The sequence below is a fragment of the Cervus canadensis genome, chromosome 18 (assembly GCF_019320065.1).
Source record: "Cervus canadensis isolate Bull #8, Minnesota chromosome 18, ASM1932006v1, whole genome shotgun sequence".
Classification (NCBI taxonomy): domain Eukaryota; kingdom Metazoa; phylum Chordata; class Mammalia; order Artiodactyla; family Cervidae; genus Cervus; species Cervus canadensis.
Window position 1 is genome coordinate 38,006,262 of NC_057403.1, and position 131,907 is coordinate 38,138,168.

At 44.6% G+C, this 131,907-nt stretch overlaps 3 protein-coding genes across 6 annotated transcripts in view; 1 reads left to right on the forward strand and 2 right to left on the reverse strand.

Annotated features, from left to right (window-relative positions):
- Positions 1-16,667: 16,667 nt before the first annotated feature.
- On the forward strand, positions 16,668-87,727 carry CMTM4 (CKLF like MARVEL transmembrane domain containing 4). The gene is made up of 4 exons (XM_043436565.1): positions 16,668-17,092; positions 70,524-70,700; positions 79,039-79,137; positions 80,184-87,727. The coding sequence occupies exons 1-4, from the start codon at positions 16,907-16,909 to the stop codon at positions 80,346-80,348; spliced, it is 627 nt and encodes a 208-aa protein (XP_043292500.1). The 5' UTR covers positions 16,668-16,906; the 3' UTR covers positions 80,349-87,727.
- A 583-nt stretch (positions 87,728-88,310) lies between these two features.
- CMTM3 (CKLF like MARVEL transmembrane domain containing 3) lies at positions 88,311-97,233 on the reverse strand. 3 transcript variants are annotated; one of them, XM_043436566.1, is made up of 6 exons: positions 97,215-97,233; positions 96,699-96,942; positions 92,951-93,106; positions 91,869-91,964; positions 91,356-91,476; positions 88,311-89,456 (listed from the first exon to the last, which is right to left on the reverse strand). In XM_043436566.1, exons 2-6 carry the CDS (start codon positions 96,843-96,845, stop codon positions 89,428-89,430), a joined length of 549 nt encoding a protein of 182 aa, XP_043292501.1. In that variant the 5' UTR covers positions 96,846-96,942; positions 97,215-97,233; the 3' UTR covers positions 88,311-89,427. The 3 variants fall into 3 exon arrangements, with proteins under 3 accessions (XP_043292501.1, XP_043292503.1, XP_043292504.1); XM_043436568.1 differs by lacking the exon at positions 97,215-97,233 and adding an exon at positions 97,145-97,160; XM_043436569.1 differs by lacking the exon at positions 97,215-97,233 and adding an exon at positions 97,136-97,151.
- Positions 97,234-113,903: 16,670 nt separating this feature from the next.
- Positions 113,904-131,907, reverse strand: part of CMTM2 (CKLF like MARVEL transmembrane domain containing 2) — a 22,376-nt gene continuing 4,372 nt past the window's right edge. For both annotated transcript variants that reach the window (XM_043436564.1, XM_043436563.1), the window contains 2 exons: positions 114,794-114,895; positions 113,904-114,314 (listed from right to left, as the gene is read on the reverse strand). In XM_043436564.1, the coding sequence (XP_043292499.1) occupies positions 114,063-114,314; positions 114,794-114,895 (354 nt within the window). In that variant the 3' untranslated portion in view covers positions 113,904-114,062. The remainder of the gene's footprint in view (positions 114,315-114,793; positions 114,896-131,907) is intronic.

The window sequence follows — 131,907 nt, forward strand, 5'->3', positions numbered from 1 at the left end:
TTGAAGATCTTGGCTCTCAGCCGCCTTTTACACATCATTTGTAGCATCCACTGGTGATCCTTTCCTAAACCAGTTACCACATGAGAAATTCTTCTTTTTTTTTTATTAGTTGGAGGCTAATTACTTCACAACATTTCAGTGGGTTTTGTCACACATTGATATGAATCAGCCATAGAGTTACATGCATTCCCCATCCCGATCCCCCCTCCCACCTCCCTCTCCACCCGATTCCTCTGGGTCTTCCCAGTGCACCAGGCCCGAGCACTTGTCTCATGCATCCCACCTGGGCTGTTGATCTGTTTCACCATGGATAATATACATGCTGTTCTTTCGAAACATCCCACCCTCACCTTCTCCCACAGAGTTCAAAAGTCTGTTCTGTACTTCCATGTCTCTTTTTCTGTTTTGCATATAGGGTTATCGTTACCATCTTTCTAAATTCCATATATAACCACATGAGAAATTCTTAAATGGTAATTTTCTTATCCCATCATCCCCTGCCTGTATCAGCTGGCATTCATCTATAAAAAAGTTTTCGTCCCTCTACTCTTCTTGTTTTCACTATGAATTTAGTTTTGTTTTTTTAATTCGAACTGTTGTAATCTAATAGCTTGCTCTATTTGATGCTCAGATGGCTCCAGATTTGATGAGTGGGAGCTTCTTCAACCAGCTGTGTCCTTTTTTCCCTTTTATTGAGATAAAATTCATCATTTTAGAATATTCAGGGGGTTTTAGTATGTATATTCATTATATTGTGCACCTATTGCCATCATCAAACTTAATACCCTAAAAAGGAACTCCATGCCTGCTAGTCCCACTTCCTTCTCCCCATTCCTAGCAACCACAGATCTGACCAGGGATTTGCCTATCCTGGATATTTTACATAGTTGGACTCTTTCAACATGTGGCCTTTTTGTATCTGGTTTATTTCATTCTAGCATGTTTTCTAAGTTCATCCATGTTGTAACATTGTATCATTCCTTTTATGACTGAATGATGTCCCATTACATGGAAGACCATATTTTATCCATTCATAAGTTGATGCACATTCGGGTTATTTCAAGTTGTTGGTTATTATGAATAAGGCTACTGTGAAGATTTTATGTAAGCATATGTTCTTTAGGCAGATACTTACAAGTGGAAGGGCTAAATTGGTAATTCTGTTTTAGCAGAGAATCCCCAAACTTTTCCATAGCAACTGAACCACTTTATATTCCTGCTGTCAGTGTATAATGTTCTTTCTCCATATCTTGGCCGAGACTTGCTTTCTGGGAGTTTTTTGTTTGCTTTGACTATAGCTCTCCTAGTGAGTGAAATGGTATCTCAATGACTAATGATGTTGAGCATCTTTTCATCTGCTTGTTTGTTGGCCATTTACATAGCCTCTTAGGAGAGGTGTGTGTTCAAATCCTTTGCCCACTTTAAAACTATTTGTCTTACTGTTGAATGGTAAGAGTTCTTTATATATTCTGGATAGTAGACTCTCCCAGATAGAGCTGTGTCCTTTTGACTCCATCATTGTTCTTTGAGCATTTCTCTAGTTTCTGCCACAAAAAAGGTGTTCCAAGCTCACCTTGTCTTTCCCCTGGTCCCTTTAGGGAGGGCTGGTATTTAGAAACCAAGATCTAGACTGTGGGCATGCTTCATGTTATGGATGCTGTTGCCTCTAGGCCCTTTCAGTGGACATACAATGTGTCCTTTTTCACCTAAAAGTTGCCTAAAAGTTGTTTATATATATATCAGTTCAGTTTATTATTGTTGTTTATGGCTCCACAGTACTTGATTATGCGGATGTACCTTGGTTTACTGACCCAGTCTCTTGTAGCTAGGCATTTGGGACATTTCCAGTCATTTTGTTTTTAGGCAATGCTGCAGTGAGTAGCCTTGTGCATGTGTTGCTTTTATTTGTGGAGATGCATCTTCAGGGTAAATTCCTAGTGTGGCTCTTCCTCCTTAAAAGGCAAATGTAGTTTGTTTTGTTTTTAAATTTCCTGTGACTTCCTTTACTGCGTTACTCGTGTTTTTTGTTGTTGTTTTTTTCTTGTTTCTTTTTGTCTTGGCCGACCACACTGTGCGGCTTGTGGGTTCCTGGTTCCCCAGCCAGGGATAGAACCCAGGCCCTTGCCAGTGAGAGCTCAGAGTCCTAACCCCTGGGCTGTCAGGAAATCCCCACGTAAATGTAGTTTTTGTTAAATGTTTCCGTGTCCCTTTCATAAAGATCACATCATTCTGTACAGCTGTCAGCAGTTGTGGAAATTATTAACTTGTTATATTTTGGCTTAAAATTTAGTTTAGGAAGTTTTGTGAGTAAATAGAGTTTGCTTTATTTGATGATACCAGTGATTCCTCTAGATGTTTTATGTAAATTGATTTAATCTTTACAAAAACCCTATAGAGGCAAACTAAACATGGACAGGTTAGGCAGCTACCAGGGTCAGAGCCAGAATTTGAACCCAGTCAGCGGAGCTACGCTTGGATTCATTGTGCTCATTTTTGAAGCAAATGGGGAAAATAAAAGCAATTGAGGGTGTTTTCATCTGTCATCATAAGCATGCATGGTGCTCCTCCACAGCCTTTACCCTTTTCTGTTGGGGATGAAGGAGTCCTTGTTAGGTGGGGAAAAACATGGCAGAGAATGTACCCAAAGGAAAAGTATACAGTACACCTATGCAAAAGGGGACAGGATTGCAGTCAGTACTTTCCTGAGAAAGGCAGGTTGGAATGCCTGCCACTCCCCTTGGAAGGATCTCTGCCCCTTAGGTATGAGTGATTTGGTGGGTCACAAGTGGTAAGGGCTCCTGGCGGGCCCTGAGATGTAGACCTGCATCAGTACAGATACTCCTGAATGTATGTGAGAGGCCAGCCTGCCTGTCCACCTGGCCTTCACACACACCGCACGCCACCACCACCCTCCCCCCCCATTCCCTTTCCGGCCACCTGTGGACTGGGGACAGCACGTGGACTGAGGCAGCTAGAATGTTGGGGAGTAGGTTCCAATCCTGGTGCTTCCTCTGACTTTATGGAAGTCTCATTACTTTTGAATCAGGCAAGTAACAGTTTAGGTAGATGAGAAATTGATCAAGAAGTAGAACAAGAAAACAATGAGGCTTGGGGAACTTCACCCCTCTTAGGCCTCCTTTCATAGTAAAGTGGGGATAAAGTTTCTTCCCAGTTGTTGTGAACATTAGAGGAGGCACACAAGTGCCCGGTATGTGGTAGGTCCTCAGTGTGATGGTTGACCCTGAAAATACCTCTAGGAAGCTCTCCAGTGAATATTGTTCCAGCAACCCCATTTGTATCCCTGTAGAATCTACCCTATCCATTTGTGGGATTTCACAATTAGTAGTCTAAAGATCGTCTCATCTCTGAAGAAAATAGAGGTTGGAGGGATGGATATCCTGTAACTGTTTGGTACTGTACCCATGGGATCCCACACCAGAGCCTTGGATTCTGAAGGCAAGGACAGTGCTTGTTACTTTGTGCTGTGTGCCTTACCCTGTGAAGGCCTGCAGATAACCATGAGGATGCAGAGTGCTGTTTGGATGCTCTTTCTGACTTGCTGGGGGAGGCACAGATGGTGAGTTCTGACTAGGAGGAGACGGAGATGACAGGCCTGTGGCAGGGTTGTTGGGAGCAGGAGGAAGAAGCCAAAACTCCACCGTGGGTGGACATTGCTTTCTGCTGGTACACGGAGCCAGACTCCGGTTGAGGCATAGCCCAGAAGTCTCTCCCTAGGCTCTGACTGAGGGACTCACAGCTTGATGGGAGAGGAGACACTGCTGAGGTGGCAGGGGGTAGAGAGGCCAGGAATGGGGGGAGGGGCGGTCACCAGATAAGTGGGAACCAGGGTGCTGTGTGGGAGGGTTGAGAAGTCACAAGGTCCTTTCCCCAACCCTGGCCAGCATTTCAGACAAGAAGAACCTAACCTTTAAAGTGTTTCTAATCTTGTGAAGAAATTTCTATGTGGGTAAGGTTAAAATTAACTTTTGTGTTCCATCTTGATTGTTCTCATCAAGCAAGTCAGGATAAATCACAGGAGCGACGTGAGATGTTTTCATTATGTTTTTCATTTATGATTTATTCATTTATGTCAAAGATGTTTTCCTGGAACATTTAATTGAACTGACTTTTTGGGTGTAGGACTGAGTTAACATTCCTAAATGATGGTCAGCCTTCACCATCTTCCTCAGGCTGCCTCCCCACAAACCCCCCTCACCCAGTCAGCTTCTCTGTGGAACTATCTATTTTAAAGTCCTTGAAAGGCAAACATGATGTGAACCTCAGATTTTAAGCATCTTAAGTTTCGTGTGGGGAAGAATTTAACAATTTAAACTATGTCCCTGTTGAATGCAGTAATTTATTTTAAAGAGTGGGGGGTGCTTTGGCACATCTGTCAGCAGCTTGTGGTGTGTTACATCTGTCCTTGATACTTAAAATATTTGGCACCATTTTCCTGTGAATCCATTTCTGACCTACTCAGAATCATCTAACAAATGCTGGCCTGGAATGAATCCTTGGAGTCCATGGGAAACAGAACACTGTCATTGTTTAAACTGTGTATACAGACGATATATGTGTGGTGAGGAGGTATTTCCAAGGTTCCAATTAGCACCAGGTGGCTTTGCGCCCTGCAGGCCCGTCTGAGCAGATCTGTCCTCTGTTCCAGCAGAGCTGCAGGAGGCCAGCAGACGCCCAGACTTTGCTCTGTAATAAAGCGACTGTGCTGGTACAGCCCGGAGCTGTGGTTCTGACTTGTGGTCCCCTCTCAGGCAGCCTTGCTCTTAACATTGCTCTTTGCATTTGTGAAGACCTAAATCTAGGTTTCCCAGAGTGTCCTTTGGCCATGTCATAGTATAGGCAGTCAAGAAGGATTGGAAGACTCAAGGTTTAACTTGGTGGAAACAGGTTTTCAGTCTTGATTTGTTTTTACAGGGGACTGGGTAGGTGTGACTCTTCAGAAAGGCTCAAGTGTGGGCGTTTCCAGCTGAGCATGACTGTGGACAAACCTCCAGGTTTCACAGAACGCTCTTTGAGAACTTCCACATGAAAGGTTTGTGAGGCTGGGTCAAGGTCCATGTTTTCATGACTCATGGAATTTGGACGCTGGTGATCTTTGCTTGTGGCTTCTCGGTGTCCTCTTTCCTGCCCCACCTTCTCTTCCCTCTCACTACCCCAGTGGGGATCAGCTTCCATAGACGGGTGAGTTCATCATAACTAGGACAACTCCTGGGAGGTTTTGCCCCTGGGAGCACGTTTCTCCAGTGGCTCTCACAGCCATCGTGGTCTTAGGCACAAAAGGAGTACAACAGACACAACTGGCTGTGGGTCCTTAAGGGGGAGCATCACCAGCACAGCCTCAGACCAGCCACTCGGCCCACACTTGGAACCAGAAGTGTTTCTGGCATTGAGCTGAACTGGAGCTGCTCTGACATAACAAGGAAAACCACGGCCCACAGTTCCAGCCTGGACGGTCTCAGCTGCAAACCCTGAGTTAGGTGGACTTGGGTGACAAGTCACTTAACCCCTCTGAGTCTCAGTGTCTTCATCTGGAGAGCGGTGAACAGATTCTCACCTGCCTCACAGGGAGGCCGGATGCACTGGAATGGACATGCAGCAGAGTGCCTGGTGTGCAGACCATCCTGAAACAGCCAACCCTGTCCCAGCTGTGAGAGACACACCTTAGTTTTTGAAGGGTCTTAGAAATCGCCACTTTCAAGGTGGGGAAATAAGGCCAGGGAGGGGAAAGACGTGTCCCGGTCACACAGAAGAGCAGAGTTGTGACTGCTGCCCCGTCCCTGCCTTCCTCTACCCGAGGCCTCTTCCCCACCCAGTCGAGCTAAACACCAGGTCTTAAATCCGAAGAAATAAATTGCTAGTTTAGACTATGAGCAAGAGAGCTATTTTAGGGCAGGCACACTTTCAGCACACCATAAATTCCATCACCTGGGCAACTGCCTGATTTCTTGGGCAAGGCAGTGCTTCACCATCTGCGCGCGTGGGCACCTGAATACGTGGTGAGGTATGGGGTCTCCTGGCGCCTCCTCCCTGCCCCTCAGCTACCACTGCCCTCTCGCAGGAAACCATGGGCAAGAGAGGGTGACTCAAGATGCTGGTGATGAAGGTGAGCCTTCCCCTCAGGGCTTAGAGTCTGCTGGGAGCAACAGACACCTGCCGTCTCTACCACCACAGTCCGCTCTCTGCTCCAAATAAACACTGAGGTCTTTGTGGTCTTCCTGTTCCCCACCGACTTGCCCCTACAGCCTTTAGGTGGGCAGAACTTGGTAGGTCAGGGTGTGGTGGGGTGGTGACCCCGGGCTGGGCTTTGGAACCTGAGAGTGTCCCTGTGGGTGGGGATGAGGGAATGGCCCAGCATGGAGCATTAACCTGAGCAGGGTGAGGAGGGCAGCTTCCTGCCCAGGGCAGGGCTTGGGCGGGACACCAGTGTCGGAGCCCAAGTCAGGTGAGGAGAGCAAGCCCGCCAGAGGGAGGGTGGCGTGGAGCTGAACTGGCTCAGACTGTCAGCGTGGGTGGGGTGAGGCGAGCATCCACAGGAGGTGTCAGAACCTGAGGCAGGTGAAGGGAGCCTCCACAGGAGAGGGGTGGCCCGGAGTGGGGCCGCGTGGTAGAAGCGCATCTGGGTAGGGGTGGGAGTGATGTGGAGATGGATGAACACAGAGGCATGGATTAAGCAAATTACCAGATGAAAGAGTAACCAGGGTCCTCACCACTGGAGAAGGGAGTTACAAAGAATGAAGAGAGAAAACTAGAATGCTGAATTGGAGTTGGATATAGCGTTATGAACTCATTTTCACACTGAGAGAGAACCAATATATAGATGTAGTATGTGCATGTATATGTGTGTGTTTACATACACATTCCCTAGCTGGTTGCACGGATAGCTCAGGCCTGGGAGCAGCAACAGCCTACTGAACATACCTCAGGTCCAGGCTCATTTTTGAGGTACCCCTTTCCAAAAAACGAAGTCAGGGCTGGGATAGGGAAAGTATAAGTGAGCTTGGACATCTGTGCCAGACAGAAAGGGCTCAGAGCAATGGAGATGTGTCCAAAAAAAAAAAAAACCAGCAGTCCAGTGGCCAGGTTTGAGGGACAATTTGAGCATTAAAAAACAAAATTTGTAATGGATTACAACCCATTAAAAAAAAAAAAGGAAGCCTATATTTATATAAATTAATTGAAAGTTTAATAAGAAACAACATTCCCTGCCTCCTCAAAATTTCAATGGATGTGATTTCTTTGGTGGGTTATAATTCATTACAGTCAGTACTTAATTTGATTGCTTCAGATTTATTTGTTCATTACAAGAGAGCAGCGGGGAAGAGTAACAGTGGAGGACAAGCCTGGGAGACCCAAGCTTAATCCCTAGAAGTAAACGCCATTAGTAATATAAGTGTCAGTATCGTTCAGTCACTCAGTCATGTCCAACTCTGTGACCCCATGGACTGCAGCACTCCAGGCTCCTCTGTCCATCACCATCTCCTGGAGCCTGCTCAAACTCAGTCCATTGAATTGATGATGCCATCCAGCCATCTCATCCTCTATCGTCCCCTTCTCCTCCTGCCTTCAATCTTTCCCAGCATCAGGGTTTTTTCTAATCGGTCAGTTTTTCACATCAGGTGGCCAAAATATTGGAGCTTCAGCTTCAGCATCAATCCTTCCAATGAATATTCAGGACTGATATCCTTTAGGATTGACTGGTTTGATCTTGCAGTCCAAGGGACTCTCAAGAGTCTTCTCCAGCGCCACAGTTCAAAGCCATTAATTCTTTGGCCTCAGCCTTTTTTATTGTCCAGCTTACGTCCCTACATGACTACTGGCAAAACCGTAGCTTTGACTATACAGACCTTTGTAGGCAAAGTAATGTCATCGACAGTTGGATGGTAGTAATGTATCTTGAGTAACTTTCAGGTTTTGATGGTTGTATTCTGGTAAAGGAGGAAAACATCCCTGTATGTAGTATTTGAGGTGATGTGGTGTTAGGTTGGCAACTTACTCTCAAATAGTTTGGGGTGGGGGGAAGTTCTTTGTTCTGTACTTAAAACTTTTCTGGAGACTGGTTTCAAATACATTTAATTCAAACAAACCACCTTTGAGTCTGCCCATGTATGTGGATTAAAGAATCAGGTGGTGTGACATTCAGGCCATTCATAGTAACTCCTGAAACCTTTCCACTTCTTTGTGGTTTTTTCAGTTCATATTTCATTCTTCCTCCCCAAGTCTCCTGACTTTCCACACTTTGTCCTTGGCATGTCCTACCATCATCCTTTCCTGCCCACTCTGATCGTTTACCTAAGTCCCGTCTGTTTTCCTGCCCATGGGTCCAGGGGCCTCCATGCCCCTTCTAAGAAGCAGGTCAAAGAACTCCTGGAGCATTTCTGGCTGCCCCCTGGCTTTCCCTGAGTAGGTCTGGGGACCCCCTAGGCATCCAGAGAAGTATTCTTAGGGGCCTCTGAGACCTTTCTTCTTTCAAAGAGCTCTGTACATTTTTCAGGATAACAAGCTCTAGTGCCCATTTGATACAGCAGAGATAGGACTTTGAATTATTCATCGGTGCTTCATTTTCACCCGTATCCAATCACGTCAGCTCCCTGCTTAAAGAGCACAGCGCGGCTCCGATGGCTCCCCTGACTACAGGGGCCTGCAGTATCTGCCCTTGTCCCTGCCCTTCACATGCCTTTTAACCCCTTTCTATCTGAACAAGAACCCAGACTGCTCCCCTCTTTCTGAACCGCTACAGCCTTTCCATCAGGGCCTTTTCTTAGGCTGGGTCCTCTTTCCAGAATGCCTTGCTTGTTCAGAATGGTGACAGCAACAATAATGAGTAAACATTTGCTCAGAGTCTCCTTTGTCTCAGACACGATACTAGAGCCTTTACAAGGTAAAGATGAGGAGGCTGAGGCTCACAGATGTTCACGACTTGTCTGAGGTCATGCAGCCAGTGAATACAATCCTGTGTTCCACAAATGCTTCTTTGCACATCCACCCCATGTCTGGCCCTGAGCCAGGCCAGAGGATACAACAGAGAGGCCTTTGCCCTCTCGGAGCTCATGGTCAGAGACCGATGGGTAAACAGTGAGTCATAACACAGTGTTACAAACACTTTGATCCTAGGAGCCGTGGAAGCCGGAGCCGGAGCACCTGACCCAGCCTGGGAATGCAGGAAGGTGTTCCTGATATGCAGGACGTAGCCCTCTGCTGTTTCGAGGTTTAAATGCTTTAAGATGTGAGAACAAGTAGAGCAGTGTCTGGCATGTAGAAAGCATGCTAAGAGTGTCACCTCCACCTTCCCCTCCTCTTCTTCCTCTTCCTCTTGGCCTTATAAAGGAATGGCTGTTTTTAATGTGGAAGGGGGTGCAGCAGGTGAGATTATGAGTTACATTCTGGCCTGATGGAATTCAGGACACCCAGGGGTGACTTCTAGTGGGAGAAAGGTCATAGGAAAGAGGATGAAGCTAGCACCCTGAAGAACATGGAGTACTAGGAGCTAAGCCCATAAAGATGACTGACGAGAGCCACCAGAGAGATGAGAGGAAAATCAGGAGAGCCTGGGGCCGTCTGTGCCACGCAGGGAGATTGTCACAAGAAGGCAGAAGCGGTTGGCAGGATCACGTGCTGCTTGGTGAACTCCTCCTTAGCTTTCCAGACGCAGTGTAACTCTGCAAAGCTTTCTCTTCCTCTCTCACCCTGGGCGACTGTACTGGCCTTGTAGTCCTGCATATGTGGCAGCAGCAGATTCCCATTCCCCACCTTAGGGCCTAAGCATCAGACTCTTGGGGGAGGTCCTGAAAATCTACCCCTTGACTGAATCCTGTGCACATTAAAGCCTGCAGAAGCCTGCTTTCTAGAGACAAGAATCCCAGGGTAGAATTCTCATTAGTCCCACGCCCACCCTGAAGGGAACCCTTATTGGTCATTCTTGGGTCAGGTGCCGACTCTTCCCAGGTGGGCATGGTGGGAGGTGGGAGGTGGATGCTGGAGTAGAAGAGGAATGGCCCCGGAACGGGAGAGCTGCTGTTACTAGGAGCAGGGATTGTGCTGGACAGACAGATGTCCTCTGTGCTTCCACAGTTCTTTTCAGAGAGCCTCCAAGCTCCAGCATGGGGTTCGGGCACCGGGGGAGGGCCGTCAGCAAATATTTACTTTATGTGCCTTGACTCCTGGCTAACCTGGGCAGCTCCTGGAGGCTCATAGGCTAGTTTAGCCAGCCCAGGCCAGTGGGGGCCACAGGTATCGGAGGTAAGTGTACGCAGTGTCCCCTTTCCCTTGTAGCCACACTTTCCTCTTTCTTCCCCAGAAAACCTTTCCCCTGCGCCTGCCCTGGGAAGAGAACGGGATGGGGGAAGGCAGCTAGGGAGAAGCCAGGCAGCTGCTGAGCGGGCCAATCTTCCCCTGAATCTCTGAATCGTCAGGTGCCAGCAGGGTGTGGAGGTGGCAGGAACCACAAACTGGGGTCCCACGGAGGCTGGGATTCCACTGGAGGCCCCCATGAGGGGCACAGATGGTTTGGCCCGGGTTGTCCTTGGTCATAGGAACTGAAGGAATGTCAAACTGGAAAATCCCGGCAAGCACTATTTTTAGAGGAGACTTGGAGAGCATTTTTCCGGCTGAAGGGACAAGTTCTTTCAGAAGCAGCAGTTAACTCTAACCCCTGAACCGCTCCCGCCTGGAATCGACCCAGGCCCTCCAGGCTCATGGGAACACTCGAGGTCGGGGTGGGGGGTGGGGTGTTTGATGGGGGAGGGGGTTATCGGCTCCTTTCAAACAGGGAAAGAGGTTGTTTGTTTATTTTTACATCTTTGAGTTGAATCCTTCAAACATTAGGAATTTATACTGGTACCTTTCTTTAAAAGTAGAGAATCATTTCAGGCCAAGCTCATAGTCTGGAAACATTAAACATGATTTTCTTGGTTGTTCAGATCATGCTTAATATTAATAATTGTTCATGATCAACTTAGTCTTCCCACTACCTGCTTTATGCTTGCAGTGTTCTACTTAACTACCATTGTCTTTGTTTTTCTGTTTGAGGTGGAAGTCTCTAGGGATCCTGCTAATTACTGAGCTTATTAAAAGTGGTAGATTAGATCTACTGCTTAATTGAAGTCACAGGAAAAGCTACCCCAGCCCCCAACACTCAGGGGGTTACCCTGGGGAGGGGGCCTCAGTAAGAAACAAAGTGAAATTGGAAGCCCTTCTCATCATCATCAGGCAATGCCTTCAGGGACAGGGACCCCAGTTGGGGAAGGTTTTGCTCCCAGCCTTTCATGGAATTTAGAATCTAAAGCCCTTGTAGTACCAATGCTTTTGAGGTTAGTACTCTCCAAGGAATCCATATGCTTGGGGGGGAGGGCTAGAGTAAGGAGTCCCCCAGACTTGGAGGTGGTTACCTTTGGGCTGAATGAGAAGCTGAGAGACTTGGCAAGAGGTCAGGCCTGATGCAGGTAATGCAATGGATACTGGGGCATAATGTGCACCTTCAGAGGTTAAAGAGTTTATTCCAGTACCTTTTCTTTGGAAAAGCCCCTGATGCTGGGAAAGATTGAGGGCAGGGAGAGAAAGGGATATCAGAGGACGAGAGGGTTGGATGGCATCAACGACTCAATGGATATGAGTTCAATCAAACTCCAAGAGATAGTGAAGGACAGGGAAGCCTGGCGTGCTGCAGTCCATGGGGTCGCAAAGAGTCAGACACAACTGAGCAACTGAACAACAAAGGATGATGTGCTTTGAGCAGCTCTTTCACAATGAGTTCAGGGACTGAGCTAAGAATCAGCATTATATTTGCTGGCAGAGGCTATCCACTGGCAGCAATGAGTGAAGTAGCGTCTGGTTCCTTCATCAATCTCTTCTGAGTCTGGTTTCCTTGAGTAAGGCCTGGATAGGTGGACCAGATGCTGGAACCTAGGGACCTGAGGGCTACCCACCTCTCTGTCATTTCTCATCTTCTTTTTGTCTTCAGCATTTGCAGACACCTGGAAGCACAGCTCTAGCCACAAGCTCATGCTCTATTACAGTTGACCACTTGAGGAAGGCAACGATGCCAAGTTTTATCTACTATGTGGGATTCCCAACAACGCCCATTGAAAGTCTGTGAACTTTTGTTAAAAACCAGAAGGAAAAATTTTGCATGTGTCCCTAGAACTAAAAATAAATGTAGGCAAGTGTCCAGGAACAGGGAACAGTTAATGAGGACTGGAGAGGAGCCTCCAGTCTTGCTTCCGCTCAATCTATCTCCTTTGATGAAGCCAAGAGAACATTCTAGAGGGAGGTGTCACTCTTCTGCTTAACACTGCTTAATCCATCCTCTTACATGGCCCCCGAGGCCCTGCAGGGACGCCCAAAGCCACATTCCACCCTCTTCATTGTGCTTTGCTTTCTCACTTATCTCTGGGTCTTTGTGCATGTTGTTCCTTCTTGCTGAAACACTTTTCCACCAATCCTTATCATCTCTTTGCCTTGCTAACTGCTCTTCCTATTTCAGACCTCAGCTGAAATTCTGACCCACAGACTCAGTGAAATCCTTCCTGGAAATTCCCTTACCACCATGAACAATCCTCCGCACATTTTATTGGTTTCAATGCTTGCTCCCCACGTCTGTGCTGGCAGGGATGATATCAAACGCTCAAGTTTCTTTTTAAAAAATCATTTAAGATCTAGCATTTATTAAAATTATATGAACACATAAAAATGACATGAACCCATCGTTGAGAGAATCAAATAGTTCTACAAGGCCTATAACCCCCATTACATTTCCTGCTTCCCAGAATTGACATTTTAAAACTTTTAACCAATCGTATTCATAATTATATGGGAAGTCCCTTTAGCATTATCTTTTTAATTGACATGCATATACTGCTACCTCTTGAGTTTTAAGCATGGATGATGAGTCTTTAGGTCTCTTGCCCATCTTCCCCTTCTTCCTATCCCACATGGACACATTCTATCTCTCTGTCCTTTCTTCCTAATATGACCAGGTACTGTGGTTAGGTCAGCACTCATTGTTTACATTCTTATAATTATGCAGGTATTATTCACCTGTGATTTACCGTACTGCTTTTCTATGTATCATTTTATTTCCCCACAGTTCATCTATGAATATTTCCTTAATTTTCTGTGCATTTATCCCTATATGTGTGTGTGTGCTCAGTTACTCAGTTGTGCCTGACTCTTTGCGACCCCATGGACTGTAGCCCATCAAGCTCCTCTGTCCATGGGATTTTCCCAACAAGGATACTGGAGTGGGTTGCCATTTTCTCCTCCAGGGGGTCTTCCCAACCCAGGGATCAAACCCACGTCTCCTGCGTCTCCTGCATTGGCAGGCAGATTCTTTACCACTGAGCCACCTGGGAAGCACACATTTATCACTAATTTATCTGAAAACTTTACTGAAACTATGAATCTTTCTTTTCTGTATATTCAGACACATTCTTACTGGGTTGGCCAAAAAGTTCTTTGGGTAAGATGGTGAAAAACCTGAACGAATTTTTTGACGAACTGAATAATTTCATCTTGAAGGTGTCTCCCGAAGCCTCTAGCTGCTCTAATCTGGTCTGGTTAACCCCCAGCCCTGCTGCACAGGGGCCTATGTCCCCTCGACCATAAGGACCCTTATCACCTCTCTCTAGGCTGCATCCACCCTTTCCTGGATCGCATGTCCTCTGCTTCTTTGGTTTAAATCCTTGTACTCGTGGTGTTCTCCAGCAGCTTCCTGAGAAGAGACAGAAGGAGTCTTTCATGTCCAAAAGAGTCTTTCATAAGTCATCATACGCAGTTGATACTCCAGCTGGAATCAGACTTCTAAATAGGCGTCATTTTTCCTCAGGATATGGAATGATTTACTCCATTCCCTTGTACTTCCCTAAGTTGCTTTTGAAAGGTCTGATGCCTTTCTCTTTCTTTCTTGATGCTTTTCCGATTCCTGATCCTTTATAATGAAATCTGCTCGTTGTCTGGAACCTTGAGGCTCTTCTTTTTGCCTCAGTGATCTTGATGTATCTGATGCTGGTCCATGTTGATTCATTGTGCTGGGCACTGATGGGTCCTTTAAATCCAAAACTCATATCCTTCGGCTCTGTAAACATGTTCCTGAATTATTATTTTTTGTTTTCTTCCCTCCATATTCTCTGTTCTAACTTTATGAGAGTCTTATTATTCTATTAGTCTCTTTTCTCTCATTTTCCACCTCTTTGTCTTTTGATTCTTTTTCCTGTGAGATTTTCTTTAACTCATCAGTTCAGTTCAGTCGCTCAGTTGTGTCCCACTCTTTGTGACCCCATGAATCGCAGCACGCCAGGCCTCCCTGTCCATCACCAACTCCCGGAGTTTACTCAAACTCATGTCCATTGAGTCGGTGATGCCATCCAGCCATCTCATCCTCTGTTGTCCCCTTCTCCTCCTGCCCCCAATCCCTCCCAGCATCAGGGTCTTTTCCAATGAGTCAACTCTTTGCATGAGGTGGCCAAAGTATTGGAGTTTCAGCTTCAGCATCAGTCCTTCCAGTGAACACCCAGGACTGATCTCCTTGCAATCCAAGGGACTCTCAAGAGTCTTCTCCAACACCACAGTTCAAAAGCATCAATTCTTAGGCGCTCAGCTTTCTTTGCAGTGCAACTTTCACATCCATACATGACCACTGGAAAAACCATAGCCTTGACTAGACAGACCTTTGTTGGCAAAGTAATGCTTTAACTCATAATGAATTAAAATTTGTTTTGCTTTCATATTATTTAATATCCAAGGACACAAATACATATAATTTTTAATATGGTACCCCCTACCCTCAACTGTGCCTAGTGTTCCCTAGCTAAGGGACACTCTGTCTTACCTTCTCTAGAGAAAAAAGTTCTAGTTGTGGGGGATGAGCAAGGGAGAGGATCCAGGAATCCATTTGCTTCTTAAAAGACTTTCAGTTAAGGTCTTCTTTTAGTTTGTTTTTTAGATTTCTGCTTTCACCCCCACTTCCAGATGTGCTTGGTGATGTCATGATTCCCAAGCGTTTTTTCCTGTGATATGACCTAGGTTGCATTTCAGCCTTCCCCTGTACCAGCTTAGGGTTTAGCTTTCTTGGATCTGCTAAGTCAGTTACCACTTGCCCCTTTGCTCTTCTGCTTCCAACATTTTGTTGCCATTTTCTCCTCTCTCATTCTTTGTCCCTGTGGTTTTATGCCTTTAAAACATAAATCCGTGTAACTGTCATTTCACTGGGATGTGGGAAGAAAGCAGAGGCCAAAGCCTGCATCCAGTCATTCACCTTGTCTTTCACTGGCAATCTCCAGGTCTTAACATATCCTTTAGCATAGAAGTGCCCAATAAATATTTGTTGGTTGAATAGAGTGTTAGAGTCCTTGTCTTTCCCATCTTTGGTAACCAAAAGGTGAGAGCTGTTTAAATTGAGATCTCCTTAGTTACGGCATTTACTGCTTCTCACTTCACAACCTCATCTGAAATATATACTAGTCAATGGACATGAGTTTGGGTAGACTCTGGGAGTTGGTGATGGACAGGGAGGCCTGGCGTGCTGCGGTTCATGGGGTCACAAAGAGTCAGACATGACTGAGCAACTGAACTGAACTGAACTGAACAACGTGTAGTGAAAAAAAATGGACATGAGCCGGCTCTGCCCACCAACTGTGTGGCCTGGGACTACCAGTCTGAAACCTTACTTGAGTCTTCTGTAAAATGGGAATAACACTTTCAAGTGTCTTCCTCGGTGCTCAGAGCATGATAAGCTCTAGATATTTGAGGTGTGGAAGGGTTTGATACCAAAGCGACAATTCTTAGAAAGTCAGTGTTTTACTTAAGCTCAAAATTAGCCTTCACACTTGAATTGCAAATTGGCCCCTAATTAATGCCCTTCAGTGTAAAAAATCTGTGTTTTACTTGCCTTGATGATTAGACAGAGATGGCAAAACCTTTGCATCTAAGAGAGGAAACTAATGTTCGTCACCAAGGGTCTCCTATGGGCAAGCGGCCACTCCTCGGTCAGGCAGGTGGACCCAGAACGTACACTGGGAGTTATTCACCAATCTTACTGTGTGTCTGTCTTGCAGACCCAGTACTAAACGACCCCCCTCACTCACTCACCCTGATTTCTCCTCACTCGTGTCCCTGACCTCAGAACCGGTTTGTTGCCCGGTGTGGGAGCCCAGACACTGTGCCCCTCTTGTCAGTCAAACAGTCCAAGTCAAGTCCACCCGGGACTTCTTACTGTTCTCAGCACTGAGGCCGCACATCTTGGCCTTCACCAGAAAGTCCTCTAGCCTACTTCCTCCAGGGGAGAAACTGAGGCAGCGCCCTGAGAAAGCAACACCGTGCCCCTCTAGGCCCACCTCAACCCTCCGACAGCCCCCACTGTCCCGGGTCCCCACAATCCCCAGTCTCCTGGACCCCTGCCTTCCCACGCCGTGATGGCCTGACGCGCAGCCGCGGCCCGGGCCCCCGCACGGGCAGGTGAGGGCGGGGCCGGAGTTCCCGGCGCCCCGCCCCCAGCCCGGTCTGGCTAGAGGCCCCGCCTCTCCGAGGCCCCGCGGCGCGGGCCGCCGCCTCCCCTCGCGGGAGCCGCAGAGCAGAGCGCCGCCGAGCGGCCAGCGGGCGGGCGCTCGCTCCGCCCCCTCCCGGCCCGCCGCGCCGGCTCCCGCCTCCTTCTCTCTCCACTCGCTCCCGCCTCCCTCCCTTTCCGCTGCTGAGGCGGCGGGAGCCGAGCCCGAGCGGACCGAACCGCGGCCGCAGCGGGGCGGCGGGTGCAGAGGCGGCGGCGGCGCTGGTGCGGGAAGTCAGTCTGTCGTCGTCTCCGTCGGCAGCGGCGGCGGCGGCAATGCGGCGGCCCTGCTGAGCCCGCCAGCTCCGGGCGCCGGGAGCCAGCCGCGCGAGGCGGCTTGGGCCGGGCGGCAGCATGCGGAGCGGCGAGGAGCTGGACGGCTTCGAGGGCGAGGCCTCGAGCACCTCCATGATCTCGGGCGCCAGCAGCCCGTACCAGCCCACCACCGAGCCGGTGAGCCAGCGCCGCGGGCTGGCCGGCCTGCGCTGCGACCCCGACTACCTGCGCGGCGCGCTCGGCTGCCTCAAGGTCGCCCAAGTGGTAGGTGCCGGGCGGGGCCCCAGGTGCGGGCGGGCGGCCTAGCCGCGCGCCTTCTCTCGCTGCTCCCGCTTCAGGGGGCGCAGGCCCGGCCGGCCTCCACCGCGCCCCGGGCTTCCCATCTCCCGACTCCTTGCGCCCCCTCTTCTAGCCGGATCCCCGGGCCTCCCTCCCTTCTCCCCTGGGGACCCCACCTTTCCGACCCCTGCCGTCTCAGGTGTGCGCCTTCTACCTGAACACCTGCCCCCGGGCCTACCTGTCCACGCCAACCTTCGCTATAGCGGGCCTCTTTCACTGTTGGACTTGGTGGTGCGCGGAACCCGGCGGGGGTCACGCCTTCCCCTGGGTGCTGCTGGTCGTAGCAATAACTTGTGTTAGGTTTTCAGGGGCCGCACGTCCTCCACTCCTCCGGACCGTCCTCGTTTGTCTCTGCTTCCACTACTGGGGAAGATTTCTTCCCCCGGTGCCCAGCAGAGTGCTGAGCATATGGTAGACGCTCAGATAAATGTTGGTTGAATGGAGGCATGTAGTCTAGAAGCATTGAGGGAGCCCGACTCTGCCCGCAGAGTCTCCAGTTTATATTGCAGAGGTTTTGATTCCTTCTAATTAGCCCAGAAGATAGAACCGGCATCTCTGAATCCTCCGCCCCAGCACGGTGGCTGGCATTGCCCAATTGGTACCCAGAGTTAAATCACTGCGGGAGGGCAGCCAGTTTTGGAGGTAATAGAAACAGAGAACTTTCTGTTGGGCTTGTCTATGGTAGAGCTCATTCCTCAGAATACTTATTTTTAGCTTCCAGGGCGTTCAGGGCAGGGTCCTGTCCCCTCTGCCCCTCTTTTGTGGGTTTCTAACGAGCCTGTTTGGTTGGTTGCTTAGCTCTGATGTGGATGGACCATGCTCGGGTTGGGACAAAACTGTGTCCCGGTATTCCCTGACACAGGTAGGCCTTCCTCTGAGGCCGCTTAGCAAAACTTCATTGACTTCTTAGCTAGAGAAGCCATTTGCACGGACCTGCACGGTATATGCATTTTGTTTATTCCAAGCATTGGTCTCCTTGTGCTTACTTGAGCACGTCGGTAAAGGTTCCTTGGGAATTATTTAACGTGACTATCCTTTCAATAAAGGTTTGTAAATTGCAGAATCATAGAAAAATGTTTTATCTTTCTTTTGGGTGAAAGGCTTGTTCTGCTGATTGTGAGATGGTAGTTTTTGAAGGGCTCTCAGGAAAGACAAACGGAGCAGGTTATTCCTCTCTAGAATTTTAAACTGACCTTATCTGGTAAACTGGAATGTTCTCAGAGATATATTGGTTCTGGACTTAGGCACTGCTGTTAGTAAAGAGAATGGAGAAGGTGGGGGAGGTGCCATTTAGAAGAGGCAGCTAGCTGATGTTTGAGTACAACACAGATAATCACAAATGAATAAAGGCTGGGAGAAAGGGAACTTGGACCCAGGTGGAATTTAGGGATCCTGTTAAGTACCTGGCTTTGTTCACTCTGGACTTTTGAAAGTAAATAGACCTTGCCACTTAAGGGATCTGGTAAAAGAATGAAATCCAGTAGTTTGCATAGAATGTTAGCTACCACCTCATTGCTGGAATTTGGTCACCTAAGGCCATAAATGGAAGCCAATGATAAATGGTATTTATCATTGCCTTTTTGTAAGGTGCTATTTTTAGTAGAACTTTGCTTTTCATCTAGAAGAACTTTGGTGTCCAGCTCCTAAAATCTCCACTAACTCTTGCCTCTAGAATTTAAACAGTGAGAGGTTGTGTTATATGTGGGTGAGTGAAGGACAGGGATCTGCTTGAAGGGTATGGCAACATGAAATAGTCTCCCATGCATTTAGCTTTTCAGCCTTGATTGAAAAATCAGGGTTTTTAGGGGAAAAACCCCTCCATAAAACTCTAAGAAATTGGACTCTTGACTTAAACTGAAAAAGAAAACAAGAGTCGTTATGAAGATTTTTTTTTGGCTGCCCCATATAGCATGTGGGGTCTTAGTTCCCTGACCAGGGATCGAACCCATCTCTCCTGCCTTGGAAGCATTGGAAGCTTGGAGTCCTATTCACTGGACCACCAGAGAAGTCCCTGAAGATATTTCTAAGATGTTGCAATATCCCATCAAGAAATATTTTAATATAAGTTCTAATTCTGTGGCTTTTGTGAAAAATTTGATTTTTTAAAATTTTGTATTAGTCTTTAGAGACATTTTTTTGTGGTCTGTGGCTTATTGCTACCTGTAGGTCCTTGCTACAAGTGTGGTCGGCAGTACTCCTAGCACCTAAGAGCTTGTTAGAATTGCAGAATCATAGGCTTCACCTCAGACCTTATGAATCATAATCTACAGTTTAGCAAGATTCGCCAGGAGTTCTCTTGCACGTTAGAGTTTGAGACTTACCTTTCTGTAATCATTTTTAGTATTAAAACTTTATACCCGTGTATATGTGCTCAGTTGTGTCCGACTCTTCATGACCCCATGGACTGTAGCCCGCCAGGCTCCTCTGTCTATGGAATTTTCCAGGCAAGAGTACTGGAGCGAGTTGCCATTTCCTTCTCCAGGGGATCTTCCTGACCCAGGGATCAGACGTTTCTTGCATCTCCTACATTGGCAGGCGGGTTCTTTATCAGCTGAACCACCAGGGAAGCTCTATATCATTTTAGCGTTAAAACTTTATATACAGGTACTGGCAATCAGAATCGTAAATAGTCAGCATCAAGGCTGGGGTTCTTCTGTAAAATGAGCCTATACTTTCCTCAGAGGATTAAGAGAATGAGGTAATACGTAGAAATTAGGACCTGGCTTATTAGGTGCTTAGTGTATAATAAAACGTTAGCTGTCACTGTTGCTAATTAATTAAAGAAACGATGAAAATGCCACCCCAAAATTATAATTAAATTTTTTAAAAAATAAACTTTCACCAGCTCTCTGGTCCCTCTTTTAAAAAAAGTTTTATTTATTTGTTTTTGGTTGCACTGGGTCTTGGTTGCTCTGCAAGGTATTGCTCTGGTTGCCATGCGCGGGGGCTACCCTTCATTGGTTGGGGAACATGGGCTCTAGAGCACATGGGCTTAGTTGCTCCGCAGCACGTGAAACTTCCCAGACCAGAGATCCAGCTTGTGTTCCCTGAATTGGCAGGCAGATTCTTATCCACTGCGCCACCAGGGAAGTCCTAAAATTACATATTTGAACTAAAGATAGCTTACTTCCTAGTGATTTAAAAGTTAAATTGATCTTTGAAGTGAAATGTTATTTGATCGTAAAACTAATCTGAAATAGTATGGAAATTAATCAGTGCATTTTCATAGTTTATATCTTTTAAAAATACAGCTCATACCTGTTTCTTCGTTGGGGAGAATATCTCAAACAATGTAAATGTACTTTTTGTGGGAAAACAGTTGGTTTAAGCTATAGATTTAAATACCTTCTTCTTCCTTTTGGATGTGGATTCTGTGAGTGCTTATTGGTTTTTAGCTCCCACACATCATTTAATGAAATAGTTAATGTTTATTTATTGTTTATTTGTTTATTGTTCTGATTTTTTTTTCTCAAGCACACTTGGTTGAAGGCAAAATTTTGCTCTTGTGATGGGAAAGGGGTACCACGATGTTAGGACAGTGTCAGAAAAGCACCGGCCTTCAGTGGGACAACTTTCTGAGAAATAACAACAGCAGGCATCGTTAATGAATGCTTACTCTTGCCACTTTTATGGATGAGAACATTAGCGGTACAGAGGTTGTGACTCCTTTAAGGTCTTGTGTCTAGTGGTTGGTGAAACTGGGATTTGAACCCAGGCAGTATGCTCTTTAGGCTTCCCAGGTGGTACTAGTGGTAAAGAACCTGCCTGACAATGCAGGAGACATAAGAGATGCAGGTTTGACCCCTGGGTCGGGAAGATCCCCTGGAGGAGGGCATGGCAGCCCAGTCCAGTATTCTTGCCTGGAGAATCCCATGGACAGAGGAGTCTGGCAGGCTGTAGTCCATAGTGTTGCACAGAGTCAAACACGACTGAAGTGACTTAGCATGTATGCTCATGTATCCTTTACTGCCTCTTTAACACATGACTTTGAGTTGTTCCACTCAACAGGACAGATCTTGAGTCCAGGGACATTTCTGTGGTCTTTGGTCCACCCTTTTGGGCGACTTTTGGGTGACCTTTTGGCTGACTTTTACATGCTGAAATGAGACACTTTACAAGGGTTTTGATTTCTCTGTGGCCATTGTGCCGTCCCTAGGTGAGCAGTTCCTGTGTGGTGTTCTGTTCCTCAGCCATTAGTCTTGCTCACTTTCTGCAGTGAGGGGATGGGCCTTGTCAAAAGAGCCAAGACCAGAATCAGCATTTAAGTTCCTAAAACACCCCTCAGTGAGCTCTTTTGCATCACATTCCTTTCTTTCTTAGTTTTCTTCTTTCCTTTTCTTCTTTCCTTCTCTCTCTCCTTTCTCTCTCTCTTCCTTCCTTTCTTACAACACTTGTATTAATGTTTTTGGGCTGTGCTGCCCAGCTTGAGGGATGTTACTTCCCCAACCAGGGCTGGAACCTGTGCCATCTGCAGTGGAAGTGCGAAGTCTTAACCACTGGACCATCTGGAAAGTCCCTGAACCCCTTTCTGAAGTCCCTCCCATGCCTGATTGACCTTCTGACCTTGCATTGCATTTGTCTAGGACTGTTTTTTAAAACAAAGTTGGATAGTAGGTGATGTTTAAATTCAGACTTTAGCTCTGCTGATCGCCTTGAAATCTCTTAATCCCTTTGTGTTTGGGCTTCTCCCATAGTAGAACGTGAGTAGTAATGACTGAACGTTTGGGGAATTTTAAGAACTAAAGGGGTTAATGTTTGCAGGTGCTTTCTTCAGTAACTCAAGGACCACTGTGAGTATTTGCATTTCAGGGTTGGGTAATAATGTATCTTTTATTTGATGGAAACTGTGTCAGTTTTTCATCCCAGGCTGGGGAGTACAGTTCCTGCTTCCTTGACTATACTGAAGCAGGGCGGGGATGTGCAGAGAATGGCAGGTGAAATAGTTTCACTGCATGAGATTCTCACATGTACCTTAAGGTGAGAATAGTTAGAATAGTTTTCTTTCCCCTTGGGAATTTTGTTATCTTTGAAAGTTGTGTTCCTGCTCAAAAATTTGGAGTCAAAGAAATTCTAGCAGAAAATCGAAGATTAAAACCATTCATAAGTTTTTATGATGCTTAAAATAGTAAAATTATCATTCAAGGCCTCAGAAAAATGTCTAGGACACATCTGTTTTATAAAACCAGACAAAGACAGTTCAAGAAAAGAACACTCCAGACCAGTCATCCTCATGAACACAGGCACAAAAATTCTCAACAAAATACGAGGAAATAGAATCCAGCAATGTTATGTAAAAAGAATAGTACACCACAATCATTGTGGTTTGTCCCAGGAACAAAAGGCTGGTTCAGTTTTCCAAAATCAGGAGATGTAATCCACCATACTAACAGTTTAAAGGGCAAAATACACTTGATTATGTCAGTGCATGCAGTAAAAAAAAACTTTTGACAAAATTCAGCATTCATTCATGATAAATGTTGCCAAGCAAACCCAGAAAAGGGCATCTGCCAGAAATCTACAGCTGACATACTTGGTGGTGAGAGAATGCTTTCCCCTTAAGATGGGGAGCAAGGCAATGAAGTCTGTTCTCACCACTGCTATTCCACATCCTACTGGAAGTGCTAGCCAGTGCAGGAAAAGTAAATAGAAGGCATTCAGATTGGAAAGAAAGAACAACTGTCCTTATTTGCAGATGGCATGATTGTCTATATAGACAATCCCATGGGAATCCATAAAAAGAAAAGCTCCAAGGACTAATGTGTGAGTTAGCAAGGTCAACACAGAAAAATCAATCATATTTTTATATCCTAGCAATAAATCACTGGAAGCTGAAATTGGTGGGGGGGTGGTGGGGGGAAGCAACCCATGTCAGTTATGATAGCTCTGAAAAGAATGAAGTAGGTCTAAATCTAACAAAACACATACAGGATCTGAAAACTATGAAACACTGAAGGAGGAAATCAAAGACTACCGATATAAGTGGGAAGACATATTCATGAATTGGAAGACTCAATATAGTTACTAAAATATTTTGTCTCCACAAATCGATCTGTAGGTTTAACATAATCCCAAAAGCCCAGCAAGGTTGGTTTTTTTTTTTTAAGAGACAAGATGATTCTAAAATTGATATGGAAAGTCAGGTTAACCAGGCAGAGGCGTGGTGAAGGATTGCTTTCCAGGGCAGAGGACACAGCACAACAGGAAGAGAGAATGTGGAGTTTAGGGGTGTGTGCAGGGGGAAGGGGGATGAGGAGGGGGTCTGAAAGTACCGACTTTATGTCTCTTACCACCACAGGACTTTGGGCAGTTGCTTGTTCACTTCAGGCCACAAGCAGGTCTCCTGATTTGTAAATCGAAGCTGATCAGAGTGCTGCTGGCACGGCAGCCGTGAGCCTTCTGTACAAAGTCCTCAGCAGCGTGTCTCACACACAGAAGTCACATGAGCCCGTTGGCACTGTGACATATCTCTGACATGGTCCCAGTTGGGAAACTGGGTGACCAAGAGTCAGGGTGGAAGGGAGACTTGTTTTTCACTGTATGACTCTTCATCCTTTTGTACGTCACATGCAAATGTCTTCTATTCAAAACTTCCCAGGGCGCCAGCTGTCACTGGCTCCACCTCAGGATAGATTAGCCTTAAAGCTGTTGTACCAATCATAATCTTTAGTTAACCTCTTATTACTTTCCTTACTTTGTAATTTGGAGGCCCTTGGGGAGAGTAATATCAACAATACAGACATCTTGAAGAAACTTGAAGTTTAAGAAGTTTTTCAGTCTATCTTCCTGTTTAAAAAAAAGCCTTCTGTATAATAGCAGGTGCTTAATAAATTTGCTGATGCTAATGGGAAAACTTCTTCCACTTGAAAGGAATTTACCCTATAGCATGGTGACTGTAGTTAATAAAACTGTATTGCAATTGTATTGCAATTGAAAGTTGCTAAGAGAATAGATCTGATAGGCTCTCATCACAGGAAAAATTTTTTTGACTATGTATAATGATGCATGTTACATAAGACCTGTTGTGCTGATCATGTGGTGATGTCTACATCATTATTGATACAAATATTTGTATATAGAGATATTGAATTATTTTGTTGTACACCCTAGTATAATGTTACATGCCAGGTAAATCTCAATGAAAAAAAAAAAAAAAAGCCATTGTAACTTAGAAAGAAATTAGGGAAAAAAATCTTAGGCAATGAAAAGAATTTTGGAATTTTTCCCTTCCGAAGACTGCATAAGATCCCCTGATCATGGTTTCCCCTGATCATTGTTCCCAATTTTTTGCTAAAAGGAAGGATCCTTCAGTAAATGTCCGGCATTCTTCTTTTGAATTGTTACTATTTTGTTGTTGTTGTTAAATTTCAAGGAGTACTTCTACTAGATCAAAGGGCAATATCATTACATTTCTGAACACTTTTTAAAAAAATTATGAACTTGGTCATACAACATACCTAAAGGTCTCAGTTTACTCCGAGTTATCAATGTGCTTATTCACAAGAACCTCCAGTGGGAAATGGTGAGCTCGGTAAGACCTTCAGGACTCCTCCTGGGTCCCAGGACCAAATTAATTCTCAATTGACAGCTCTGGAAGACCTTTGTTCTTTCTTTCTTTAAAAAAAAAAAAAAAAAGTCCTTTCAGTTTTGTTGACATATGTGTGTGAGTGGACTCTCAGTCGTGTCCTGACTCTTTGTGACCCTGTGGACTGTAGTCTGCCAGGCTCCTCTGTCCCTAGGATTTTTCAGGCAAGAACATACCGGAGTGGGTTGATTTATTGAGATATACTTAACATAAACACTGTAAGTTTAAGGTATACAGCTTAATGATTTAATTTACATACATCATGAAATGGTTACCACAGTTAACTTTAATGAACAGCCATCTCATATAGATAAAAATTAAAGAAATAGAGGACTTCCCAGTAGTTAAGACTCTGTGCTTCCACTGCAGTGGGCATAGGTTCAATCCCTGATACAGGAACTAAGAGCCCACACGCCATGTGGCACAGTAAAAAAAAAAAAAGAAGAAATAGAAAAAAACTTTTTTGCCTTGTGACTAGAAGAACTCTTAGAATTTACTCTCTTGACAACTTTCGTATATAACAATAGCGTTGTTAATTATACTTACCATATTGTACATAACATTCCTAGTGCTTATTTATCTTGTAACCAGAAGTTTGTACCTTCCCTGCCTTCATTCCTCTCCTTCTTCCATCTCTGGTAGCCACAATTCTGATCTCTTTTTCTATGAGTTTAATTTTGAAGTATAATTGACCTACAAACCTGTGTTGGGGCTTCCCAGGTGGCCCTACTGGTAAAGAACCCCCCTGCCAATGCAGCAGACGTAAGAGACACGGATTCAGTCCCTGGGTCGGGAAGACCCCCTGGAGGAGGGCATGGCAACCCACTCCAGTATTCTTGCCTGAAGAATCCCATGGACAGAGGAACCCGGCGGGCTACTGTCCGTGGGATCGCAAAGAGTTCGACACAACTGAAGTGACTTAGCGCGTACACACTGTTGCTGCTGCTGCTAAGTCACTTCAGTCATGTCCGACTGTGTGTGACCCCAGCAGCCCACCAGGCTCCGCCGTCCCTGGGTTAGTTCCTGTTATATACAAGATAGAGTTTGATATTTCTGTACATTTCGAAATTATCATTATAAAAAAAAACAAAATTATCACTATGGTGACTTTTTTTCTTAATTAGAAAGTTATAGGAGCCTTTCCCATGTCAAGGCACTTCAGAGGATGCTTAGAGGGGTCAAGGGGTCAGGTGTACATGCCCTGTCAGATCCAAGAGGCTTCTCCTGGTAGAATGAATGGGTACTTTCCTGCATGCTGGGGAGAGGCATATTCCAGCCTCTGGAATTAGTGCTGCGTTTACCTGAGCTCCAGCACAGGTAATGGAGTGTGTGATTCACCCCATTAAGGGCTGAGGTCTGTGTGGCGGCCAGAGCTGATTATTTTCCATGATGGTCCATTTAGCTTCCTGAGCTGTTGAAATGGCTGGAAATACCAGCGTTCTGGCCTTCAACCCACAGCTATCACTTGCTGACTCTTTATCCTTACTCCTAGAAGTAGCTCCAAATCCTTTTGTAGAACGATGTCATGTGTCTTTAGAAAATAAAGTTGTTTTTTAGAGAATAGAGCAACAGTCAAAGGCCTGATCACAGATCCTACATTTTCCCAGACAGTCCTGATTTCCTGTGCTGTCTCAGACTCTATGTAAGTACGTCCTAAGTTTAAAAAAAAATTACTGTACTTTAAACTATGAAATAGTCCCGTCATTGAAATCAGAGCAGCAAGGGCTCATGTATTGACAGTGTGTTCTGAGGTTTTTCTTTGGAAAGTAAGATTATTCTTGGGGGACAGCCTGTGTGTGCAGAAGAGATAAAAGCGGGTGAGACAAGCTGGGATTTGGATTCCTTAGCAGGGTGAGCCTTCAGCGAGTCTAGAAGGAGGAGAATAGGAGAATAGAGGAGTCTAGAATAGGAGAATAGAAAGGCAGAGAATGAGAGAACAAGACACCTCTGGCTGAGGGCATGGCCTCAGCATCTCATGTGGTGGCCAGGAGCCAATTTAAACTTTCAGAGGCTCAGTTTAAAGTGGTCCAGAGCTGGGAGCAGGCCTGTAGCTGACTGAATAGGGGACAGATGAGCAGTACAGAAGTCAGAAAGTGACACCTCTTTTGGGAGAAGAGCTTGCCTTTTCAGCATTTGGAAACCATCTTATTGTGAAACAGTTTAACTTCTTTTTTTTTTTTAATGCTATTTTTAAAGCTATAATGGAGGTAAGAAAATATCCTTTACTCTTGAAAATATTTTTAGCATAGTCATGTTTAGTTGCTAACTCATGTCTGACTCCTTTGCGACCCCAAGGACGGTAGCCCACCAGGCTCCTCTGTCCATGGGATTTCCCAGGCAAGAATACTGAAGTGGGTTGCCATTTCCTTTTCCATGAATGGCTCTTTCTTAACAGCACCTCGAGGCTGGGAGAAAGATGTAAACAGATAGTTGCAGGATACCGCAGGGGTGATACTTGTACAGACTGCTGTGGGCACTTTGGCTAGGAACACTATAGCATGGAGGCTGCACGCTAGAGTGGCATAGCCAAGGTTCAACTTCAGGCTTTGCTGGTCACACACTGGGTATCCATTGCGACTGTTCGCCTCCGATTAGAACTTGAACCCATACACGGGGACTGGAACCTGGCCAAACCCCACAGTCTTCCAATTGAGATCACACACCTGATTTCAGAACTTAATGAAGCTCATTGCAGAAAGCATTCGGTGAGAGATAAAGTGATAGGTAAGAAGTGGGTTATTTAGAGAAACACACTTCACAGAGTGTAGTCCATCTCAAAATGTAAGAATGGCCCAGTTTAACTTCTTGAGGGGGAGGATTTTTGTGTGAAAAATTCTCCCTCAAAGGGAGGCCCAGCCCTCATCTCAGCTCCTCTTGTGTGTGGCCTTATGTGCTCACATTAGGTGGTCGAGTCTGTCACTCGTTTTCAGAGTGCGGGTGTCCCCCGGGAGCTCTAAGGTTATCAAGATAGAAATGGGAGACTGAGAGACTGAGGGACTGTGTACCAATTGTATTTCAGAAAATCTCATATAAAGCCCAGCATCCGTTTTTTTTTTTTCTTCTTCTTATTTTAAATTGGAGGATAATTCTTTTACAGTGTTGTATTGGTTTCTGCTATTCAACAATGTGAATCAGCCATAAGTATGTGTATGTCTATATATATATATATCTCCTCTCCCTCACGAGCCTCTGTCCAACGCCGTCTCCGCCCCAGTTTCTTTTTTGACTAGGGTTTTATGGTACTGATTATTTCACTTGACCAGAAACTTTGATTAACTGTTGGATTAACATATTCCTGCCTGAGAGTCTTTGCATTTGAAGTTCAGTCTTCCATAGACCCCACCCTCCCACCCCTCTCCGCCATCCATCCCTTCCCCAAAATGCCCACTTGGCTCTGTTCTTCAGAATTGCTGTTCTTCTGTTCTGTCCAGGAGACCTTCCCTGACCACCCTGTCAAAAGTGGGATGTCCCCCCATTCCCACTTTTTATCCCCCGCACCCTGCTTTACTTTGCTTTGCGGCATTTACTACCCAACTAGAATTTCAACTGCACCAGAGCTGAAGCTTTCTGTTTTGAGTTCCCTGCTATATCCCTTGTGTCTAAAACAGTGCCTGCCCATAGGGAGGCCCTGAAGAAACAGGTGAATACATATTTGTTTCATAGAAGAAAGAAAAAAAGTCACAGTTTATGTAGTATTTAACATAGCTCCTAAAAGGTCCAATTGTTTGAAAACATGGAATCTATCAGAGAACAATAACATGTATTTCTAAGCAGATAAACTGGACTCTGTTGTAAATGGAAAATATTGGGGAGAAAGTATAGAGACAAAATGCCTTTGTAATTATTTTTTCTTTTTTTTCCTTAAACTGTGAGTTTTAAAAGTGTGTAGAGTGCTACTAGGAAACAGAAGCTTTTGCTTAGGAGACAGATTTTTGTAAAAGAAGAGGAAACCATAAGAGGCTTTGCCAAACTTTCTGCTTAGGAAAGTATAAAATGAAAACCAGGGGTTCTGTAATTATTATTAAAGTTGTCTGCTTTCTGATTGACTTGCTGGGCGACAGGGTCACTCAGGATCTGCCAAGTCAGTGTTTTGAGAATCCTTAGAGCAGACACTTAACACGTGCAAAGAAGAAGTCACAACTGAGGGTCCTTGTGCTTGTTTTTATGGCTTCTCTGATGAAAACAGAAGAATAGCAGTTCTGTGAGGCCTGAGAAAGGGAGGCCTTGATCTTCAGTGAAGACCGCAGAGGCCCATAGGAAATACTGGAATCCAGAATGGTGTCTCTGAGCATTTCAAATGATTGGTTCAATTTGGGAATTCAGTGGGTTAATAAACACTTAAAATGTTGGGTTTAATCAAACGTGGATCATTTTGGATGCTTTCTTTCTTGCCACTTCAGTTTGATGACTGGTGCAGGGGAAGCCTTCATTTTTGTGGTTTCCCGTTTATTCCAGCACAGCTATGAAAAACAGTTTAAGGCTAAAAGTTTTTTGTGCCAGTGGAAAAAAAACAAACCTCAGGAACAATGGCTCTTCCAGCAGTAGTTGCTTCTTTATAGCTGGTCTACTTTCAACCATTTTTGGTCCAAGCCCTACACATTGTGTATAATTTCAGATTAAGAGTTGGCTAAATGACTTTAGAGTTAGATCAAGGTCACTAACTAGATGTTGGTAAAAATTCTAACATATTCTTTCCATTAAAAAAAAAAATCTGTGCTTTATATATGTGTTGAACACCTAGGCTGGGCCAGGTACTATTGTGCACCCATCAGTAGGACACAGAGCCCTGCCTCTGAGGGGCTTGGAGGGTTTGGTGTGAGGCAGAAAAGGTGCACCGTCTGTCCTGACCACTGGAGCCAGGTGCTCTACTAGTGGCCCAGGACAGTGGGCTTGGCTAGGAAGCCCTTGTGGGAAATGGACATATTTGCATGTTGAATGGCTAGGTCCTGGAACCAGGTAGGGTGTGTCCTGTGGAGAAGGAGTATACCAGGTCCTGGGAGTCAAGGGTGAGCCCAGGAAAGGGGTGAGGAGGAGGTACCAGGTGTGGTTCACCAGGCAAAGGTATGGAAGGGCAGGGATGGGGGAGGGTATGGGGGCACTGAAATTGGGCCCAACATGTTAGGCTAATGAATTTGAATCTTCTGAAAGACATGAGCAGGCAGAGCAGTGGCTGTTGAGCACTTGCAATGTGGCTAGTATGAATTTGAGGTGCTGTTGTAGTTCAGTCTCCCAGTGGTGTCTGACTCTGTGACCTCATGGACTGCAGCAGCCCATGCCTCCCTGTCCCTCATAGTTTCCCAAAGTTTGCCCAAGCTCATGTCCATTGAATCGGTGATGCCATCCAGCTATCTCATCTTCTGATGCCCTCTTCTCCTTCTGCCCTCAATCTTTCCCAGCATCAGGGACTTTTCCAATGAGTTGGCTATTTCATCAGATGACCAAAATACTGGAGTTTCAGCTTCAGCATCAGTCCTTCCAACAAGTACTCAGGGTTGATTTCCCTTAAGATTTGACTGGTTTGATCTCCTTGCGGTCCAAGGGACTCTCAGGAGTCTTCTCCAGCACTGCAGTTTGAAGGCATCAATTCTTCAGCGCTTGGCCTTCTGTAATTATGGTTCAACTCTCACACCCATACGTGACCCCTGGGAGAACCGTAGCCTTGACTATATGGACCTTTGTCAGCAGCGTAATGTCTCTGCTTTTCAACACACTGTCTAGGTTTGTCATAGCTTTCCTGCCAAGAAGCAATTGTCTGATTTCATGGCTGCAGTCACTGTCTGCAGTGATTTTGGAATCCAAGAAGAGGAAATCTGTCACTACTTCCACGTTTTCCCCTTCTATTTGCCAGGCAGTAATGGGGCCAGATGCCATAATCTTAGTTTTTTTAATATTTAGTTTTAAGCCAACTCTTTCACTCTACTCCTTCACCCTCATCATGAGGCTCTTTAGTTCCTCTTCGATTTCTGCCATTAGAATGGTATCATCCGCATGTCTGAGGTTGTTGACGTTTCTCCTGCCTGTCTTGATTCCAGCTTATAACTCATCCAGCTTGGCCTTTCTCATGACGTGCTCAGTGTATAGGTTAAACAAAGAGGGTTACAGCAGACGGTCCTGTCGTATTCCTTTTTCAATCCTGAAATTGAAATTGTTCAATTCAGTTGTTCCATACAGGGTTCTAACTGTTGCTTCTTGACCTGCATACAGGTTTCTTGGGAGACAGGTAAGATGGTCTGGTATTCCCATCTCTTTAAGAGCTTTCCACAGTTCATTATGGTTCACACAGTCAAATATTCATTGAAAGGACTGAAGCTGAAGCTCCAATACTTTGGCCACCTGATGGGAAGAACTGGCTCGTTGGAAAAGACCCTGGTGCTGGGAAAGATTGAAGGCAGGAGGAGAAGGGGATGACAGAGGATGAGATGGTTGGATGGCATCACCGACTCAATGGACATGAGTTTGAGCAAGCTCCAGAAGTTGGTGATGGACAGGGAGGGAAGCCTGGCGTACTGCAGTCCATGGAGTCTCAAAGAGTTGGACAAGACTGAGCAACTGAACTGAACTGAACACCGTCATAGGCTTTGGTGTAGTTGACAAAACAGAGGTAGATGTTTTTCTGAAATTCCTTTGGTTTCTCTATGATCCAGCAAATGTTGGCAATTTGATCTCTGGTTTTTCTTCCTTTTCTAAACCCAGCTTGGACATCTGGAAGTTCTTGGTTTGCATAATGCTGAATCCTGGCATGCAAGATTTTAAGCTTGACGTTACTAGCATAGAAGATGAGTGCAATTGTCTGATGGCTAGCACATTCTTTAGTACTACCCTTCTTGGGAATTGGGATGAGGATTGACCTTTTCCAGTCCTGTGGCCACTGCTGAGTCTTCCAGATTTGCTGACATATTGAATTTGAGGTGTGCATAAGTGTAAAATACATGCTAGAGTTTAAGGATGTAATAGGAAACAACCAGAATGTAAAATTATGTGTCAAAATGGTGATATTTTGGCTACATAGGGATAAATTAAATTTACTATTAAAATTTGCTCCACCTGTTTCTTTTTTTAAAATGTGAAACCATGGGTCAAGGAAAGGCCTCCATTTTGGAGTCTTATTTTTAAAATTATTTATTTTTTTGTTGTGGTGGGTCTTCATTGCTGTGCGAGGGCTTTCTCTAGTTGTGGAGAAGGGGGCTACTCTTCGTTGCGGTGTGCTGTCTTCTCATTGCTGTGGCTTCTCTTGTTGCAGAGCACAGGCTCTAGGCTCAGGGCTTAGGAGCTGCAGCTTGTGGGCTGTAGGGCGCAGGCTCAGCGGTGTGGCACTCGGGCTTGGTTGCTCTGCAGTGTGTAAAATCTTCCCAGACAAGGGATCGAACCCATGTCCCCTGCATTGGCAGGTGGATTGCTATCCACTGTACCACCATGGAAGTCCACTCCCCCTATTTCTTTTTACTTTTTAAAGTATGACTGTTAGAAAATTTGAAATTACTCATGTGGCTTGTGTGTTTCTATTGGCCCTCGCTGGGTTAGAGAGTGTGAGAAATGGCTTTGAGAAGGATGAGATGATCCAAGGCCTGCTAAGAGACTTTGAGTAACTCAGGTGAGGATCAGAGGCGGAAAGGATGTGACAAGTGGGAGAGAAGAGATGGCAATCATGTTTTATTATATCCCTTGTTTTTACTTTTCGTTGTTTGTTCCTCAAACAAAGAAATATTGAAGCTAACATTTATTGCACTTCTACCACGTCCAGACTGCTAGTGTTCTACATGTGTTATCTCATTTAATGCTCACAGCAGTCCTACAAGGCAGATACTTTACTGCTGAGGAAACAGAGGCTTACTGAGTTCAATCACTCACTCAGAGTCCCCACAGCTAGTGAGTGGGGAGCTCACTAGTCTGCCTTCGGAGACCACACCTGGACCCCTACATGTGTGTGATTCTATAATCCAACCATTAGACAGATTATGAGATTTGTTCCAACATCACTCGTCTTTCCCGCTCTACAGGGACTTAGCCCGTTTCTGTTTTCCCTCTTCTGCCGATATTGCTCCTGGTGGGCCAGGCAGCTTTAAGAGGCCTTCTGGCTGTCAGTTCTTGCACAATACATGAATCACATCTGTTATAGTTGGGAGGGGTGGGTGGTACTACAGAGCGAGGCCCCTTAGTCCTTCTCTTCTAACTCTTTGGATTATCAGTGAAATTTAAGAATTTCTGGTAGAGGAGGGGTAGAGGGGTAAAGATTGAAGCTTTATTTTCCTGTTTGCTTGAGCCAGTGGCCTTCAAAGTATGTGGGGTTGGAAGGATTATTGATTTCTGGAACCTTTTTTTCCCCCTTAGAGCAGCTAATACACCCTTGGGCACCTTTTTGGACTTAGCTCATTTATGGGCACATGCATGCTAAGTCGCTTCAGTCATGTCCGATTCTGCCACCCACTGGACTGCAGCCCGCCAGGCTCCTCTCTCCATGGGATTCTCCAGGCACAAATACTGGTGTGGGTTGCCATGCCCTCCTCCAGGGGATCTTCCTGACCCAGGGATCAAACCCACATCTCTTTATATTTCCTGAACTGGCAGGCCAGTTCTTTATCACTAGCGCCATCTGGGAAACCATGTTTATGGGTATTAGAGGATAATTTTTAAAAGATAAAATTATGACTCACATACAAATTAATTAAAAAGATTAAAAAGATTAATTAAAGGAGCCAGTAAGATGTTATAGCCTGTTCAAAGGAAAATTCAGAGTAGGCACACATACACATACCATGAAATGAATTTCAGTAGATGCAGCTTTGACTTTGGAAGGGGGGAATCTGTTGTCTCTCTGCCAGACAATTCATGTACCTGTCTTCAGACAAGAATTATTTGCATTGCTATCATTTATGTACAACTTAACAGAGTTGCAAAATATCTCAAAAGACTGTGAAAAGTATAAAAACCATGGGATCAGATAACTTGCAAAGTTATGTCCTAACAAGGCCTATTCATCCATTGAATATGTCTTTTTGGTCTATTTTCAAAATTGTCCACAGTTTATCCTGAGAAGGGAAATAAATGGGGAGGGGTCTGAGTGGGCAGGGTTTTTATCCATCCTGTATATGTTAGAACCTCCTGATTTTATTCATTCCTTACTCTCTTTCCTGTGTTCCTCCAACCTGATGTTTGATCTCCACATTGTCGGGTGGCTGGAGGAACATTCTTTATGGCCTCCTGCACCCTACTCTAGATTTCTCTTTTGTTTTTCTTACTTCTCCCTGGTTACTGTTCTTCACAAAAATAGATCCTGATCACCCATCCATAGAACTATACATTTTAGGCCTCAGCCTGGCCCTTCCGTGACTTCCCAGATGATGCTAGTGGTAAAGGACCTACCTGTCAATGCACGAGACATAAGAGACGCAGGTTTGATCCCTGGGTCAGGAAGATCCCCTGGAGGAGGGCATGGCAACTCACTCCAGTATTATTGCCTGAATAGGCATGGACAGAGGAGCCTGGCAGGAGTCCATGGGGTCGCAAAAAGTCAGACACTACTGAAGTGACTTAGCACACAGGCACAGTTAAGATTACCTGACACTGTAGAATTGATGTGAAGTTGAACTGAAACTGCCTAGCATAGAGCCTGGCCGTGATAAGTGTGAATTAGGGGGTTAGGGGGATACAGTTCAGTCCATAGCAAGGTAAGAGAATGGTATAAATCAGTAATAGAGGTTTAAGATGGCTCAAAACATCTTGAAACTCCAACTTAAAATACAATTTTGTATGTGTGCTCAGTCGTGTCCGACTCTTTGTGGCCCTATGGACTGTACATCCCATGTACAGGCTCTGTTCATGGGATTCTCCAGGCGAGAATACTGGAGCAGGTTGCCGTTTCCTACTCCAACTTAGAGTTTTAGACTAGAAGGAATCTAGAAGCCATCTGTGTGTGCCCTCCTTTGTTTCCTAGGTGAGGAATCGGACCCTAGAGAAGCTGTAACTTAACCTATGGCTGCCCAGTTTGTTGATGGTGCTGCAACCTGGGTCTCAGACCGGTGTGCTTGCCCCTGTAACTAGCTGCTGCTCTTGGTGACAGTTTGATTCCTTTCTGTGGGACAGCTCTGAATTCTGATCATCTTTCTTATCCTTTATGTGATTATGGGGAAGACAGATGAATGGTTAATAGCCTCAGGCACATTCTAGGACAGTAGTTTCAGGAACAGCTGTATATGACAAATCAAGTCTTTGCCTGTGATAATTCAGTTTAAAGTGTAGGTTTTTACCCAACCCAGGCACATGGCTCAAGTGAATGTACTAGGGTGGGCAGTGGACTTGGGAACCCCCAAAGCTTGGATTATAACGAAGCCCTGATGTTGATAGATATAATTTGCCTTTTAGTTCCTTCAGTTTGGTTCAGTTTAGTTCCTTAATTTGTTAATAAATTGAGATCAGGGGGAATTTGCTGGCTGTCCAGTGGTTAAGACTTGGTGCTTTCATTCCAGGGACCTGGGTTTGATCCCTGGTCAGGGAATTAAGATCCTACAAGCTGTACAGAGAGGTCAAAAAATAATTTTTTAAAAACTGAAATCAGAGGGGCTTCTCTGGTGGCTTAATGGCAAAGAGTTCTGCCAATGAAGGAGACATGGATTCAATCCCTGATCCAAGAAGATCCCACATGCCATGGAAGAACTAAGCCCATGAGCCACCACTACTGAACCCAAGCGCCCTAGAGTCCGTGCTCTGTAACAAGAGAAGCCACAGTGAGGAACTTGCGCACCAAGACATAGAGGAGACCCCGCTCTCTGAGACTAGACAAAAGCCTGCGCAGCAACAAAGACCTACCACAGCCCCAAATAATAAATACAGTTATTTAAAAAGTTGAGATCCAGATAATTTTTCGCAGATTGATGTGTGTTCCTTTAGAGTTTGGTTTTAGAGCTGAAACTAGGGAGACAGACCCCCACTCGTCACAGGTGGGCTCCTCCACACGGCTCTGTGCCGGGTCCCAAAATGTGCGATGGTGTGGAGGTGGTGATGAGGGTGTTGCTGGTGGTGTGGGTGCTCAGAGTTGGTTTTGGTGAGGTAGCTGGGGAGATGCTGCACATGTCTCACCTTCCCTAGATGCTTTGGAAAAATTTCAGCTCTTAGCTTGGGGTTTTTTGGGCCTGGGACTGCCAAGCTTATTAGATGAGGGAAGCCCACAGAGAATGATGAATTACTAGGTTGAGGGTAACCTGGGGGACCTCATCAGGTGCAATAGTTTATGAGGCCTTCCTCTGTGTTTAGCTCCATGGAGTTCTGCAGGAGACCTGCTGTCCTTATTTTTATTTTTTAATCATTTCATTTGTTTGTTTGTTTTTGGCTGTGCTGAGTTTTTGTTGCTGCTCGGGCATTTTTCTAGCAGTGAGCGGGGGCTGCTCTCTAGTCACGGTGCACGAGCTGGTCATCGCGGTGGCTTCTCTTGTTGCAGAGCCCCGGCTCTCGGGCGTGTGGGCTTTAGCAGCTTCAGCTCCCAGGCTGTACAGCACAGCCTCCGTGGTTGTGGCACACAGGCTCAGGTGCATGCATGGGCTCTGAAGCATGTGGGATCTTCCCTGGGAAAATCAGGAATTGAACCTGTGTCGCCTGCATTGACAGGAAGTTTCTTTATCACTGAGCCACCAGGAAAGCCCCTTTGTTTTGTCTTTTTTTTAATGGACAGTGACATCTATTGTTGAGTCCCAGATCAGATCCATATAAATGAAAACAAAGTAAAACAATATTTTAAAATTCTACCTATTAGTAAGCTTCTTAATACTTAACAAACAGATCATCAAGACCTGCCAAATACAGGATTTAGCAGGATTGGTTCAGTATTACTGTTATTGTTCTAGAGGAACAAAGAAAGTCCCCAAGATCCTGCTCTGAATCTGTATTGTCCATGGCTACTTTGTACAGTTGGGCAGGTTGTGTGCTGCACAGTGGGTCTGGCCAAGAGGGTGAAGGAGGCTGAGATCCAGCCTGCATACTCTTTTGCCAAGGCACATGCCCTGGTACTGGGCAGCGTCCCAATTCATCAGCCTAGAGCAGGTGCTGTTTTTAATTTGCTGTCCTCTTGCCAAGCCAAGTTGCCACCCAGACTGGAATGTCTCTGACTGGCACAGAGGTGCTATGTGAAGCAGCTTATGTGTTGATTATTTAACTGGGAAACTTATTTTAGAGGCATGGCTTAGCTGTGATATTAAGTTAGATACAAGAGTGCATTTTTATTTAAGAAAATTTTTAATTTATTTTTATTTTTGGCTACGCTGGTCTGTGTTGCTGTGCAGAGGCTCCTCTCGTTGCCGTACATGGGCTTCTCACTGCGGTGGTTTCTCGTGAGCACAGGCTTTAGAGGTGCATGGGTTTCAGTAGTTGTGGTGCATGGGCTTAGGTGCCCCGTGGCATGTGGAGTCCCCCCGGACCAGGGATGATCTTGTCCTCTGTACTGGCAGGTGGATTCTTAACTGGCCCTCAAGGGATGTCGGGCAAGTGCATTTTAAAATAAGACCGGATAAAACAAAAGTGTGAACTTGAAGTTTAATTTTCCAGATTCAGTAAATAAATTTATTTAGATTAGTAAGCATATGCAGGGCCTTCTAGCCTTTTGTGTGGTCCTCTGTGAGGTATGTAGATGGTGATGTATTCAGTGCTGAATACATAGGTGAATATAGATAAAAAGGTAACCTTCTGACTCATTTCAACGAGAGCTCCCATGTTGTTGAAATTAAACTTGCAATCCCGCTGTGAACCTAAATTATTGTTGGAACATCTGTCCAACAACTGATGGTGTGTGCTGGGTCATCAAGGCTGTACCAATCCCCTGACATGCCTTCTACCCCAGGAGCTCTGGGTGTGAGCAGTGAGGGGCCTCCAGGACTGACCGGGTGGGCTGCTCGCATAGCCGAGCCCATCCGTGCAGTGTGGGTCCGCTCTGAGTTGCCTGGAACAGAGGGACGCATGGGTTTCTTTGGGTGGACTGCAAGACCAGATAAACCTTGGAGGGAACCCTGGCAGGGCCAAGCAGTGGGCCCTCATGAATCTTGGGGGTTTTACTCGGGTCAGTGCATGATTCAGCAGGACTGTTTCTCTTTCTAGCTGCCAGGTTGAGGGCAGCCCGTGGCTCCTGGGCCACAAAGAGCCCATGTCCTCTCTTCTCATGTCCACAGGGCCCATGCCCTGGCCTGTGACCTCATCACATCTGAAACGGACTGGGCTCTGCCCAGCTCCGAGCTGGCCCCATTCTAGCCCGAGGCCTGCCAAGCGCCTCATCTTTTTGACAGCTGGGCTTGCTTAGGGGTGGGCATCTGTCCGTTGGGCTGGTCTGGCCGCAGGGGCTTCTGAGCACTGACTGCCTTGGTCTGAGAAGTTGGGGGCACGGACTGGCTGGTGGGGCTCCAGGGTCCTGCCCCACTGTGGAGTGCAGCCCGTGGTAGGGGGTCTGTCTCAGGCCACCAAGGGCTGGATGCTGTCAACCTGGAAGAATCCTAGCAGTGAGTCTGGTCAGGGATCCAAGTGGGGGCTGAAAACTATGCACAGGGAGACAGTTTTCTTAATAAAATGTGAACCCTCCGCTTGCTTGCTTCCAAGAAGTGAAAACTGGCTGAGGGAAAGAGTGCAAGGAGGAGCATGTTAAAAACATTGCTGCCTGACTTGTTAGCTGTGGGGAACACAATCTCCTGCCGTTAGGAATCGCCTGTGGAACAAGCACATCTCACTGTTGAGTAGCGGCACCAAAGTGCAGGACAGCATTCAGGCTCTGCAGTGTGCGCCCTTGGGTGTTTTCTGTAAATGATGGTGTAACACAAAAAGCAATTCAGAGGAATCATAAAAGAACGGTTAGGTAAAGTTGCAGGTGTTATGGTTTCTGATGTACGTATTATAAATAGATTGTGATCGATTATTTAAAATGCCCCTTCCAGGTCTCTCTGCCCTTTCCAATGCTCACTTGCTCACTGCAGCTGAATTCCAGAAAGCGTCGGATTGGCCTGCTTACCACTGCCTCTGTTTGTGTGGAGCCTTCCCAGGCAGGCCAGAGGAGACAGCCTCGCCGGCCTGTGGGTTGGCTGTCCTCGGGTCAAGGGCCCATGCCTCTTGTGCGCTGGGGTCCTGAGCATGACACCCCTGTGCAAGGAACAGCCTGAGGTCCCTTCCCTTAAGGGTGGGGAGGCAGGGGCGGGAAGAGGGATGGACTAGTTAGCTCTCTGATCTTTAGTGGGCACAGTGGTCTCTTCCTTCTCACCTATTCTAGATTTCCTGGTCCCCCACCTTGGTTACTCCCCTGCCTTTGTTCCACGTCAGGATCTATTCTGCCTCTTTGCTATCACTTTTGGGCCTTCCCCCATCTGAATACTTTTGCCACTTGCCTGATTTCTTCCCCTCTGTTTATTCAGAGGCGCTAGAGAACTTACCACTTCTCATGACAAACTTGCCATATTTCTGTTCTCCCTTCTCCAGTCATGCATCTGGTTAAGTGTCTTTTGGGAAACTGGTATTGTGTGAGGCTTACAAGGCCCCGTTATGTCAAGGAGTCCACAGCATAAGTCATACATAGATGGAACCATAGTATAAATATCAGATTTTCAACTTGAATGCTGTTTTCCAAAATGGGGGAAAAAAAACAACCCACATCTTTTCTGATTGTAAAAGTATTTGTGTCTGTGGTTATTTAAAAAAAAAAAAAACACCCACTATAGAACAATGAAGAAAAGAGTAAAAATCTGGAATATTCTCATTAGCTAGAGAGAACTTCCATTGTTGTTTAGTTGCTCAGTTGTGTCCAACTCTGCATTAGTATTGACTGTGGCCGCCAGGCTCCTCTGTCCATGAGATTCTTCAGGGAAAAGTACTGGAGAGGGTTGTCATTTACTTCTCCATGGGATCTTTCTGACCCAGGGATCGAACCCGTTTCTCCTGCATTGGAAGGCAGATTCTTTACCACTGAGCCGCCTGGGAATCCCACTTCCATGATCGGGTACCTATTGTTACGCCTTTGTGTGCATATTTGTAAAAATGGGATGTCATTCAGTAACTTGCTTTCAGGTATGGCACAGAGTGGTGTTTTCTTTCTTTCTTTTTTTTTTTTTGAGTTACAACTATAGATTTATGTTATTGCTTTTAAGGACTTTTTATGGAGTTGTATATATTCAGAAAACCGCACAAATCTTTTTTTTTTAAGATTAATTTATTTTTGACTGTGCTGGGTCTTCCTTGCTGTGCAGGCTCTTCTCTGGTTGCGCGAGCAGGGGCTCCTTTTTGTCACAGTGCTTGGGCTTCTCATGGCAGTGGCTTCTTGTGGAGCAGATACTCTGGGGCACGAGGCCTTCAGTAGTTGGGCACATGGGCTCCATAGTTGTAGTTCCCAGACTCTAGAGCACAGGCTCAATAATTGTGGCACACAGGCTTAGTTGCTCCATGGCATGTGGGGTCTTCCCAGACCAGGAATCACACCTGTGTCTCCTGCACTGACAGGCACATTTTTTACCACTGAACCGCAAGGGAAGCCTCAGAAGTGCTTTAGACTCTAGCTGGTCGGGCCCATCCAGTCAACTCAGTCTTGCTTTGTTTTGGTTGCCATTTTGGAAATGGATCGGTTTCTTTCTTTAGATTATTTTTGTTTCGTGATTGAGTGGCAAAATTGAAGGCTTTCATTCTGTATCTTGAATTCTTGAAAAACAGCATTTAAAAGCTAATTTGAAATTTGTCACATCGTGGTTTTGAGAAATAAACCAACAAGAAAAAAAATTTAGTAAGGAAATTCACACTATTTTCTTTCTGAGTGTGTAAGAAAACTGATGGAAGTTTGAGCTCTAGAGGTTTGGGAACATGCTAAGGATGTTGGTAGTCTCCATATGTTCATTTTTTGAAATTCAAATACAATAAAATTGACTTTTTTTTGACGTTCAGGTCTGTGAGTTATAACAAACATATACATACATTCATGTAACCACTACCACAATCAAGATACAGAACAGTTACATCAACCCACAAAATTTCCTCATTCTTTTCCTTTGTGGTCACACCCTCCCGCTTGACAACCACTCATCTCTTCCCCATCATTATAGCTATGTCTTTTCCAGAGCGTCATAGAGTATACAACCTTTTGATTTTGTGTTTCAGTGTGGTGCATTTGAGATTCATTTATGTTGTGTTTTATCAGTAGTTCATTCTTTTTTATTGCTAAGTAGTTTCACACTGTAGGTACGTACTGCAGTTTGCTTACAGTCATTTACTGTTGGAGGACATTTGAGTTCCAGTTTTTGGTGATTATGAATAGAGCTGCTGTAAATATACAGTTTTTATGTGAACACAGGTTTTATTTCACTGGGGTTAATATCTAGACGTGAAATTGCTGGATCATATGGCATGTGTATGTTTACACGTGTGGTAAAAGTGTTAGTCGCTCAGTTGTGTCTGACTCTGTGACCCCATGGACTGTAGCCCACCAGGCTCTTCTTGTTCCTGGAATTCTTCAGGCAAGAAATACTGGAGTGAGTAGCCATTCCTTTCTCCAGGGGAATCTTCCTAACCCAAGGATTGAACCCAGGTCTCCTACATTGCAGACAGAATCTTTCCCATCTGAGCCACAAGGGAAGCCTTACATGTGTAAGAAACTGCTGAATAGTTTTCCAGAGTGTCTGTACCGTGTTGCATTTTATCATCAGTATATGAGAGTTCCAGTTGCCCTGCATCCTGGCTAACACTTGGTGTTACCATCTTTTTTCTTAAATCAATGTAATAGGTGGTATCTCACAGCAGTTTTAATTTGCATTTCCCTAAATAGCCAATGATTTAAGCATCTTGCAATTATTTGCTATCTGTATATTCTCTCTGGAGAAGAATTGGAGTCTTTTGACTGTTTTTCTTATTAGTTTGCTTTAAAAATTTTTTTATTTTGGCTGCGCTGGGTCTTTATTGTGGCACATGGGCTTGTCACTGCAGTGCCTAGGTTTTCTCTAGTTACGGTGCTCCGGCTTAGTTGCCCCGTGGCATGTGGGATCTTAGTTCCCCAATCAGGGATTGAACCTGTGTCCCCTGCTTTGCAAGGCAGATTTTTAACCATTGGACTGCCAGGAAAATCCCGACAATTTTAAGAATTCTTTTTTTTTTTTTTTTTCATTTATTTTTATTAGTTGGGGGCTAATTACTTTACAATATTGTAGTGGTTTTTGCCATACATAGACATGAATCAGCCATGGATTTACATGTGTCCCCCATCCTGAACTTCCCCCCCTTAAGAATTCTTTGTAGGTCTCCCCTGGTGGTCCAGTGGTTGAAAAAGCCACCTGCCAATGTAGGAGACGTGGATTCGAGACGTGGATTTGGTTCCTAGTCCAGGAAGATTCCACATGCTGCGGAACAACTAAGCTTGTGGACCGCAACTACTGAGCTTGCGCACTCGGCAATGAAGAGTAGTCCCTGCTTGCCACAAGTAGAGAAAGCCCATGCACAGCAATGAAGACCTGGTGAATTAATTAATTTAATTTAATGTTAAAAAAGAATTCTTTATATACTTTGGATACAAGAACTTTGTCAAATACATGACTTGAAAATACTTTAAACTCATTCTGTGTCTTTTCTTTGCATTCTCTTAACCCTGTCTTGCAGAATGAGTTTTTAGTTTTGATGAAAATCAACAGATTTTTTTTTTCTCATGGATTCGCCTGTTTATGTCATATCTAAGAACAAATCTCAGGTCACAAAGAGTTTTCCCATGTTTTCTTCTAAGAATTATAGTTTCATGTTTTACATTTATGTAGATCTAGATTTGGTAAGTTTTTATACAAGGTGAAAAATTTAGCTTGAGGTTCATATACTTGTTGATGTCTAGTTCCAACACTGTCAAAAAGGTCATCCTTTATTGTTGCCTTTCCATCTTTGTCAAAAATCTACTGGCCACACTGTGTATGTCTATTTCTGGACTCTGTTCCATTGATACATGTGTCCATCCCTTTATTCCTATATACTGTCTTGATTACTGTAGCTTTATAGTAATTCTTAAATCAGGTAGTGTGAATCCTTCAACTTAGTTCTTCTTCAAAATTATTTTGACCATTCCTTTGATTTTCCATATAAATTTTATAATCACCTTGTTTCTATCTACAAAAAAATCTCGTTAGGATTTTGGTATTGTGTTAAACCTACAGATCAGTTTGTGGAGAATTGATATTACCACAGTATTGAGCTTTCCAGTTCAGGAACACTGTATGTCTATCGACCTATTTAGGTTGTTTTAATTTCTTCTTTCAAATGTTTCATAGTTTTTGTTGTGCAGATCCCTGTTGTTAGATTTATATGAAAGTATTTTATTCTTTTCAGATCTATTGTAATTAATATATATTTTTAAATTTTCAGTTTTTGATGATTTACTGCTAGGATATAGAAATACAATAGATTTTTGTGTGTAAACCTGATATCTTGTAACCTTGCTAACTTACATATTAGTCCTTGGAGTTTTTTTAATAGATTCCCATGGAATTGTCTGTGTAGATAATCATGCCATCAGTGAATAGGGGCAGTTCTTTCTTTCCAACCTGTATGCCTTCTATCTGTTTTCCTTGCACTGGCTAGCACTTCCAGTAGGATGTCGAATAGAACAGACTGCATTGCCTTGCTCCCCATCTTAAGAGGAAAGCATTCATTTTCTTGACAAAGTATGATGTTAACTGTAGATTTTTGGTAGATGCCTCTTGGGTTGAGGAAGGTCGCTTATCTTCCTAGTTTGCTGGCAACATTTATCATGAATGAATGTTAAATTTTGTCAAATGTGAGTTTTTTTTGTTTTTTTTCGTCTCCATCCATTGAAATAATCAAGTGTTCTATGCTGGATTACTTCTGTTGATTTGGAAAACTGAGCCAATTTTTTAAGTTCCTGGAATAAATCACAATGATTGGGGTATACTACTCTTTTTACCTAATATTGTTGGATTTGATTTCCTCATATTTTGTTGAAGATTTTTGTGTTTGTGTTCATGAGGAATATAGTCATCTTTTACTTCTTGGGTGGGTTTTGGTAGTCATGGCTTTCAAGAAATTGGTCCCAATTATTATTAATTCATGTGTATAGGATTGTTTGTAGTATTTCTGTATTATCCTTTTAATGTTTGTGGGGATTTGTTGGTAGTGTTTTCTTAATTTCTGATAATTGGTAAATTTTTTGCTTTTTTTTCTGTGAACTGACATTTTTTGTTGCACTGACAATTGTCTATTTTGTTCCACTTTATTGATTTTAGCTCTTTATTATTTCCTTTCTCCTACTTATTTTGATTACTTTCTAGTTTCTCGAGGTAGAAAGTTGGATTGTTGATTTGAGATCTTTGCTCTTTTCTAATGTGAGTGTTCAGTGTGATAAGTTTCCCTCAGCACTAGTTTAACTATATCACAAGCTTTTCATAAGTTGTATAATGTTTTTATTTTCATTCAGTTCAAAATATTTTCTAATTTCTCTTGAAACTTCTTGTTTAAAAAAAAAAGAAACTTCTTGTTTAATACATCAATTATTTATGAATATGTTGTTTAATTGCCAAATGATTGGAGATTTTTCCAATTTTCTTTCTATTATTCTAGTTTAGTTTCATTATGGGCAGATAACATACTTTATGTGATTTTGATTTTTTAAAATTTATTCAAGTATGTTTTCTAATAAAAGAAACTGTATTTCGTTGATGTTCCATATGTATTTATGAAGAATGTGTTCTCTCCTCTAGATGGATGAAGTGTTTTATAAACATGAGATTCAGGTGGTAGATGATATTGTTCAATATGTTTATATTATTGAAATTGTGATAAAATAGGCAAAATATGCAAAACATATTTTCTCTCTACATATTTTGTTTATTTTTATCCATTTGAAGTTGATTTACAATATTGTATTAGTTTTGGGTATACAACAAAGTGATTCACTTATATTAATACATATATTCTTTTTCAGATTATTTTCCATTATAGTTTATTACAAGATATTGAATATCTTGTAATGAATATAGTTCCCTGTGCTATACAGTAAATACTTGTTGTTTATCTATTTGATGCTCTCAACCATCATGTATATTTTAAAAAACTCAAAAGGGGAAATATTGTCTATTTATTTACCCAGATTTTTACCTTTTCAGTTGTTCCTTTCTGATGTTCCAAGTTTCTTTCTGGTATCATTTTCATTCTATCTGAATATATGAAAATTTGTCATTTCATTTAGAGCCTCTCTGCTGGCTGTGAATTCTTTCAATTTTCTTTTGTCTGAGACTGTCTTTATTTCACCTTATTATTTAAAAATTTTTTTTAATTTAAAAAAATTTTTTGGCCACAAGGCATGTGGGATCTTAGCTCCTCAACCAAGGGTCAAACCCATGCCCCCTGCATTGGAAGTGCAGAGTCTTAACCACTGGACCATCAAGGAAGTCTCTTCACCATTATTCCTGTAGGACAGTTTTGCTGGCTGTAGAATTCTGGATTGTCAATTTGTTTCTTAGCACTTTAAAAATGTTATTCCACTTATTTCTGGTCTCTGTGGTTTCTGATGATAAATCTGCATCCTTTGAATCATTGTTTTGCTATGTATTATAGCACACCATTTTTTCTCTGGCTATTTTTAGGACTTTGTCTTTCTCAGTTTTAGGCAGTTTGATTTTGATGAATCTGGGCATAAATTTCTTTGAGGTTTTGCTATTCTTTTTTTTCTATTTAGAGTTTGCTGAGCTTCTTGAATCTTTAAATTTATGTGTGTTTTTTTTTTTTTTTGCCAAATATGGGAAGTTGTCTGCCATTATTTCTTCAAACACTTTTTTTCCATTCCACATTCTCTTCTACTTTTGGGATTTCAGTGACACCAATAGTAGACCTTTTGGTCTACTCAAGGCTCTATTGAGTTCTGTTCATTTTTTTCTCTTTTTGTTGTTTAGATCTGGTGATTTATATTGATTTATCTTCAGGTTCACTGATTATTTTCTTTCATCACCTCCATTTTTTTTGCCCATACATTGAGTTTATTCTGGATATTGTGATTTTATAGTTTTGAAATTATCACTTTGTTCTTCGTATTTCAGTTTCTTTGCTGAGACTTTCTATCTTTCCATTCTTTTGAAGAGTGTCCATCCTTTTTTCTTGGATTATTCTTATTATAGCTGCTTTATAATCTGATAATTCCAACAATTCTGTCATCTGACCATTGCCATCTGTCAGTTGTTTTTTTCTGTGAGGTGGGATTTTCCTAGTTTCTGTATTTCAACTAATTTTGGATTATATCATGAGCATTTGATTACTACGTTTTGAAATTCTGGCCTTATTTAAACCCTATGAAGAATCCTGAGTTTGTTTTATTTTATAAGGCAGTCAATCTGATTGGGTTTAGGTGGCACATTGTGGCCAGTCTTCTGTGGATTAAGGATTCAGTGTCAGTTGTTGCAAAGCGTCTGCAGCGCTCTGTGGACCTCTCCTTTGTGTGTACCACCCAGTGGCCAGTCTTTCACCTGTGTGGTGACCTGTCCCATAGATTTTAGTCTTTACTGTGCTGTTTCAAGTAGGGTACGCATGTACAGCTTGGAGTGAACCCTGCGTGTATAAGCAGCAGCAGCCTTATGGATTTGTTTCCCTTTCTGCGGTCTCTGTCCATTTCTCTGTAACTCCCCTTTCAGGTCTGTCCAGAAAGCTGGCCCTTTAGTTACTAGTGTAATTGCCATCACAACTGTTTGTCTGGGGCCAAACTGTCTGGGAGGACAGGGATAGGAAAAAGCAGTAGGATTCACCCACTCTCTTAGAATTCTCATTCCTCTGATCATGCAGGAAGAGTCCCCTCCCTCAGAGGGTCGGGCATCTGTAGGCTCCTGCTGCGGCAGCTGCTTCTGCCACTTCAGGATTGCCTAGAATCTGGAATAGGAGAGAATGAAGGGGAAAAAATGAAAGCAAAACCAAAATATTTTATATTAAACGCATGTATATGGAATCTAGAAAGATGGTACTGATGAACTTGTTTGCAGGGCAGCAGTGGAGATGCAGACGTAGAGAACAGACCTGTGAACACGGTGGGGGAAGAAGAGGCTGGGACGAATTGAGAGAATAGCGTGGGAACATGTACGTTACCATATGTGAAATAGATGCCAAGTGGGGATTTGCCGTGTGACACAGGGAGCTCAACCTAGTATTCTGTGACACCCGAGAGGGTGAGATGGGGAGGGAGATAACGAGGGGGGTCAGGAAGGAGAGAACATATGTGTACTGTTTCTGATTCATGTTGATGTACGGCAGAAACCAACACAATATTGTAAAGCAATTATCCTTCAATAAAAAACAAAAGAAAACAAAACCAGGATTCCTCCCAGTGTTTATAGTATTAAGAATCCCCTTGCCCACGTCCCCAGCCAGAATAGGAGGGATTGTCCTGGAGTTCTCTGTGTCCACACCTGGTTCCCTTTCCTGAATTTGAGGCTACTTTGAGTCTAAGCTGGGGAATCTTGGAGGAAAAATAGGAAACTGACTGCTTGCTCAGTGGAACTTTTGTGTTCTGGTCTTCTTCCTCCCATTTACCTGCTACTGTTTATTTTTCAGAGTCCTGAAATAGCTGCTCCATGCATTGTTTGCAGACATGATAGCAGCATTCAGGGAAGAGTGTACTTACTCCATTAACTGGAACTGAAATACTGAAGTTGTGACGTTTGGAAGCTTTCTGTTATGTTTTTATTCAGCAGAGAGATTATTGGCTTGCAGGCTACTGGGACCTTGGTCTGTTTAGGCTAGAGAGAAGTTAGAATGCTGTCATATTTTGGTTTGTTTATATTGTTATTTGTTTTTGAAGTAAGGAAATATTTAAAACGTCACTCTGAATATTCCTGACATGTGAATGGAATCATTAAAATGATCATTTTAATAAGGTTTGGACTTAATGTCTTTTTAGACTAATACACAGACTTTAGCCTGTGGATGTGAAAATGAAGGGTCATAGATGAGAAAGATTTATGATCACTCAGCTCAACCCTGGGGCCAAACTGTCAAACCCTGGGGCCTGCCACCAAAATTTTGTCTTGTAACTTCATCCTTTACTGACAGACATTTAGCTTCAGCGTGACTGATGTCACCTCAGATCACCAGATCTGTTTTATCATGACTTGTTTTTATCGAATCTCTCTCAGTTGGCTCTTTGAACTTTCAGTGTATTCCAGGTAGCATCCACTTTATCACCTGTTGGAATGATTTTGAAACTTAATTTTAAGTATTAACAATCCCAAGTCTTATCCACAAATATGGTAAGTGATAAGCCAGCTTTGTATGTTCTCTCCCAAATAATTTCTAGAAACTAAAATGGGCATGGGTCATTTCAAGGGCCCTTCACCTGAGCGCATATTGTGAGTTGATGTGAAACATTAATCATCACCCTTTGGATAGTATCCTGTTACCTGTAGATGTGCTTTACTGGTCATTTATTAGATGCCTATGCACTCCCAGTTGCGTGGTGAGTCACTTTAGTGAGTGCCTGTTGGGGGCTGCTTGTGGAATAAAGCAGGGAACCGGATACACTTGAGTCTTGAGGCAGGCGCCCCCTGGAGTAAACTGCCATGAACACAGGAGTAAGGCTGGTGAGGAGGCACTTCCTCGCTTAGCTCAGTAGAGACTAAGGCTCCTCATTCTCAGAGAGACTGAGGCTGCAGGGCAGCCCGCGGTCAAGTACTTGGAGGAGATGGAGAGGAAGCCTGAAAGGTGAAAGGTTAATTTGTGGAGGGAGCCGGGGAAAGCTTCCCAGAGGAGCTTGCATTTTTCTTTTTATCTGTTGATTTTAACATTGCTTTTTAAAGAAAGCATACAAATAGTACTAATTTATTTTAGGGGAAAAAAATCAGGAAACAGCAGTAAGTTAAAAGAAAAAAGCAAGTTTCTTGGAATTTTGCTAATCAGAGATGAGCATTATTCATGTTGCACATGTGATACTTTTGCCTGTGTATTTACTAACGTGTAAATATGGGTGTGTACACACGCATGCATAAACACACGCACACTAACTATAACTGGCTTTATAACATGACTATTTTATACGTGCCTCTGTTTACCAACAGACTTAACAGCATTTTCTTTTTTCTGTTTTTCTTTATTTTTAGTTTATATACAATAAACTCACTTTTCATAGTGTACAGTTCTGTGAGTTTGACAAGCATATGGTCATGTGTCTATCACCGCAAAGTTCAGAATGTTTATCACCCCTCAAAATTGTCTCATGCTGCATTTTTTTGGTCAGTCCCTCTCTTCTTTGATCTAACCCTTGGCAACCAGTGATCATGTTTCCATCCATGTAAGTTTTACCTTTTCCAGTGTGTAGTTTTTTCAGCCTGGCTTTTTTCACTTAGCACCATGTCTGTGAGATATTCTTCCATGTTTATATGTGTATCTGCGGTTTGATGCTTTTTACTGCTGAGTAGTATTCCATTTTATGGACATACCACTGTTTGCGTATCCATTTGCTCATTGGAGGACATTTTGGATTGTATCCAATTTGTGGGTAGTTATAAATGGAGGTGCTATCCCTGCTGGATCAGACAGTAAAGAATCTGCCTGCAATGAGGGACACCTGGGTTTGAGCCCTGAGTTGGGAAGATCCCCTAGAGGGTGGCATGGCAACCTACTCCAGCATTCTTGCCTGGAGAATTCTCATGGATGGAGGAGCCTGGCAGGCTACAGTCCATGGGGTCACAAAGAGTTGGGCCCAACTAAGCACGTAAACATTTACATTGAGGTATAGGGTTATAATTTCCATTTCTCTAGGGCAAATACCTACGAGTGGGATTACTGGGCCATGTGACAAGTGTATGTTTAACTTTATAAAAAACTGCCAAGCTGTTTTCACAGTGGCTGTACCATTTTGCATTCTCACCAGTAGTGTATGAGAGTTCCAGTTGCTTTGCATCCTTGCCATCACTGGATAGTGTCTTAAAACTTTAAAAAATTATAGCCATGGTAGTGAGTGTGAAGTGGCATATCACTGTGATTTTAATTTGTATTTCCTTAACGGCTGATGATGTTAAGGATCTTTTCTTGTGCTTATTTGCTGTAATGTTATCTTCTTTCATGAAGTGTCTGTTCATATCTTCTTTCCACTTTTTAATTGGGTTTGTTTTCTTCCTTTCATTTTTATTTTATTTATTTTTTGGCCATGCTGCGTGACTTGTGGGATCTCAGTTCCCCAACCAGGGACTGAACCCAGGTCATGAAATGAAAGCACCAGGGAACTCCCATGGATTGTTTTCTTGTTATACAGATTTGAGAGTCATCTGTGTATTCTGGATATAGTCCTTCAATATTCTTTTTAAATTTACCTTTTTATTATGGAAACTTTCAAATGTTTACTAATTGTGTTAATCAGGGTTCTCCAGAGAAACAGAACAGTAGGCTATGAAAGATTTATTATTGAAGAGTTGGTTCATGAGATTATGGAGGCTGAGAAAGTCCCTTGATCTTCTGCAAGCTCAAGACCCAAGAAAGCCAGTGGTGTAATTTACTCTGAAGCTGAAGACCTGAGAACCAGGGAGCTGGAAATGAATTCAAGGACAGGAAAAGATGTGATGAGATGTGCCAGCTCAACAGGCTGGAAAAAGAGACAAATCCCCCCCCGCCTTTTATTCTATATAGGCCCTCAAGAGACTGGACAAAGCTCAACCACTTGAGGGGAAGCAGTGTGCTTTAGTGAGTTTACAATTCAAATGCTAATCTCACCTGGAAACATCCTTACAGACATATCTAGAAAGAGTGTTTAATCTGGGCATCCTGTGACTCACTCAAGTCGACACATAAAATTAACCATTAGATAGTATATCTTTCGGGGCTTCCCTGTTGGCTCAGTGGTAAAGAATTTGCCTGCCAATGCAGGAGACTTGAGTTTGATCCCTGGGTTGCGAAGATCCCCTAGAGGAGGAAATAGCAACCCATTCCAGTATTCTCGCAGGGAGAATGTCATGGACAGAGGAACTGGTGGGTTACAGTCCGTGGGGTCACAGAGAGTCAGAGCACCACATTAGCATTATTTTAAAACAAGTCTCAGCTACCATAGCATTTCAACTGTAAATGCTTATTAGTATGCATCCCTAACAGTTAAAGGAGACCAAGTGAGTCAGTCCTAAAGGAAATCAACTCTGAATATTCATTGGAAGGACTGATGCTGAAGCTTTGATACTTTGGCCACCTGATGTGAAGGGCTGACTCATTGGAAAACACCCTGACGCTGGAAAAAATCCAAAGCAAAAGGAGAAGAGGGCAACAGAGGATGAGATGGTTGGATGGCATCACCAACTCGATGGACATGGGTTTGGGTGGACTCCGGGAGTTGGTGATGGACAGGGAGGCCTGGTGTGCTGCGGTTCATGGGGTCGCAAAGAGTTGGACATGACTGAGTGACTGAACCGAACTGAACTGAGTCACTGCCCACAGTGATTTTGGAGCCCAAGAAAATTAAGTCTCTCACTGTTTCCATTGTTTCCACATCTATTTGCCATGAAGTGATGGGACCAGATGCCATGATCTTAGTTTTTTGAATGTTGAGTTTCAAGCCAGCTTTTTCACTCTCTTCTTTCACCATCATCAAGAGGCTATTTAGTTCCTCTTCCTTTTCTTCCATTAGGGTGGTGTCACCTGCATATCTGAGGTTATTGCTGTTTCTCCCTGCAATCTTGATTCCAGCTTGTGCTTCATCCAGCCTGGCATTTCACATGATGTATTCTGCATATAAGTTAAATAAGCAGGGTGACAATATACAGCCTTGACATACTCCTTTCCCAATTTTGAACCAGTCCATTGTTCCATGAGAACCGTTTGAACATTTGACAGTATCTGGAGACAGTTTTTGTTTGTCACCACTGGGGTCCCCCTTCTTGCAACAGTTGGAGTAAGTATTGGCATCAAGAGGGCAGAGGCCAGCGATGCTGCTAAACATCTGCAGTGCAGAGGACCATCCCTGCAACAAGTGATCTGGCCCACAGTATCAGTAGTGCTGAGTTCATGAAAACCTGGAGTGCAGGGTAGGTATAGTGTGGGTATCAGAATTTTGAAATGATGAACCAAGGATGTGAACCACTAGCATAGACCAAAAGCTACAGTAAATCAGAGAGAGAGAGATGAGACTGGTTTGGCAGAAGAAAGAGCCAGAGAAAGCTTTAGTGGAGACTGACTCAAATTGGAGTTAGAAGAATGACTTTGATATGTGAACATACAGAACAAGAAGGTTTTTGGTTGAGTCCAGCAAAGTTAAAACCATCTAGTTTTCAAGTGGATTGAGAAACTCTGGCCTTGGTCCATTACACAATGGTGATTCTCTATCAGTCCTTCTGCCTTTGTTAGCTGGGATTCTGTAAGGAACTTGCCCTCATCATCCATTTGATTACCCTGAAATACAGTTTATACAGGAAAGGCAGGGTACTTGCTTGATTTTTTTCCCTTTATTTATCAGTGTTCCTAATAACAAGCTGATGCTTTAGCAACTTCCACAGTTGAACAATGGGTTCTTCCTCCTTGTAATGTTCATACAAACTTGTGATATGGTGTTAGTCTTTTAGTCGTGTCTGACTCTTTGCATCCCCATGGACTGTAGCCTGCCAGGCTCCTCTGTCCTTGGAATTCTCTAGGCAGGAATACTGGAGTGGGCTGCTGTTCCCTCTTCCAGGGGTTGAACCTGGGTCTCCCGCATTGCAGGCAGATTCTCTACTGTCTGAGCCACCAGGGAACTTGTGAATTTTTATGTATTTAATATATTTCAATATTTTGTGATCATCTAAAAAGACTTTATTCAGTATTACATAAGTATTGCAGGAATATAAAATCATACATACTCTCACTTAGATTCTCCAAATGTTAAATTTTTTTACCACATTTTTGCTTTATCCTTTCTATTTCCCTCTGCTTATATGTATATATGTGAACCTGTGTATCTGTGTATTTTTATAATATTTTAAATCTTTTGAGGATATGTTGCAGACTTGATGCCTCTTTGTCCCTAAATACTTCAGAATCCTCAAAGACAAGACCACTTTTTAAGTAACCTCAGTATAATGATGGAAGTCAGGGAGTTAACCCTGATACAATTGCTAACCTGTTCACCTGAGTTGTGTTCCCTTATTGTCTCAAAACTGATCTTTATGGTACAAGAATGTCCTGGATTGATGTTGCATTCACTCATCATGTCTCTTCAGTCTCCTTGAGTCTGGAGTATCAGCCTTTGTGTTTCATGACATTGACATTTTGAAAGAATACAGTCTAGTTATTTTGTAGAAAGTCCCTCAGTTTGGGTTTGTCTGATGTTGTCTCCTGTTTCGATCCTGGTTGTTTTGTGGTGGTGTCAGGAATACCACAGAAATGATGATGCATTCTTTTTAGTGCATCACCCCAGAGGCAAATGATACCGATTTGTTCCGTTACTGATGAACTTAACTCTGTTAAAGTGATGTGTGCCACACTTCTCTGCTGTGAGGTTGTTTTTTTCCTGTCATTAGTAACTATTTTTGTGGGGGAGATACTTTAGACTGTAAATATCCTATAACTTCTCCAGCTTTCACTCAGTATTTTTAATATCCACTGATGATTCTTGCTTGAACCAAGTATTATTTATGACGATTGCCAGTGATGGCAATTTTATGAATCCATCATTCCTTTTGTATTTATTAGCAGGATTTTTTATCTTAAGGAAGAATTTTCCCTTCTCCCCTGTTTGTTTACATCAGTGTAGACTCATGAATTCATATGTTATCAGTGGGTTTTAATGACTTAGCTATCATTATTTATTTTGATCAGATTGTTCTGGGTTTGGCCAATGAAATCCCTTTTAAACTGGCTCTAGTGCCCTTTAGACATGTTCACTTCACTCTCTAACACAAGGTTTTAAAGACTCATCTCAAACTCTTCTACCTCAGCTCCAAGGAACCCTGGTTCCTTTCAGTGAAAAACAATGGTATTTAGAAACCAAGATTTGGGTGTTGTTTTAATGAAATACATAAATTAATGAATAAATATTTTGATGCTTATATCGTCCTCTTGGCCATTGGGAGCCCCTTCAAGTTGACTTGTATCCTTAGTCCCAGTAGTCTTTAGAGCATCCTTGCTTTCTGACATACTCATCTTGTGTATGTCCTGCCACATACCTGGAATCAGTCATTTCTCCAAGAAGTTTCCGTTCTTATTAGTGGGAAATAATATTCAGAACCTTGTTCTGGACACTTGAGGTGCTTATCATTATTGAGTTATTATTTCTAGCCCTTTTCAATGGATACAGCTATTTTTTAAAATAAATAAATTCATATTAATATTTTCTATTGAAATTTAAGGGATTTTACTTTACTTTGATTTTATACTTTCATTTCTTTTTCTTTTATGATTAAGTTTTTGACTCCTAAAAATTACAAGTAGAATTACCAAATGATCCAGCAGTTCCCCTGGAGAAGGGAATGGCAAACCACTTCAGTATTCTTGCCTGGAGGGCAGGAGGAGAAGGAGGCAACTGAGGATGAGTTGGTTGCATGGCATCACTGACTCAATGGACATGAGTTTAAGCAAACTCCTGGAGGTAGCGAAGGACAGGGAGGCCTGGTGTGCTGCAGCCCGTGGATGGGGTTGTAAAGAGTCTGACATGACTGAGCAGCTGAACAACAGCCGGCAGTTCTACTCCTGAGGAGAACTCAAAAGAATTGAAAGCAGGGACTCAAACGGGGTGTTGCTACAGCCGCATTCATAGCAGTGTTATTCACAATAGTCAAAAGATGAAAGCAACTCAGGTATCCATCAACAGAGGAATAAACAGAGTGTGGTATACACATATGATGGAATCTCGTTTGTCCTTCACAAGGAAATTCTGACAAATGTTGCAACCTGGACACATTTCCCCACCGGAGTCAGCTTGATGAAGACTGGATTGTGTGTGAGTTCTGCTGGACCTTCCGCATAGTCATGACAAGGGCTACTGTTTATTGTACTTCACACTCACTATGTGTTGGGTGTGCTGCTGAGTGTCTTAGAGTGTTTAATCCTCAGCAGCCACAGAGGCCCAGAGAAGAGAAGCGGTGTGCCCAGGGCACAGAGCTGTTTTTATTAAGTGGCAGAGCTGAAGTCAGAACTCAGGATCATGAGACCCCAGAGCCCCAACTCTGTAACTCCTGTGCTGAGTGACTGTTGCTTACGGCTGGCGATGCCATTAGTTGCGTCAGGGAGGGAGTTTTGTGTTCACATTCGTGGGTGACTGGGGACATTTAGTTGCAGGTGTCCAACATGGGGCAGTGTCGCAGCCTGCATCCGGGGCTTAGATGGGAGCTCGAACTAGAGAAGCAGATTTGGGAGTGGGAGTCGGGGTCAGGGAAATCTGTGGGTACACACGTCTGGTGAGAAAACAGCAGAGGGAACTGGCCCGGGGAGCACCCACCATTTGCAGGGCTGTAGGATGGGAAGGAAGGAGCGGAAGCCAAGAGTGGATGGGAGGGTGATCAGTGATGGCCAGTGCTGTGAGGGGTTCAGGGACCGGGTTTCGCCGCAGCTCTGCCAGAGACTTGCTGATCCTGGTTGGGTTGTTTAACATTGCTCCCTTATTTTCCTTATCAATAGGGTGGGGCTTAGAAATGATATTCCTCTTGGCGTGATGAAGACATCCTGCAATTACATAATGGTGATGGTTGCATGATACTGAATGTGTTAAAAACCACTGAATTCTATGTACACTTGAAGTGGATGATTTTTATGATGCGAGTAAATTACATCTCAATTAAAAACAAGCAAACCAACCATGTTTTTCCCAGGATCAGGTGCAGGTTAAGTAAAAGGACAGAATCTTGTGACACTGCCCAGCATAGCATTTGACCCGTGGTAGAAGGACTCAGCAAATCTTGAATTTTTAAAAAGTTTTATGTATTTATTATTTATTTATTTATTTATTTTTGTCTGCACTAGTCTTGTTGCTGCACGCAGGCTTGGTCTAGTTGCAGCGAGCGGGGGCTACTGTCTTAGTTGGGGTTGCTTGGTCTTCTCACTGCGGTGACTTCTTTCTCTCTTTTTCTTTTTTTTTGCAGTGGTTTCTCTTGTTGCAGAGCACAGGCTATAGGTACATGGGCTCAGCAGTTGCAGATTGAGGGCTGTAGAGTTCGTGGGCCTCAGCAGTTGTGGCGCACAGGCTTAGTCACCCTGCAGCATTTGGGATCTTCCCAGACAATGATTGAACTGGTGGTGTCTCCTGCACTGGCAGGCGGATTCTTCTTCTTCATTTTTTAAACCTTTTTATTTATTTATTTTTAAAATTTTATTTATTTTTTAATTGGTGGAAAATTGCTTTACAATTTTGTGTCGGTTTCTGACAGGCAGATTCTTAACCATTGGACCATCAGGGAAGACCCAGCAAATGTTGGATTTTTGAGGAGGGCCACAGGGTCACACATTCTGGAGGGCACTGTCTTTATTGCCTTCGGTGTTGGGGACACCAGTATACCAAGACTGTGCTGAATTTGTAATCCAGTGCCTGGATTTGTGTGCTAAGGTGCAGGGGGAGGTACCTGAATGTCTAAGTCCCTGAATATATGCACAAGGCCCTGGGGTGTGGCCACTTAAGGAGGCTTCTCTCCTTTGGGACCCTTCCTCAGCTGGCTGCTGCTGCTGCAGTGCTGGGGGCTCTTCGGGCTGTGCTGGGCTTCTCCAGGTGGACTCTCTCCTGGCCTCTTAGACTATGCAATTCTCTAAGTTCAGTTGCTCAGTCATGTCCCACTCTTTGTGACCCCCCATGAACTGCAGCCTGCCAGGCTCCTCTGTCTATGGGGATTCTCCATACAAGAATACTGGAGTGGGATGCCATGTCTTCCTCCCGGGGATCTTCCCAACCCAGGGATCAAACCCAGGTCTCCCACATTGGAGGCAGATTCTTTATCATCTGAGCCACCAGGGAAGCCCATGCTGAAGCCTAGCTTGCAAGATTTTAAGCATGACCTCACTAGCGTGGGAAATGAGTGAAATTGTCCAATGGTTAGCACGTTCTTTAGAACTACCCTTCTTGGGAACTGGGATGAGGGTTGACTTTTTCCAGTCCTGTGGCCACTGCTGGGTCTTCCAGATTTGCTGACATATTGAGTGCAACACTTTGATAGCACCATCCTTTAGGGTTTTGAGTAACTCTGCTGGAATTTCATTGCATCCACCGGCTTTATTGACAGCCGTCCTTCCTAAGGCCCACTTGACTTCACACTCCAGAATGTCTGGTTCTGGGTGACTGACCACACCATCATGGTTATCTGTTCCATTAAGATCTTTTTTGTACAGTTCTTATGTACATATATTCTTTCCATCTCTTCTTGGTCTCTTCAACATCTCTTTCGTTTCTGTCCTTTATTGTGCTCATCTTTGGGTGAGGTGTTTCCTTGAGATTTCCAATTTTCCTGAAGAGATCTCTAGTCTTCCCCCTTTTGTTGTTTTCCTCTATTTTTATCCATTGTCCATTGAAGGCCTTCTTGTCTGTCCTTGCTATTCTTTGGAACTCTGCGTTTAGTTGGGTGTACCTTTCCCTTTCTCCCTAGTCTTTTGCTTCTCTTCTTTCTTCAGCTATTTGTAAAACCTCAGATAACCACTTTGCCTTCTTGCTTTTCTGTTTTGGGGGCTGGTTTTGTTCAAAATCTCACGTACAATATTATGAACCTCTGTCCGTAGTTCTTCAGGCACACCATTTACATCTCTATTTTGCCCTCAGTTAATCTTTAGCAAAAAATTGCTCACGGCCTCCTGCTTTCTCATTCGCTGAGAAAAGCCGTCCTGTCCTTCACATCTGTTGAGGTAGTTTGTCAGAGATGTTGGGGTAGGAGGTGCCCAGGAATTAAAGCAGGGGGAGGAAGGAAAAGTGGGGGGGAAGGTTTTGCTTTTTTGAATCACGTTGGTGATGTGACACTGCTTCACCTGTGAAGCTAGGACACCAGAGAGGAAGCGGGCAGAGAAAGCCCAGACGCCAGCAGCGTCTAAACAGCTTCAGATGTGTTTGGTTTGAAGGGCTTGTTTCCTGTGTCCTCTACACACGCATCGTTTTCACTCCATTTCTGATTCACATGGTCTGAAAACGCAGCTTTGGGGCAGGGTGGCTTTTTCAGTAAAATGTTGTGGGCATTCTTTTGGCAGGAAAGATGCTGACCGTCCTGTGGTTTTCTGAAATCATGTGCAATTATATCATCAGCCACATAATAAGGTTTTCTAGGCTTCTTTTTAAAAAAAAAAGAAAAGAAAAGAAAATGTTTTTGCACTTCACTGGATAATATTGTTTAACGTGCTCTCAGTCATTGAATGTCCCCAAAGAAGCCTATTTTAATTGGTCTGAGACTGATAGACTGTGGCCAGCCATTGCCACCAAGTAGTGTGTGGGTTTAGTATGCGTGCCCTAGAGCTCACGCTGTTTTAAGTATAATAATTTATGGTAAAAGTAAGTCTTGCCAGAAAAAGAAATGGAAATGCAGTCTGCTGAGTTTGGCTCTTAACTTACATATGGGTTTAGGAGTCCAAAATAGCAAACTTATTTACACAGTAGAACCCAGCTTGAACAACAGGTCAGAGTACTGGCTGGAGTTGGCCTTGTGACATGGGCCAGCCTCAGGCCAACCAACAGACAGCTTTCTGAAGCAACAGCAGCCTTCTGTCCTCAGTGAAAACAAAGCCCTCAGAGGTTTGAAGCAAGCACAGCCTGGAGTGTACCTGTCAGAGCTGGCCTCCCGAGTCCCTGCTTTTCTTGTGACTGCCCTGAGCCCTCAGCAGCCTCCCCACTTTTGTCTTCATCTCTCCCTTTCTCCTCAACAGTCAGGAACTTACTTGCCTTGGCCCCCTTGGCCCCCTTGCTTAACTACTGCCTGATTTGTGTCCCTTGCCAGGCTGGGTGACTTTAGCTCCTGGGGGCGTCCCTGCCTTTCCCAAGCAGGTAGTTTCCTTTTAATTTCTGCATCTCTCAGGTCTGAAGCTTGGACATTGGTTAGCTGGAGGAAAATAATGGAACCAGAAATCATGGGGAAAAAGCATTGATTGCAGGTTAAATAATTTACACCTGTAATTAGCTCCTTCCTTTCGGAACCAAAATGTGTTTGCTTGTGACTCTATTGTCTCAGGGGAGGGAGGATTATATTTTAGCTCAAGGGATGGATGACCTCCCTTGAGTGGAATAACTCAAAGATTATTTTTCTTAGAAAAATTGAGTTGTTGCTGTTGTTAGATCCCTTTGAGTAATCAAGCTGTGTGTTTTGTCAGAGACTCTCATGACTGGCTCCTGGTGTCTCTTACTATGTTCCTTGAAGAGAAATTATGCACGGATGCCTTTTCCCGTGGCCTAGGGTGCAGGGAGTTCTGGACCTTGGATAAGTCCACCATTAGGCATCTGGAGTAGAAGAATGAGGTGTGCGGAGAAACCAGCTCTGGGCTCTGGGACAGAGCTTCTGGGTACCGCTGGCTTCATGGGGAGGCATGAGTATCAGAGATAAGAAATGGGGCTTCCCTGGTGGTCCAGTGGCTAAGACTCCAAACTCCCATGCAGGGGGCCCAGGTTCAATCCCTGGGCAGGGAACAACTACTGCCTGTATGCCGAAACTAAAGACTGGCACAGCCAAGGAAATAAGTATTTAAAAAAAGAAAGAGAGAGAAATGACAAATGGACCGTGCCCAGCACGAGGCCTGAGAACATCCTCATTACACTATTGATGCTGCCTAAACGCCAGCCCTTGTCTTTCTGCAGCACTGCTGCTGCACGGGTAGCTAGTTGAGACCCTTTGCATACCATGCCGCGTGGCTCCTGACCTGAGAGCTTGCTTATGCTTTAGGGTCATCTGTCCTTTGGCCCGCTATAGAGCAGCTTAAATTCCCTGGTCTCCAGACTCAGAAAGATGGAAGGGAAGGACCTGCTGTGCCTTTTCTGCAGTTCTGGTCTCAGGGACCCCATCTGAGCATCCACTGAGAGTGGTTAGAATGGAACTGCTTCTTGAAGTGCAGTGGCATTTTAACAACTTACCTGTTGGATCTCTGTGACTAAATGCCAAACGTGCTCATCTTTCAGATATTTTTTTCAGTACTGGTGGGAAGTTTGTTGTTGTTATTTAGTCATTAAGTCATGTCTGACACTTTTGGCACCCCATGGACTGTAACCCACCAGGCTCCTCTTTCCATGGGATTTCCCAGGCAAGAATACTGGAGTGGGTTGCCATTCCCTTCTCCAGGGGATCTTCCCAATCCAGGGATTGAACCCACATCTCCTGCACTGCAGGCTGATTCTTTACCCCTGAGCCACCTGGGTAGCGCCACGGGTGGGAAGAGAGAGATTTTAATTTTGCACGTGCCAGAGTTGATTAGAGCTTGGTCTGATTCTGAAGGTACTTTGAACCCTGCTTGTGTGTGTGGTGTGTATCACTCAGTTAACAGGTCCTTGGTCGTTGCCACCCTGATGAGTAAATGAGCTTCTGTGTTTTACTCTGTGCATTTAATTAATTTAATTGGAGGATAATTACTTTACAATATTGTGATGATTTTTGCCATACATCAACATGAATCAGTGACAGGCATGCATGTGTCCCCTTCATTCTGAACCCCCCTCCCACCACCCTCACCACCCTGTCCCTCTAGGTAGATGACTCTGTGCATTTAAATTGTGTATGACCTGACAAACCTGGATACTGACCAGCACACCCTTTTTGTGTTTCCCAAACTCATTTCCCTCTACACACTGCTATGTAGTGTTAATAGGCATCCTGAGAAATAAAAACATTTTGTGTTCAGGTCATGTCGTCCACGTGTCAGATGAAGGTAAACAGGTTTTTGACTGTGAGGCTTTTCAGAAAGGTTAACATGCCCATGTGTTCTGAGGACCCCAAGACCAGGAGGGATGTCATTATGATGGAAACAGGCATGGAGCTTAGCATGAGAAAACCCAGGGCTGGGTGGCCGTGGGGGCCATAGCCAAGCACCCCGTGTGAATTCAGGACTGCTGCTCTGTAGCTGGAAGAGTCAGCCTGCAGTAGTTGTTTTCAAACTTAAAAGGATTTTTTTTTTTTTTAAAGCACAACAGAAATATTTTCCCAGTGTATAAACCAGACTGATGATTTGCAAACTATGCTTCCTGAAGCGTTGGTTCAGGAGACTATTGACAGGTGTTCTGGGGAATTCCCTGGCGGTCTGGTTAGGACTCCACATTTTCACTGTTGAGGGCATGGGTTTCATTCCTGGTTGAGGAACTAAGATCCCACAAGCTACACAGCGTGGCCAAAAAATAAAAATAAAAATAGGTGTTCTGTTCTTTGATCAGAAGAGTTTCAGTTCAGTTCAGTCACTCAGTCGTGTCTGACTCTTTGCGACCCCATGAATTGCAGCACGCCAGGCCTCCCTGTCCATCACCAACTCCCGGAGTTTACTCAGACCCATGTCCATTGAGTCGGTGATGCCATCCAGCCATCTCATCCTCTGTCGTCCCCTTCTCCTCCTGCCCCCAATCCCTCCCAGCATCAGGGTCTTTTCCAATGAGTCAGCTCTTCGCATGAGGTGGCCAAAGTATTGGAGTTTCAGCTTCAGCATCAGTCCTTCCAATGAACACCCAGGACTGATCTCCTTTAGGATGGACTGATTGGATCTCCTTGCAATCCAAGGGACTCTCAAGTGTCTTCTCCAACACCACAGTTGAAAAGCATCAATTTTTCGGCGCTCAGCTTTCTTCACAGTCCAACTCTCACATCCACACATGACCACTGGAAAAACCATAGCCTTGACTGGACAGACCTTTGTTGGCAAAGTAATGTCTCTGCTTTTTAATGTGCTCTCTAGGTTGGTCATAACTTTCCCTCCAAGGAGTAAGCGTCTTTTAATTTCATGGCTACAATCACCATCTTCAGTAATTATGGAGCCCAGAAAAATAAAGTCTGACATTGTTTCCACTGTTTCCCCATCTATTTCCCGTGAGGTGATGGGACCAGATGCCATGATCTTAGTTTTCTGAATGTTGAGCTTTAAGCCAGCTTTTTCACTCTCCTCTTTCACTTCATCAAGAGGCTTTTTAGTTCCTCTTCACTTTCAGCCATAAGGGTGGTGTCATCTGCATATCTGTGGTTATTGATATTTCTACCGGCAATCTTGATTCTAGCTTGTGCTTCATCCAGCCTAGCGTTTCTCATGATGTACTCTGCATATAAATTAAATAAGCAGGGTGACAATATACAGCCTTGACGTACTCCTTTGCCTATTTGGAACCAGTCTGTTGTTCCATGTCCAGTTCTAACTGTTGCTTCCTGACATGCATATAGGTTTCTCAAGAGAAGGTCAGGTGGTCTGGTATTCCCATCTCTTTCAGAATTTTCCACAGTTTATTGTGATCCACACAGTCAGAAGAGTTTAGGAACCACTAAAATGAAGGTACTTGGGTGAGGGGCTAGGTTCTGTGCCTACACTCCACCTCACCCCCAGCTAAGGAATTCAGTGTGGAAGCGAGGCCCTGCCAGACACAAGCGTTCACTGACTCTGCTGCTCCCCAGGAAACCTCCTAGAGCCTTCTGCTGGTCCCCAAACTCTCAGTGATCCTCTGCCTTCCAAACCTCCACCCGCACCCCCCACCCTGCCCCAAGCCCCTGGTACCTGGTTAGTTCCTATCTGTGTATTTTGGGGTGTGGTGGCTGGGTTGGAACGGAGACTCTGAGCACAGCAAGCCCCCAGGTGCCACCGAGCTGTCAGGGTCAGTGAAGAAGCCGTCTGACTACATAGGAGCCACACAGCTTAAAGTTGTTTCAGACATCTTTGAATGGAAAGTCATTTTTACACCTGGTGGTTTTTAAGACTCCTGAAAATTGTTTTTAAAACTCCTGAAAATTGTTTTTAAAAGCTGTGACTTTTGCTTGTAGGTGTATTTTTAAATGAGCTTCATGAAGTCCTTTGATAAACTGGTGATCATGGAAGGTTAGGATTTTGTCTAATCTTCCAAGATGCTTTCATAGATGCACAGGTACTGTTCACTTAGGTGTGAGGGGGGAGGGTCCTTGCCATCCCATTGGTGAGAGTGTGTGTGTGCATGCTAAGTTGCTTTAGTAATGTCCAACTCTTTGCAACCCCGTGGACTGTAGCCCGTCAGGATCCTCTGTCATGAAGATTTTCCAGGCAAGAAAACTTGAGTGGATTGCTATGCCCTCCTCCAGGGGATCTTCCTGACCCACGGATCAAACTTGCATCTTTTTTGTCTCCAGCATTGGCAGGCGGGTTCTTTACCACTAGCGCCACCTGGGTAGCCCCAGCTGCCTTTTTCCTTTCTTTCTTTTTAAAATGAAACTAGCAATATTATGTTGGTTTCAGGTGTACAACAAAGTATAAGATTCAGATGTATATATATATATATATATACACACACATACATGTACACGTATACATACATAAGCATATCATATGTTTGGCCTTGGAGATGATGAACTTTTCTGATAAAGAAATGGGACTGATGTGCATTTGGAGGGTGACTTTCATTTTCCATTCAAGTGTATAATATCATTTTAAAATATTCATGACTAGTTTCAAAACAAATGATTCTTAGAAGTCACTAAAATGTAACTCATAATAAATATGGATGTTTTCCCAAAGTGTTTACACATAAAATTATTAGTTTTTAAAATAAAACCACACATACTCATTGTAAAAATTTTGGAAAGTAACAGAAGCCTAAATTAAAAAAAAAAAAACCCACAATCCTGCCACATAGATGGATCCCTGAAATTCCAAATGTTTTTTTCCCCAAATGTTTTATACTTTTCTTTGTTTTGAAAAAATTTAAATAATATAGTCAATATCTTTACCTTAACAGTCTGTTATGAATTGATTTGTAGGGAATTCCTTGGCGGTTCAGGGATTAGGACTCTGAACTTCCAATGCAGGGGCCTGGGTTCCATCCCTGGTCAGGGAACTAAGATTCCACAAGCTGTACAGCCAAAAAAAAAAAAGAATTGGTCTGTAAAACCGTTTGAATCTGGTATCTTTAAGAGTGAGTGGTATAGTAATGTATCTATCATGCAAGAATTTTCATTGTAGTAAATACCCAGGACCTGTTGTGCAAATTTAACTCTATGCCAAGGTGCCCTTTTTAGTCAATATGAGCTCGAGTATGCCATAGTAAGAAACAAACCTAAAATCTCCATGGCTTAGGACGAGGGAGGTTTCCTTCTCCCCCATGTCATGCGCTCATCTCAGGGCAGTGGGAAGCTGGCTGCCCCATCAGCCCCACTCAGAGGCCACCCCCACCAGAAACACTACTGGCCAGCTGGAGAAGGAGCATCATGAAGGTGCTCACAGTTCCTGAAGGAAGCCAGAGGTAACAGGTGTCTCATCCACTCACCTTTCTTTGCCCAAACTCAGAAGCAGAGTCGGGTTTTGAGAGGCTTGAGACTCATCTGATTTTGGAGACCCACTCTTAAGGAAAAAGATTTAGAGTTAAATACTATTCTACCTAGTTTTACATTGTTAAGAATGAGAAGCACAGAAAATTACAAATTTTAGAAGTATTTTCCTTCTGTTATTTTGGCCTCCACTAAGATAGATGGTATTTGAACATTAGTATAATCAGTTAATTTTGAAAAAGTGCACAAAAATTGATCTGAAATTTCAGAGGCCATCAGAGCAATCTGGGGCTTCCTAGGTGACACTAGAGGTAAAGAATCCACCTGCCATTGCAGGAGATGCAAGAGACGTGGGTTCGATCCCTGGGTTGGGAAGATCCCCTGGAGAACCCACTCCAGTGTTCTTGCCTGCAGGATCCCATGGACAGAGAGCCTGGTAGGTTACAGTCCATGGGGTGGCAAAGAGTTGGACACGACTGAGGGACATGGCACACACCGGCCAATTCAAGTTTTAGTTTGCCCACTCCCTTGTGTCGGGTGATGTCATTACACAATCGATATGCTCTTATACTGCATACATCACCTTATTGATCGGTGTGTGTAGGAGGCTGTCATTGGAATGTTTGTCTCTTCAGGCTGTTGCCATGCGTTGGAGGCAACTTGGTGTGCCATTTTATTTGGGGCTGTCAGACTTTGTCAGTTCAAGATTTTTCAGATACTTTACGATGTGATCTGATACACTGGCTACATAAATTATATTAATCTCCCACATATAGGTATTTTCCCCTTATAGTACTGCTACGAGTTTCTGCCCTATGAATCCCGGAATTCTCATAAGTTCTGTTTCATGTGATTCCCACCAAAATGCGAGGAAAGGTATAGTGTGTTTATAATTGGATACTGTGCATTATGGGGTATATCCCTGTTGGGAAACACCTAACTTCCATTTAGGCGCTGATGAAAAGAGAATTGTCCACTGACTACTGTTTCACACATTTGATGATCTGAAGAATTCTCCTGCTAAAAACTTCTAGCTTCCGGCCCCTTATGATTCAAACCCTTTCTTCCTCACCACTCAGACACTTTTAGTTTGGCATGGAAGGGCATGTTGATCTTGTGAATTTTAAGGCCTGTTTCTTCATCATGATGTCAGATCAGCGCATATCTGGAGGCCATTCCTACAGAGGGAAGACTACAGTGGCTGTAGGTGGAAGCGACCGCTAGACCCAAATTCAGTCTCTTTCTCTCAGCTTCCAGTTAACCGACTCCCCAAAACGCCCACTGTTACTCCATCACCACTGGCAAAAGGCATTGTAATGGATGGGAAGTTTCATCATCCTGAAAATAAATTTTCCCTGGGAAACTCAGCCCCAATCTCCAACCCTACCGTGAGCCCGGAAGTCAGAGAACGGGCTGTACTGTGAAGCATACTGTTGTTAGCACAGTGCTCCAGAAGCGTCCTGATGGTTTTCACTCCCACCAGTAGTAACAGGGGGTTATGAATTTTTTAAAAGTTTTATGTCATCTTAATCAGCCAGTTGTTTGCCCCCCATCCACGCTTTTTGATGTTGCCAGTCATAATTAGCCATAGCTGTGGAAATTTGACAACCTTTTTTGTTTTTTATTTTAATGGGAGGCCAATTACTTTACAATATTGTGATGGTTTTTTGCCATCCATCAACATGAACTGGCCATTGCCATACTTGTGTCCCCTCCCTCCTGAAGCCCCTCCCACCCCATCCCCTGAGGTTGTTACAGAGCGCTGACAGCCTTTTAGCATCAGTACCTTTCAGGCATGCAGACATTTACTCCTGAGCCGTCGGTAGGTGCTACACAGAGCAGACTTTCTTCCCGGGTGCCCCTGTGATCTCCTGGTGAGCAATGCAATGGCTCTTCCTTATTTACATCTTTTTGAACATCTCTGTACAGTTTTACATGTATCTTTGTCTACTGCAGAATTGCTATAAGTTGAATTACTTTTGATTCTGTAGGTGCTTCGAAGTTGTTGGCTTCCAGTATAACTTTGGGTCCCTGTTTTCTTTCTTTTCGGCCATGCCACACAGCGTACGGGATCTTGGTTCCCCAACCAGGGATCGAACCCATGCCTCCGGCAGTGGAAGTGCGGAGTCCTAAGCGCTGGACTGCCTGAGTCTCTGTTTCCTTATTGGTTATTAGACAGGTTTTACTTCAACAATGATTGTTATATTTGACTGTGCTGGAGGAAATTTGACATTTTCTGTACCAAAAGGCAGGCAAAAAAAAAAAGTGTTTTCCTTACTAGAATTTATGGTCAGTTCGTTTATGAGAATGGGGACAAGAATATACAATAGAGAAAAGACAGTCGCTTCAATAAGTGGTGCTGGGAAAACTGGATGGCTCTGTGTAAAAGAATGAAAATAGAACATTCTCTAACACCATATACAAAAATTTAAAAATTGGATTGAAGACCTGAATGTAAGACCATAAAACTCCTAGAAGAAAACATAGGCAGAACACTGTTTGACACATGTGGCATCTAAAATATAACACAAATGAACTTATCAATGTATAAAACAGAAACAGACTCATAGACATAGAGAACAGGCTTGAGGTTGCCAAGGGGGAGATGGGGTGGAGAGGTATGGATTGGGAGTGTGGGATTAGCAGATACAAACTATTATACAGAATGGATAAACCATAAGGCCCCTGGTCGGGGAGCTAAGGTCCCACACGCCTGCTGCTGCTCAGTCCCTTCAGCCCGACTCTGCGACCCTGTGGACGGTAGCCGGCCAGGCTCCTTTGTCCGTGGGGATTCCCCAGGCAAGAGTACTCGAATGGGCTGCTGTGCCCTCCTCCAGGGGATCTTCCCAACTCAGGGATCAAACCCCAGTCTCCTGCATTGCAGGCGGATTCTTTACCATCTGAGCCACCAGGGAAGCCCCCAGCATGCCAAGGAGCAGCTAAGCCCCAGCACCGCAAGAAGAGATCGACAACTCGCAACACAGCCAAATTTTTACAAACAGTGTACAGTTTATGTTAGAGTATTACAAACCACCTAAACACCTATCACTGGGTATTACTGTATGTCTATAGTTGTGTATATGTGTGTATTTATGTCTAACTCTTGAGATACTGTGATTTGGAATAATGAAATACATATTTTGTCTTCATTCCATTTCTGGCACAGAGCTCTTAAAACTCGTGGAATTTCCTAAGTGATAAGAGGTGTTTGATATCTATATTTTTTATATTTACAACAAATATCTTTCAGCCACACCTGAGTTTGTGTTAAATGAGATGATTTTTGGAAAGCTCCTAAGGATGGGGGCTGATTGCCAGGGGAAGCAACCAGGTGATAAGAGAGTTGGAACTTTTAACCTTACCCGCTGACTTCTGGAAAGGGAAGGGGACTCCACATTAAACTCTATAAAAACTCTTGAACAGGATTGATCATCTACGTTGGTGAGCCAAAGCACATCCAATTGCTGGGGGTGAGTGCACTTCAGATTCCAGGGAGACAGAGGTTCCTGTAATTAAGACCCTTCTGGACTTTGCCTTGTGTATCTCTTTTTCTCACTCTTCAATTGTATCCTTTAATAACTTTATAATAAACTAAAGTAAACTTTGTAGTAAATCTAGAACCTTCTCATAGAGGCCTCCCATGGTCACTCTGCCTAAAATTTCCAACATCCTTGCCCTGGTTACATTTCATTTTCCTTCCCTGCTTTGATTTTTCTTCTTTGTACTTATCACTGTCTAATATGCTACATTTTAAAATTTAATTTAAAAAAATTCTTCATTAGCATATGAGCTAGAGAACAGGGAATTTTGTCTGTTCTGTGCACTCCTGTGTTGAATGGCCTATCTGATTTGCATATTCTTGAAATCATATTTATTTTAATATGTAAGAATGTATGTGTTACCTTCCCACACAAATATGGTTGAAGTTAGCATACCAGAAACATTTGTAACTCATCAGTAGAGTGTATTATTTCTTGCCTAAGATTACTAGATCCAATTACAGGGGTAAAAAAAAATTTTTTTTTTCTGGAGTTTCCCTTATATAAACTATTTCTTTGTGAATTGATTGCAAGTCAGGCATGTAATTCAGATGGAGAATTAAAGTGTCTGGTTCTACATGTAAATCCATGGCTGATACATGTCAGTGTATGGCAAAAACCACTACAATATTGTAAAGTAATTAGCTTTCAACTAATAAAAATAAATTAAAAAAAAAAAATAAAGTGTCTGGTTCTGTAGAGAGTTAGGAGAGCCATGAGGAGAAGCAGAAAGTGTGTGCTTAAAAGGCCGTATTTGTAACGTGTTGACATGGAAATATGGAAAGACTACATATTGTTAAAAAGGCATGGAAAAAGGAGAGCCTCCCTTCCTTTCATGTGGAGACTGACGAGTCTGTCGGGAATTGTTGGGGTGGGTTTGTAGTGGCTCCCTGAGCCCCCATTTACCTGCTTTGTGCAGGTTCGCGTGGTTGGTGCCTTGGGAGTGGAGGGCGGTGGGCTGGCCGCTGCCCTCCGAGAGCTCAGGAGGCAGAGAGGTGCGTAGTGGCAGGTATAAAAGATGGGATGCAACCGCAGACCAAGTTTTCCTGGGGAAGGGTGGGATCAGTCATGTCTGGCGGGGAGAAGCAACATCAGGGAGGGCAGGGGGAGGAGGTGAGCTGATCAAGGCACAAGTGGGACCCCTAGAGGAAAAGAAGGGCCCCAGAGTAGCCTGGGCCTTCTGTTCTCCCCACACTTCAGTCATCTGGGGATCTTGTCAAAAAGCAGATTCTGACTCTGGGGGTCAAGGAGGGGAGGCAGAGAGTCTGCTTTTTCATCTGTAATGAGCTCCCTGGTGAGGCTGATGTTGCTGTTCTTGAGGACAGGCCTGGTACCACAGAGCTGCCTGCCCATTCTTCCTCCACCTTGGAGGCGGAGGTCAGCCTGGAAGCTTTGGCATAGGCTTGACAGGTGGTAGGTAGGTGGTGAGGATCTGGGTTACAAAAGTATAGGGTACAGGCCTGGAGCCCAAGACTGGTCTGGTTTTAGGTGTAAGGCCACGTGACTTTTCCTTGATCACAGGGCCATTAAACTCAGTCCCTGGGCCTCCTCCTGTTCCAAAAATCTCGCTTTAAAAGTTGACCTGGTGATTTTCATTGACACCTGTTTGCCTTCACGATCTCTGATCTCTTAGGACATATTGCTAGAGTGTTACTTTGGTCCTTCAGAAAGAAAGTGTTTCTAATGTTGGTAGATTTTAAATGTTTTTATAAACTTCCCAGGCTGTCTCTTCATGATCAAATCCAATGATAAACTTTAAAAAAATTTATTTGGCTGCATCAGGTCTTAGCTGCGGCATGCAGGATCTTTGTTGCAACATACAAGATCTTTCGTTGCAGCATTCCGGCTCTCAAGTTGTGGCCCTCGGGCTTAGTTGCCCCAAGGCACGTGGGATCTTAGTTCCCCGACCAGGGGATGAGCTTGCATCCCCCACATTGCAAGGCAGAATCATTCATCCATTTAGCAGTGCTGAGTCTTAGTTGTGGCACAGACGGTTGTAGTTGAGTCATATGGATTCTCATTCGGGCACCCTGACTCTCTAGTTGTGGTGCTCAGGCTTAATTGCTCTGCAGCAAATGGGATCTTAGTTCCCCAACCAAGGATTGAACCCTTGTCCCCAGCATTGCAAGGCAGATTCTTAACCACTGGACCGCCAGGCAAGTCCCTCCAATGATAAACATTTTAAAAAGCACGGCTCATAAATTAGTTGTAGTTGTTGTTCAGGCACCAGGTCGTGTCCAACTCTCTGTGACCCCGTGGACTACAGCACGCCAGGCCTCCCTGTCCCTCACCATCTCCCAGAGTTTGCTCAAACTCATGTCCATTGAGTCAGTGATGCTCTACAACCGTCTCATCCTCTGCCACTGATTTCTCCTTTCACACATGATTTAATTAGGTGGGCCTTATTTGGGGGTAGGACTTCTAAACGGAGGGGTTATACAAGTCCTTCTAAAGCCATCTCAGTCAGCCTCACTGTCAGACCTTACACAGGTCTCAGTCAGCCTGTGTGACATCAGCTGAACCAGCAAGGGTAGTTGCAAATATCTTAACACAGACACCCCCAGGACCCTGCCCTGTTAATGTTTGACATCACCCTGATAGAGACTGTGAGTGAGAAACGCGCGTAGGTGGTGTCCGCTCACTGGTGGCAGAGGCAGAACTAGAAACACTCTGAGCCTGTTCCTCTCCGCTTCCTCACGGGGGGCCGCACTGGTGTCAGCATCCTGCGGTGGCATGGTTGTTCACATGAGGAATTTGATCTTTTCATTAAGGCCCCTGTACCTATTCTTATGTAAGAATTGGATCAGGTCACTTTCCTGTCCGTGATACTGCTGTCCCCAGGGGGAAAACTCCATGGTTGTTATGTGGTGGTGGCGGTTGAGTTTTCTTTAAAGGCAGCAGGCACGTGTGTCTACAGACGTGTGCTAACCATACACATACATGTGTTTTTGCAATTTTCTTCCCAGATCTTGGCCCTGATCGCATTCATTTGCATAGAGACCATCATGGAATGCTCCCCGTGTGAAGGCCTCTACTTTTTTGAGTTTGTGAGCTGCAGTGCGTTTGTGGTGACCGGAGTCTTGCTGATTCTGTTCAGCCTCAACCTTCACATGAGAATTCCCCAGATCAACTGGAACCTGACGGTGAGTAAAAGTCATGTTCTCTGACTAGGAAAGGATCAAGGGCTCCACGGCTCCCAGGAAAATCAGGAATCATTCTATGACATGTTTGGTTCCGGTTCATTTTGATACATAAATATTCCCTTGTAATGCAACTGTGAAATTTTAAATTTCCTTCCTGGGTTGAATAACATGACTACAGAATTAATAGGACCTTCACTAATGACAGAAACTTAACAATTATTCTGACTTCTTTAAAGATGTCATTTTGATTTGCGGATCCTTTGAGACGATTGGTAATGTTGATATTTATAGAATATGGGAAAGAGAGCATGGAATGAATACATTTGCAGATTTTCACACTGGACCTGAAAGCCGTTTGCAAAAGTACTGATTCAGGAAGAGCTGAAAATATGAATGAAATTGCCATTAACTTGTGAAACCTAGGAATATTATTATTATTAAATTCAAAGCAGCTGGGAAGTCCCAGAGGGTTTGCTGGGTTGATCAGCAAGTCTTGAGGAAATGTGTCCTTTTCTCTTCATGGTTTGGGGCTCTTGACTCTGACAGCCTTACTCTCTGATCAGCACGGGATCAGAGCCGGTCACTCCCAGACCTCCTTTCCTGGACTTGTGTTACTTGTCCCTACTGTGCCAAGTGGAAGAGTGAACTTAACAGCACTTTGTTTTCTTGATATTTCTTTGCAAATAAGCACGTGCAGGAGCTCAAAGAAAACCAGTTAGGGAGACACAGACAGGCCCTATCAGCTGCCTTGGATTGGGAGGGAGGGACTCTGAGACCACTTGCCCGCACACGGGCTCCTCCTGCTGGCCCGTGCAGCACTGTGGCGAGCGTGGCCTGGAGTGCCGGAGCCCGGGGAGGCAGCCTGGATGGTCACCTTGCCTGGCAGGGCCACTCCCATGGTGTTCGTGTGGGGGAACCAAGAGGTGATCGTCTTCCTGACAGAGTGCTGTCTGCGTCATTCAGACTCTTTTAGGAAGAAAAATAAAAGGAGAACTGGGCTAGAAAAGTTGTCCATTGAAAACTCGGTTGGTTTCGTCCTGACATTGAAAAGGAAGAAATAAGCTCTAAAACCTCAAGATTTACTGGAGGCATTTCGTCACAGTTCTTGGTGACGGGTTTGAGTGTCTCAGCTCTTCTTAAGATAAAGTCTGTGTTAAAGAAAATGCTTCCAGTGTTGTGATCTAAATTGACAGTGTAATGAACAGGCAGTAGGCAATGCAAGAGTGCCTCACAAACCTCCCCCAACCAGCATGCAGGCTCCGTGGGCAAGGTCATCGTCATGGGGCAAGGCACATTGGAAACCCAGACCCCTGGAGTGTCTAAGGCCAAAGTAAATACTTTTGAGGGAGGCGCTGGGCTGGGCTGTGAATAAAACCACACTGGTTTTATCCTGTTTGACAAAGAAGCAGCTGCTAGGATGATTAAGACCCAGGGGCTTTGAGTCAGGCCGCCCTGTCTGTATTCAAGTCCGAGGTGGCTCTTAAGAGCTATATATGACCCTGGGCAAGTAGTCACTTAGAGCCCCCAAGTGGAGATGGTAGCATTTTTCTTGCAGGGTTGTTTTAAGAACAAAATGAGACAAGTGTGTACAAAGGTTCCAAACCAGTGGGCACTGCTGCCAGTATGAGAAATAGTAACTTTACTGTGAGTCAGAGGCCACTGGTGTCTGTCAGCCACGTCATTCTCCTATAGACTTCACCAGCTTTGACTTCACACCCTGAATTCTGTCTTATCTACTTATTTGATAGCCACAAATCTGTTAGAAGACTTCATACCTCACTCTATTGTATAACATAGGCAATTATAGCCATTGTCTTACAATAGCTTATAAGGGAGTAGAATCTGCAAAAATACTGAATCACTGTGCTGTACCCCTGAAACCAATATTGTAAATCAACTACACTTCCAATTATTTCTTTTTTTTTCAAGAAAGAATCACCAGGATTTCCCTGGCAGTCCACTGGTTAGGACTCTGCACTTTCACTGCCGTGGGCCCGGGTTCAATCCCTGGTTGAGGAACTAAGATCCCACCAGCTGTGTGGTGTGGCCAAAATAATAAATAAACAGTTAATTTTAAAAGGACCCCTGATCCCAGATCACCATAACAACAAAAAAGACTTCAGGTTCTGATTAATTTGTTCAGGCCTTTATCTCCAGAAATACCTATTTGGTGAGCTTTCTTAAATACCTAGTTTTTCTGTTTTAACTGCAAAAGTCTTTCCACTAGTTGGCAACCACATGTTGGGGGTTGTATCAAAACACATCTTTTTCACTGGAAAGTTAACATCCCTCCTTTCCTTTAGGATGCGGTTGGCTGGGGCAGATGACTGGGTGGTGCCCCTGGCCTCCTCTCCCACCCTGTCCCTCCGTCCTTCCATCCTTTTCCTACCACTAACCGCTGGGGTCTCCCCCTCCCTGGAACTGGCACTCAGAGCCCTCCAGCCCTGGAAGCTCAGTCAGACTTTGTAGAGGAGGGAGGTCCGCACATGTCTGCTCTATTTCCCTACATCCTGATCTCTCTTTTCTCTGCTTTTATTGTCAAATACAGCGTATTCAGAGAAATCTGTAGAAGTCAAAGTAGAGTTTAGTGAAGAATGATAAAGACTATGTAGCCAGACCCCTGGGTCAAGAGTTAGGACAGTGTCAACACCTTCCAAGCCTCCCACGTGTCTCTTCCAAACGCAGGGACTACCTCTTCCCCTCTGCCATCCACTCTCCCGACCCTCCGTTCTTGAAAATCCTCTGGTCAGGATCACGGGGGGATTGCTGAGCTCCCGGGTCCTCTGCTTACTTCCCAGTCCCGCACCCCCCACCAGTCGTTTCAGCCCTGGAGTATGCTCTGCTCACTCTCTATCCTGCCCCACTCTCTTCTCTTGCCTCTGATGATACCACAGTCTGTTTTTCTTCTTCCTCTTTGTGTTCCTTCTTAGATGGCCTTTGTGGCCTCTGCTCGTCTCACAGGTGTCTCCTGACCTGAGAACCCAGGCTGGGTGCTATGGTGAGTTGAGAACAGTCTGGAGTCACCCAGAGGGGCCACCTGCAGAGTCCTGAGGCTTCGCTGTGACTGACTGTGTGGTGTTTTCTGACACTACTTTTGGCACCAAATATATAGGTTGTGGTGTTTTTTTTTCCCTACACCAAATCTGTGTAGTTTTTCCACACAGAGTAATTTGCTTAGTCGCCCAGTCGTGTCCGACTCTTTCGACCCCATGGACAGTAGCCCACCAGGCTCCTCTGTCCATGGGGATTCTCTTGGGTATTCAGCAATTCAATTTAGTTCTGACAGTAACTCCTGGAGTTAATGCAGACCCCACAGGTTAAAGGGCAACTAAGGGCACTCAGGAAATGTTAAGGAATCTGGGACACAGACCAAATATATATTTTTCGTTATGCCAAACTCATCTTTTCTAGAACTCAACTTCCTCAAGGCCCTTCATTAGAGGTGTCTTGGATCCTAATTTGGTTAGGACTCAGTGCAACACTGGGGGTTGTATGGTTGGCACAGTAGGCTCTCTATAGATGGTAGCTGCCCCTGAAACCATAAGGTGGCGTTTCAGGGGGCTCCAAAGGGGCTTCCCTGGTAGCTCAGAAGGTAAAGAATCTGCCTGCAGTGCAGGAGACCTGGGTTTGATCCCTGGGTTGGGAAGATCCCCTGGAGAAGGAAATGGCAACCCGCTCCAGTATTCTTGGCTAGAGAATCCCATGAACAGAGGAGCCTGGTCCTACATGGTCCTACATGGACTGGGCTACAGTCCATGGGATTGCAGGAGTCAGACACAACTTAGTGACTAAACCATTCCACAGAGGCGTTCTTGTCCTTTAAGTCTCAGTGCAAAAAGAATTTATCGAGAGGCAAAGTGATAGATAAGAAGTGATTTATTAGAACAGGATGCTTGTGAGGCTTATAAGCAGCTGGGCGAGAGGGCTACAGTTTTATAATCAAAGAAAAAGTGGGAGGGGAAAAAGACGACTTCTTTTTCCTCATTTTCTTTTTTTTTTAGTAGATGTCACGCCTCCATCATCAGCTCCTCCTCCAGGTTGAGTGGGGGAGTTTTGTTGTCCCTACCTAATCAAGCCAAGATGGTCATGGCACTGTGGACATTTTATTTCAGGTCTCAGTACAATGAGGGTCTTTACTTTGAAATGTCACCTTTCCATAAATTGTTGTTGTTGTTTTTTTTTTAATTGTTGTTTTTTTATGTGTGCAAAGAGCATGTCCTAGGGGTCATTAACTTATTGAGCTCACTGGGCAGGATGTGGGTCTCATGCCACCATTGTTTTATTGTCTTGGGGCATGTCTCATGCTTTCACCGCACGGTTTTGTTGCTCAGGAAGCCTGCTTGGTTTTGTAGTTAAGCAAACCTTTTTTCTTTTTTTTTTAAACCCGTTTTCTTAAGTGATTATTAACTTATAGGGGTCTCCCATATTTTTTTTTTACTTACAATCCCTTAGTGGGATCAGCGATTTAATTACCTACCTTGTCCCTGTACTGTGTCTCTATCACTCTCTCATCAGTACTGTGATCAATCTCACGGTACTGGGGCCGTCAGGGCGCAGTATGGGCTGAAGGGTTGTAAACCTCCTCTCTTATGGGTGTGTAGAACTGACTTCAGCCAGTCACAGAGCCCAGTGGTGGTGAACACCTGTCCGGGGCCAGGCTTCAGGAACTGAAAGCAAGCCCAGGGTAGATGCTTGCTGCTCTTCCGTGGTATGTGTGCCGTGTGTGATGCAGTTTTGTGTGAGGTCTGGGAGAACACAGTGGGTTCCTCAGGGGAGGGGGCCTGGAACAGGTCAATTGGGGAAATTCAGAGGAAATGCCAGATTCCAGTTGAGCCTCAAGGGATGAATAGGTGCTTGCTGGGCACAGGGTATGGAAGGGTGGGGCATGCTGAAGGATGGCCCATTCTCTGGGACTGGAGTAGGATCGTGGACTCGGCCCTGGGGGGCTGGGTATGTGATGGAAATGGGCAAGTGAGGAGATGGGCCAGCGGTCCGTGAGACCCAGAGGTGGTTCTCCTACTAAGTCCCAGCCAGTTGTGTTACTTCACGGGACTTTTAAGGACAATTTTTCAGGAGCAGCTGAAAGTTGGATTTTTTTTTTTTAAATTTTTGGTTGCACTGGGTCTTCGTGGCAGTGTGAGAACTCTCTCTAGCTGTGGCACACGCTCAGCAGTTGTGATGCATGGGCTTAATTGCCCCACAGCCAGCATATGGGATGTTAGTTCCTACACCAAGGATTGAACCCGAATCCCCTGCACTGGGAGGTGGGTTGTTAACCACCAGGGAAGTCCCTGGATTATTTTTTCTTTTAAAGAAGTTTCTTGTTTATATGAAATGTCCAGGATAAGCAAATCCTTAGAGACAGAAAACTGATTCGTAGTTGCCTAGGATTCAGGGAAAGGATGAAGAATTAACTGCTAATGAGTATGAGGTTTGTTTTGGAAGTGCTAAAAATGTTCTAAAATTAGATTGTGGTGAATTACATCTCAATAAAGCTGTTATTAAAATCATATGTGATAGCAGCCGTCCAGGGGTAACCACTTAATACAGGGGTGTAATACTCTAGAATTCCCTAGACTGTCTTTCACAAGTAGATGTATGTTGTGATATGTGAATGCCAAAAAATGAAACTGTTAAAGTCAAACTTTCCCATTTGAACTATCTTGAGTGTCTTCCATGTTAAATATAACTGTATCATTAGTTTTAAGGACTGCATACTGTTCCAACTGGAAATAGCATTTTACTTAACAAGTCCTTGATTCTTAAGTATTTTATCTTCAGTTTTTCACTCTTTTAAATAACATGATGAGCATCCTTATGCTTAGACCTTTTTGCAACTAGTATGCTATTTAAGATGATTTAAGAAGTATGCAGAGTACATCATGAAAAACGCTGGGCTGGATGAAGCACAAGCTGGAATCAAGATTGCCGGGAGAAATATCAATAACCACAGATATGCAGATGACACCACCCTTATGGCTGAAAGTGGAGAGGAACTAAAAAGCCTTTTGATGAAAGTGAAAGAGGAGAGTGAAAAAGTTGGCTTAAAGCTCAACATTCAGAAAACTAAGATCATGGCATCTGGTCCCATCACTTCATGGGAAATAGATGGGGAGACAGTGGAAACAGTGTCAGACTTTATTTTTCTGGGCTCCAAAATCACTGCAGATGGTGACTGCAGCCATGAAATTAAAAGATGCTTACTCCTTGGAGGGAAAGTTTTGACCAACCTAGATAGCATATTAAAAAGTAGAGATATTACTTTGCCAACAAAGGTCTGTCTGGTCAAGGCTATGGTTTTTCCAGTGGTCATGTATGGATGTGAGAGTTGGACTGTGAACAAAGCTGAGCGCCGAAAAATGGATGCTTTTGAGCTGTGGTGTTGGAGAAGACTCTTGAGAGTCCCTTGGACTGCAAGGAGATCCAACCAGTCCATCCTGAAGGAGATAAGTCCTGGGTGTTAATTGGAAGGACTGATGCTGAAGCTGAAACTCCAGTACTTTGGCCACCTCATGCGAAGAGTTGACTCATTGGAAAAGACCCTGATGCTGGGAGGGATTGGGGGCAGGAGGAGAAGGGAACGACAGAGGATGAGATGGCTGGATGGCATCACCGACTCAATGGACATGGGTCTGAGTAAACTCCAGGAGTTGGTGATGGACAGGCAGGCCTGGCGTGCTGAGATTCATGGGGTCGCAGAGAGTCGGATACGACTGAGCGACTGCACTGAACTGGATTGAAGAAGTATGCTGTTTAAGATTTCCAAATGTGGAATTCATAGACAAATAACATGCACATCTTCAGAGGAGATTGAGCATGTTCAGGGTGGTGTAGCTATAGACACATGAACCTCTTCAAAATCTCAGCATTTTATCATAAAAACATTTTCCCCTGTTTCTGAGTAGCCTTTGGTTTAGAAAGTATATTTGTCTTTATCCCTGCAGCTCCTTACCCAGAGTTGGGTGTAACTAAATGCGTCCAGGTTTAACGTGAAACATTTGTCCTGGCTTCACGCTGGTCACCACTGAACACTGTGCTGCTGGTAGACCTCTCTGGGTAGAGTTTGTAGTTGTACTTCACTGATGTCCATGAGCAGGGGCAGAGGCGCTGGCCAGGAGTGTGGCAGGAGCTGCTACAGGGCTCAGGACTGTTAGGAGGTGAATGTTGCCTTTTGCCATCTTTAAGGAGGAGATGGCCCCCAAAGCCAGGCCAGCCGGCAGGACCCACCTGGTGTTGATGATACAGTTGAGCTAGCGCCTAAGCAGTGTAGGGTTTTGCCTGGTTTCTCTTTTGCTGTAGAGATCATAGAGGTGCTCTGGTATGACCCAAGCTGTGGGGGCCTAATACACAAGTGGAAATACCAGAAGTAACAATAAACGTGCAGGGAACCCTAAGTGTGGGCTAGGCACACGCTTGGCTTTTTGGCTTTTCATGTACGCTGTTCCACCCAGTCCTTGAAACAACTCCGGAGGGGTGGGAGGCTGTGCCCACAAATGACACGAGAGGCAAAGTGGCCCATCCACAGTTGTGGTTGGTTAGGACTCTCGTCTGGGTGTTTCTATGAATCACTGTGCTGTATTCCCCTGGACAAGTAAGACAGGAACTAAATCTTTGAAGCGTTGGATTTGTAACCTGATTTGCTTTGCAAGGAGCTTAGGGGAAAATCCTATAGGCTTTAGCATCGTGGAGACTTGAGAGACCACGCACAAGGAAGAGAAGTGTGAGGCCTGGCTAAGTGTGTTCTTAGGTCTGAAAGCAGTACTCTCTATATGTCACAAATGCATGAAGGGGTTTCACCAGTTTAAATCCATTCTTGTCCGTAAGAGCATTTGAACGTGTTTTGAAAAGAAGACAATAGAACTCTACCTGGTAATTAGTGAATGTATCCTTGTGGGTTAGCAGTTTGGTTTCTATAATAGGTCATTAATAAATGGTAATTTAACATGGTGACTTCCTTGGTGGTCCAGTGGTTAAGGCTCTGAGCTTCTTCTGCAGGGGGCGTGGGTTCAATACCTGGTCAGAAAAAATGATCCCACATGCCTTGAGGCAAGGTCAAAAAAGAAGAAAGAAAGAAATGGTAACATGATGTGTTTGGTTAAAATGTGGATTTTTTCTGTGGTGGTTTATCAAGCAGCATTATTAACTATTAAATTTAAGAGGATTAATAGCATCCTCTTTGCCTTCCTCTGTGTAATCAATACCCCTGGGCCACCAAAACAAAAATAAGGAGCCATCAGAGAGGCTGGGTATTGTGCTTTTTATGTCAAAAGTTCTTCAGTGGTTTTTTCAGACAAAACCTACAATGATCCTTTTCAAGTGACTTTATCTTATTCTTTAGGATTTGGTCAACACTGGACTCAGCACTTTCTTTTTCTTTATTGCTTCGATCGTACTGGCTGCTTTAAACCACAAGACCGGAGCAGAAATCGCTGCTGTGGTAAGTGAACTCAAGAGGTCAAAACAAGGCTGGTCCATACACTTTCTGTGCCTTGTTCCTCTGTCCCCTGGGCTTGTGTCCTATTGCTTCTCCTTTAGCTTCTCCTTTGCTAATGATGTCGCTGGGCCAGTGGAGGCCCCGGTTCCTTCAGTGCTGTGGTTCTTAAAGTGTGGTCCCTGCAACGGCAGCATCACCCGGGAGTTTGTTGGAGATGACGTTCTCAGCCTTCCCCAGAGCTGCCGAATTGGCAGTGCGTTTTAACAAGCTCTCAGATGCACACTGTGGCTTGGGTACCCCTGTTTCAGTCTGCCCAGCGGAGCCCTGGATGTCTGAAAGGGCTGTTGCTTTTAAGGGCCTTCCCTGCCAGGGTGGGGCGTTCATGAAGAAGATGCAGCCTGGACACCACATGGCAGCCAGCACAGTAGGGGGTGGGGGCGGAGGATGGGACCAGGTAATGTAAGACTGTCTCTCTGTGCTCTGCCTTTCTTTATTGTTTGGTATTTACAAAGAATATGCAGCACTTTTATAACTGAGAGGATGGTTAAAAGGTTTAGTGAGAATACTAAACTATGAGCTCTCCAAGGTATCACTCAATAGGTTCATCAGTCATTATCTAATCATTAAAACACCACCACTTTTCACTCTCAAGCTGTCCCCCCAGAGCTGCCCACATGAGAGGCAGTGGGGCTGGGGGGCTAAGATATGGAATGCTGGGCCTTGTGGCTTGATTTGGGGTCACACTTGAGACCCTGATTTTTCATCTCATGGTGTTTTGTCTACATGGTATTTCTCCCGGGGACCAGTGTCATGAAGGTCTGTAAAAGAGGCCCTTCTGTGATCTTTTTTTCCTTGTAGATCCAGAATACTTCGAAAGAGACCTGAGGCTGCCTTTCTGTGGGTCACACGACTATGAACTTGGCCAGGGTCTGACATTTGGACAGTTAGTGGGGCTGGGTGTTGGGGTTACAGCCAGGAGAGGCTAACGCACCTTGCCCACTGTAAGCTGCCCAGGGGCCCCGCGGACTAACCCGGCTTGTGTCTTGTAGATATTCGGCTTCTTGGCAACAGCGGCCTACGCGGTGAACACGTTCCTGGCTGTGCAGAAGTGGAGGGTCAGCCTCCGGCAGCAGAGCGCCAACGACTACATCCGCGCTCGTACTGAGTCCAGAGACGTGGACAGCAGGCCCGAGATCCAGCGCCTGGACACGTGAGGACGCACTGGAGTCTTCTTCCCTCTGGTCCTCGTGCCCGTCCTTTCAATCAAGTTTTTCTTTTCCTCATCACATCAGATTATCATGTGACTAAGTCGAATTTTGTCCTCCTTGGTAACAGTTCATTCTGGGAAAGGGCTTTCACGGTGGCCCTGATGGTGGTTGCAGGAGGCAGGGGACCCTGTGCCCAGCCTTGCACACAGAGGTGGTGGGAGGGGCCTCTCCCCTCCCCCCCGTCCTCTGGTTTGGTGGTCGTGGGAGCCAGTGTCCTCGCGGGCCGCCGTGTCCACTTCACTGTCCCTGAGCACAGGCTTCGCGGCTGACTCTGAGCCACCCCCACATGTGTATTCATGATGGGTCAGGACTTTGGATTAAATGGGGGCTGCTAGGAGGGGAAAAAACAAATATCAAGGAGTGAAACTTTATGGTTGGAACGGTGGGTCAGCAGTGATTTCTGGGCAACCCCCATAGAGGCCCTGGATGTGCTTTAGTCTTGCTGCCAGGATGCCCCTCTCCCCATTGTTTTCCATGCCTGGGGGCACCGGGACCCCAGCACGAGCATGGAAAGCCGGGTGTGACACCAAGGGTCTCGGCGGTGGGTGTGCCCGCCGGGTGCTTTGCTGGCTCTGGGCTTCATGGAGGTGGGGGAGGCTGGCAGCCTCTTGGCTGGGCTGCACTGCTGACCTTCAGGAGGTCACCATCTGTTTCCTACCCTGCTGAGTTGTCCCTGGAATCATCTTCCTGAATCCCAGAGGCTCCTCCAAGAAAACGGGGACCATCTTGTTTTCCAGTTTCCTACCTTCCCTGAATACGCGGAGGCTGGACTGCAGATTTTCTGTCATCTTACCTTCTCAGATAAAAGCCACAGAAGAAATACAGTCTGTTCCACCAGCCTGGACCCTTGCCCACTTGCTGGCCTCACAGACCACAGATGGGGACACACCTCTGTTTCAAGGGTGTGTCTTGATTTTCAAGGCAAGCCTGAGAAGAGTTCTAGAGTGAATTCTGAGTGGCTCTGTCTAGGATTTGGAAACTACTTGAATCTGCACCGCGACACCCCCTTTCACCGATGTTTTGGAGGGCGACGACCCTGTACCTCAGGGTCATAACTATGAGCGTCGATCTTCAAGGCTGTCAGGGAACATTCTAGTTACGTAAGGTGTTGTATGAATTCTCGATAAAGTGGAGATTATTGTGGTGACTAAGTTACACAAGCCCCCGCGATGCTGTAGTTTTTTGTTTTTTTCTGTTGGAGACTAATTGTTCCTCTTACAGAAAATTTGTTTTTACCTGTCGGGTTTTCACTCTTTGAACTGTCCTTAATGTTTACAGACCTCTCTCTAGCTCTAATAAGTTTGTGTTTCGCCCTCACCAAGGAAAAGAACGCTCACTGCTGGTGGGAAGATTTTGCATTAATGAGGAGAGTCCCCAGGATCTTGTGCTAGTGAGCGCTTACAGCTTCAGCAGCAGGCATGAGAGAGGGGGTCTGGGGGAGCAGAGCCTGTGTGAGGCTGGCATTGCCTTCTGCAGAGCGGAGCAGTGTACAATTCCCTGCACGGGTGGCTTCGTCAGGAAGCACTGCTTGGCTGGGGACCCTGCAGGAAATGGTACTGTGCCGTCTCTGAAGGGTCGGGGTTAGGGCTCCCTGAACCGAACATCCTATACAACTCAAGTTCTGCTGAAGTTCCTTTCTGGGGTCGTGAACCAGGCCACCTGTTCAAGCCCCTGGTCTGCTCAGAGACCCAGCTTGTCTGGGGGTAACTGACCTCCCACTGTCCCTGCCTAGGGCAGCCAGGCCTGGTCACGGCGGGTCTGACTGAGCCCTCTTCCCATGGATGTTGTGAGGCAGTACAAACCAGGCTTCACAAACCTCATACCTATTATGTATAGTGACTTTCGAGGAGATTATGACATCTGGATTTTATCTGTTCATTTTATATATTTATTTTGCATTTGTGGAGTGTGTATGCTTCGTCAAAATGGGGCTTCTTGCTCTCTGAGAGTTCCATTTAAAAACAGGGTTACAAAGACTCAGCCTTGCATCAGATGGGGCCCACTTGGAAGGACCACCCTGAACTTTATCAGAAATCTCCCTCTGGGATTCATGTTACTTGGCCTCAATAAAAAGCTGCCTTTGAAGTGAGATTGGAAAAAAGAAGACTCTTCAGGCGAGGGTTGTTGCCCAAATTTTTCCAAGTCACTTCAATAAAACCAGTTTATCATCTGGTTGAAAGGAGTCTGTTGGTATCCTGAGAATGTGTTGTCAGCTGCAAGGAACAGTTCTGAAGCCCACTGAAGTTGTACACACTGACAGATGATAAAAAGTGGTGACACCTTGTGCCATAGACCACTTAGGAATTAATTTACATCTTAGTGTTAGAGTCTTGGAATTATTTATGTCCCTGTAACTATTTAATGTCCTCTGTGCCATGAGGCTCTCCCATGGTTTTTGTAAATATATTTCTTTATATTTAATTAGCCCCCAGTATAGCCAAAAGTGACCAGATATGCTGATTGGCGTACTATAGAGTCATAAGTCTTGTCATGTGGTGAGAAGGAAGGAAGGAATATGGTTGTCTAGTGTGAATGGAAAGACACTTGCATTTTCTTTATGTTGTTTCTGTGTACGAACAAGACAATCTAGATTTGGGGAGGCTTCAAAGAGCTTTTTTTTTTTTTTTTGCAAATTGAAATAAGCTTATTTTTGCATTTAATAGTTGTAATATGGACCAGTGTCAGTTTGGTTTGGGGAATTTTTAAGATTGAGGCAATCTTAGTGTTTTTTAATTTTCTGGTGGGATGGTGTTGGCATTCACAGTTGATGCCCAACTTGTATATGTTTGAATTTGTTCCTGGAGACTGGATGGTTGAAACCCTCAAGCATTTGGTGGAACCTCTGGTGGTTTTAGATGGATGCAAACACTGACGTCTTCAGAGAAAGTTTATCCTGGCATCGATCTGGTTGATGTGGTATTTTTTCTTTTCTCTGATTCTCCTTTAGCCTCCCTTCACATTGCCGAAGACATGGGAAGGGGGGGTGGGGTACCTTAGCCCTTTCATACAGAGAGATTCCAGTCATGAGAGCCTAAAGATACTTGTCAGCTCTATATAAAGCCGGGGAAGGCACAGGCAGTTACAGATTAAAACCTCATAGCAGAAGTTCTATTTGAAGTAAAGGAAACAGATTTTCACCCTGCAGCAAGTCATTCAAGAGAGACTACCTTTGCCCACAGAAAGGCAAGAATGTTGACGCCTGCCCAGTCCCAATATCCATGTCTTCCTTAGCAGCTTGAACCAAAGTGCCAACGTGGATGGAGCCCAGGCTGGCCGCAGGGAAGCTGGGGACCCAGTCTGGTTCTGGGGGCTCGGCTTTGGGACGTGGATGTCAGCCCCTACCCTTTGGACACCATCACTGTCCCTTGGCTAAAGGCTCATTCCTGTGGGCAGGCATGGGGTGCATCTGACCCCACCCCATGTCAGAGGCTTCTTGAGAGAGCTTGGTGACTCAGTTGAAAACATTCCTAGTCTTTTAAAGTTTGCAGTTTCATTCTCCTTTCTTTGAGGCTTTCTGAGTGACTCAGTCTTGGCTTGAGCCACAGGCAGCCTCTGAGGAGATAAAGCACTAACTCTGGTCTGCACATGTATGTGAATTCCTGCTTGCAGCAAATGACCCTTGAATCCCCCCTCCATGTGTCATGTGTGTGGCCCACGCTCACCTTTTCTCATAGACTCACCTGCTGTTTGGGAAGGAACCCCTCGCCTCTCCATGTGTTTAAGAGGTGGACCAAGTTCCTCATCTCAGGCTGTGCAAGATTTTCTGTGGGCTGTTCCTAGAATCTGCCCTAACAGAGTGTGGAGACAACGCGTGGCCACTTTAGTGATTCTGGGAGGCAGTGATGATGTAAGTGGGTCCCGGTGTGCCACCCATGTTCCAAACAAAGCAACCATGAAGTCTTTGTGCCCAGGCCCGATAGTCATTTTCTCCACATGTGGTTTACAGGAAAACGTGACACTAAGCAGATAGCAAAAGGCAAAAACAACTCAGCTGAGGGCTGCTTCTAAATTGATTGTCTCAACCACATAAAAAATTGCTTCCTGCTCTAGTGACTGCCGTTAGCAAGTGAGATCTCCAGACACGTTTCTAGCTCCTGGTGAAGTGTGCAGAACCCAGGGGCTCTCTAATTTCATCAGCACCCACTCCCAGGACCAGCTCAGTGACAGCTGATGAGGAGGGAGCAGGGGCGGGCCTGAGAGGTGAGAGGAGGGAGGAGGAGGCCCAGACCGTCTGCTGTGGGCCTGTCGAGAGCGCTGGACACAGTTACCCACCCAGGCTGTAGTTGGTTAACTACCTTCCTGTCCTCTTTGGAAAAGCAAGGTCTTGTACTCTGGAACCCACTTGAGAGCAGGAACCGAATGTTGGGACCAGCGTGCCTGGGCACTGCTGGTCTCTTTGTGTGAGTTTGGGAACTCACAGGTGTGGACAGGTGATTCAGATTCTGATCTGGGGCCCCCCTTGAGGGGACACAGACCTAACACCGCCTGCCTCGAGCCGTGTAAACCTTCCTGGCTCTTTGTAAAACCTCCCATTTCTTCTTTCCTCAGAAGATATAGCTGAAATTGTAACTGTCTGGTTGAGAAGGTAATTGGAAATCTTTGTGACTCTTTACATTTATTTAGAAACTGTTTCTGCCCTCAATATTTGTTAGATCTAGAATAATTTTTTTTCTCAGTTTAATGTTTATTTAGCTTTTCTTCATATCAGTAAATGGCATTTATATACTTATAGGCTTGAAACTCCCTTTTTTGGTTTAGATTATATTCTCTTTTCATTTGGATGTAATTTCTCAGCCTTGGGGATTTATTTTTTCCTTTCTTGTTTTTACTATTCTATAAACATTAAAAAAAATTACCCACCAGCCCGCTGAGTCTAAATCAGTGGCAGTTTGCCTAACATTTAGTTTATGGATCCTTGAATCATGTATCTTTTTCACAGGGTTAGTTTGTTGTCTAGTTTTTATTCCAAGACTTCAGTCTGGGTGACGTGCTATCTGGACAGCCTGGCGTGTCGTGTCTCCTTTGGGATGCATTCTACACAGGGCCGAGAGCCTTCATGAAGGGGTTAATAGCCTGGACTCTAGTGAGCTACATCAGAACTTTCATTTAGAGTAGGACCTTGTCTCAAATGACCTTAATCGGCTTTGCTGGCAGGATTAGGGTGAGGCCTGAAGTTTCTTTTCACCATTGCGCCTCAGAAGAGAGAACACGTGACACAATTGATTTGACGAGGATTCAGTAATAATCTGAAACTATCCAATTTGAGTCATCTTGGGAGGATGCTGCTGAAACCCAGTAGGAGGCGCCCATTTTATCAGGACAGCCACCCGAAGGAACGGTCAGGAAGCGAGGACGGCATGGGAGCCTGGTGCCCAGGCAGGCAGGGCCGTGTCTGGCTGCTTCCCTTTGTGGCCCATTTTGCTTTCCTGCCTTTTCCAGAATCGACTTTGCAAGTTTCAGGACTTTGCTCTTCTCTCTGCAGATGTGAGAAGGCAGATACTCGGGGCTTGGAGGGAAAACTGACTGGTCCAAGGCCTCCTGGGGGAGCTCAAGGGTGGGACGCATGTGCACCGCCCCAATCCCCCCAGGACTGGCCCAGGTCCAAGGCCTCACCCCGCTCCCAGCTCTGTCACTCGTTTGAAAACGAGTTTTCAAACCCTGCCTCATGATGAAACTGATGTATGTGGATAAAACCAATGCTTTTCCTAAGCAATAAGAGAACGCTAGGGGGCGAAACTATTTGTATATGTTGAAATTTGTAGGGGTTCAGGAACCCGTGGCAAAAACACTTAGCTATTTATTACAAGTATGACTGTATTTTTTTCTTTTCCCAAAGTAGGTAATTATGTCTTTGTATATTTTAAGACAAATAATAATCACTTCACCTTTGGTGCCTTCCGTGTGTCAGTCACATAAACACTCCCGTCAATCATGGAATTGGAAAAAGATGTACATTTGGTTAAACAAGATAACACTATTTTTGTAGCATGATTTTAGATTGTGTCCTTTTAATATTGCTTTCAGCAATGCTAGTTTTGAGGTTCGGTCATTTTCCCTTTAAAACTTCATTATGTATTTTAAAAAAGAAAAAAAAAAATCCAACCCCTCAGCTTTCCCTGTCTCTTCTCTGCTGCTTTCTCCCCAACATCTTGTTTCCGCTTAAACAGTCTGAGAGTAAGAGTATATTTCTGTGAAATAGTTATTAATCAGTATAACTGCATTTGGCCTTTTTTTTTACCCACTTGCTACTTCTGAACAGCCACTGCTCACCTCAAATGGTAAGAGGAAAGTGGTTCCATGAGAACAGAACAGATCATTCTCGGTGCTCTGACTTCCCCTTCTTTGGGTCTGAAATGGTGACAAGCCCTTTCCCGGTTGCTGCCTGTCTTCCAGATCCGCTCAGGCCATCCTCCTCCTTGGCCACCAGCTTCCCTCTGCCCGTGTGAGACGTCCTGGGGCAGGAGTGGGAGTGGGGACTCTGCTGGTCTCGGGTTCATCTTCCACTCGGATCTCTGATTGGTTCACGGATGCCCTGGATAGGTTCCATGGCCCTTTCTGGTTTCTGGCCCAAACATACTAGATTCCGTGCTATGACGAACTTGATGAAGACACGGATGACCTTTTGCTTTCCCGCCCCTGCAGGACTGAGTTATGTCTGGTCAAGAGAAATCTTGAGGAAACTAGCTGAGCCCATTTAAAATGAAGGAATGGATTTATTGAAACATAAATTTTATTTTTTTTCCGCTTTGAAGGGTCAGACAGAATGTGTCATTGTTTTGTAACAAAGGAAGACAAGTCAGATGGCTGATAATTCCCATGTGACTACTCTGGTACTTGGCCCAGTGGTACTTGGGGGAGGGGCAATGTTAATTTAATAACTACTACACTTTGCTTCTTAAAAAGTCTTATTTCCTTTATCAGTGTAGATGCAGCTGTGGGGTGAGCTGAGGTGATGTGTGTTCAGCAAACTTCAGTTTATGCTATTGGTCGGTCTGAGCTCCCATCTTGGCTTCTGAGGCTGGTGTGGGCACCACCCAGCTCCCACCAGCCCCAGATTTGACTATCCATTCAGAGTGGTTTGGGGGCCCCAGAGCCTTCGCTCCTGTTGGTTTATTCCTGACAGCCTACAGAGCCTCACACTGCCCTCAGTTTTCCCCCTTTCTTTCTTTTGAAGGACCAATTCTTTCACGGTACTTGTCCTGATTGTTTTCATAGTGTTCAAATCTGTATTTTTGTATGTAGAGGGAAATAATTTTCTCAACACTAATCGCTAATAAATATTGTCATGAAGGAGTTCTTGTTTAATAAACGGACGTGTAAAAACGGTATCGTCTCTTTCTTCACTCTGCCTTGCTCCCGCCCCTTCAAAGGCTGTGGCCCAGTTCCTGAAACAGGCCTGTGAGTTGGGGGCCAAACAGCCACAGTGGGAGGTGAGGACACTTTGGTATTGCTGTTGACTGGTGGCTTGGCCAGGGCTGGCAAAGTGGAGCCACCCCCGGCAGCCCGTCGGCTTTTCCAGGTTCTACTTTCATACGTGTTTTCAGAACACGTTACATATTGTGCAAAAAGCTGGGGCAGGGTGCCTTGATCCTTCCCATCACCTGGGCCAAGACACTGACTCACTGTGGGACCGTTAGCTTGATGCGAGAAGCTGAGACCCCGGGCCTCTCGTGGAGACCTGAGCAAGTCACCGAAGCTTCCGTCAGATTCCTGGACTACGAGAGGATCATGTGAGGAGTAAAGAGCCCACACGAAGATGCCTGGCCGGGAGCAAGTGCGTGGGCATCGCTGCTGTAACCTGCAGACGCAGGATCCACGTGGTGCGTGGGACCACCCTCTGCTGATGCATCACACCTGACAGCGTTGCTCTGGGTGTGTAAGGTTTTTATCAAACACACACACTCCAAGCAGGAAGTCAGTCTGGTTTAATCCATGATGGCTTTTTTCAGGATAGGAGATTCACATGCAAGAGAAGAAGAAAAAGACTACAAATGCCCAAAACATGGGTCCAGAACTTTGGCTCATTCACAAGGTCTCTTGGGTCACAGGAAATGCCACTGAAGAAGCTGCTTTTGTGTTTAAAAAAAAAAATCATACATAAAGTTACAAAATCCTACTGAAGATATATGCACAGCATAAGGTCCTTAGGTGAACACAGAAGGCACGTCTCACCCCTCATGGGTCAGGTGTCCAGAAGTACATTGTCCTGAGGGCCTGGGAGCCACTCACCTGCCGACGGCCCTGGGGAAAGAGAGGGTTGGGCTGGGCCTGCCCAGCTGTCCAGGCGCTCTCGCTGCCACTTGTCACTTGGAGCCCTCAATCTTCTGGACCTGGTGAGCTAGCCTACAAGCTTTGCTTTGAAAGAGTCATACATCCAGAATAGGCAGGTCACCTGAAGTCATGGTCAGGGTCTCCAAAAGTGTGGGGTGGGCAATGGGACCTACTCTCTACTAGGTCACAGGGTAAAGGCTAGTTTTCTCCCTGCTTCAAGAATGAAGAGGGAACTGGTGTTCCTTGAACACAAGAATTTTTGGAAGGATCATTCTTGACAAAGTGCCTGGCGTGAGGCAGGGGCCCCAGCCGCAGACGGAAACCACTGGGGCCCAGGGCTTGGCCCTGTGGCAGTCTTTATCTTGCTTCTCTCCCCCACACCCGCCACAGCATGAAGGGCCCCCTGTGATGGGGTAACAAGGCTCTATCTGCTCTGTCCCCCGTGCTTATTTTTGGCAGAGAGGTTAAAGGGCTTAAGGTTGCGGGGGCAGAAATGAGAAAGGGCGGAATATTCACAATGCTCTCACAGCAGAGAGGCTGGCAGTGCTAAGCCAAGGGGTGCCACTGTGAATATGGGGCTCAGGAATGTAGCCTGGGGCTGTAAGGAGGCCTGCTCCGTCAGCAGCTCCCACTGCTGCTCGAGAAATCACTGCCTCCCTCCCCACACGCTTCCCTGGCCACACTCTGGCCGGCCTGGTCAAAAGGTGCGGGAGTGGAGGCCTGCGTGGCTCAGGTGCCAGGGCAGGGCAGGTCTTCAGTCGGAGTCAGAGTCGGAATTCTCTTCTGAAAGGAAAGCAGAGAGGACGCTTGGCAGGAGTTCTGGGGCCAGTGGTACTGAGAGCCGACTCCGGGGAGGCGCTGTCAGCTGGAACCCTGGGCTCAGGCCACAACAGCTGGTGGTGGTGTCCGCTTGGTGTGGGGACTATGAGTGCCTGGGACCCTCTAGGCTGCAGCAGAAGGGAGGCGGGGAACCCAGATGCCCCTTCCTCTGGGGCCCCAGGCCCTCCCAAATCTGCCTGGCTGTTCTCACTGCAGGTGGCAGGCTTGTATCTCTGCGCTCCGCCCCCCGCCGCCGCCCCCCAGCCTGCAGTGGGGCTGGCTGTTGTCCGAGAAACTAAAACATACTGGAAAAGCAGGAAGCTTGTTTTTAGCCATTTCAGTTTCCCCTGCCCCAGAAGTTTCAATGTCACCTGCCTGGGACAGCAGGCCCTCAGTGGAAAGATGCCCCGCGAAACCCCCCTTGTCTCTGTCCAGCCCCATGTCACTGCTGATCCTCACAGGGCATGACCACCTGTTCCAGAGAAGCACCTCACCTGGATGGGGCACCTGCCCTTTACAATCTGTGGTCCTCACTCCCCCGTCCCATTTATTTTGCCCGCACACTCCTACACATCTATCAAAACCCAGCTCTAGAGTCACCTCCACAGCCTCCAAGCTGGCCCGTAGGAGGGGTGCTCCCTCAGCTGCTTCATCCCCCGCTGTGAGCTCTCGTTTTGCTGTTATAGTTGACGTCCACTTGGGTTCCTCCTGCTCCCTGTTTGTGCCATGTTTGTACACCACCACTCTGTCTCTGGGTCTGATTCCTGCCCTCTCAATTCCCTGAGGGCAGGCAGTTAGCCTGCCCATCTGCACATCCCTAGGGCCCAGCACACGGCAGCCTCAGCAGGTGTTTGGGTCAACAGATGCTGACAGAAGGGCTGGGAGGGATCAGGGACACCAGGCTTGGGGGGAGGAGTTGGGCTGAGCCAAACATCCGATTTACTCACTTGCAAGGAGCTGACATCTGTCTGTCCATTTAAAGCCTGCCTGGGGGTTTGGAGAGGGACGGGCAGGTGAACAGCTTGGGCCCTCCATCCCAGATGGGCTCCTGGGCTTCCCTGCATTTCTGTGTTGGAGCCTCTCCAGGTCCCGCCCCTCTGGGCAGGGACCTCTACCTCCTCTGATGGCCTCCCCGGGCAGGAAAGCCCCAGGCTGTGGCTGAGGAAGCCCTGAGAGATCACAATCTCCCAACTGGCTTGGTCCCTCTGGGCATGTCCCTCAAGGGCCCCCCTGTGCTGCACATGCACCCCAAGGATGTGACGTGTTGGTATGGCTGCTGTTGCGGATGGAAAAACCAGCCATCCAGCTTGCAGGGTTTTTCTTTCTTTTTAAGTTAGGTAATGGCACAACAGCCATTCTGAGCTGAAGGATGGCTGGAGGTGGCCAGAAAGTCTGTGGCACTTTTCCCTGAATATAAAAAATATCCATCCTTGGATAAAACAAGCCCAAGCTGCCCTGTATTTGCCTGGGTGCTGTGGATAAGAGCTTGGCTTGCTGGTCTTTAAGCTGGGGGGCAGGCAAGACTGGAGACTGGGGGGCTACTCTGGGACTGGTGGCCATTCTGCAGCCCAGTGGACAGAGTCCAGGAGTGGTGTCATGAGGCGAGGACGTGCCGGGGTGCCCTCAGCATGCCCTTCCTGGAGAGGCTGAAGCCCCAGAGGGGACCAGTTTTATCATCAGTGCCACATGAAGAGATATTAGAACCAGGCTGTGAACACACTTCCTGCCCGTGAGGAGAGAGGAAATGCTCTTACTCCAGCCTTAAACTAGCCAAGTGCCCCCAAGGGAGGGCAGGGTCCCCACAGCGACCGTTCCAGGTGACGAGCCCAGTTCGCTGGTGGAACCCACAGGGTGGCCACCCACCTTCTGCCTTGTCAGCTGTGGTCTCGTGTGCGGAGTCCCCTTGTTTGAGGAATTTGGCCACATCGTTAAAGATCAGGTAGAAGTCAATGGCAAACACGATGGTGGCAAAGAATCCAAACACCTGGGGGAGACAGGGGCGGGGCAGATGGCGCGTGTCAGCAGGAGCGGGGGGCCTGGGAATGGGGAAGGCTGCCCCGGGCAGCTGCCGCCCTGTCCCCATAGCCTGTCTTCATCTGCTTGGATAAGCAGCTCAGAATGGCGAGCACAGACCCCTCCCGTTAATGACAGATAGGAAATCAAGCTGTTCATTTGGTTTGGCCAACAGCCTTTCCAAATTCTGGGCAAAGGAAGTCTTTAACCAGAGGACTATGGCGTTGCTGAGATCCATGATGAAAGGCCAAGGTACCTCAGCAGAAGTAGACTGTGCCCAAGGAGCTAGAAGGGGAACCCACTTAGGAGTGGGGTGAACGTGAGTGGGGAACCCCCCTTCCCAGAGGTTGGGGAGCAACTCACCCCGGCTGCTTTGGAAGCCCCATCTGGGTATTTGGCCACAGCTGTGATGGAGATGGCGAAGTAGATGAGGGCTGCCGTGACACAGCGAAGGAAGTCCTGGGGAGACAGGGGTGCAGTCGCACGGCTGTGAGCTCCCTGGCGTGGGGCACACAGCATGGGAAGGCAGCCGTGGGGAGCTGAGGCAGGGGAGAGGGGCTCAGAAGGGCAGTGTGTGCCAAGGACAGGGCTGGAATCCCACTGTCAGATCCAGGACATAGGCGGGGCCCCCAAACCAGCATCCATGCACTCCACCTTCCAGGCCCCACCTGAACGCCCTGGTCCTCCTCCAACCTCTACTCCTGCCCTGTTCAGGTGCTCCCTGCCTGCCCTTCTCTGACAGGTGGACAACAGGGTATGGACCAGGCTGCAGCCCACCCTGGGGCCTGGCCCAGATGCAGATCGCCCCATCTGGTGGGGAGCGAGAAGTTGGAAACCTTGTCACCCGCTCCCTCTGGCTCTCCAACAGTGAGATCTGGTCACCGGCCTTGCTATGCCACATGCTTGTGGCAGATCCATTTTTGTACCATGGTTTGCACCTACTGATCCCTAAAATGGAGACAGGGGAGAAAGCTGCAGACCAGGGTTCAAGTGTTTCAAGTGTACCTTTGCTGTCCCTTCTGACTCATTTCATACAGCAAAGTCCAGGGTGGGTTTCTGGGCCTTCCCAGGTGATAAAGTGAGTTGCCAGATGGCTGAGATCTGGGGGAGCCCTGCAAGTCCTCAGTTAACTGGCCCTGCCCCTTATGGAAATGGCTAGAATTCCTGCGGACGAGGCTCATTCCGAAAGGCCCAGCTGGGAGCACCAGCGCCACCTGATGGCCAAGGGTGACAATGCCACCTGGGTTCACAGCCTCACAGAGGGACCCTGGAGGCCCAGGAGGCGGGCAACCTGCTCTGGGTCCCCTGGCTGCTGCATTGTGAGGCCTGGATCATTCAAGGCCAGACCTACCCAACAGGTTCCAACTAGCTCCAAATGGCCTCCAGTGACTTGAAGGGAGTGTGAGGGCCAGCCAACCCCTTCCTCCTGGGGCCCCAGCCCTCACCATCATGGGCCAGCACAAGCCCTGCCACTTGTCGTTCAGCTGCATGGCATCAGCAAAGAGGAAGCAGAGGGCCAGCAGGAACTCCAGCAGGGGCGCCGTGAGGAAGGCAGATGCTGAGGATGCCACATAGCAGACGAAGATGATGAACGAGAGACCCTGGGAGACGAGGGAGGGAGAGGTCAGGGGCTGTGCACAGCCCCACCCTGCAGGCAGGAAGGGAGGTGGCTCCAGCAGGGAGTGACCTGCCCAGTTCTGCAGCCGCAGGATTAGAACCCACACGGTGCTGCCCCAGTGCCTCTGGGCATGGCCCTGCACCCAGACTCAGGCTAGCTCCCAGCCAGGACCCAATGAGGAAGCCCCAGCCTCTCACGGCGTCCAGTCCCCCTGAAGGCCACCTCCCCGCCACCCACCTCTGAGGCTCTGTGGCAGAATCCACCCAACCCAGATGGTGCTCCACAGGAGAGAATAAAACCTATGCCCTCTCAAAGGCAGTCAACTAAGCAAGAGCCAGTTTCAGAAAATTACACCCAAAACTCAAGATCTGTTTTTCAATGAATGAAGAATTTACATGAAAAACAGGACACAAATCTGGCACTTTAGTTAATAATATGCCTGCTGAAGTATTCAACAGTTGAAACGTACCAATGTCTGCAATTTACTTTGGATGCACCAAAAATAAAACGGATTGGACTCCTCTGGTGGTACAGTGGGTAAGAATCTGCCTGCCAATGCAGGGGACACTGGTTCTACCCCCGGTCCAGGAAGACTCCACATGTCAAGGAGCAACTGAGCCTGTGTGTGCTGCAACTACTGAAGCCCATGCACCAACAGCCTGTGCTCCAGCAACAAGCAAAACCACAATAAGAAGCCCATGCACCGCAATGAAGAGTAGCCTCTGCTCACCACAACTAGAGAAAGCCGGCGAGCAGCAACAAAGCCCCAGTGCAACCAAAAATAAATTATAAAAAATTTAAGAAAGTGGACTTATGGACAGAGAGATATGTGAGAGGGGCTTCCCTGATAGCTCGGTTGGTAAAGAATCCACCTGAAATGCAGGAGACCCCAGTTCGATTCCTAGGTCAGGAAGATCTGCTGGAGAAGGGATGGATAGGCTACCCACTAGAGTATTCTTGGGCTTCCCTTGTGGTTCAGCTGGTAAAGAATCTGCCTGCAATGTGGGAGATCTGGGTTCGATCCCTACGTTGGGAAGATCCCCTGGAGAAGGTAACAGCTACCCACTCCAGTATTCTGGCCTGGAGAATGCCATGGACTGTATAGTCCATGGGGTTGCAAAGAGTCAGCCAGGTAGCAAAGAGATATGAGAGAAAATAAGTAGCAAATAAGGCAACGTGTTACCAACTGTATAATTGGTGGGCATATGTTTTTGCTGTATATTTTCAAATTTTCATAATAAGGAAAAAACATCCAGAGGGAGAGGGAGTGGTAACACTGACACTGCATGCCCTGCTGCATCACTGGTCCAGCCTTTGTGAAAGGAGGGGCAAGGTGTCATGAGGAACTGACTGAGAATGAGATGTTCGCTGCAGCCTTTGCAACTGGTGCTGGAGGATGCTGAGGCCTGTCAGCTCTGCAGACCATGCACTGGGAAGTGCAGACGGGGTTGATGGGGCTGTTCACAGGGCCAGGGCCTGACGAGGCTTGTGAGAGCTCCTCACTGCCACCCGTGCACCCAGTGCCGTTGTTCACAGCCCACTTTGCAGGTGAGAAGAGTGAGGTTCAGAGAGATGAAGTGGCTCGCTCAGTGTCATACAGCTAATAAAAGGGCATCAGAATTTGAACTCTGGTCTGGCTGACTCCACGTGTGGAGTTCTTAAGCAATCCTGCTCCGTGGTTGCTGGCTCTTTTCCATCCTGCTTTCGGTCACTCTGGCTGGCTTTGAGCACATCCATGGCTGAGTAGCTCAGAGCGGGGCCTGGGGGGCTCGGTAGGGATGACACCCAGATGCCCCTCAGGGGGCACCATGGTGACTTCAGACGAAAGCTGCGGAACATGGGCGTCTGCTCTGAGCATGACAATGGAGGTAGCTGAGCCCAGCTTGAACAGATGGGAAACTAAGGCACAGAGATGTGCTGAGAGGCTGCTGGGGCCTCCCAAGAACACAAGGCCACGGGACTCCGGCCCAACCCTATCCTCTACTTCCTGTGCCAAAGGCTGTTATCTGTGGCCCTCATTTTCCTTTCCCCTCCCCCCAGAGCCTGATTCTGGGGATCCCCCTTTTGATTCTGTTCCTCATTCCCTGGATTCCTGGTGGCAACTTCCTCCTCCTTCCTGCCCATGTCAGCCTCCCACTTGCTTGGGCCTGGGGGCAGCCGGAGGTGACCTGAGGAGGCAGGAGTGATCTCAACTGGCTCCCCTTGCCTCTTCAGTGCCCATCCCTCATCCGTCCTTCCTCCCCTCTTCATCCACCTGGACCTAGGATCTTGGTGCCCAGTTTTGCCAAGGGCCTCCTCTACGCTCTGGCCACCCGTCCTCACCCATGAGGAGGGTCTGAGCCGGGTGTGTTTGGGGTCCCCTCAGTGGGCCGTGGACTCAAGGCTTCTCTCCACAAATGTGGCTCCTATCAGTCTGCAAAGTGGCCAACCAGGAGGTGACTCCCAGCAGTGTGAGCTGAGTCCACGATTGGGGTGCCTCATGTGGGGAGTTGGACAGGTGCTGGCCTTGTGACCTCTGAGCTGACCCCAGAGGCAGAGGAGGTGGTAGGACCGACGCCTGCCATCTGCCCCCTGAGAGCCCAAAGGAGAGGTGGGGACAGAGTCCTCCTCCCTCTGATCCCTCCTGTTCTCAACCATGCTGTCACCTGACTCGCAACTGATCTAGGTCAAATCCCCTAGACGCTGGGACCTCAGCTTTCCCATCTGCAAAGTGGGAATAATGACAGGGGTTATCAAACTGCTGGAGATCTAAGTAACAAGTGTGTCTGTCTCATCCCGCCTCCCCGCTAGGCGTCTTCCTTCTCTCCCCTCCACGGAGGCCCAGATCCAACCCCCAACCCCACAGGCCGACAGTGCGAGGGGTTTTCAGAGTGTTCCAAAGACAAAGGGCTGACGGGCCTGGGTGTGGGGTGCGGGAAGAAGGAAGGAGCTCAGCGAGGGTGGGACGTCTGGGGCTGGGTCCCAACGCGGGCGGGCAAGGGGCGGGGGATGAAGTCATCTCCCCCGGCCGCCCCTCCGCAGTCTGGGTGGGGGTAGGCTCCTGCGCGCCCCCCAACCTTGTGGCCCGGGCCGCACCCAATCCCGGGGGGTCCCCCCTCCCGGCTGGCGGGACTCCACTCTGGCTTCCACCCAGCAACTCGAGGCCAGGACGGTCCTCCCTGCGCCCGAGGAAGTGAGCCAAGGAGCAGTGGGCCCACCCTGGGTCGCAAAGGGCCGATGCCTCCCGGACCCCGCCGGGGCGTGGCGGGAGGTTTTGCGGAGCGGGGTGCCCGTGAGGGAGGCCTGAAGATGCGGGGACGCAGCTCGTCCCAGGGGCCCAGAGAGGGCGGAGGCGCCGGAGGTCACACAGCGCCGGGCTGGGCTCCCCGGGGTCCGGCCGCCGAGTCGGTGAGCCCCCTCCCCGGTCTCCCCTGCGGCCCCCGCATCGCCTGCGACCGGCGCGCGGCTCAGCTTCAACGAGCCCATCCCAAACGGGAGAAGTTTGCCCAACTCAGCCTAACTCTGCGGGGCTGCAGGCGGGGGCGGCCGCCGGGGGCTGGGCTCCGCCTGGAGGGGGCCGTGGGCGCCGCACTCACCGTCTCCGCCAGCAGGAGGCGGCCTTTGAGCGAGCAGAGGAAGTCGCGCGCCGGCAGGAGGGCGCGGAGCCCGGGAAGGGCCGCGCTGGGCTGGGAGCTGCCCGCGGGCTCGGGGTCCGGGTCGGGCTCCGGGTCTGGGGGCCACATGGCGGCGGCGGCGGCGGCCGATGCTGAGGCTCGGCCTCGCTCCCTCTCACCCTCGCTCCCTCTCACCCTGCGCTCCGGAGGGAAGCGGAAACCCCGACTGTGCGGAAGGAGAGCGGGGCCAGACTCGCAGGGCGCGGGGGCGCATCCCTGCCGCTCCGCCCCCGCCCCGCCCCTCCTCCCTTCCTGTGCGCTCCTCGCCTCCTCGCCTGCAGCCGTCCTCCCTGAGTCCTGCCCCCTCCTCTCTTCTCTCCCCTCTTCCGCCCGCCTTCCTCCTCCTCCGCCCCTCCTACCCCTCGGACCTCGGCTGCCCGCACTCCTGCAGCCCGCGCTGGCCGGGGGCTTACTCAGAACCCCGCCTTCTCCCCTCACCCCTGTCCTGGCGGCCGGAGACCTTCTTACTGCCGCCCCCAACACTCCGTCGGAGCTCTGAAACCACCCCTCCTTGCCCAGAAGATTGTCGGCTTTCGCTATCTCCCGTCTAACTTCCTGCCCATGCGTGCTGGGGACCCAGGAACTTAGGCCTTCAAAGAGCGAGACTACTGTCTTGTCTTCCTGCGGCTTTGACCCCCGCGGTCAGCTCCCTGCCCCACTCCCTCTCTCTGTCCGCTGGCCACCCCACCCCTCTTTGGCCTGCCCAACCTCCTGGAGTTTCTTCCTTGGCTGCCCCAGCCCTGGATTCGGCACCCCACCCCACCCCCACCCCCGCCCCAACGCATCTTCATCCTGGGAGGACTCCCATACTTAGACCTCGGAGCCCCAGCCCCTACACAACACACACACATGTCTCCATGGAGTTCAGTGTGACCAAAATCCCGCCCAAGACATTCTTAATGCGCCTGAGCCTCTGCAATGGGCTGTGCCAATTGCCCTTCTACCCCTAAGAGCCAGTGACCCGCCCATCTTCACCTCCTAAAGCTTTCTTGTGTCTCTGTCCACGTCTTAACCACTACAGCCTCCACTAGACTTGAGACAACTCCTGTCTCCTTCCTGGACTGTTGTGAGGGTGTCTTTTCTTTTCTTTTTTACTTTTTTGGCGTGTGGGATCTTAGTTCCACACCCAGGGATTAAACCCGCACCGCCTGCATTGGAAAACAGTCTTAACAGCTGGACCACCAGGGAAGTCCTGTGAGGGTGCCTTATAGGGGGCCTCTCTGCTTCCTCTCTTCGGAGACAGAGGGATGCTTAAGTCATCCATGACAGTTGCTTCCATGTCCTCACCTGCAAAGACCTTGATAGCTTCCCATCTTGCTTGTGGTCTTGGTATAGAGTTAAAACAGCCCCTTGCTACGCTTTCCTCTGTCTCTCCCACCTGTAGAGCTGATTATCTCCTCCATGCTACTTCTTGCAAAGGAATCTTTGTAAATGCTGACCCCTCTGCCTGGAATCAGATAACAAAGAAGAGAAATGTTATCTGATTAACTCTTTATTCTTCTGTGATCATAACCACATTGTCACTGTCTCAAAGGAGACTTCCGGACCTTCCCAGCTAGGTAAGAGTCATTGAGTCATTTATTTATTCATTCCACACCAGTGCTAGAAGCCCAAGAGGCAGGGAAACCCCAGATTTGTTTGAGGGGGCAGGGTGGGTGGGTAAAGGTATCCAGAGAATCCTGAGTAAGATGATTCTTGGTAATAAACGAGTGGCTGGTTCAAAGAGCAGCCGAGCAGCCAATCAGCCTGTGTGGAAGAAAGGACTGAGCTAAGAGCTGGGGGGAGAAGATGAATCAGACAAGAGGAGGAGCCAGACTGTAGAAGACCAGGCCTTGGGGTTTAGATTTTCTCTGGGAGGTGGTCAGGTGAAGATTAGAATAGAGGATGACCTGGTTCTGATCTGTGTTAATTAAACACTACTCAACACTAACTCAGTAAGAAGAAGACAATCCAATTTAAAGAATGGGCCAAAGACTTGAACAGACAATTCAACAAAGGTATGTGAACATCCAAGAAGCACATGAAAAGATGTCCAATATCATTAGACATCTTGGAATGTGAATTAAAGCCACAATGAGATCACATTGTATTATACACCCATCAAAATGGCTTTGTAAAAGGGGATGCTGCTATTTAAGTGCTGGTGAGGATGTGGACCAGCTGGAACTCTCAGACACAGATAAGGGTGGAAGTTGTTACCCCCACTTTGGAAGACAGCTTGACAGTTTCTTAAAAAGTTAAACAGAGGAATGGATACAGAAGATGTGGTACATATATACAGTGGAATACTACTCAGCCATAAAAAGAATGAAATAATGCCATTTGTAGCAACATGGATGGACCCACAAATTATCACACTGAACAAAGTAAGAAAGAGAAAGACAAATATCTTATGATATCACTTATATGTGGAGTCTAAAATATGGCAGAAATGAACTTATTTATGAAACAGAAAAGATTCAGACATAGAGAACAGGCTGGTGGTTGACAAGGGGGTGGAGGAGAGATGGATTGGGAGGTTGGGATTATCTGATGCAAATAGAATAAATAAATAAGAAGGTCCAACTGTATAGCACAGAGAACTATATTCAATATCCTTTAATAAAGTATAATGGAAAATAATATGGAAAAAATATATATATGCCTATATAATTGAATCACTTTCCTGTACAGCAGAAAAACATTGTAAATTAGCTTTATTCAATTAAATAAAAAACTTAAAAAAAAAAGTTAAACAGAGATTTACCATATAACCCAGCCATTTACCCAAGAGAAATGAAAGCATACATCTCTACAAAGGCTTGTAGACAGATGTTTATGGTAGGCCTATTTTTATAGCTCCCACTGGAAATCACCCATGGTCCATCAGCAGGTAAAGGAATAAACTAACCATGGGATGTTTATGCAATGGCATACTTCTCAGCAATAAAAAGAAATAAATGATTGACACATGCAGCAACATGGATGCATTTTGCAAATATTGTATTGAATTAAGAAAGTCAGACCCAAAGGGATGATACTTTTGAATCCATTTTTGTGAAATTTTAGTACAGGTGAAACGAACCTATGGTGACAAAAGTCAGATCTGTGTTTACCTGGGGGCATGAGGAAGCTTTCTGGGGTGCTGAAAATGTTCTTTATTTTGACTGGGGTGATGGTTTTACAGGAACTTATATTTGTCAAAACACACCGAACTGTACACTTAAAATGGGCACTTAGGATTTCATGTAACTTATATCTCTTATACTGAAGGGGTTCTGAGGAAAAAGAAAATATAGGGACTGAGTAGATTGGCTGAGACGGCCCAGGAGAGGGCAAGCAGAGACAGGTGGGTGCCCTTGCGTGGGGTGACCTGTGACCACTGTGCACCCCCCGGCAGGCTCTGAGCTTTCCAGGGGCCTGTCATCGTGGCCCGCCCCATCCCAGAACCCGTCACACAGGATGCACTAAGAAATGTCAGCTGTGGAATGAAGTGGGGTGGCCCTTCTCTTTTTATATTCTTCGTGTAAGGAATATTTTCTCCTTCCCTTATTTATCTTAACTTATTCTTCAGGTTATAATTAAATACTATCATGCTTAATTTTGTTGGTTACACAGTTCCATCTTTGGTCATTAGGACCTATCTCCTTCAGGTGGGAGCCTCTATATCTAACATGCCCCATGTACTTTCCCCCCTACTTCCTCTTTTTTTGGGGGGGCCATGTTGAGAAGCATGTGGATCTTAGCTCCCCCGCCAGGGATCTAAGCTGCAGTGACCCCCTGCAGTGAAAGTGTGAAGTCCTAAGCACTGAACTGTCAGGGAAGTCCCATCCATGTTCTTATTTCCTGATGCTATAAGATGCTTCGGGTTCATTTTATATTCTCCCCATCCCAATCCTAGAATCAACTGTTCTTCTAAGAAGCTAAAAGTGCTTTTTAGTGGAGAATGGTGTTTAGCAACCGAGATCTCTTGGGACAGTCTTAATTTGCATTTCTCTAGTTATGAGTGGATCAAACTTGAGTTTTTTACATGTGGAAGAGCCACTTGCATTTCCTTTTCTGAGAACCAATTTTACACATCCTTTGCATATTTTTCTATTAATTACTGGTTTAAAAAATTGATATCTAAGAGTGTATATATTCAGGAAATTAATCTTGAATGTTAGTTATGAGTATTTTTTCTGGTTTGTCAATTGTCTTTTACTTGGCTTTTTTGCCACACAGGTTTTTTTCCTTTAGAACCTGCTGTTTTTCTCCCTGAATCTATAAATGTAATGAATGACAGTATTAGGCTTCCTGATGCTCACCATCTTTACATCTGTGGGATGTGCCTTTCTTAGTCATGGTGTTTTTCCTCTTTTGATATGCTGCTGGATTCACTCTATTAGTACTTTACTTGGGATTTTGGCCAATTTTTCATAAATAGAATTGACCTCTAATTTTTGTTTCATTTTATTTTTTGTGTTATCCTTTATTTTGCTTGATGAAGAGATTTAAAGCTGTAATTTTTTTTCTCTGAGAATAATTTCAGATACATCCCCAAAATGTTGCTCTAGTTTTCAATCCATTTCCAGCTAGCTGGTTGTTTCAATTTCAAGTTCTTCCTTAATCCAAGAATAACTTTTAAAAGGTGTTTTTAATTAGATAAATTTTGGACTGTACTTTGTGGTTAGTTTCTAATTTTATTTATTTTATTCAGAGACTAGTTCTATATGTTCTGCTTTTTATAATTTGTATTTGTGTCCAATAGTCAGTTTTTGTAAATGTTCCATGAGTATTTAAAAAGACTGAATATTGAATACAGACACAGACGTAGAGAATGGACTTGTGGACACGACCAGTGGCAGGGAGGGAGGAAAAGGTGGGACGAACTGAGAGAGTAGTATTCATGTATGTACACCACCATGTGTAAAACAGAGAGCTAGTGGGAAGCTGCCACGTAACACAGGGAGCTCAGCTTGGTGCTCTGTGATGAGCTGGATGAGCTAGGATGATGAGCTAAGATGGGATGGCGGTGAGGGTGGGAGGGGAGCTCAAGAGGGAGGGGATATATGTATACATATATATACATAGCTGAAGCTCACAGGCCTTGAGAGTGAGGGCTGTGGTCGTGGTGCACAGGCTTAGTTGCTCGGCAGCATATGGAATCTTCCCGGACCAAGGATGGAACCTGTGTCCCCTACATTGGCCGGCAGATTCTTATCCACTGCACCAATGGGAAAGTCCAGTTTTACTCTTTTTTGAGAATGTCTTTATTTTGCTTCCCTTGATGAAAGATAATTTCACTGGATATAGTATTCTGGATTGGCAGTTAATTTCTTTCAGCACTTGAAAAATGTGCCACTTCCTTCTGGGTTCCATGGTCTCTGATGAGAAATCCTCAAACATTCAAATTCTTGTTTTCCTAAAAGTAGTGCATCATTTCCCTCTGGCTGCTTTCAAGATTTTTTTTTCTTTATTTTTAGTTTCAAACAAGTTATGATGTATCTGGGCATAGATTTTAAAAATTTATTCTATTTGGAATTTGCTGAACATGAAATTGTAAATTTATGTCTTTTGCCAATCTGGGGAAGTTGTCAGCCATCACTTTTTCAATTTTTTCTGCCACACTTTCTCTTCAGTTCAGTTCAGTCACTCAGTCATGTCTGACTCTTTGTGACCCCATGGACTGCAGCACAGCAGGCCTCCCTGTCTATCACCAACTCCCAGAACTTGCTCAAACTCATGTCCATTGAGTCGGTGACACCATCCAACCAACTCACCCTCTGTCATCCCCTTCTACTGCTTTCAATCTTTCCCAGCATCAGGGTCTTTTCCAATGAGTCAATTCTTCACATCAGATGGCCAAAATATTGGAGCTTCAGCTTCTGCATCAGTCCTTCCAATGAATAATCAGGACTGATTTCCTTTAGGATTGACTGGTTTGATCTCCTTGCAGACCAAGAGACTCTCAAGAGTCTTCTCCAACACCATAGTTCAAAGCCATCAATTCTTTGGTGCTCAGCTTTTTTTTTTTTTTTTGGTGCTCAGTTTTCTTTATGGTGCAACTCTCACATCCATACATGACTACTGGAAAAACCATAGCTTTGACTGCACGGACCTTTGTTGGCAAAGTAATATCTCTGCTTTTTAATATGCTGTCTAGTTGGTCATAGCTTTTCTTCCAAGGAGTAAGCATCTTTTAATTTCATGGCTGCAGTCACCATCTGCAGTGATTTTGGAGCCCGAGAAAATAAAATCTCTTACTGTTTCCATTGTTTCCCCATCTGTTTGTCATGAAATGCTGGGACCGGATGCCATGATCTTAGTTTTTTGAATGTTGAGTTTTAAGCCAGGCTTTTCACTCTCCTCTTTCATTTTCATCAAGAGACTCTTCACTTTCTCTTCTCCTTCTATTTATACAAATGTTAGACCTTTTGGAATTATCTCTAATGTCCCTGAGACACTCTTCTTTTTTTGTTTATCTTTTTACTCCCTTTTGTGAAACATAATTGTTTCTACTGAACTTTCTGCAAGTTCACTGACTCTTCTGTTATCTCCTCCAGTCTTCTATTAAGCCCATTCAGTGAGTTACATATTTTGATTATTGTTATAAGTTTGAAAATTTCCTCTTCTTTTAAAAAAAATCTTCTATTTCTTCTCTAAGACTTTCCATTTATTTCATGTATTATTATAGCATGGTTATAATGTTCTCTGTAAAATCTTTGTCTAATCCTCCTAACATTTGTGTTACTCTTAGAATTATTATCTGTTGATTGCCTTTTCCTTCATGAGACATTGTCTGGTTCTTCATACATCAAGTATGTGAATGTAACAAATGCCAGTGACTTGTTCACTTTAGAATGGTTAATTTTATATTATGTAAACTTTACCTCAATAAAAATTTTAAATAGTCCTTTTTAAAAAGGAAAAAGTACTGATACTATGCATTGACAAAAGTTGAAAACATGCTAAGTGAGAGAAGGAGACACAAAAGGTCACATATTGTATGACTCCATTTACATGAAATACCCAAAGTAGTCAAATCCATAAAAACAGAAAGGAAGTTAGTGGTTGCCAGGGGTTGGGAAGAGGAAAGAATGGGGAATGATGCCTTAATGGGTACAGGGCTTCTTTTTGGAGTGATGAAATAATTCTGCAACTAGATCTGTGTTGATGGTTTCAGAACACTGTTCATGTACTAGATGTCACTAATGGTAAATTTTATGTGTATTTTACCACGGATTTCAAATTGATATGTCTAAGGCTGAGGTGCAGTTCTTTTTTCATTTTCTTCTTTTGCTTTTTTTTAATAAGCAAATAAAGGATTAGACAAAAGAAGTTTCTCTTAGAATTAAAAAAACCTTTTTTTGTTGTATTATCCTTTTTATTTTTTAAAAATTTATTTATTTTTGGCTGCTCATCACTGTGCATGGGTTTTCTCTAGTTGCAGTGAGCAGGGGCCACACTTCAGTTGTTGCACAGGCCTCTCATTAGGTGGCTTCTCTTGTTGCAGAGCATGGGCCTCAAGGCTCATGAGCTTGGTAGTTGTGGTGCACGGGCTTACATGTGTGGAATCCACAGCATGTGGAATCTTTCTGGACCAGGGATGGAATCTATGTCCCCTGCATTGGCAGTTGGATTCCCAACCACTGGGCCACCAGGGCTGTCCTATGTTTTAATTAATTTATTTATTTTTTAGCAAATGTTTGTCAGTGGTAATCTTAAGAGTCATTACCTGGGGTGAAGGGGATGGAGATTTTTATTTGCTTTCTCACTTAATTGCTAATTCCCTCCAATTTTGAAGCTACTGCTTCATTGTCTTCTAATATTCAGGGTGACCTTTGATATTTCCTATTGTCCTCTTGTCGGTAACAAGAGACTTACTGTTTCTCTCACTCAAAACTTGAAGGATTTTCTTTCAGTCAGTTCAGTTCAGTTGCTCAGTCATATCCAACTCTTTGCAACCCCGTGAACTGTAGCACACCAGGCTTCCCTGTCCAACACCAACTCCTGGAGCTTCTCAAACTCATGTCCATTGAATTGATGATGCCATCCAACCATCTCATCCTCTGTCATCCCCTTCTCCTCCCACCTTCAATCTTTCCCAGCATGAGGGTCTTTTCCAATGAGTCAGTTCTTTCTATCAGGTGGTCAGCATCTATCTTTAGAGTTCCCATATTTCACCAAGAAATGTGATGTGAAGATCCTTTTCCAGTAAACTTGCTCACCACCAGGTGGCCCCTTTACATCAGAAGACTAGCTTTTTTATTAATATAACAATGTTTTCCTATTGTTTCTTTTTCTCCCCCCTCCCCCACCTTTTTTTTTTTTTTTGTCCTGTTCACACCTTCTGGTATCTCTTTTAGATGATTGTTGAACCTCTTGAATTTATCCTCCCTGTCTCTCTTAAGTTCTTCTAAAATAGTCTCTGGCTTTTTTGCTTTACTTTCTGGGAAATTTCCTGGACTTAATTTTTCCAGAGCACTGATCTTCCATTGCATCCAACCTTTCTGTTTAATTTAAAAATGTTCCTCCCACCCCCCAGAAAAACTACTGTTAGCTTGTTGCCCTTTTACACTCTTTTTTTTTTTTAAATTAAAAAATGAGTTTCATCAGTTATTGAATTTTATGTTAATAGAATTATGCAGTATGTACTTTTTTGTATCTGGCAACTTTTGTCCAACATTTCATGAGATTCATCCTTATTGCATACAGCTGTTGATGCTTTATGGCAATCATCGTGTGACTAGACCACAGCTTACTCATTCTAATGTTACTAGTGTTTTGGCTAGTCTCTTGTTTGGGGCTATTATGAATTGTGTTATTAGGCTAGTCAATGCCTTTGTGGTAAATAAATATTTTCTGTTGAACATATGCTTAGGCGGGGAATTGCTGAAGTTTTTGGGGGGGAGTATGAAAAGTGAAAGTGTTAGTCACTCAGTTGTGTCTGTTGCTTTGCGTTCCCACCAGGCTCCTCTGTCCATGGAATTCTCCAGGCAGGAACACAGGAGGGGTTACCCATTCCCTTCTCTGTGTATATAAATACTCAATAAACATTCATTAACATGCTTTGGAAAATGTACAAAAAAATTAATACCCTATCAACTGAGATATTTGGTGGAAAAAACAGATTTTCGTATCCATTACAGTCTTTCTTGTTTTATGGACACAGCATCCATATTTCTTCTTTTTTTTTTTATATTTATTTGGCAGTGCTGGATCTTACTTGCGACATGCAAGATCTTTAGTTTCAGCATGCAAACTCTTAGTTGCAGAATATGGAATCTAGTTCCCTGACTAGGGATTGAACCCTGGCTCTCTGCATTGGGAGTTCCAAGTCTTAACCATTGGACCCCCAGGGAAGTCCCCATTTTTATTCTGAATGTACTTGATAGGATTTTTCAGAATCTACATTGCTACTAGTTCCATAGGTGATATGCGCACTCCCAGGCTGTTCCTGGCAGATACCTGGTGTGGTTTTGCTCTGAAGGGGCATCGTCCTGCAATCTCTGGTGACCACATCCCTGACTTGGGGTCCTCTTTTCAGCAAGACAAGTGGCTGCCAGTGTATTGTACCTTCTCTGATTGGGTGTGGAAAAATGTGCTTCCGAGAGCCACTGCCAGGGGTTGAGAGGAGTGGCTACACAGAGAAGTTTAGGAAGGTCCACCCTTTTCCATTGGATTATGACCATATTCATATTTATCTTATGCTTTTAAAATAATATTTACCTATTTAGCTGAGCTGGGTCTTGGTTGTGGCATGTGGGCTCTAGTTCCCTGACAGGGACTAAACGCAGACTCATTTCATTGGGAGTGTGGAATCTTAGCCTCAGGACCACCAGGGAAGTCCCTAGCTTATGCTTTTTGATAAAATTTACCTATGATGAAACACACAGATCTTGAGTATATAGTTGGATGTTTTGACAAATGTATACACCTGTGTAAGCAGTTCCTCCAATTAAGATATAAAGCTTTCTCATGCTCCCAAAAGCTCCTTCCTGCCCCTTTGTAATCTGTCTCCATTCTCCACCTCCTGAGGGAACTACAGTTTCCATTTCTTTCACTATATTTTTCCTTGTTCTTTTTTTTTTTTTCCCCCATTTATTTTTATTAGTTGGAGGCTAATTACTTTACCGTATTGTAGTGGTTTTTGCCATACATTGACATGAATCAGCCATGGATTTACATGTGTTCCCCATCCCGATCCCCCCTCCTGCCTCCCTCTCCACCCCATCCCTCTGGGTCTTCCCAGTGCACCAGCCCTGAGCACTTGTCTCATGCATCCAACCTGGACTGGCGATCTGTTTCACCCTTGATAGTATACATGTTTCAATGCTGTTCTCTCTGAACATTCCACCGTCGACTTCTCCCACAGAGTCTAAAAGTCTGTTCTGTACATCTGTGTCTCTTTTTCTGTTTTGCATATAGGGTTATCGTTACTATCTTTTAAAATTCCATATATATGCGTTAGTATACTTTATTGGTCTTTATCTTTCTGGCTTACTTCACTCTGTATAATGGGCTCCAGTTTCATCCATCTCATTAGAACTGATTCAAATGAATTCTTTTTAATGGCTGAGTAATATTCCATGGTGTATATGTACCACAGTTTCCTTATCCATTCGTCTGCTGATGGGCATTTAGGTTGCTTCCATGTCCTGGCTATTATAAACAGTGCTGCGATGAACATTGGGGTGCACGTGTCTCTTTCAGATCTGGTTTCCTCAGTGTGTATGCCCAGGAGTGGGATTGCTGGGTCATGTGGCAGTTCTATTTCCAGTTTTTAAAGGAATCTCCACACTGTTCTCCATAGTGGCTGTACTAGTTTGCATTCCCACCAACATCCTTGTTCTTTTTTTTATTGAAGCTAGTTGACTTACAATATTATATTAGTTTCAGGTGTATGTATTAAATGACTTAATATTTTTATAGGTTATACTCCACTTAAAATTATTATAAAATATTGGCTCTATCCCTTTTGTTGTAAAATATATCCTTGTAGCTTATTTATTTTATAAGCTTAAATTCCCTCCCTCTATCTTGTGCCTGGCCATGTCTCATACCCCAGTGGTAACCATTAATTTGTTTTCTCTATTGGGAGTCTATTTTGTTACATTCATTCATTTTGAAATTTATTTTTTAAATTAATTAATTAGTTGTACTTTTGGCTGTGCTCAGTCTTCGTTGCTTTGCAGGCTTTCCCTAGTTGCATAGTTGCAGACAGCGGGAGGTGCTCTCTCGTTGAGGTGCACGGGCTTCTTGTTGTGGTGGCTTTTCCTGTTTCAGGGCACAGGCTCCAGGTGCATGAACCTAGTAGCAGCCGCTTGCTGGCTCTAGGGTGCGAGGGCTGGCTAGTTGTGGCTTGAAGGCCTTGGAATGTGCAGGCTTCAATAGTTGTGGCACACATGCTTAATTGCTCCTCGACATGCGGACTCTTCCTGGACTACGGATCAAACCTGTGTCCCCTGAGTTGACAGGTGGATTCTTATCCACTGTACCGCCAGGGAAGTCCTGTTTACTTTTTCAATTACACTGATAAGTGAAAACATACAGTATTTGTCTTTCTCTGACTTATTTTACTAAGCACAATATCCACTGTGCTATGTGCTTAGTCGCTCAGTCCTGTCCGAGGCTTTTGTTTTTTATTTTTTTTTTATTGAAGGATAGCTGTCTGACTCTTTGCAACCCCATGGACTATAGCCTGCCAGGTTCTTCTGTCCATGGGATTCTGTAGGCAAGAATACTGGAGTGGATTGCCATGCCCTCCTCCAGGGATCTTCCCAACCCAGGGATCAAATGCAGGTCTCCCACACTGCAGGCAGATTCTTTGCTGTCTGAGCCACCAAGGAAGCCCTGATATCCACTATGTTGTTGTAAATAGCAAAATTTCATTCTTTTTATAGCTGAGTAATATTCCATTGTGTATATATATATGAGTGTGTGTGTATGTCTCTGTGTGTGTATATATAAATGTCTATTTAGACCTTTTCAGTTCAGTCACACAGTTGTGTCCAACTCTTTGTGACCCCATTGACTGCAGCATGCCAGGCTTCCCTGTCCATCACCAACTCCCAGAGCTTGCTCAAACTTATGTCCATTGAGTCGGTGATGCCATCCAATCATCTCAGCCTCTGTCATCCCCTTCTCTTCCTGCTTTCAATCTTTCCCAGCATCACAGTCTTTTCCAATGAGTCAATTCTTTGCATCAGGTGGCCAAAGTATTGGAGCTTCAGCTTCAGCATCAGTCCTTCCAATGAATACTCAGGACTGATTTCCTTTAGGATTGACTGGTTTGATCTCCTTGCTGTCCAAGGGACTCTCAAGAGTCTTCTCCAACACCATGGTTCAAAACCATCAATTCTTCAGCGCTCAGTTTTTTTTTTTTTTTATGGTCCAGCTTTCATATCCATACATGACTACTGGAAAAGCCATAGCTTTGACTAGATGGACGTTTGTTGGCAAAGTAATGTCTTTGCTTTTGAATCTGCTGTCTAGTTGGTCATAGCTTTTCTTCCAAGGAACAAGTATCTTTTAATTTCATGGCTGCAGTAATCATCTGCAGTGATTTTGGAGCCCAAGAAAATAAACTCTGTCACTATTTCCATTGTTTCCCCATCTATTTGCCATGAAGTGATGGGACAAGATGCCATATTTTAGTTTTCTGAATGTTGAGCTTTAAGCCAGCTTTTTCACTCTCCTCTTTCACTTTTATCAAGAGGCTCTTTAGTTGCTGTTCGCTTTCTGCTATAAGGATGGTGGTATCTGCATATCTGAGGTTATCGATATTTCTCCTGGCAGTCTTGAGTCCAGCTTGTGCTTCATCCAGCCTGGCATTTCACATGAAGTACTCTGCACAGAAGTTAAATAAGCAGGGTGACAATATACAGCCTTGACGTACTCCTTTCCCAGTTTGGAACCAGTCCATTGTTCCATGTCCGGGTCTAACTGTTGCTTCCTGACCTGCATACAGGTTTCTCAGGAGGCAGGTCAGGTGGTCTGGTATTCCCATCTCTTGAAGAATTTTTCACAGTTTGTTGTGATCCACACAGTCAAAAGCTTTAGTGTAGTCAATGAAGCAGATGTTTTTCTGGAATTCTCTTGCTTTTTCTATGATCCAGCAGATGTTGGCAATTTGATCTCTGGTCCCTCTGCCTTTTCTAAGTCCAGCTTGAACATCTGGAAGTTCTCTGTTCATGTACTGTTTGTTGCAACCTAGCTTGGAGAATCTTGAGCATTACTTTGCTAGCATGTGAGATGAGTGCAATTGTGTGGTAGTTTGAGCATTCTTTGGCATTGCCTTTCTTTGGGATTGGAATGAAAACTGACCTTTTCCAGTCCTGTGGCCACTGCTGAGTTTTCCATATTTACTGGCATATTGAGTGCAGCAGTTTCACAGCATCATCTTTTAGGATTTGGAATAGCTCAGCTGGAATTCCATCACCTCCACTAGCTTTGTTAGTAGTGATGCTTCCTAAGACACACTTGACTTTGCACTTCAGGATGTCTAGTCTAGGTAAGTGATCACACCATCGTGGTTATCTGGGTCATTATGATCTTTTTTGTACAGTTCTTCTGTGTATTCTTGCTACCTCTTCTTAATCTCTTCTGCTTCAGTTAGGTCCATAGCATTTCTGTCCTTTACTGTGCTCATCTTTGCATGAAATATTCCCTTGGCATCTCTAATTTTCTTGAAGAGATCACTAGTCTTTCCCATTTTTAAATAAGGTTGTTTGATAGTGAGTTTGTATGAGCTGTTTCTATATCTTTAAATATTAGCCCCTTATTGATCATATCATTTGCAAATATTTTCTCCCATTCAGTAGGTTGCTTTTTCATTTTGTTGATGGTTTCCTTTGTTGTGCAAAAGCTTTAGGTTCTAGTTACTTGGTTTTGCTTTTGTTTCCTTTGCCTTAGGTGACAGATTCCAAAAAACAAGAAAAAAAAAAATGACTGCTATGATTTAGGTCAGAGTGTTCTGCACATGTTTTCTTCTAGTTTTATGGGTCCCAGTCTTACATTTAGGGCCTTAATCTCTTTTGAGTTTATCTACTGTTTGAAATATCTATTTGGCTGTGTCAGGTCTTAGCTGTGGTAAGCGGCACCTTCATTACATCATTCAGGATCTTTCCTTGCAGCCAGGCAGGCAGTCTCAGTCGTTGTAGTGCCTGAGCTTAGATTCTCTGTGGCATGTGGGACCTTAGTTCTCTGGCCAGGAACCAAGCCTGTGTCCTCTGCATTGCAAGGCAAATTCTTAACCACTGGGATACCAGGTAAGTCCTTTTTGAGTTTATTTTTGTATATGGTGTACGAAGATGTTCTAATTTCAATTCTGAATGATATCTTGCTTGATAGAGAATCCTAAATTATAGATTTTTTTTTTTTTCCTTTTCAGCTCTTTAGATATGTCATGCCATTCCCTTTTGACCTGCAAAGTTTCTTTAGAAAAATTAGCTGATAGCCTTTTGAGGGGGTTTCTTTGTGTCTGAGTCTTTTTCTCTTGCTGCCTTTAGAATTGTCTTTAACTTTTGCCATTTTAATTGTGACATATCTTGGTGTGGGTCTCTTTGGATTCATCTTGTTTGGAACTCTGTGATTCCTGAACCTGGATATCTGTTTCTTCAGGTTTGGGAAGTTTTTAGCCATAATTTCATCTTTTTTTAAAACCCTTTTTTCTCTTTTCCTCCTGTGAATATTAGTGTGCTTGATCTTATTCCAGAGGTCCCTTATTCTCATCTTTTAAAAAATTTTATTTTTGCTATTCTGGTTGAGTGATTTCCATTTTTCTACCTTTCAGACCACTTGTGTGTTCTGTATCACCTATATAAATCACTGTTAATTCCTTCTAGTGTGTTTTTCATTTCAGTTATTTTACTTTTCAGCTCTAACTGGTTCTTTATATTTTCTAGTTGTTAACAGTTCTGCATTCATGTATTCTTTTCCCTGATTCAGATAGCACTCTTATTACAAATGCTTTGAAAAAACAAATGCATTGAACTCTTTAGGTAGTAAGTAATCCCTGTGTCATTAGTTTTTTTTTTTTTTTTTTAATAGGAGTATAGTTGATTGACAATGTTGTGTTAGTTTCTGGTGTACGGTAAAGTGAATCAGTTATACATATTCACATACCCACTATTTTTTTTTTAAGATTCTTATCCCATATGGATAGGCTATTACAGAGTATTGAGTAGAATTTCCTGTGCTATTGTGCTATTACAGCAGGTTTTTTCCCCCCTTATTCACTTGAAACAAATTCCTGTGTCTCTCATAAGCAATTAGGTGAAACAGTTACTTGTGTAGGAGCATCCCTATGCAAACTCTGTGTACCAGTGGCTTTGATGGGAGAGCTGAATTTGAAATGAGCACAGGTCATGTCTTTCCCCAGGGTGTGCTGTCAGCTGTCATCCTGGTGGAAGATGAGGCTGGACATGCAGGGGCCAGAGCCAGAGCCCACTCTAAGCCAGTACTTATCTGCTGAGTGGCTGACACCACCCTACTGGGGGGTCGGAGAGGGTCCCAAGGCAGCAGAGCAGAAGCCCTGAAGCTCAGGTTCCCTCTAAGGGTACACTCTCTCCCATCCCAGTATTGACACCTTCTCCCTAGAGGGGAGGAGTGTTGAAGCAAGAGGGGCAGGAGCAGGGGCTCATCGTGGGTGGGGGCACACGCAAGGGTAGTTGTGGGGAACCAGCTAGAGCTCTGGGCAGTTTCACTCTACTTCCTCCGCCTTGTTCCTGGGAGTAAGCGAGCACATGCGCGCTCTTCACCAGTGTGGTCTAGGTTTCTCACGCGTGTGTGTGTGTGTTCAGCCGCTTCAGTCCTGTGTGACTCTTTGTGGCCCCATGGACTGTAGCCTGCCAGGTTCCTCTGTCCATGGGATTCTCCAGGCAAGAATATTGGAGTGGGTTACCATGCCCTCCTCCAGGGGATCTTCCCAACTCAGGGATTTAACCCAGGTCTCCCGCATCGCAGGCGGATTCTTTACCACTGAGCCGCCTGGGAAGCCCTTACTTAGAATTCCTGTTTGTCTCAGTAGTTTTCAAACCTGCTCTGGAGACTCCCAGTCAATCCTAAAGGAAATCAACCCTGAATACTCATTGGAAGGACTGATGTTGAAGCTGAAGTTCCAATATTTTGGCCACCTGATGTGAAGAGCCAACTCACTGGAAAAGACCCGATGCTGGGAAAGGTTGAGGGTAGGAGGAGAAGGGGGCGACAGACGATGAGGTGGTTGGATGGCATCACCAATTCAATGGACGTACATTTGAGCAAACTCCAGGAGATGGTGAAGGACAGGGAAGCCTGGCATGCTGCAGTCCACACGGTCACAAAGAGTCAGACACGACTGAGCAACTGAACAACAATAGAGATTCCTGGTATCAGACCCCAGGGTTGGGGTGTCTCCATATATGGTTTGAACTGCTCATTCCTCAAGGAGAATCTCTGAGCCCATGTAACTCTCCTCCCTCTTCTGTGTCTCCTCCCAGGAGTATGGGTCCTGACCTCATTGCTTCTATTCCCTTCTAGCCAACACTGTGTGGATCGAATCTTTTTTGCCAGTCTCCAGCTTGTTTTCAGTGAGGACGGCTCCACCTGTAGATGTGTGTTTGATGTATTCTTAGTGGGAGATGAGCTCAGGGTCCTTCTCTGCCATTTTCAACTCCTTCCAGGCACTTGCGCTTTAGTTATATTTTCAAGTCCTAAAAAATCAGGTTATTTTTATATTGCCCTTGACAGTCTTATTTTTCTTTTGGTCTGGATTTCCTGATAATCTATTTTTAATTTGAGGATAGTTGCTTTACCATCTCATGTGCCTGACAATATTTTGACACAGGGAAAGCAAGAACCACCTCCAGAGGTTTTAACCGCTTTCTGCCAATGCCTCTTGCTTTCTACTTCCTCTCTGGGCAGGGACCCTGCAGAGTTGATTCTGTTTTTCCTTGTTCCTGAAATTTATAAAAATGTGACATGAAAAGGTCACTGTGAACAAACTGCAGCCTTTTGTTATCCAGTCTCTGTTTTTCCTTTGGCCACTCTGGCTGGCCGTGTGGACAGTGGGTGTCACCCACACTTCTGGTCCCCCAAATCCCCTGGGCCCCCCTCCAGCCTTGCCCTCCATACCAAAACTTTTGGCTACTCCTGTTGAATGAACAAAATAACCTTCACGTCAACTTTAAGGTTTTCAAAATCCATTTAAGAAGAAATTTCTTTTCTAATCAGAGATGGTGGTTGAAATGGAAAAGAAGCCCATTCTAGAGAGAAGACAGGGCAGACAGAGGAAGCGTGCTCTGTGGTGAGACGCCGGCCGCCTGTGACCTGTGCGCCGCCGCCTCACTTCTTGCCTCCCTTCGCCTTGCCCTTGTCTGCGTCCGCCTTCCCCTTGGCATCTGCCTTTGCCTTGGTTTCCTTTGATTTTTTTCCTTCCTGTTTTCCTCCTTCCCCTGCTTTTTCTGGAGGCTGTGGCTTTTCAACCTCCTTTGGTGGAGGAACCAGCACATTCCTTTTGACCCTCTTGCCTTTGAAGTGTTTTCTTTGAAGACAAACGTCGACTAAAGCAAAAAGGGCGGCCACACCTATAAAGACCTGGGAAACAAAAGAATCCTCGTTAACTTGGGGGCTTTCCCTTCCAAATGTCAGAGTTCCTTCCTGGCTTCCATGATCAGTCGCTGCAGCTTAACCCTCAAGCTGCCAGATCCCAGAGAGACTTCCGCTTTGCCCCCGCCCCGACCCCCCACCACCGGCCTGAGCTTCCTTAGCTGAGCCCCATCCCTTCTGTCTGTCACCTCAGCGCATTTTCTTTTTCTCTGCAGACCCGGCTAGGGTGGGGCCCTTTGCTCTGGGGGTCCGCAGGCCGCTTTGAAGAGGAAACCATTAGCTAGGTGGGCTCCCTGGACATCATCTTTATTTAAATGGCTTTTCCACGAGAAACACCAACTTTACTTTCAAACTTTGCTTGGATGGCAAAACTTTGTGAAAACAGGGTCTTTTCCTTCGGGGAAAATAACTGGTCTCCCAAAGTGCTGATTTCTGAGCAAATAAATAGCCCAATGTGCAAGACTCACCACAGCGGCAACGTAGTTCAGTGGCACTGTTTGCCGACTTCTGATAGCAAAGATCGCGGCCCCCACGAGGAAACCACAGGCAAACAGGTCGTTGAGAAGATCCTGAAAGCATGGGAGAGATAAGTCAGCTCTCAACAGGGCTGAGGCCCCTTCAACACTTGCTGGTCTAGCTTCCGCCAAAGGGAATGGTTTTAAAAATGGCCGAGCTTCTGCCAAAGGGAATGGTTTCCGAACTTCTGCCTCATCTAAAATGTGTGTGTGTGTTAGTCGCCACCAGGCTCCTCTGTCCATGGGATTTCCCAGGCAAGAATACTACAGTGGATTGCCATGCCCTCCTCCAGGGGATCTTCCTGACCCAGGGATCAAACCTATATCATCCCCTGCATTGTAGATGGTCTCTTGCATTGCAGGCAGAGTCTTTACTACCTGAGCCACCAGGGTCAGATGATATAGGAAGGTACATAGGAAGCTGAATGTATAGAGGGTTAGGGGGACATATCTGTAGTTCAACAGCTGGACTCTGAGTTGAGACGCAAAGTCCGGGATGCTCATCTGCCGTTATGGGCTGCCTTGGCTACTATCCTGTGAAATCGCACATTTGGTGGCTATGTTTTTAGCTATGCTTCTCCCCACTTCCAGTGCTCACTTAAATAAATTTGCAACACCCAACGTCTTTCTACTCTTGGGGCCAGTGCCTCTTTCTGAATCCAGGGTGGGCTGCATTGCTCACAGGAGGTTCTGTTGGAGTCTGGTACTTCAGCTGGAAGCCTGGCAGTGGCATCTTCACCCTCTGCCCACTCCTCCCCTGAGCCTTTGTAAGGCCACATCACTTCTTCATCATCCACCCTCCTTCCCATCCCTTGTGGCTGCAGTCCTGCCCTTGCTTCATATCTGTTTCCCTGACCCTATACTGACAAGGTCCAGATGTTCCCAGATTGGGCAAAAGGGCTGCCTCCTATGCTGTCTTCCCCTCAAGTACCACCCACTGTGGCTCCCTGGCACAGCCAGACTTAAGTCAGAGTTGGCCAAACCAGGGCTACAGTAAGTTGGCTTTCTCCCCCATCACTCCTGGGGCCCAGAGCTTGTGCATCCTCTTAACCCTGTGGGCAGTGGCTGACCCTGCAGAGTTGGGCAATGCCATCTTTCCCCTTGATTTCTCTGATGCCATTTTCTGTGGGTTGTCCTTCCCTGGCCACCTTGTCTCAGGCCTTTTCTTTTCCTCTTCAGTGTTTTGGATTTTTTTTTTTTTCAGTGTTTTGGATTTTAATACATTTCAAACATACAGAAAATTATAGAAGAGCCCAACCCTACTGCCACCTCCACCAGCCATGAACCACTGAGATTAAATAGATGTTAATGTCTTGCAGTATTTGCCTCATGGCCCTCAAAACAAAAAGAAAAAAACAAACGCTAAACAAAAAAGCTTTGTGGGATGAGCCAGTTTCACCATTCCATACCTCTCCCTGCCTTTTGCATGACTTCCAAGTCTACAGGTAGTCTTCCCAGATGTATAGCAGTATTTTCCTCTTATTTTGGTTCAGTTCAGTCGCTCAGTCGTGTCTGACTTTTTGCCACCCCATGGACTGCAGCACACCAGGCCTCCCTGTCCATTACCAACTCATGGAGTTTACCCAAACTCATGTCCATTGAATTGGTGATGCCATCCAACCATCTCATCCTCTGTCATCCCATTCTCCTCCCACCTTCAATCATTCCCAGCATCAGGGTGTTTTCAAATGAGTCAGCTCTTCGCATCAGGTGGCCAAAGTACTGGAGTTTCAGCTTCAACATCAGTCCTTCCAATGAACACTCAGGACTGATTTCCTTTAGGATGGACTGGTTGGATCTCCTTGCAGTCCAAGGGACTCTCAAGAGTCTTCTCCAACACCACAGTTCAAAAGCATCAATTCTTCAGCACGCACCTTTCTTTATAGTCCAACTCTCACATCCATACATGACCACTGGAAAAACCATAGCCTTGACTAGGCGGACCTTTGTTGGCAAAGTAATGTCTCTGCTTTTTAAAATGCTGTCTAGGTTGGTCATAACTTTCCTTCCAAGGAGTAAGCGTCTTTTAATTTCATGGTTGCAGTCACCACCTGCAATGATTTTAGAGCCCAAGACAATAAAGTTCTGCCCCTGTTTCCCCATATATTTGCCATGAAGTGATGGGACCAGATGCCATGATCTTAGTTTTCTGAATGTTGAGCTTTAAGCCAACTTTTTCACTCTCCTCTTTCACTTTTTTCAAGAGGCTCTTTAGTTCTTCTTCACTTTCTGCCATAAGGGTGGTGTCATCTGCATACCTGAGGTTATTGATATTTCTCCCGGCAATCTTGATTCCAGCTTGTCCTTCATCCAGGCTGGCATTTTGCATGATGTATTCTGCATACAAGTTAAATAAGCAGGGTGACAATATACAGCCTTGACGTACTCCTTTTCCTATTTGGAACCAGTCTGTTGATCCATGTCCAGTTCTAACTGTTGGTTCCTCACTTGCACACAGATTTCTCAAGAGGCAGGTCAGGTCGTCTGGTATTCCCATCTCTTTCAGAATTTTTCACAGTTTGTTGTGATCCACACAGTCAAAGGCTTTGGCACAGTCAATAAAGCAGAAATAGATGTTTTCCTGGAAGTCGCTTGCTTTTTTGATGATCCAGCAGATGTTGGCAATTTGATCTCTGGCTCCTCTGCCTTTTCTAAATCCAGCTTGAACATCTGGAAGTTCACAGTTCATGTATTGGTGAAGCCTGGCTTGGAGAATTTTGAGCATTACTTTACTAGCGTGTGAGATGAGTGCAATTGTGTGGTAGTTTGAGCATTCTTTGGCATTGCCTTTCCTTGGGATTGGAATGAAAACTGACCTTTTCCAGTCCTGTGGCTATTGCTGAGTTTTCCAAATTTGCTGGCATATTGAGTGCAGCACTTTCACAGCATCATCTTTCAGGACTTGAAATAGCTCAACTGGAATTCCATCGCCTCCACTAGCTTTGTTCATAGTGATGCTTTCTAAGGCCCACTTGACTTCACATTCCAGGATGTCTGGCTCAAGGTGAGTGCTCACACCATCGTGATTATCTGGGTCATGAATATCTTTTTTGTATAGTTCTTCTGTGTATTCCTGCCACCTCTTCTTAATATCTTCTGCTTCTCTTAGGTCCATACCATTTCTGTCCTTTATCAAACCCAACTTTGCATGAAATGTTCCCTTGGTATCTCTAATTTTCTTGAAGAGATCTCTAGTCTTTCCCATTCTGTTGTTTTCCTCTATTTCTTTGCACTGATCACTGAGGAAGGCTTTCTTATCTCTCCTTGCTTTTCTCTGGAACTCTGCATTCAAATGGGTATATCTTTCCTTTTCTCCTTTGCTTTTCACTTCTCTTCTTTTCACAGCTATTTGTAAGGCCTCCTCAGAGAGCCATTTTGCTTTTTTGCATTTCTTTTCCATGGGGATGGTCTTGATCCCTGTCTCCTGTACAATGTCATGAACCTCCGCCCATAGTTCTTCAGGCACTTTGTCTATCAGATCTAGTCCCTTAAATCTATTTCTCACTTCCACTGTATAATTGTAAGGGATTTGATCTAGGTCATACCTGAATGGTCTAGTCATTTTCCCTACTTTTTTCAATTTAAGTCTGAATTTGACAATAAGGAGTTAATGATCTCAGCCACAGTCAGCTCCCAGTCTTGTTTTTGTTGAGTATATAGAGCTTCTCCATCTTTGGCTGCAAAGAATATAATCAATCTGATTTCAGTGTTGACCATCTGGTGATGTCCATGTGTAGAGTCTTCTCTTGTGTTGTTGGAAGAGGGTGTTTGCTATGACCAGGGCATTCTCTTGGCAAAACTCTATTACTTTTGCCCTGCTTCATTCTGTACTCCAAGGCTAAATTTGCCTGTTACTCCAGGTATTTCTTGACTTCCTACTTTTGCATTCCAGTCCCCTATAATGAAAAGGATATCCTTTTTGGGTGTTAGTTCTAAAAGGTCTTATAGGTCTTCATAGAACCGTTCAGCTTCTTCAGCATTACTGGTTGGGCATAGACTTGGATTACCATGATATTATATATTCATAAATAATATATACTATTTTGTGTTTCAAATTTCAATAAAAAGTGTATCTTATAACATGTGCTTTTTAAACTTAACAGTTTTTGAGATTTACCCATCTTGAGAAATAGATTAGATTGAGATGAATGAGACTGAATTTATTAATTTTAGCTGATGCATGAATAAACCAAACTAGAGACATTAGGGTACTTCTGCCTTTTAGGAAATTATTATTGCCAAATGTGTCTGCAGTGAACACTTTTGTCTGTGCCTCTGATGAACATTTTTTCCTTGTTGAGGTGCTGTCAAGCCTTTGTCTAAAGGACCTGTGTCAGTGTTCACTTATGCCCACAAATGTATAGGGGCTCCTGTTTCCCATGTCCTTGCCAAGGCCTAGGATTACCAGTCTTATTTTTCTTTGCCCATCTGATGAGTTGAAATGGTACCTCATTGTTTTACCTTTCAGATCACTGGTTGCTAATGAAGCATTTTAAAAAACATGTTTTAGACATTGGGGTTTCCTGTCTATTCATATCCCTTGCCCCATTTTTCTATGGGCTTATTTTAAAATTTTCATGATGTCTTCTTTTGTAAAAGTTTTAACTTTAATGATATACATGGTTTTTCTCTTTTTCTCATGGTCCCAAGTGCGTGTGTGCTCAGTCATGTTGTGTCCAACTCTTTGTGATCCCGTGGACTGTAGCCTGCCAGGCTCCTCTGTCCATGGGATTTCCCAGGCAAGAATGAACAATTATTCAATACTCCATTCAGCTGTGTTATGCCACCTGTGTCACACGCCAAGTTGCCATATGTATATAGGTCTATTTCTGGGCTCTCTCTTTTTACTACCTGTATTAGTGTGCTCATGTTGCCATATAACAAAACGCCATAGACTGGGTGGCTTAAGCATCAGACCTTTATTTTCCTACAGGTCCCAGAGGCTAGAAGTCTATGATCAAAGTGCTAGCAAAGTCAGTTTCTGGTGAGGACTCTTCCTGGTTTGCAGACAGCTGCCTTTTCACCATTTTCTCAGATGGCCTTTCCGTGGTGGGCAAGGTGGGGGTGGAGAGGAAGAGGGGAGAGGGCAGAGGAGAGGAAGGAAAGAGAACAAGGTCTTGGTTATCTTTTCTTATACGGACACTAATCCTATCAGATCAGGACTCCATGCTTAGGATTTCATTTAACCTATTTTTTAAAAATAGTTTTATACATTTATTTTTGGCTCTGCTGAGTCTTCATTGCTGTGTGGGCTCTTGTCTAGTCACAGTGAGTGGGGGCTACTCTCCATAGTTGTGATGCGTGGGCTTTCATTGTGGTGGCTTCTCTTGTTGCGGAGCACAGGCTCTAGGGCACGTGGGCTTCAGCAGTTGCAGCACATGGACTCCGTAGTCTGGCTCGTGGGCTCTAGAGTACAAGCTCAATAGTTGTGCACAGGTTTAGTTGCTCCGCGGCATATGGGCTCTTCCCAGACTAGGGATCAAACCTGTGTCTCCTGTATTGGCAGGCAGATTCTTTACCACTGAGCCACCAGGGAAGCCCCTCATTTAATCTTAATTACCACTCTGAAGGCCCCATCTACAAGTAAAGGCACACTGGGGATTAGGATTTCAGCATTAGAATTTTGGGGGTACACATACATTCAGTCCATTACAATTCAGTTAGTCTTTTTGTCAACCCCTGAGCTAGTACCAAAGCTTTACTCCAATATCTCCTTGGGTGGGCCCATCCTTGTAATTCTTTTTATTCTTCCATAAGAATTTTAGAATCATCTTGCAAAGTTCCACAAACAACCTCTGTTAGGTTGAAATTTCATTTAATGTGGACACTGCTTTGGAATGAAATTAACATCTTTATGATAGTAACTCTTCACATCTGTGACTGTGGTATATTTCTTCTTTTACTTAGATTTTTTTTATGTCCATTAACAAAATGTTGTTATCTCCACATGAAGTTTTATAGCCTTTGAACGGGTTAATTCTCAGACACCCAGAGTTTCTGTTGCGGCTTTAAATGGTTTCTTTGAAAAGCCACATTTTCTCATTATTTGTTGCTGGCATTCAGGGATACTATTTGTTTCTGATTACCTTGTGGAATTAAATCAGTTCTAGTAATTTGAGTCTCTTGGATTTTCAGTGTAGAGAATCATATTATCAGTGAGTAAGGCTAGTTTTTTTCTTCTTCCCAATCCATATACCATTTGTTTTTCTTGTCATATTGTACCAAGATCTTAAAAAAAAAAGATCTTCAGCACAATGTTGAATAGAAGTGGGGACAGTAGGCATCTCTAAGGAAATGCCTTTAATGTTTTACCATGAAATATAACGTTCATTTTAGGCTTGGGTAGGTATATATTATTAAGTTAAGGAAGTTCCCCTTTTTCCTGGTTTGCTAAGAGGCTTTCAAAAAGTAGTGTTGAATATTATTAAATAATTTTTCTGCAGCTTATGAGATGATTAAATGGTTTTCTCCTTTAAATAAAAGATGGTGAATTATGTTAACAGAACTTTGAGATGAGACCACCTTTATATTCCTGGCAGATGCCCTGCTTGATCATGATGTCATGATGCACTACTTGCTTATGTATTGCTTGACTTAGTTTGCTAGTGTTTTATAGAGAATTTTTATTGCTATACTAAAATAATATAGGCTTATAGTTTACTTTCTTTATCATGTCTGGTTTTAAGATCAAAGCCTTACCAGATGGTACAATATATTATAAACCTACCCCATCCCCCATTTTTTAAGGAGAAAAAAGGCACAGACCAGTGGAGCTGAATATGAAGTCTAGAAATTAACTGCATGTGGGATTAAAAAAAAAATTTTTTTTAGCTGCATGTGGCATACAGGATCTTAGTTCTCTGACCAAAGATCAAAACCATGCCCCCTGCAGTGGAAGCATGGATTCTTTTTTTTTTTTTTTTTTGAAGCATGGATTCTTAACCACTGGACCACCAAAGAAGTCCCTCATATGGGATTTTAGCATTTAACAAAAATGCCATTTCAAATCAGCAGGGGGGGAAGTTGTACTGTTCAATAAATGAATAAACTGAGTGACAGGGTGAAATAGTTGGAGAGCCATCAGGATACCAAGCTGGAGCCATGGTTCCCACCATCTACCAAACGATTCCACATAAATCAAAAGATTTAAATGTAAGAAATGAAATAAGTGCCAGATGAAAACATGGATGAATTGCTTTATAACCTATTTTTCTATTTCTTTTTGAGTCCATTTTGTACACTGTGGTGACCCAACGACTAAAGAGCATCTGCTTGGTTTTATCTAAAACCAAGCAGGGTCTTGGAATGCAGGAAGGGACAAACCAGACCCTTATTGTCCTTCCCTCCCCCATGTTGTAACTATTAACGGATTTCAGGTCCTCCTGAGCAGTATAACCTGTCTCCCCTCTTACCCCACACAGGGAGAAGGTATTTACCTTACTCTTACTCCACCCAGTATACGGGCCTCATCCAATCAGCAAATGACCTGCAAGACCCCTATCCCACTCCTTGTACCCTGGGTATAAAAGTGGACTAAGGATCCCTGTTCAATGTCAGTTCTCCCTTGAGCTGGCCCACTGTTCTAACAGCATCTCCCACTCTAATAAATTTTATTTCCCTCTCACTCTGTCTCATGTCTGGAAATTCTTTTCCAACCCGCGCCTGGACCACCACATATGTTAGGGGAAGCACACTGATTGAAACCGCCCACCCTGGCCAGGCACCATAGTAACCATTTGCATGAGTTGTTTTATGACAGGAGATCCTGATAAGAAATACGGAACTGATAAGCCACCACCAACCGGAAGAGTTCGAAAAAGGTCAAAAGGAGACACTGCGTGTCCGTCCACTTCCCAGAATCCCTCTCGCTAGCATCCATCTTGGCTGAGCGATGCGTGTGCCACCAGGAAAGACTCTGAATTAAAATGATTGGCCAAAGACCACCCGGAAACTAATCCCATAACCATAAAACCTGAGACTGTGAGCCAGTTCTCCTGGGTTCCCTCACCCTCCTGCTCTCCACCCGGGTGCCCTTCCCAATAAAATCTCTTGCTTTGTCAGCACATGTGTCTCCTCGGACAATTCATTTCTGAGTGTTAGACAAGAGCCCAGTTTCAGGCCCTGGAAGGGGTCCCCCTTCCTGCAACACATACATCATATATTTTTCTGAGAAATTAACTCTATATTCCAATTTATTTGCATAAAAGTTCATATTTTCCCTATGATCTTTAAAACCTCTTCTTTATACTAATATTTTTCCTTGTCCTCATTTTTTCTTGAGGTTTATGGTTTATCTCCCTTATTAGTCTTTTCAAAGAATTAGATTTCGGTTTTATTAGTCCTCACTATGGACCTTTGTTTCCTATTTCATTAATTGTAGCTCTTTGACACTGACTTCAAAATTCTTTTTTGGTTTGTCTTATTTTCTCACCTTCTTGATATAGATATGTGATTGTTAATTTTCATTGTTCTTTTCTCAGTATATAGACTTGAATTTGGACTGCTTAACTGCGTTCCACAGATAGTATTTGCTAATACGCAGTTCAGATCAGTTGATCAGTTGTGTCCGGCTTTGCAACCCCATGAATCACAGCACGCCAGGCCTCCCTATCACCAACTCCCAGAGTTTACTCCAACTCAGCCCATCGAGTCGGTGATGCCATCTAGCCAATGACTCTTTTCTATGAGTCAACTCTTCGCATGAGGTGGCCAAAGTATTGGAGTTTCAGCTTCAACATCAGTCCTTTCAATGAGCACCCAGGACTAATCTCCTTTAGGATGGACTGGTTGGATCTCCTTGCAGTCCAAGGGACTCTCAAGAGTCTTCTCCAACACCACAGTTCAAAGCATTAATTCTTCGGTGCTCAGCTTTCTTTATAGTCCAACTCTTACATCCATACATGACCACTGGAAAAACCATAGCCTTGACTAGACGGACCTGTGTTGGCAAAGTAGTGTCTCTGCTTTTTAATGCTGTCTAGGTTGGTCATAACTTTCCTTCCAAGGAGTAAGCATCTTTTAAATTCATGGCTGCAATCACCATCTGCAGTGATTTTGGAGCCCCCCAAAATAAAGATCTGCCACTGTTTCCACATCTATTTGCCATGAAGTGATGGGACCAGATGCCATGATCTTAGTTTTCTGAATGTGGAGCTTTAAGCCAACTTTTTCACTCTCCTCTTTCACTTTTATCAAGAGGCTCTTTAGTTCTTCTTCACTTTCTGCCATAAGGGTGGTGTCATCTGCATACCTGAGGTTATTGATATTTCTCCCGGCAATCTTGAGTCCAGCTTGTGCTTCCTCCAGCCCAGCGTTTCTCATGATGTACTCTGCATATAAGCTAAATAAGCAGGGTGACAATATACAGCCTTGACGTACTCCTTCTCCTATTTGGAACCAGTCTGTTGTTCCATGTCCAGTTCTAACTGTTGGTTCCTGACCTGCATACAGATTTCTCAGGAGGCAGGTCAGGTGGTCTGGTATTCCCATCTCTTTCAGAATTTTCCACAGTTTGTTGTGATCCACACAGTCAAAGGCTTTGGCATAGTCAATAAAGCAGAAATAGATGTTTTTCTGGAACTCTCTTGCTCTTTTGATGATCCAGTGGATGTTGGCAATTTGATCTCTGGCTCCTCTGCCTTTTCTAAAACCAGCTTGAACATCTGGAAGTTCACGGTTCACGTATTGGTGAAGCCTGGCTTGGAGAATTTTGAGCATTACTTTACTAGCATGTGAGTTGAGTGCAATTGTGTGGTAGTTTGAGCATTCTTTGGCATTGCCTTTCCTTGGGATTGGAATGAAAACTGACCTTTTCCAGTCCTGTGGCCACTGCTGAGTTTTCCAAATTTGCTGGCATATTGAGTGCAGCACTTTCATGACATCATCTTTCAGGACTTGAAATAGCTCAACTGGAATTCCATCGCCTCCACTAGCTTTGTTCATAGTGATGCTTTCTAAGGCCCACTTGACTTCACATTCCAGGATGTCTGGCTCAAGGTGAGTGCTCACACCATCGTGATTATCTGGGTCGTGAAGATCTTTTTTGTATAGTTCTTCTGTGTATTCCTGCCACCTCTTCTTACTATCTTCTGCTTCTCTTAGGTCCATACCATTTCTGTCCTTTATCAAACCCAACTTTGCATGAAATGTTCCCTTGGTATCTCTAATTTTCTTGAAGAGATCTCTAGTCTTTCCCATTCTGTTGTTTTCCTCTATTTCTTTGCACTGATCACTGAGGAAGGCTTTCTTATCTCTCCTTGCTGTTCTCTGGAACTCTGCATTCAAATGGGTATATCTTTCCTTTTCTCCTTTGCTTTTCACTTCTCTTCTTTTCACAGCTATTTGTAAGGCCTCCTCAGAGAGCCATTTTGCTTTTTTGCATTTCTTTTCCATGGGGATGGTCTTGATCCCTGTCTCCTGTACAATGTCATGAACCTCCGCCCATAGTTCTTCAGGCACTTTGTCTATCAGATCTAGTCCCTTAAATCTATTTCTCACTTCCACTGTATAATTGTAAGGGATTTGATCTAGGTCATACCTGAATGGTCTAGTGGTTTTCCCTACTTTCTTCAATTTAAGTCTGAATTTGGCAATGAGGAGTTCATGATCTGAGCCACAGTCAGCTCCCAGCCTTGTTTTTGCTGACTGTAAGAGCTTCTCCATCTTTGGCTGCAAAGAATATAATCAATCTGATTTCAGTGTTGACCATCTGGTGATGTCCATGTGTAGAGTCTTCTCTTGTGTTGTTGGAAGAGGGTGTTTGCTATGACCAGTGTGTTCTCTTGGCAAAACTCTATTAGCCTTTACCCTGCTTCATTCTGTACTCCAAGGCCAAATTTACCTGTTACATGTAACTAAATCCCCATGTGTTTGGGGAAAACCATTAAATTTTCCCCAAATACATAAAGATTTAAATTTTACTGATTTATTTCTAATTATATTGCATTGAAGTTAGAGAATGTGGTCTATATCATATCAGTTCCTTGTTATTTGTTTATTTTTGCATTGTGGTGTCATTGAGGATAACTTTTGTGATTGTTCCAAGTACACTTGAAAAGAATGTGTAGCCTGTTACTCTGGGGTGTAGGGTTCTATGTGTTCTATTGATATATATAGCAGTGGATCAAGCTATCAATTACTGAAGGAGACATGTTAAAATCTCCCACTATGGTTATAATTAAGTTCATTTTTGCCTTTTATATTTAGGTAGCTATATTGTTAGGTATATGGGCTTTCCCAGTGGCTCACTGCTAAAGACAGAAGACAATGTCTCAATGCAGAAGACAATGCAAAAGATGGTAGGTTTGATCCCTGAGTTGGAAAGATCCCCTGGAGGAGGAAATGGCAACCTCCTCCAGTATTCTTGCCAGAAGAATCCCATGGACAGAGGAGTCTGGCAGGCTTACAGTCCATAGGGTCACAAAGAGTCAGACATGACTGAGTGAGCACACAGGCATTGTTAGGTGCATACAAGTTCAGAATTGCTATATGTAGTGATCCTCTTTACATACTTAGTTTTTAAAACATAAAATTTGTTTAATATGATGGTAAAGTTATGTTAGCTTTTTTTTAGTTAGTATTTTCCTCTAATTTTTTTTCTATCACTTGCAACCTTTTTCCACATGCCTTGTACATTGTTGGATTTTAAAAAACTATTCTTAGAGTCCTTTCTCTTTTAAATGAATGATATAGTCCATTTATATTTGCCATCATTTATGATATATTTGGATGCATGTCCACCATTATATTTTTTTCTCTTTAACATATAACACACATTCCTTTTTATTTCCCCCCTTTTACCTTCTATTGAGTCATTTCCCTTGATTCTCTTTTCACCCTTTCTTTTCAACAGGTTGGATGTTATATATCCTGGAATTCTGCAGCTTCCCTGGTGGCTCAAATGGTAAAGAATCTGACCTGTAGTGTAGGAGACCCAGGTTCTCTCCCTGAGTCAGGGAAAATCCCCTGGAGAAGGGAATGGCTATCCACTGCAGTATTCTTGCCTGGGAAATCCCATGGACAGAGGAACCTGGAAGGCTACAGTCCATGGGGTTGCAAAGAGTCAGACACTACTGAAGTGACTTAACAACACACACACACACACACACACACACATATCCTGGAATTCTATTCTTTAGCAAAATAATATTATGTTTTTAATATATTAATGTTAATATTATTACCAAATCTACCCCTACTCCCAATAAAGGACTTTCATTTCTAATCACATACCACCACTATAGACTTACATGTTACTGTGTTGCTGCTACTTTAGTTCCACCTTGTTTTACTGTTCTCTCCAATAAAGCTATTAATAAGTTTTTAAAAACCAAGCAACCTCGGTCATAATGTTTAAAGTCAATCTACAAGCTCACTAGGTTCTTTGTTTACTGTTCCTTTTTTACAGCGCAAACATTTCTTTTGGGTTTAATTTCATTCTTCCTGAAGTCTTTTACTAGTTCCTTCAGTGAAGGTCAATGAAAGGGAAACATTTTTTCCTCATTCTAATTGCGTCTTTTACCCTTTCCACCTCAGTCTCTTAAAGAAATTATTCCATTGTTTTTTGGTCATCACTTTTGTTGCTGTTGAAAAATATAAAGTTAGTCTAATAGTTTGAGCTTTCTTTTTTAAGGTAAATTGTCTTTTCTGTTGGTTTGATTTTATTTTCCTTTGCCTCTGATGATCAGCTATGCCTCTATGACATGTCTAGGTATGGCTTTATTTATTCTTCTTGGTCCCTCTTTGAGAATTCATGTCTCTCATTAAATCTAATATTAATATGCCACTCAGTTCTTTTTTGGTTACTCTTTTCATGGAGTATCTTTTTCCATTTTCACTTTCAACCTATTTGTATCTTTGGATTTAAAGGAATTCTCTTGTGATTCTCATATAGTAGAATTACGTTTTTTTAAAAATATAATCTATTCTGATAATCTTTACTTTTTAATTGAAGAGTTTAATCCATGAACACTTAAAGTAATTACTGATGACTTATTTCTATAATTTTGCTATTTATTCTCTATATTTCATATTTCTTTGTTCCTCAATGTCTCCATTATTGCTTTCTTTTGTATTTAATTTTTTGAAATGTGCCAATTTTATTCTCTTATTTCCTGTCTATATATTTTAGTTAATTCCTTAGTGGTCACCTTGGGATTATTATTGGTATCTTAAATTTATAACAGTTTCATTTGTATTGATACCAGCTGAGCTTCAGTAGTACACAGAAATTATTATTGTCACAAATTGTATCTTTATACATTGTGGTCCATTAACATAGATTTAAATGGTTGTTTTATGCATTTGTCTTTCAAATCATATCAGAAAAGAAAGAAGAGTTACAAACCAAAAATACAAAAATACTGGCTTTTATATTTACCTATGTAGTTACCTTTACTGGTGTTATTTATTTTATGGCTTCAAATTATTGTCTAATGTCCTTTCATTTTAGCCTGAAGCATTTCTTGTAGCAGGTATACCAGCAGCAAATTCCATCAATTTTTGTTTATGTGGGAATATCATAATTTCTCCCTCATTTTTCTTAATTTATTTTTTAAAGGTTCTCCTTCATTTCTGAATGGTAATTTTTGAAGGGCAACTTCAAATTTGAAGGTTATTGTATTCATTTCTTGAGGTTGTGAAAACAAAGTACTACTACCTGCATGGATTAGAACAACATAAATTTAATGTTTCAGTTGTGGAGGCCAGAAGTCTGAAATAGAGAAGTATGCAGGGCCCTGCTTCCTCTAAAGATGCTACGTAATGATCTGTCTTGGGCTTCTCTTCTAGCTTCTTGTAGCTTGAGGCATTCCTTTTCTTGTCTTGTCTTCCTATCTTCTTCCTGTGTCTCTTCACGTTGTCTTCTTTCTGTTTTTATCTGTCTCTGCTTCCAAGTTCCTCCCTTTTACAAAGACACTAGTCATATTGGATTAGGGTCCACTCTGATAACCTCATCTTTATTTGACCATCGGTAAGGACCTTATTTCCAAATAAGGTCATATTCACAGGAACTGGGAGTTAAGACATCACCATATTTGGAGGGTACATAATTCAACCCATAACAGACAGCAAATTTAAAAGATAGAATTTCTGGTGGATAGTTTTTTTTTTTTTCTCTTCCCCCCCTTAAGGACTGTAAGTACATCATTCCACTCCCTCAGGTCTCCATGGTGTCTGATGAGAAATTAGTTGTTAATCTTATTAAGGGTCCCTTGTACAAGATGCTTTTGAACTATGGTGTTGGAGAAGACTCTTGAGAGTCCCTTGGACTGCAAGGAGATCCAACCAGTCCATCCTAAAGGAGATCAGTCCTGGGTGTTCACTGGAAGGACTGATGCTGAAGCTGAAACTCCAATACTTTGGCCACCTCATGTGAAAAGTTGACTCATTGGAAAAGACCCTGATGCTGGGAGGGATTGGGGGCAGGAAGAAAAGGGGACGATAGAGGATGAGATGGCTGGATGGCATCACCGACTCGATGGGCGTGAGTTTGAGTAAACTCCGGGAGCTGGTGATGGACAGGGAGGCCTGGTGTGCTGCGATTCATGGGGTTGCAAAGAGTCGGACACGACTGAGCGACTGAACTGGACTGTACAAGATGAGTTACTCCTCTCTTATAACTCTCAAGACTTTCTCCTGTCTTCATCTTTAGACAGTTTGATTATAATGTGTCTCAGAGTGGATCACTTTGAGTTTATTCTACTTTGTTCCTTTTGGATGCATAGATTCCTATCTTTTACCAAATTTGGAAAGATTTTGGCATTATTTCTTTGAATATTCTGTCTTTCTCTCGTTCTTCCCCTTTTGGGACTCTGCCTATGTTAGTATGCTTGATGGTGTCCCATGGGTCTGTTAGACTCTGTTCATTTTTTCTTCATTCTTTTTTCTGTTTCTCAAACTGAATGGTTTCAATTGACCTGTCTTCAGGTTCACTGATTCATTCTTCTGCCTGTTCAAATCTGCTGTTTAAAAAGCTCTAGTGAATTTTTCACTTCAGTTATATTAGTTTTCAGTTCCAGAATTTCTATCTGGTTTCTTTTTAAACTTCTCTTTACTGACATTATATGATTGTCCTCTTGGTTTCCTTTAGTTCTGTAAGCATTTTAAAGACAGTTCATTTAAAGTCTTTGTCTAGTAAGACTAATATCTGGGTTTCCTCAATAGCACTCTCTCTCTCTCTCTCTCTCTCTCTATATATATATATATATATATATATATCCTGTGAATGGGCCAAACTTTTTTTGCATGCCTTATAATTCTTTGAAAACTATGCATTTTGAATATTATAATATAGTTACTCTCAAACCATATTGCCTCTCCTCTATAGAGTTTGTTGTTGCTGTTTGTTGTGAGTTAAAAGTCATTTGTATGTTTAATGTTTTTTCCTAAACTATGTTTTAAAAGATTGTATTCTTTCTCTTGTGTGGCCACTGACGTCTTTGTCTTTCATCAACTTAATAATCAGGAGATTATTTGATGGATATTTCCTTAAATACTGGAAACAAACAAGTCTTTGCAAATTGGCTTTATATTAGGGCACTCCTTCAATACCTCTCCAAGTTGTTTAGATCTCTTAGGTTTAGTTACTGCTTGTGCAGAGCCTAAAGGTCAGCCAAAGGTGAAAGCTTAGTTGTTGTTGTTTTTTTTCTGGGCATGTGCTGTCCTAGATTACCTGGTAGAGGTGGGGGCTTTTCAAAGTTCTTATTTCTCCCATGCATCTCCTTTCCAAACTTCTGATCTGTCTACTTCTTGGAAAACCTTGCCCCAGGTTTCTATGATTAGTACATATGCCTTTAAATGCTTTTAACAAATGCTATCTAGGAGGCTGCTTCAGCCTTAAGAAAACTCTGAGGCAGGTGACACAAAGTCAAGTCCCTGGCCAGTCCTTCAGGGAGCCACCAGATAGGTCAATCATACCACTTAATTCTTTGGGAATAAGATTTGTATTGTTCCCTCTGCCACTAGCAAGGAATATGGCCCGGAATGTGGGGGTCATTATGGCCACTGACAAGCTGGGGATTGAGGGATGGCAGGCAGGTTAAGTTATAATGCTACAAAATTCTTTTACCAAATTCAACAACTTCTTTCTCCATTAAGCATTTTGTTTTTCTTTAGTTAGATTTCAGAGTTCTGAAAAAGTTGATTTTGACAGTTTTTGAGCCCCTAATCATTGCTTTAGTGGAAGGACAGAGATTTGGAATTCCTACTCTGTCCTTTTTTTTTTTTGCTGCACAGCATGCGGGATCTCAGGGGACTGAACCTGCACCCCCTGCATTGGAAGTGCAAAGTTTTAATCACTGGACTGCCAGGTAAATTCCTATTCTGCCATTTTTAGTGATGTCACTCATTAAATCTGGAGGGTTCTCAGTTACTATCACTTTGAATATTCTCTATTCTCTTGTGTGTCTTCTTCTGGAATTCCTATTAGGTTTATGATGGACTTTCTCATTCCATATTCTATGTTTCAACTTCTCTCTTCATATTTTCTCTCTTTATCCATCAGTAATATATTCTGGGTAATTTTTCCACATTCTTAGGCTCATTGCTTCTGCAGTTTTTGTCTAATATATTTTTTAACCCATTTATTGACATGTTTATTTCCATAACCACATGATCAGGTTCTAGACATTATATCTTGTAATTTTTAAAAAATCTGTCTATACTGACCTCTTAATGTCTTATTCTTTTATTCAGGCTTTTATTTATGTCTTTATAATTTAAATGTATTATAAATTGTTTTCAGACAATTCTTTTACTATCTCATATTCTAATGGTTCTAATCCTCCCATTTGTTATTTTTGCTGGTTCTTGATTCTTAGTCAAGAATGGGTTTTGTAGCTTTGACTGTGAATTCATTTTTGATTGCCCCCCACACACACCCTTTTCATTATAGAGGACTGGAATGCAAAAGTAGGAAGTCAAGAAACACCTGATGTAACAGGTGTAATAGGCAAATTTGGCCTTGGAGTACAGAATGAAGCAGGGCAAAGGTAATAGAGCTTTGCCAAGAGAACACACTGGTCATAGCAAACACCCTCTTCCAACAACACAAGAGAAGACTCTACACA

Bases quoted from the DNA above. Each gene is read 5' to 3' on its own strand.
- CMTM4 (XM_043436565.1), top strand. From the start codon at position 16,907: ATGCGGAGCGGCGAGGAGCTGGACGGCTTCGAGGGCGAGGCCTCGAGC. The intron at 17,093-70,523 runs GTAGGTGCCGGG...TTTTCTTCCCAG, and splicing joins GCCTCAAGGTCGCCCAAGTG to ATCTTGGCCCTGATCGCATT. The intron at 79,138-80,183 runs GTAAGTGAACTC...TGTGTCTTGTAG, and splicing joins GAGCAGAAATCGCTGCTGTG to ATATTCGGCTTCTTGGCAAC.
- CMTM3 (XM_043436566.1), bottom strand. From the start codon at position 96,845: ATGTGGCCCCCAGACCCGGAGCCCGACCCGGACCCCGAGCCCGCGGGC. The intron at 91,965-92,950 runs GTGAGGGCTGGG...CTGTCTCCCCAG, and splicing joins GCTTGTGCTGGCCCATGATG to GACTTCCTTCGCTGTGTCAC. The intron at 91,477-91,868 runs GTGAGTTGCTCC...TGTCTCCCCCAG, and splicing joins GGGCTTCCAAAGCAGCCGGG to GTGTTTGGATTCTTTGCCAC.